This window comes from Rissa tridactyla, chromosome 2, assembly GCF_028500815.1.
Source record: "Rissa tridactyla isolate bRisTri1 chromosome 2, bRisTri1.patW.cur.20221130, whole genome shotgun sequence".
In the NCBI taxonomy this organism is placed as follows: Eukaryota; Metazoa; Chordata; class Aves; order Charadriiformes; family Laridae; genus Rissa; species Rissa tridactyla.
In genome coordinates this window covers 29,890,023-30,000,538 of record NC_071467.1, presented here as the reverse complement: position 1 = coordinate 30,000,538, position 110,516 = coordinate 29,890,023, and the positions used below count along the sequence as shown (strand labels likewise).

The following is a 110,516-nucleotide window of genomic DNA, read 5'->3' as shown; positions in this document are numbered from 1 at the left end:
TGGCAGATGTTTGCCTAACCCATCCTAAAAACCTCCAGTGAAGGAGACTTCACCGCTGCCCTAGGAGAACACTTGGTGTTTTAACAGCCAAACAGAAGCCTTCTCTTACAGCCAGTGAGATCACTTTTGGTTAAATCTAAGCTAATTTATGTTTGTTCTTACCGCATTGGCCCTGAAGAACAATTTATCATCATCTTTCTTTACAATAACATTTTATAGCAATGGAAGGAAGAAAAATGTTTCCCGTCTTACTGGGATCAAGTAGAAGGAATAATTACCTCCCGTCACTGTCAGCTCTTGCGAACGCAACCCAGAGTAAGATTTGCCTGCTTAGCTACAGTGTGGGGTTTTTTACTCAAATTTAGTCTGTGAGCTACTGCAACTGGAATTTTTTTTTTTCTGGTATCCTATAACTAAAGGAAAAACTCCAAAATCTTGCCTTCCTCTGAAACACATCTTGCATTCTGGTTGCATTGTTTCCTTAATTAGCCAGTAAAGAAAACTGTTTATCATTTAACTTTGTAGTCTAAGGAAAAATAGAAACCACTATAATTATGCAGGATATATACATGTCCTTAATCTGTCTTTCTAGAACAGACTTGCTCTTCTCTCTTAAGAATGGAGCTCCCCACTGTGTGAGAAATTACTTAGCACAAAATGTTATGAAAATCAAATGATAAACTTTATTGTTACAAAACTTTTATTAAGGGTAAATGAATACCTGGATACTTGCAACTTATGTATTTATAAAGGAAAATTAATTCATTGATACCAGAGGCATCAGCTTGTATCCTCTTACTTTGGGTAAGTGTAAAGAAATTGTTCCAATATATAGTCCCAAAGGAGATCATTAGTCACCTTCATAAAGAAAGAAAAAATATTTTAGACCTTCACTAATGCAGGGGTTTCAAGAAGAACCCATTTCTGCTTCCAGAATCTGCAGTGATACAGAATTAGTCACCATGAACATATACACAGTGTGATTTCCAAATGAATGGAAGAAAAGCATACTGCAACTAGTAAAAGCACTATGTTAAAAAATGTTACACTTAAAATAGATGTAAAACAACAATACAGTAATGTCTGAGAATCCTGCACTACTTAGTTTTGTGATTAAGAAGTATTCTGACCCTAGTAATTTTTCAATGTATGGAAGAATATTTAATGATTTAATGGCCACAAAGAGAAAAAAAATATGGCAAAAGGTAAGTTACTGTATGATAGCTGGTAATCTTGGAACAACTGTACTGATGCTGAAATTCTCATAAAGAACTGTAACTTAGGTCATGTGATTAAAGATAATAAAGTTCATATCCTTGTTAAAGCATAAATAATACAGATTCTTCTTCATCTTTCTTTCTCTATTACAATAAAGATTCAATTGGAGTGAATCTGTAGCTTCAATACATGAATTTCAATATTTGATAGGACTTGTTATGTGTTCTTTAGTCTTCCATTTTTCTCAGTTGCAGAGCGGTATTACGAAAACACAGCAGAAGAGATAAAATAAATCCAAGAATTAGAGTAATAAAATAGGATTCAATTCTTACGTAAAAGTTTTTTTTTTTTTAAAGGTTAAAATAAAATGTTAGAAATGTCTCTATGTTAATCTAGAAAAGCTATGTAATCAAGAGGAAGAATGAAAGTGTATATTCTGAAAATTGCCTGAATCCCCTGTATTTTCTGGCAGAAAGCAAACAGAAACAGAGAGAACAAGATAATTAAAAACTTATTGAAAAAAACGCATGTTCTGTATGTTTGACTGTGTTTTCCTGTCTCCTTAATAATTTTGCTCCCAACTCAATAAATAATGGCTATCTGCAAATACAAGGAGCCTTAGGCAGTTAAAAGTATAGTACATAGAAATCCCAGTGTTACTGGTTTTACAGTTATATACTCTAATATTAACCGCCATGCTCCAGGGTTCATGAAGCCATCTTACAGCTAACCAATGAATGTGATGTATTTTAAAATCAAACCCATTATTCAGTTAAAAATCAACCATAAAGATTTCTCACTGTCAGATGTTTTGTAAGACACTTCAACATGGTTTGGTAGATCTTCCCTAACTCATGTGTCCTGCAAGTCTAATAATGCACTGTAGGATTTCAGAATGGCATTTATCTTCTGGCAGAATTTTGTTTTGTGTATCTGTATACATCACTATGATTTAATAAAAATCTCCTCGATATAACCCTATTACATTCCCCATTGCAATATAGTCTTGTTATAGCAATATCTTTTCACAGCAAGGAAGCAAGGAAACAACAGAATTGAAAATAAAGTTTAGGAAGACCTGAAAAATGTGTTGCTGTTGTGCGAAAAATGTGCTGTCCTCTGTGGCAGCTCAGCATAACACATGGAGCTGAACACTATCTGACTCACCATCTTTAATTTTTCAGACTAAAAATAATTTTTTGCAAAAAAAGCTTCTGATAAGCTTGATCCAGGATGCAAATGAAAAGATAACTTAAAGGAAAAAGTGAAAGGTTTATTAACTGTGCAAGCATCTATTCATGAGCATTTGGTTCCTCACATGTTGTTCCTCCAGCTGCCTGCATTGCTTTTACCATAGTCCCTCCTGCTCTTGGCTCACCACCCAACATGGTCCCCTCCTGCCTTCCCTCAGCACCCTCACCCTACTAACCCCATGAAAACCCACCTGCCTGCCAGGCCGTGCAGTGAAGTGGCTGGACACAGGGCTGGCAAGTGCGGAGGATCAAAGCAGTGGGACCCAGACCAGCTTCAGCTGCCCAGACCCAGCAGTGTGGGTGCTCGGACACCCTGCTTTCCCCACTGCCTTCTCCTGTGTCCCCCTTGGCTGGTGGATCAGATGTCAGGAGATAGGTTGGGGGACAGCTTGGCTTTCCACTAATTACCAAACGTTAGAAAACAGGTTGTATGAATGCTTGATACCTCCTGGTGTCCTAGAAAGAAGTAAATGGGAGTGTGTGGTGGAGACATGTCTCTTTGAGATGCCTACTCCAACCCAAGTAATGGGGCTTTGCCGTAGCCCTGGGAGGTACAGACAGGACATGGGAAAAGGTCAAACGGGCTGGGACAGCACTGCTCATCTGATGGGCAAACATCCTTCTACATGCACATGTTGTTTGGGAATGTGATCCCAAAATATGAGAAGGATGGTTGGGTCTCAGATTGAGAAGAGGAAGGGTTCACAGTTCTGGAAGGAGAAGTGAACGCAGGGAAAAGGACTGGGCTATGTTGTCAAAGGTCTACATTACATGATAGTAGACACTTGTAATATGTGATAGACAAAATGATTTATGGAAGCACATTACATATTATTATTTATATTGCAATACTGGTTTACCTGTATGTAACTCCCTAATTCCCCATCTGCTAAAGAAAAGCAAAGTCCCACCCATGCAAGCAAAAATGTTACAAATCCTGAGTATCATTGGACATGATATTCAGAGCGCAGAACACTGAGCTTTAAGCAGTTCCAGTAAACAACAGTATCTTCACTGAAACTCCTGGGATCAGTACCGAATGATCTGAACTCTCTCGGCAGCTGATATGCCGTTGATATGCTGCGTAGCTGCTCATGACTAGCTTCCTGCAGACCATCCTGTAGCCCGAAGAGGGACTACACTTTATCAAAAATCCCACTTTGTGCCCATGGGACATTTCTGGTACGCTGCGTTGCTTCGGTTCTGCTCAGCTCATTGGGAAACTTTGAAATAAAGTAATATGCACTACATTCATTTTTCAGTAAGAAATCTCCCTTTTGCCCATTTTCAATAAATTGTTTTACAATTTCATTGCTGCTTTGAAAACCAAATGTGACAAAAGAGAATGGTAGGGGAAAGGTTTAAAGATCAAAGTTTTACAATTCCCTATAGAAACATTACTATTGCTGTTAAGAACATTAATTCCACAGGAAATTTTTCATTTTCACCAGAGCCCAATTTTCCAAAATGTTTTTAGTCAAGAACTTTAACCACCTAGGAAATCCACTGCTGTTGCTGCTACCTAACAGCATTATCAATCAGAACTTGTTTCTTTGCAAGTTGCTATTCCCAGTGGTACTGGTATAATATGTGGTTTTCATTTAATATTTGGCCTGTGTATGCTGTAGTCCTGCGGCATATTCCAAATCATGGTAGAGGCAAACACAGCACAGAATGCAGGAGCAGGTTGTATAAGGCTAGAAATAAAAACACTTGGAAAGGTTTTATTAAGCTCTAACACTCAGGAATCCTTGAGTTTTGCCAGCTATTGTTTCATAGAATCCTTGATCAGACCAGTATACATGGATGGACATCTTTTTAAAATTCAAGAGCCTGCTTTTATAGAGAAGAAAGATTTGGAAATTACATTAAAGGCAATTTTAAAAGAAATAGGCAAAGAGCACAAGCTAATCTGTGTAGTGTGAGGACACGTTTTTTGTGAGTCTCAAGTGTTTTACATGATAATATCCTATAAATGATAGAGGAGAAGTAAAGCGATAGGAAGTGGAGTAGCTTTCTGACTGATTCCTCCTGGCTGTTCACAAGACTAATTATGATTTCCTATACTGCCATTTTCCAGAAAAAAACACAGGGTTTCCTTTTGAAAGCCCTTTCTTTTCAAGTGTAAGTAGCACTAATAAAGTTATCCTTTACTATATATGCAGAGGCCTCTTTCCATTGTAATTCAACCCCTGTCCGCGTGTAGCTAATCAGAACAGCTACTGACTTCATGCATGATTTAATGATGGATAGAGTGCCCTAATGCATTAATACCATTACATGCCAATGCAATATGGGTGAGAATGTAAACATAAGGAGATTGAGATACATATCCTGCTGGAATTGTGACTAGTCATCAACAAAAATAATCAGACAGAGCACATAGGAAGAAGCAAATTCCTGGAGCATTTCCCGTAGCTCACTGGTACAGCAGATGTGCATCAAAGGCCAGATGGGATGGAAGATGCCTTGGTTGATAAGCACAGCGTTAGGACTCAGAAGGTAAAAGTTTAATGTCCGGATCCGCCACAGATTGGCTGTTATACGGAGGATAATTCAGGTAGCTATTTTATGTTCCGTTTTCTTCACATGCAAATTTAGGACTGTACTCACTGTGAGTAAAACACACCAGTGGGTCACATAGGCACAGCGATCCATGATGCTGTACGAGGAGTTGGAAGGTCTGTTACATCCCTTCTGCTTTTCTCTTTAACCTGGGAGTGCTCTCAGGAATGGTGTTTATACCATACATTTGAGGAAAGCTCTGGAAACTAAGTAGACTGGATTAAAGTCTTCTTAAAACTCATCTTTTCTGCCTTCTCAGTACAGAACAGATGTAGTAAATTATTTTTCCCATTCCCATTCCTGGCGCACAGCAGAAGTTATAACGCCATATTCATATTTACACTAAAGCTCAAAAAAAATTCTACAGAAGTTTGCACTTGTAAATCCGCAAAGGTTTGGGTATTTTTTTTTTTTTTGCAAATTGTCCAATTTATATCGTGAGCTGTGAAAAAGAGAACAACTCTCCCACGTGCTGCAATGCTGACTCACGCACTGCAGGATTTCGGAGGCATTGCTTCCCTGGAGGATTAATCAGTTACTCTGGGGAAACTGTAGCGCGTTTGTCCCTCCCTCTCTTCATGACCATTCATGAAAACACCTACTGCATATTTTGCTGCTGCAGGCAACCTCTCTGATCTGTGTTCTGGCAGGAAGATACTTCTCCCCTTCTGGATTAACTTTTTGAGCTTCAGAAATGTAAATGGCCTGAGAAACCTAAGGAGCTCTCTATCTGTCCAAAATCTAAAGAAAGACCATGACTATTGCTTTGGGCTGCTTCAGACAAAAGGCTTAGTTAAAAGTTACTGCAGGTTGCTTTTCATTTACTTTAGACCAATGCTGACTGTTGAGTTTCCAGTGCACAAGTTTCAGCAATAGGATGGCAACAGTGAGAACAGAAACTTGCCTGTTGCAGAGGTATGCCAGATATTAAACAGATATAAATCAGGCTAGCACTATTAATTACGTTGGAATGAGTTTGCAGCTAGTGTTTGTTTATATTAAGGTTTTGCTCAGTGAATGTGAAGAATTCAGACTTTCATTAATTGCAAAGTGATTTCTGAGGCTAATGATAATTAGAGTGTTGAAGGAGAAGCACAGACCGTTTCACTGAAGGAAAATATAAAGGAACAAAAGCATTGACTCCTGGAAATTGCTTCTGTTTAAAGCTATCAAAAGTCAGTCTTTGACACATGCTATGAAATGTTCACCACCCCTGTAGAATTAGATCTGACCACCCCACAGCTCCCCCCACCTCCATTTTTATGGTTAGGGCTTTTTTAAGTGCCCAACACCACAATCATTCATACCTGTGACTATCTTTACATACACAAATAAATATTTAACAGTGGCATTGCTAATATGTACAAAATTATTTACCTTCTTTAAATCCTGAAGGATCAGGAGCTTAAGGCTGACATTTAACTCCTCAGGGAAAACAGATTTTCAGTGGTGCTTACGGGCATTTAAAAGGTACTTTAAAATAACGCTGACAATTTTACAGAAAATATTATTTCTTACGGCAATATTATTTCTTTTGGCAACCGTTTCCTTGAACACACCAGGCTCAGTGTGATTTGAAAACTACATGAACATTAGACCTGAAGATTAATTCCAAGTCTCTGAGGAATCCTCTGTGCTCTTTCTCGCTCCTGCGCTATGCATAAATCCATCTAATTCCCACTCCCCCCTGACCCTCGCTCTCAGATAAGTGCTGTGGACATTTTCCTTCTTCCCTTCGTGCTGGCATCTGGCCGGCATCTTCCTCCCAGCCCAAAGACCTTGTCTGACATTCAAGCACCTCTGCTGTAAGCTGAGCTGCCGCCCTCCTTCGCTCTTCACTGCTGGCCGACTCCGACGGCTCCTCTAAGAGCATTACAAAAACCATACCGAAGATCCAGTTAGCCTTAGGCCCTCATTCAGCCAGGCAGTGAGGCACAGGTTTAATTTTAACTGCGATTGCAGTGAAATCGGTTATGCGCTTAAAGTTAATAGGTGTATTATTAAGTTCTGTGAGCATCAGGCCTCAATGAACATGCCCTCACCGGCATGTAATGTTACACTTATAGGGAACGGGAAATCGTTTTGAAACTTCAGTATTATTTCTATTCTACACAGTTCCAAATAAACAAACTTTTCCTTCTTTTTATAGAAAACCTATCAACTTCTCCCATAGAACCTTTTTTAAAATATCTCTAATTTAAATCTCAATACTCCCCTGGAAATTTGTAAGTACTAGTAATTTTGACATGAAATTAAGGGCATAAATAAAAAATACCTTAACCATGCTATCATTTTTGCACAAAACTTATTTCCATTGGGAGGCCATTTTTTTAAATGTAAGAAAGTAATTTTCTGCATAACATTTACCTACAGTATCCAGACAGCTTTCCCCACCTCATTGACAGGATGCTCAAAAAAGCCAGTGTTCTGGCTTTTCTGGTCAGAGACCACAATACTGAAGTCAGTAGACTTTTGTCATTCTTATCAGCTGGGACTGTAAAGTATTTGCTGCTCTGAAGGATTTGCATCCTTCCCTATTCTTTAAACTGCATAGTATGGCCAGGGCACTTTCTGTCAGAGGAATTTACTATTTCTTCTTTAGTCTGTTGTAGCATCTTAGAAGGCATATAAGACAGGTATTTTTCTGTTATATCTGGGATATTAAGAACTGTAGCATTACGGAAGAGAACACATAAAGATTCACTAGGATCGTCCAAAATGAACTCTGGTCTTCCCTGCTGCTTTTTGCCTCAACTGCTCCACTGTTTTTGCCCTGTTCTTTCCCCTCAGTTCCCTCCCATTCCCATTGTTGCTATCCTTATGGCACAGTAAGTATTTCAGAAGATTATTGGCCAGACTAGAAGGTCATCCTTGAACTCTTACAGCCTGTGAAGATTATAGAGAGGGGTTTTTTTATGCATCAAATTAAAGAGAAAGACGCATTTTTGTTTAAAAAGAGGCTACATTTTGGCTGTTCTTCACACCACACTTAAATTCTGTCACATCTATAATTTTCCTCTGCTGAATAAACCATGTGCTGGATGTCAGCTCAGAGTTCAGCTGAATCTAAACTTGACTGTATCCTGAATATTGAGTTTTTAATCTTTTGTCCCCCTCTAAAAGTTGTGCAGTGCCAGCTGTCTTTGTGCTGTGATTGCTGGGTAAGGTCATGGCTCTATGAAATCAATGGGGATTTTGCCACAGGATTTGGTGGGGCTAAGGTTTCACCCAAGCTGTTTTATTTATACCCCTTCTGTTCCATTCTATCCTAAATACACTCACTACAGCTTTTAGATTTAGCTCTCAGATGAAATGTTTTACCTTATTCATCAGATAAAAATAACTAGATGCTTTTTAAGCTATACAGCGTAATGCCTTTTAACTGCTTGAAGAACAGCAAAGGACACAGCAGGGGGGAAATCTAGATTTGCTTATCTATTAAACTTTAATGCTAGGTATCAGGTTTATTTTCCAGACAAAATTATGTTATTACTGTAGAACTATATAAAGTATAGGTATTGATTTTCTGAAGCATAGTGTTATGCAGCTATGGCCTGACAAGCTTTCTGGGTATATCATCATGCAACGGTCTAGCCTTTGTTCAACACCAAAATAGCCTTGAAATATCAGATCTAGCACTAAACCAGCTCAGTTTCTGTGTAAGCTACTTTGCTTTGTCCTGTGTTCAGAAATGGAACAAAATTGTCTCGATTTGAGGGCTAGGGCATGCAGACTGCAAAGCCACTGTCTCATTCTCAGACTGGGTATTATCAGGTGCTCAATCAAAGACAGAAAATCAGCTTAGCCTGCCTGGAGCACGAGGCCCAGAATACCACGTAGCAAGCAAAGCAAGTGTTTAGAAATGTGGCCTTCAGAAAGGCTGCTCAAAAATGTGCCAGAATGGGTGAAAATACAGAGCAGAGGATAGCGAGTCTACACTCTGATTTTGGTTAAAAAAAAGACAAAGACCCATTCAAATGCTCTCACGGGAGAGCTGGATGTTGGTCCAACACCTCTTGGAAAACCTGTTTGAGAAGCAAGAACAGCATCACCTGCAGAGCAGAGGAAAGACCCTCCAGCCGTGCCCGCTGTAATGTGGGCTTTGCCAACATCCCCGCTGTGCGAAGGGGTCCTTCTTGTGGCCTCTGCATCCGCAGCTCATCCCTGTCAGACAAGGCTGGACAGTACCTGAACTGGCTGTTGATTCCCTTGGGAAAAGAAACTTCACTCACCTTCTGTACTCACCTTTCAAGAGGAGCCTGTAGAGCGCAGAACTAGCTGGTGACAGAGGAGAAAAGATTTCATTCAAGAAGCAAAGGCCACAGGTGAGTATGCCTTGGACATCTGTAATTGTCTTTACCATTCTGTATTGTCATGGGATACCTGCAGCACTGTGGGAAGGAAACATGAGTCTTTCCTCTGTTGTAAACTAACCTACTTGTGTGAGTTTGCTGTTTTTTCTTCTCATTAGGTGTCATTTTAGAGAACAAGTTTTTGGTGTATTTTTTTCCTGGAAGTAGGATCTTTTCCACCAGTCTTCCCTTGGTTTCACATTTCAAGTAGATAATACAGTGGCATTAGCATTTTATCCGGTGACAGAAGAGATATACTAACACACCTACCAGACAAAAGTGCTTGGTGTATAGGCAGACACAAAAAGACATGAAAGACAGTAAAGCTGTAAGAAAATAAAAAAAAAAAAAAGAGAACAGAAGAATTCACTGCATCATCTGTGCTACCCCGCCTTTAGAAAAGCTGTAAAAAACTTTTACTATACAAGAAATTGGGGTTTTTTATTAGCTGTGCATATAGTACTGTAATGGCAGAGATGTTGTGATAGTGACTCATGCATAATGCAAATGAATTGTAGGTGTCCAGTATCTCTTATCGCATTCTTTTCCTCGGTATTTCCTAAACATTGACTTTGCCCCTTTTTTTTTTCATGTTCTGCAAATTGAAGGGTCTTGGATTTTACAGTATGTATACACACTGGGTGTGGGAAAACACACAAATATTAATAATATGAAAACGGCACACACAAATATCTACCTGGTTTATCAGTTTGTGCACTCAGTGTCTGAATTTGACACTTATGGGTATTAACTATGGATTACTAGGCTCTATTTTTAGCTTCTTAAAAAGATAGAATGAGCTTAGAGGCAGAAGAAATGACCTTTCAACTCTTGTCAGAAAAAATGTTCTGTAAAATAACCATTTGTCATACAATCTCAAAAAAAGCTGTCACTTTGTTCTGCATTCTTATGCTACGGTCTTCATCCGCTCTGCCAGCACCTCTTTGGATAAATATTGCAGCTGTAAGAGGCTGTGAGGTCCAGGTTTTGGGTTAGGGTCAAGTCCTATCCCACAGGATGGTTGTGACCTTTTCTCCATCTGCTTACTGCTTTTTTCTCCAAAGATCTTCCAATTTTTGCAATCATTCCTCGTTGTCGGGTTTTCATATTGACTGTGAGAGCACTCAGAAGCACATGTGAGACTGATGCTAATCTGTCACAACAGTCGTGGCCGTTGTGAAAGTCCTCCAGTCCTCCCCTTCTCTGATAACACTTTCTATTCGCACCTCCCCACACACATTTCCTGTATGTATTTATCACTGGTTTTATTCTTGTGGGTGCGTATGTAGCCAATTGCAAAAATGTAGTTGACATTTTGTCCTCAAAGAGAACAGGTTTGTGGCCGTTCCTATTTCTCTCTGCTGAAGAGACGTGAGGAAGTAGCTGAGAAAATTTGGTTTTCTGCTTTCATTTCTTATATGCTTAAGGTCAGTGGGTTTGGCACTTCTAAGGAGTAGAATTATTACTAATGAACCTCACAGAGAGTGAGGAGAGGTGCTCTTTATAAAACTGAGATGGAGGTAATGAAGGCCTTTGAAGATTAAGATGAAGGCCCTGAGTACAATAACCACCCAACAAAAAAAGCTCCATTTCCTCTGGGTACGTGTTGGAAGGCTCATCCAAGTCACTGGAAGTTGCTTCAAAGTTTTATAGTGATAACAATCCCATTTGCATGAGCCCTACACATTTCTAACCAAAAAATAGATAATCTAGCCCTCTTGTAGTTGTTATTATGAGTGCTCTCTAGGAAATCAGACTAAAAATACCAGCAGATAACATCACAGCACTAGAAGATAAAGTCTCCATTCAAAACACATTAAAATCAAAGTTGATTTTCATCAGTCCTGGCGGATATTTGGGATTAATTCTGTATCACTGAGATGTTCTTGCTGACTTAGTTATGGAGGGGCAAGAGTCACAGATAGCACAGGAAGAGAAACCTACAAGTACCTGTAGAACAGGTTAGTGGTCTCTACCAAGAGATTTCTACACACTCTACTTACAGCTGTGCCGATGGAGAGTTAACTGTTGTATTAAAGTCCTACGTGTGATATGCTCTGTTTGCAAGGAGTCAGGACTTGCTGACTGAATAAATACAATGCCAGTGCTTTAATGGGTTTGGCCTATATTGAAATTAGAGTGCAATTATGGTGCCTAGCTCACTTAACCCTAGGAACACTGAGGTCTGAAAAGAGGCCCAGAAACATCTTAAATTCAGCTGAGACTAACGTTTCAAGTATTTCATCACTGAGTGATTAACAGTTTCATGGCTATAAGAGAATATTTCACAGCCTGACAATACCAGGATTTGGTATTACAGCATTACGGAAAACTTTTATTTGCTGACCAGCACTGTGGCACAAAATTTCTCATGTTAGTGTAATCACAACAGAGAGTAAGTCCTGGGAAAGTGGTTTGTTTGATTGTTGTTCCAGGCTGTATTGTTTGTTCTGTCTAATAATCTATGACTCTATTCAGTAATGATTTGTTTCAATTTGGTGGAATCCCTGTAAACAAATTTCAGCTTAATTTCATAACTGGAATTTAGTAAGCAACAAAGAAAAGCCTTTTATGTTTTTTTCCTAGTGATACTCTGAACCGTACCATTTGGTGTTCTGAGTACAGTAGCAAAATCCAGAAACAGGATCCAGTCACCATAATATCTTGCCAGCAGCCAGATCTGTGTTTTGCTGATGAACTCGAGGCAAGCTGCTTCACTGGAGACTGTTTCCTAAGGGCTTCAGCTGATTAGTTTTAGATAATTCTTAGCTTGAACAAATACTTTCTACACTTGAATTGTAACAGCTGGAAGTTCATCCAAACTCCCAAGTACCTCCTTCATCCCATGCTGGGGCAAGTCTAGTGACCTGCAGCTCCTTCTGAGCTCTTTCTGATCTCAAACTCTGTCTTGGGGGAAAATGAAACACTAGCTGCTATTTATGCTAGGTAATTAGCAAGTAGGTAATAACCAGCTGGAAATTCACCATCTGTTTCACTGTTGGTGATGGAAAACGGTGTGTGTTACTTCAGCAGAAGATTTTCATTTTTTTCCTGGAGAACTGTAGAACGTCCCTAACATCCAAGTATTTAGTGTCTTCCATTTTTTCCCAGTTCACAAACAGACAATTATCACAGATTCTTGGATCCAGATGAAAGGAAACTCTGCCTTTAATTTCCTCCACTGCAGCTGTCTTGTGCTGAAGGCATCTGCCGTACCTAATGGATGAGTTCTTGCTCTGGGAGCACTATCAGTTTAGTGCAAACCCCACTGAAGTTTCTGCCAAACATTGCAGAGATCACACTTACTGATCCTTAAAGTTTGACAGCCTGCCCCTTTCTGCTCCACTTCATCGCTCCTTAGCCTTTTGTGTGAAACCCAGGAGATTCACAGGCTTTGTGGAACTAGGGTGGAGTTCACCATGGCTGCTGACAGCTGCACTTTGAGATTCAGATACTGGTATATTAAAAGAAAGCATTCCCGTTCTGCACACCGGTATCCTACCAAGGAGGATAGTGGCTACAGATAAACATCCCAGCGGCTACAGATAAATCAGAATAGAACTCCATTTTATACAGGCCACCAAGAGCCAGCTGTTCTTTGACTGAGCTGAGAGAGGTGTTTTTTCTCCCCCATCGAATACTGGCTGAGTGTAGTACTAGTTCCTCCACTAAACTGGATAGACACTCAGTTTTCCGACGTGCAAAGTGGTGGTAGAAAGCAGCAGAAAAGTTTTCTCAGCAGTGAGTTGCAGGCTGTCCACTTGTACAGGGTGGGCCAAGGTGGCTCAGGATTATATGTGTCACTTCTGGGTGCCTGGATTTAGAGGAGGGATTTTTGTCCCTTGGCCCTGATGCCATTACAACAAGAGCTAGTGTTATGACAGCGCATTCATGTTTCAGAACATCATCCTGAAAGTAGCATCGTCTAAATGTGTATTACAGTATCACGGAATATTTCAGAGTTGGAAGGCACCTCTAGAGATCATCTAGTCCAACTGCCCTGCTAAAGCAGGGTTGCCTGGAGCACATTTCTCAGGACTGCATCCAGGCGGGTCTTGAAAGTCTCCAGAGAAGTGGACTCCACAAACCTCCCTGGGCAGCCTGTTCCTGGAGATCTGACTGATGTATTTGCTGTGACGGTTACTCTATGCTTCGTTATAGACTGCCACTAGAAAACAATGGTCACAATTGCTTATTTTTTTTCTGAAATCTAGGCAAGAAGTTGTGAATATATGGCAAATGCGCTGTAAGGTAACTCAAGAAATGCAAGTGAAAATAAAAAATCCAGTGGTTCAAAATGTAAGTGTAGGGAAAACTGTAATAAATCAGACATTACCTGTGAAACTTTGGTGGGAATTATTTTCCTGCAGATCCCATTCTCTAATCCCAGGAAAAGGGCAGGGAAGATACCAGGATTTCTCCCATGAAAAAGAAAAAAAATAAAGCAAAAAATGCAAACAGTTAACTGAGATCAATGGATTTCTGAAATGAATATTCATTTTCAATAGTCTTGAACTACCACCACGCTACACAGACCACGTCTCAAGAAAGACATCAGGCTTCCTCGGAGGATCAGGCACACTATTAGCTCTACAATGGGGGAAAGTTCCACAGCCTCCTCAAAGACTGTCTTTTGGCACCCACTCTGGGGTTTTAAATGCATAAAACCAGCAGGGCTAATAATGAAACTAATGAGGCTTAAGGCTCATACTGTTCACAATGCAAAAATGCCCAAAGCATAGTCAGTAATGGAAAGCTGAAACAAACTCACCATAGGGCCAAATTGCACATTTTTCACAGGGAGAGTAACGTAATTAAACTCACTCACATGCAGGACATTATTCACATGCCATTTTTACACTCAGGCTAGAGGTCCGCATATTCTACCACCAATAGAAATGGTGATATGCAAGACCAATGCTCATGTTTGGCTTGTGTTATGAAAACAGATTAGACGATCCCTGCTTAGATTCATTTTTACAGACAGAAGACTATGATCTGTATTTATCAGACTATAGAATTTCAGAAAAGGTGATATTCCAGGAACGTGGATAAAGGGAATTATATTGGTGTAAAAGAAGATGGAATTCAGCTTGCCATTTCTGGACATTTTGCAAAGCTTAGCACCACAGGAATATACTCTCATACTGTATCTCTTAATGTAAGTACTTCATGTATGGATGGATGTATATATGTATGCATGTATATATATACACATATATATGTACACATACATGCATGTATGTAAGTGTGTGTGCTTAAGGTAAGGCTGAGAGATGTTTCCTGAGCCAAAGAAAAGTTGTAAAAATTGTGTTACGTAAACCGATGGCAAAAGCATTCACTACATGAGTCATATTTTGTACAGTTGGTACTTAGAAAGCCAGCACTGTTTTGGCTTCTTTTCTTGTTCTGGGGCTGGATCAGATTTCTACTTGACATAGCACTACACTTCCAGTGACTGACTTTGACAGGGATACGGCATGAGCAATTCAGTTGCTATCTGATGGAAGAGGGCTTGGAGCTGCGTAGGCCCTATTTTTAATGCTTTTGGGGCTAGGCTGGAGTAAAGAAGGACGCTCATCCACACGCTGCCTTAATGACTCATCATTATAAACAAGGTTTGAAAGATATTGAAAGTCTCATGAAGCATCTGTAGGAAGCTGACAGTGTAAGGAGAGAGTTTCACCCATGTAACTGTTAGATCTAAGCCAACCTCGTGCTCAAAGCAGGACTAAATCTGACGTTAGACTATGTTGTTCAGGGCTGTGCCCAGTCATGACTTGAAAAATCTCCAAGAGTGGAGGGTCCACAGCCTCTTTGAACAACCTATTCCAGTGCTTCACAACGCTCATAGGGATTTCCTTTTTCTTTATAGTCAACCAGTATTTCTCGTGCTGTAGCCTGAGACCATTGCCTCCCCTCCTTTCCCTGTGCGCCTCTTTTCTCTGACTCCCCATTAGTCACTGAAGACAACTAGATCTCCCCTTAGCCTCACCTTCTCTATATTGAACAAATCCAGGTCTCTTAACTTCTCTTTGTATGCATTTGTGCCAGACCCTAATCTTAGTGGATCTGGGCTAACTCTCTGCAGTTTGTCCATCTCTCTCTTGTACTGGGAGCCCAAAACTTTACACAGTTTTCCCAGTTTAACCTCTCTAGTGCTGAAACACTAAAATTTAATCAACCACCCAGACGATATAAAGGCAGAGTCAATTGCCATGTGAATCCAATATCAGGTTGAAGGTGTAAGAGCGCTCTCAGTTTCCAGTAGTGAGGCAGCATGATAAGTTTCTGAAAATCTAGTTAAGTAAGAAGTCTGAGTTCGCACAAGAGAGGTCAACATCCAAATAATATAAAAGACAAATTTTTGTGACAGAAACTCTTGTTTCTCTATTGACAGCATGTGCTAAGCTATTTTTTGTTCCTTGCAAGACAACTATTTCATATCGTCGTGATTTTGAACAAAATGTTATTTAAAATTTAGATGTCAGCTTGACTGGAAAAAAATGATCCAGAAGTCACTAAAAGGAAAAAGCTGTGATGGATTATTTTTTTTCAGTCTTGGCTACAATTATGATTCTCTTTTTAAAGTCTGTATAACTTGCAAAAGGCACACAGGGGGCATGTAGGTGATTTCAAGAGAGGAACTCAAATTTTATGCAGCAACCTCTATTTTTCAGTGTAACTCCCTAGACGATTATTAAGGTATGAGCAATCGCATGTTGTAAACCTCCCTGATGTACTTCTAGTCTTTCAGTCCCTGGCATAATAGGTACTATTATGACATGGAAATATGCCAGTGCGCTCACCCTTGATAAGCACATGGTCAGTTGACCTAAAATAAAGTGGCTATGCAAAGTGAAGATTTACCTTTTCAAGTAGTGATCCTTTCTCAAATATAGGCACAAATGTTGATAAAATCTTTACAAAAATAACTGTCTTCCATAACTTTAAAAGGACAAGTCAACCATTTAATTGGGAAAAAAACAAAAGTTATTCCAACACCTACTCAGCGTTCCACTCTTATCCAGTTCTGGCTAAGGTAATGCTGACATTGATTTTGATTTGACTGTTCAATAGGACACTGTTGCCACTAAGCCTGCCTTAAAACATACACGTATTCTGCAGTGCTGCTTTGGAATATTTCGCAGTGCCGTATCAACACAAAACTGAGCTCCTCACTTATGAACACAGCTGCAATCTCCATGCTCTCCAGAGAGAATAAGTTAACCCAAGGGAGAAAGATAAGTGATAGGACTGCAGCACCTCTTTGAGGTTTGTTTTTTCCTGCCCTGTTCCAGAAGATTATTGTCACAGGAAATGGAGCAGTCTCTGCAGTCAGAAAGATATGGAGACACCATTATAACTGGCTTGTAAAGGGAAGAACTCTTGATATACAGAGGTCAACCATAGCCAAACCCTTCTAACCTCCTTATTTTTGTAATAGTCCTAAATAGAAGGGCATTTCAGTCAGCGATACTGTCGCCTCTCTATCACAATAAAAAATGAAGTAAACATGAGAAAGAAATAATCCTTGGCATGTTTGCAATATATTTTGGAAGGTCCTATAAGGTTAAGAACATTATCTGGAAAGCCAGCTGCCCTCCTTACTCCTCCCTGTTCTCGGTAAGTCCCTTAGTCAAATGGAAGACTGGTTGAACCTCGTTTCACTGACGTTTTGAATTTTATCTGCTGGTTCTTATCTCTACTGCCACGCAAAATATGTACATGAGAACCCTAATTTCTGCACGTTAGCAGCAAAAAGATTAAAAGAAGAAACACGTCTTTCATTCAGCTGTTCTCTACAAGCAGAAGAACTAAATGCTAATGAATGGGTACAGTCCAGAATATCGGAAAAGAATATCCATACAGCACGTGCACCTTCCTTCAACAGACTTAAAGACCTTGTTGCTGCTGCATCTTTCCCAGCGTACAGGGTGCAGGATATCTTCTCTATCAGTTAATATTACATGTCCAGTAACAGGTTGCCGCTCTTATTACTGCTGCTGTGTCTTACAACCCAACTAATATGTGCAGTTGTACCATGGTGGCCACTTCATACAGACAGGGAATTGTCTGCCTCAGAGAACTTCCACTCTGTACCAACCAAACTGGTTAACGAAGGCCAGAGGGTAAACAATACAGAAGGAATTGAAGACCCCTGTGAAAGGCTGGATGAAGCTGGCTCTCCTTGCAGGATCATGACTCCGCTGGAACGTTCTCCTCCTCTCCCCTGCTTCAACATACACTTTACGACCAAATGGTGAATTCAGGCAGGGGCTCCTGAATGCCAAAGGGCATCTGGAGCTCACAGTGAAGAAGAGCTCAGATCTCTCGGTTCAGCAGGCACGCTGCCATGGCCTCTTCCCTCACAGCCACAGGCTGTCAGCAGGCCCATGCACTCACCAGTGGTGGGGTGATTCCGATTGTTTGTGGAGCTCAGCTTTGGCCACAAGAGCAAACAGAAGCTGGCGTGTTTGTGTATACCCCTCCCACTTGTACCTGATGTGTCTGACTTTTCTTTCTTATCAGCTGAATAATAAAATTAATAGGATAATTGATTTTTCCTTTAATAATGAATGCAAGTAATATAAGCATATGGTCATGTTTTTACTTAATGTTAATTGTTAAGCATTTAGGATCATCATCCCCTTTGCTTACTTGACACAGCAGCACAGTTTGATACTCTTACAGGCATGAAATAATCTAGATTCATGGAAAAATAGAAATGTTATTCAGAACACATACACTGGGACCAGTGAAACTTGCAGCTGAACAGGAAATGTAATATCTAATTTCTGGTGTGTAACATGAGGCATAACATTATGTTAAGGACTGTAACAGTCCATTACAGTCAGTGCATGACAGGACTTCTAATGTTATGCTTTAAGCAAGAAAGCCATAATTTCCAAAGCTTTTCAAATGATCCAGAGCTTAAAACTACCTTAGATCCCAGAAATGCAGGATTTTATGAAGCATCTGTGGAAGAAGGCATTTTCTGTTTCGCAACGGCATTGATAAAGCCACTAGCCTGACAGATATAAGCATTACCACTATTCTTAACAATACGATACCTAACATCATACAGACTACAAAATACTCAACCACATGTTAAAAACAAAAGCCTCTTTATGCTGACAAACCTACAGTTGAAACAGCCAAGTGGGATAAGTTCAGTATTTCACTACTGAGAGAAATGATGGTGCATATAGCGTTATTGACAACTGCACTGTTTTGGGAAAGGATTTGGCATTCCAAAACTTTTAAAGACCATATTGTATTTAGTGGAAGTGCTTCTTCTGTGCTGGCAGATATTGTGTTTCTTGTAGAGACAGGCAAATATTTGGAGACTGTCTATTATTTGGAGGGAGGATATCCTCTTAACCAGATATCCTAGTATTTATAAGCAAAAATATTACAAAAATGTAATTTCTGTGGGAAATGTTGCTGCTCCGATGTCATTATTAAAATCTTCACTGTTAAAAGGGCAGTCAGACACAGGGTTTTGGTTGCAGCTTGTTGTAAAGGTTTGGTTGCATAAATCGCATGCAGCTTTTGTTACTGATATCACTGCCATTAAAATCTGATGCAGTCCCACCTCCTTAAAAATGTGCATTTTAAAAATTCTTATGAATTTTACCAACATGGAAGAATTAATATTTTACCCTGTTATGTTTGCAGTCACCTCTCAGTTACAGTATCAGATTTTCTCCTGGTAGTTAAGAAATTTTGTTGGCAAGTTTAGAGGCACAGTGGAAGTGATGGGAATCGTCATGTTAATGAAACTCAGGTTTAATAATTAAATCCTGGTAACCAGAGGGGAAGGTATAATTTTAAAAAATTCCTTCAAGGCCTGTAGTTATGTATTTGCTGTGCAGTTTAAACCCATTACAAATCCTCTGAAGTTAATTTTTCAAAGTTTTTACCCTATATTGCATAACAACTTGCGCACCATGAAGTACAGGTCTATGTACTACCCTCACATTTGTGGTAGCATGGAACATACTGACGTTCAACGGGGCTTCTACATGTTTCTCACTCACACTGCAACAAGTTACTGCTGTCTTATGCTGAAACCTTTGGCATGCTTCACTTAATGGCAAATTGCCTGGCAGCTGTGAGATGCTATTTCTTTACATTTCAAGTCAAGTAGCACTTATCCGTGCACAAAGGGCAGTGCTGGTAGTATTGAACAGAGGAAAAAAGAGAGAAGGAGTCATTTGTTAATTCTACAAGCTTTTTCTGTAACTAAATAAATTATTCTCTGTGAACGAGTTCATAGCTCTGAGCACATGAGGTCCTACATTATATAACGGCATATTATCCATTCTGCTGGATCAATAACACTGGACAGTGGGTGGTCTATTATGTGATTTTTTCCTTCTTTTGGTCAGGTCAGTTAGTTTGGCAACCATTCGAATTATATTTAATTAAAGTCAATTTAACAATGACCATTTTTCCTAATACCTTTTACCATTAGCAGAAATATTCCATTTGCTAGAAAAGCTTCTTAGGTGGGAAAAAGCCATTATTCTTTAACTTTCTTTCTGCCCTGAGTAGATCCCTTACATAGAAACTCCAGCCATGTTGCCCAGTAGGCTTGGGTTCGTGACTTCTTGAATGTTGTGTAATTACAGAGGATCATTAATACCTACAACTGCATTGTTGTAGTTGCTCGTACGTTAGGCAGTTTTCATTTGCAGACCCTGGTGTAGAGGATTGGAGCTTAAGAACAGGGTTGTAACAAAGCATATGTTACGTATAACATATAAATGTAAATGTCTCCTTCCTCCTCCACTCAGCTCTACGTGCGAATCCAGTGCAAAATAACAGTAGCTCCACTCTTACTTGGATGCAAGCTCAGGGAAAAATATATAAAAAGTGTTCTAAATTTGCAAGTCTTGCTCATATCAGTGGGAGAATTAAGTAAGAAAGCAAATGTTTTTGAAAATGCCAAGAGAAAGTTAAATTACAGAGGGATTTAAGGTATTGGACTTAATAATTCTGTTAGAAGGAATGACCTGCTTTGAACCTCAGGATGGAATGTGTGCACGTGTGTGCATATGCTACATCTAGTGTGGGCTAGCGAGATATAAAGCATATTTAACATCTTATGTCACTATATTTACATTTTTTGCAAGACTACTGCTCATCTGTTCCTTCTGACGGGTTAGGTTACTTCCGTGCCACTGCACATGTATGATAACGCAGTCTACTGGGGCTAGTCTGTATAATTTTATCACACTGAGGCCAAAAAACCTATCCTGCCCTAACACACAAACATTTTATTTATAGGCCAGAAGGAGAGAAGCCTTCCCATTCCTTATCTTTTATAACACTCCACATAATGTGATATCAGACAGTGGACAAAATGAACTTAATTTCAGCTCCATGGATAACCTGGGGTATGACCGCTTAAATATAAAAGCAGAGCAGACACAAACAGTGGGACATTGTAAGAGGGGAACAAACTGTCCTGCTAACATCTCTAAAACAGCTGTTTCTCTCTTGAGACAGAATAAGTTACCACTTTGGTTACTGCTATTTCATCAGGCAGGAGCGTGCAGTACAAATGACCTGAAACATGCAGGGGGTCACACATCCTTACAAAAATATGCGGTGTCCTTATAGTGAGGGAAAGGAAAAGTATCAGGCTCATAATTTCCACATTTCTATATCTGCTTCATCTAAGCAGCAAACGTAGATGAGCCAAATAGCCAGAAATTCATTTTAATTTTACACTTTAGTTATGCTACCAAAATGTGTAGACTCATTTCCACTGCCATGGAGCACTGAGAGCTGCAGACAGCTGGTACCAAACAGAGGGTTTTTTGGCCTGTAGTGCTCCTCACCCCTGTCTCGCAGACAAAACCCAGAATTGCCACCATATTGCCCCAAAACTGGGCATCTGCTGAGAAGAGGAGGTCAAGATGCTACTCTAATACCTGCTCTAATCCTTGTTGAAGCAAAATAAAAAGCCCTATTGACTTCACTTGATTTTTGACTCAGACCCTCCTGCAGACAGCCTGTAGTAAAAGTCTTGAGACTGTTTAGTTGTTTTTGCTGGATGAACCACTCTGGTGTTTCCTGTGTCGCACCTGTAGGCCTGTCTGCATGAAAAGGGGTGGTCTGAGCCTCCAAGATGTACCACTTTATAATTCCTATCTTTGTCCCAGAGGCAACACCTTAATCTTGGGGTAGTGGAGACCTCACACAGGTTGTGCTCTCCTATACTAGACATGGGACTATATCCTAAAAATAATATTAAAAAAAAACCCCAAAACAAAACCAAAATCAACTCAGAAGCAAGTAAAAATATAATTAAGAACTGGCACATTCTTGCTGTGTTTCAACATGAAATAGCATAGGTTTTGGTTTAGATAAAACATCCATGTCAGTGTGTTAGCTAAATCATGTCCTTGGCTGCTTAAATGAAAGAAAAAAAAAATCCTTTTTTAAAGGCTTTTGGCTTTGTTTTTTTGGAAGGTGGTATAATGTTGCCTAAATCAATGTTCTGTCTCCATGCATAGCCGTTGCACACACTTTACAGAGATTCAGCATTAATATTTCTAGAAGCTTTAAAAGACTGTCTCAGGAGTTTAGAAATGACAGATAAAAGGAAAGTTTTCAAGGCTGTTTACTGTTTTGCAGGACTCAATTCTTTTACGCCATGCATTTTTTACTTATCAAAAACATACTTGACATCGCCACAGAAAAAGTGATGACTGAGAACTATATTTTGCCATTCAGGCTTAGTGGATATTCATAGTTTGTAAGTCATCACTGTGAGTTCCGATGCATATTTGCTCTCTCACCACCTTGCATCACTGGTATTTTATTGGGGATCTTTGTGAAAGTCCTCACGCTCAGAGACAGCATCCCATTCCTGGAGAAGGACTGTAAGGTCACCTTGGGCTATAGGGTCACACAGTGGTTGTGCAGATCACAGCGTTCAGCAGCAGCAGCTGCTCCTGTAGCGTAAAATATGTATTCTAGCAAACAAAAAATGCCAGTCACTGGTGTATGTGATGGGCACCAATTCACGTGCAAATGGATGTAGCAGATAAAGGACCTAGAGGAGATGCCCGAAGAACCACCAAGCAGACAAGCATGCATAGGAAAGTGCAAAATTGTCTTTCATATACCTGTCAATAATGGTATGTACTCCATGGAATAAAATATCCTGGGAAGTGATAAAACACACAGTTTAATGTTGTTGCTAAAGCAAACAAGTTGCTCTGAGAAATGAGTGTTTCTCATTCATACTTTAAAAGTTTCTCTTTTAAATGGATAATGAACAAAGACTAATCTGCTGAGCTCTTACATAACACTGCAATATTTTAATTTGCACGTTTTCTGCCTTTACAGTATCAAAAGTGCTACCATTTTTGCATGTATTTTTTCTTGAGTAGTTTATTACTCAACACTACAAATGAGTCATTTCTTTTCAGACTACATTACAGAAGACAGTGAGGAACAAAAGATAAAATTGCCACGAGAAGGTGTTCTGCCCAGCAAAGGAGCTGCTGTTTCTTCACCTAAAATCTCATCGTAGGCATTAAAATGTCACCGTAAAGGGTCTCTTAGCCCTTCACTAGCAGAACGGAGCAGTGTGCCCAAAAAATCTGTGAACTGCTCCCTGTCTGGAACAGGCAGAGAAGAGGTATACCTAGAAAGTGAGATGTCTCTGGCAATACATTACTAGACTGAGATCACTTTCCTACAGGAAGCTGAACCGTACCGATATGTTCTTCTGCCACGCACTTCAAACCCGGTCCTACAGCAGCTTGCATTTGTGAGGTGTTAAGAACCGCAGTGTATAGTCCAAAAAATCACAGTGTTAAATATAAACACAGGTATAACTGCTCTGAGGTTGGCATAGCTCAAGGCAAACCTTAAAAACAAGCCTAGACAGCACGGGCCTGCTGGGTCGTCAAGCCTAGCACAGGAGCACAGTCTTCAGGACGAAAGCCCTTGCAGAAAGCCCAATGCGCTGGTGGCCCAGGCAGTTATGGCTATCTGTGAGCTTAAAGCCAGCCTGGACAACTGCAGTTTGCATTCTCTGGATATGCCAAGACAAAGTTCAATGCAATGATCCCATCCCTGGAAGTTTTTAAGGCCAGGCTGGACGGGGCTCTGAGTCCCTGCCCACGGCAAGGGGGTTGGAACTAGATGACCTTTAAGGTCCCTTCCAACCCTAACAATTCTGATAAACTAGGCCTGCAGTCCCAGAAATTCAACAGCATGGCACACACAACAAAAAACACCACAACTTCATAATCATGTATAACAAGTTACAGTATTTGATGTCTTAACAGATTAGCAGCTCCTACTGCTTGTTCTCTGCTTACTGTTGGAGTCTCGTCTGATCTAATTGGCATTTGCAATAGCAACAACAGAGTCGGAGTCTGAACTCCAGGGATCTGTGTTAATAAAACAGGATTAGGATCTTTATGGACCTCAGTCAAAAGCTGGGGATTACAACTTCGTATATAAACAGCATGCACAGATGAACTGTTCAAAAGCAAAATTTCTGTTGGTAATTTCTTTTAGCAATGGGAAAAAAAGGAGAAGAAAATTGCGTGACATACATGTCAAGCTGTCTGCAAGCAGAATGTTTCGCTCAGGCACTACCATCCAAGTTGTGCAGATGCTTCATTAAAAATGTAGAAAAAGAAATATAAATATTTTGTACAGGTTTTAACTGCCAGAGTTTATCAGCTAGACTTTCTCCTCAGGGGTGGGCACTCCCAGGGGATGAGCCCCAGCCCCCTGCTCAACACACAGGCTCTAAGGTTGAGCGAGCAGGACATGAGTCACCCCTTTCCCCGCACCATGCTACCAACGATAAGCTCTTTGAGGTCACTTAGCTAGATTATGTATCCTCTTGCATACAGGAAAAGAAAGGGAACTGATGCCCGGTTCAGAAACATCAAATCCAGCTGAAAGCAGTGGGAGTTCAGGGCTGGGCTCGGAGGGGAGTTTTGAAGAGTCTCCTTTGAGGTGAAAAGGGGTTTTAGCCAGAATTGTATGCCTGTGGGCTGAAAAGGGGTTCAGAAAGATCCTCTACAGCTCTCAACATGCCTAAACTCAGCAGCGTTAATCTTTTGGCCTGCATGTTCCTCGCTGACTTCTGCAAGGGCAAATAACGTGCTTGCTGCTGACCCCCGGCAACACCCGACCCGTGCTGGGGTTTAGGGTTTCTCTCTGGATCTTGTTCTGTGTAATTTGTCTTTGGTAATGCAGATAAAGCCGGAAACAGTATCCAGAAATACTGCAGCTAGTGATTTGGGGATTCTCCAATTTGAGGCGTGAAATTCAGTGATCAGTGATCACAGGCTGAGCATTTATCATCAAGAATTGCTTTTGAAAACTTGACTTGCTCTTTTTTTTCCTCCCTTTATGACTCATGCTCAGTCCTGTCTTCCTTTGCTAGTATTAAAAAAAAAAAAAACAACCCAGATCGCCATGAAAAAATCTGAAATGATCCTAAAGGATATTCTTTTTATAGCTTCCCACTGTTAATACACATTGTAGCAGATAAATTATAAAAAGCTTTCACTTGCCAGCATGCTCCAAACTAAGTGTACAAAAAATGGCCCCTGTCTTGATGTTAATTTCTAAAAATTAACTACAATCAGCTGTGCTCACATTAAGACAAGATAGAAACATGAGTTTCTCTGATGCTCTCTGCCCAGAACAGTGAAAGTTTGTCTGAACACAGAGCTCCGTCTCTGAGCAACTCAATGGGTCAGAAGAAGGCAGAAAGTAACTATTCTAAAAATATGTATTTACGTGTTCTTAAAAAAAAATGCAAACCAAAACCAAGATGGCCTTTTCTATCAGCATTGAAAAAATATGTGGGAAAGAACTAATTTTTCCCTCGATCCTCATTAAATGCCGTTAGTGGTTGCTGCACTTACAGAAAAAGGTTTCTTCTCTGTATAAGGAGAAGTTGTGTGTGGGAAGCAGCAATAAGGCCTGAGGTGCTTCTTTCTGAGTGCTTTTGCAAGTAGCTCAGTGGAGCTCACAAATGCCCCTTTAAACTATTTTGGCTTTGAAGAATCAGCAGGAGAATCTTAAAATCAGAAAACAAAGTATTTACAGCTACTGGGACGAATCTTTTTGAATGAGGGATTGGAAGCACATGACCACATGGAATTTTCAATTGCATTAAAAATACAATATTTATGTAACTGTCCTTCCTGCCATTTTTTCAGACCTCCAGTATTGTTTCAGAGAAATAGTCCTGCACAATGCAGAGTAACCCATCACAGGACCCTGTTCCCATAGATCTGAAATTTCTTAGTTTAATCTTCACCTAAACAAATATTCCCTTAAATAAAATAGAATAATATTCTCAGTGGCATGTGCTGAGTGTTTCCAGTCACTTGGAAGAGTAAACAGGGCCCCCCTGCCTCTTCCTGCTTCCTTTGACTCCTGCTTCCTTTCCCATGTGCTTTATTTCTCTAACTGTTTGACCTGTGCCTGGGCCTTGTAGGTTCCATCTTCCCTTCTCAGCTCTCTCAGCACCGCAGCACTGCGCGGCTAATGAGCCACGGAAACGAGCTTTGCCACCTTTATTGTGAAACTTTTCCACTCTATGGGAAATGATTCCATGTGGGTGTCAGAGAGGCACTGGACCCTCTCTATACAACAACACATTGTTTCTCTTATCTTGACCTTTCTGCCTCTTCTTTAATTCCCTACATTTTTTTCTGAACTACTGGATCCTTGTATAGTTTTACTGCTTGCTACAGAATATGCCTGAATTGAGATTTGGGTTTTTTAACTGATGTATTCCGAGGAAAGAAATGTTTATTTTAGTCAGGATAGAACATAGTCTAAAAGAAAAACGTCCCTTTTGATTCACACACCTCAAGCTCCTAAATCCAGGCATCACTTCTGAAAGCAATTTTTCAAGAAGGAATCAATTTAGAAGATGGGAGTTCAGAAAATTCTCAGCTTGATTGCTGCTTAGATGGTGTGTAAAGTAAGTATGTGAGAAGACAACACAATGCCACACTTAGAGGAATTGTTCTACTTTGATGCTATATCCAGCTGACACCTGTTTTGGTGTCACTGATGTCACACCAGAATATCAGCTATGTTTCTCTTTTCCCTTCTCCCACTCGTTTACCAAAACAGTATGATGTTCAGTGGTCACTACCCTACTTTGAATAAATTCTCTCTATTGCACACATCGGCCAGGGGTTTATGGTGAATATTAAACAGTTGAACATTAAATGAATGTTAAATATTGAATGGTGAGTATTAAACAGGTGAATATTAAACAGTTGAAGAATGATGCATGAAGAAATGTCCTTTTGATGATAACTAATCATAACAAAATGGCAAAAATCACAAATAGTATTGACTCCTTTGTATTGAATACACATTATGAAAAAGGTTTTCAGTAATGAAAAAGCCTTTTTGCAATATTTTGTGATTTTAAACATGTATGGGCCATGATACCAACTACTCTGAGACATACCATAGTTTACAAACTCTGCCCTACATCATACAACAAACTGTTTAAGGAGAACAGACTGATTTTTGCTCTGAGTTTATTTACTGGGGCAGAAAGCCTACTGGTTGGAGCCACGTTTTAGTAGCTTCTGTTATGACATGTAACAAATTCTTTTGACTTGTGAACTCCTACATTTTTCTGATCTAGATGCGGATCCACACAACAGTGTTACTACCAGAACTGTTTGCATACCTGCTGTAGTATATGGGAACTTGCTTTTAAAGACCTCCTAAGGAACGGTCCACAGAACTCAGGGATTTCTGGAGAGTAGGCTGAAAATCCCTATTCTACAATATTTTCTTCTGGGTATTCTCTCCTCTCCTAAGTGAATTGTACTTCACAAACACAGGGTATGATTATTTCAAGACTGAAATAGAAATGAACACCTAGAATGGGGAAGACCTAAAAGGTCAAAACGGCAATAAAGCCTACCAAGTTGATCAGAAAGTAAGAGGTTACGGCCCTCCACATACAGAATGAATACCCAGTCCTGCTGAATTGCAGGATTCACAGCAAAGGCTGAATTTATCTACCCTAATTATGTCAAGAATAAGAAGAAATTGCTGTGGACAGAGATATCTAGGCTTCCCAGAAACCTGGAGAGACTTGTATTTGATCAGAAAGTCTCTATTTGAAACCGGAACTAATGATTCTTGCTCTTTAGGCATGGGACACTGACTCACATTTATAGAGTACCCGGGATCAGCATGGGACACCATGTTAACATTAACAATGGGTAGTTAATATGAGACTGGGAAATCCTCTTTATAACCAGTAGTTGTAACTCCCTGATTGGTGTCTGTCTAAGCAAAATCCATGGCAAAAGAAAGTCCTACACAAAAGTTTGTAACTACCTTTGGATTGGACTTCATCGGCAGAAAAGCAAAGAAGAAAGATCTTTCCTTTGAAAATTGCAGTTGGCCACATGCAACACCTAAGGACATGATTACCTTCTCATCTGTTGTCATGTCAGCTAATTATTGGTGCAAATAAGATCAGGATAAGAAAAGAGGTGCTTAGTTTTGCAATAATAGCGTGCTGCTAAGAGAGTTTCACAGGCGAATTGTGGGTAAAGAAGGAAGGGACCCCATGGTGTGCTTCTTTTAAGATCTCAGTGAATGAGATCTTAGTGAGGGTGCTTGTTTCTCTCAACAAATTGCTTCTTGTTTTGGTGGTCTGCAAGGAGCTAATGAAGAGCAATTTAAGGCATGCTTGATGATGCCATAGCTCTTGTTTAATAATACGCAGGCGCTTGTTTAAAGGCTGAGATAACAGAAATGTTTAACTAAGCACACGAACCTAAGTAATGGTTCTGAAACTAAATGCAAACATGAATCCATTTTGGCTTGTTCCTAGAAAACCACCCACCTCTGCACACATCTAATATTAACCATTTCAGTTTCTTAAAAGGTACAGTTATTGATCTCAATTCACAACACTGCAAAGAAGCAAATGCACTAAGTGGAATAAATACTAGCAGGGAGACATGGACCCTGAACATCCTGCCTGCCTTTTCCAAGTAGTGGAGAAAGGCATTATAATCTGATCTGACCATACAGTGCCCAAATAGCCAAATAGCTTGTGAAATGCCCAGTAAAATCTTTTGGCTTTACAGTACATTAATTTAGGAACTTTAAAAAAAGGTCTTTAAGGGTCTCCAAAGTTATGGCACAGCTAATTCACTTCATCAGTCATCACTGAGAAATACGGTGGTCAGCGAGCACCATCAGCGAAGCAGGGATGAAAGCCTCTGTGTTATGGAGAGGAAGCAAAAGACCCCTCTGAGGGCTGATAGCATCAGTTAGGTAGAGGAGTCACTTCCTGAGTGGAAACTGAAATCAGATATAATTCTAACAATATCCACCAGGAAATCACAAAAATCTCCAGGATTCATCAGTCTCCCAGAAGATGTAGATGTTTCTCTAAATCTCAAAAGTTAATGCACGTGGTATTTGTTTTCAGCAAATTCAACAAGGAGCATGACAAAGATCCTGTTGTTGTCTCCAAACTTACTCATGTGTCTTTATAAGTTTCTACCTGATGACCCATTTATATAACTGCGTCCCAAGTTATTTCCTCTGCCGTCTCTGCACCAACAATATCTAATCTGACTTCGCTTCCTATGATTCTTATCCAGCGCTGCATTTAAATGTCAACATCCAGTCCAAAAATCAAAGTAAAACAAAACCAACCTATATTACCTAATATTTTTATGAATTGTTATAATGTCAATAGCTGTGAATATAAATCTGTCTATGATGTCTCCCTTTCTAAGACATTTTATTCTCTGCTGCTCACATCAAATTTTTGGTCATTAGTGTAGCTATGGCTGTTCCTACTTATCCAGCTTTTCCACTCTTTTCCTCCCTCCCACCTAGACTGTCAAATACTCTTTCTCCTGATCCTTGCTACTGCCTCTTTATCTACTTAGATGCCAACCAGGGAATATTGTGCTACTAAAGAAATGATTTGTAGATCTTGAATGAATGACCATATCACTTCAAGCATCTCAGAGACTCCACTGTACTCAGAATGATCACCGTCTTACAAGATCAGGTAGAAACTGTCAAATGCCAATACCTGGTGTTCGTACCACCGCTGTTGTTTCACATAGTCCTAACTTGTCTAATATCTAAATTAATTTCTTGTCCATTTCATTCAATGCTGTTATATCAGAAAATTGTCGGTACAATCATCACAGCTCCTCCCAATCCTATGCACGATTTTTGTTCTCATGAACTATCGTAGAAGTAGTATGACAATAGTATGCTCTGGTGAAGCAAGGCACATAATGATACCTATGGTCCCACACCCAAATATTATTTCTGTTTACTTATTGTTGATAAGCGAACAGTAAATGTGGGAGGGGAGACACTTACTTAGGAGGCTACCTTATGGTAATGAGTCACTCTGTAAATCAGTACACTTAGGACTAGCTACTTAGAAACAGTGCTTTCCACCTTGTAAATATTTGCCAGTGTTCATTGTAGGGCAAACGCATCTTAAGCTAAGGATCATATTAGCAATCTGCACACCAACTTGAGAGCTGCACTTAATTTGCACAGTAGGGAAAAAGGTGCAGCAGTGTCTGCCTCAAGAGGATGATGCTGAAGTGGAAAGCATACTGAATTTAGCCAAATAAGTCAACCAGTTGGTCTCTTTAAACATTCACTGTAAACAATGGAGAGAGTCCTCCAGAAGGCGATCCAAGGGATGTAAATTAAGTTCCCGGTGTAGGTCCCATTCAGAAGAGGCCCCAGCTCTTCATTTGCTCTTCAGGGACTCCCTGGTTTACCTAGCCAAAGTTGGAGGGTATTAGTATGTCCCCTCACCTCAGCTGCCTTCTCCCCTCCCTCCACTATGTCAGTAGCTGCCATTGATAGGGTTGAAGCCTCGGGCATCATCCAGCATGTCATTAAAGACCCCAAAATGCTGACAACACTGTGTTTCCCTGTAAAGCTTTGTTTGCCCTCTGAGCTCCGTTTTGACTGTTAATAGAGGTGATTTCAAATAATTTCCAAGTCAAAAGGTAGACCTTTTCCAAGGCCACAAGGTATAGAAACTCTTCTGAGGCCTTGGGATGAATTTTTGTCTTCTGATATTAGCCGCCTTCTGGTACAATACGTTCCATACTTTTTCACAGAAACATTGATACTTCCTGAGTGAATTTTTATTTCCTCTAATACAAGCTGTTTATTAATTGTAATAAACGTGAGTTGTTCTCATCAGACCTCGCTGATGGTATATGCAGTAGTCACAGAGTTCACTGATCCATAAGTGACCACAGGTGTAATGACCCCAATTGCCGGCACATCAGTGTGCTCAAACACACAAAGACCAGATTTGCATCCAAATGGGTGTTTGGAAGAATGCTTTATGGGCCATAATGAAGCTGTATTGTTGTGTAACCACTGCTAATATGCTTTTGTAATTGGTTTTGAAACCGTATTTGAGAATTTCAGAATCAATTAGGTGTCAGAATGAAAAACCTTTAGGAAGGTGCAATTCACATCTGATGTCTAATTTAAAGTCTCCAAAGAAAAAGTGAAGCACTTGTCAGTCCCTTCTAATGGATCTTTGCACAAGGTATTGCTTTTTAGGTTTGGGACAGACTTATATATTGCTCTTTTTACATGAAAGCACTGATTTTAATATAAATCTGAGGTTGTGATTTTCATAAGCTTATCTCATTTTTGTTTTAAATTTGAAATTGGGAAAGTATTACAAAGTTGAATCTTCCTCTATTTAGTAAGGTAATACTTCTGAATGTCAGTTCTGAAACTCTACCCTCTGGAAGCCTTTCCACATGGTAATTATCCTGTTATTAAAAATTTTTGCAAGTCTGCAGTTCTGGCGGCAGAAACACCAATCGTGTAGGTATACACGGCTTTTATGCATCTGAGTTTCTCCTTTGCATTCAGTAGAGCTGCTTTTGTAGCTAAGGTTGCATCTGGGTATAATATGGATGAGGGAAAACGTCAGTGAATGATAGACACATCCTACATTTGAAAACTAAAAACTTGAGCTGTAGAGAGTTTCTTAACTGTTATCTTCTGTGTATCTATCAAATGTCTGATGAGCAGAAATGGAAATTTCCTAGACAAAACCAGAGTTAGGTCCTGGATCTGTTAAATTCATTGCAGCTCGACTGCAACAATAATTTCGTGAAAAGTGGCTCAGGCTTATCCCCCCATCATTTTTACTTGAAGCAGCACTATGAAATCCACCAAAATGATTTTAAGCAAACTAATTTAGATTGTACTGCCCCATGCTCAGCAGTGAAATTTGCTTTCATGTAAAATTTCTTGTGTCCTTTGAAAGTTTACTGTTACTTAATTGTACTTTTATTACAAAATGCATCCTAAGATTTATCAAGTTGTCACCAGTTTTCACAGAAATATTAGGAAACTTCATGAGTAACAGGCTTGAGACACTAAAGGAGATCACGTAGGGATTAAGGAAAGCACCGATTGCATTTGAATTCAGTCCAGTAAAGCACATAGACAAATGAAAACTGCCATTATCATCATCAGAGCTGTAGATTTTGCTAAAGAAAGCAATATTTACATATTCACGTAGATCATAGTCCAAGACCTTATTCATTTATACCGGACATTAGGATTGCATAAGCATGTCTAACTTTTTAAAGTTTGCATATTATCATATAAATGAGTTGCGTTTCAGCAGTCTGAAGAAGTGAAGTATACTAATATGGGTGATAAGGCTGAGTGGAGGCTGAGTACAGCCTGCCCTCTTTTACAGGCGATTCACTGTCTCCAACGTGAGTTGGGCTGTTGGTACCCAGAGTGTTGCTCCGATATGTTCCTTCCTGCAACTGCCCAAGCTACCTGCATAGACTCTGTCTGTGTGTGTGTCTGTGCTTGTATTTTTATCACAAACATCGGGCTGTAAATTCAGCCAGATTTAATGAGAAAACATTATATTCTTTGGCGGGGTCTAAAATGAAATTAATCTAGCCCCTGGAACAGTACTTAAAGGGTGCTTTTCTATGGGCTTGTTTAATGAACAGCTGCTTCCTATGAAGGGAAGGGTAGATCTTTTTACATTTTGCAAAGGAAATTTAGGATTAATTAAAGCAATTAATCTGCACGGTAATAGTACCTTTTGGAATTTTCCACATCCCTACAAGTTTGTAAGTCAGCTTTCATGCTCCCAAACATGTGCTCTCTCTCTCCTTTCCTTGTCATTGGTTTCAAAGTGAAAGCTGAGTGAATTCTTACCGCTCACTCTGCAAGCGGAAGGATACACAAAAGAATAAGTTGAGCAAATCATATTAACAGAAATGGTCTTGCATAAAATGATAACGTCTTACTCTCTGAGTCATATTATAGTCACTCTGGTGAGTTAAAGTTATCAAAGTAATAGTTTAATGCCTGTAGAGCTGAAGGGACATTTCCTTTCATTTAAATATGTCAGACAGGTCCTTGTGAAAAGCAAAGCCTGGCTACCTTTTGAGTTGATTAAACAGGCCCTAAGTTGCATCTACTTTAAATTTAATTGTTCTTTTGGAATAATGCTATTTTTAATAAATCACATTCAATAATTATGAAAGACTAATACATTTGGAGTTTTTTTAATTGCCCCAATAAGTCTGATTGGAGCAGTTGTTACTGTGATAGTTACTTTTTTTATATATACATATATATTTATACTACATTTGCTTTCTTGCATTTTGTCACTCTTAACTCTTACTGATAGTTTGGTTAGAAAGCTTCCCGTGTGTCCATTTTAAAAGGACTATGCCAAACGGAGAGGATTACCTCTAGAAAAGCAGGGAAAGCAACACCATCTTCCCTAAGAGTGAAGATTTTTCTGGCAGCTCATGCCTTAGTCAAGTTGATGTTAATCCTGCTGAGTAAAAAGTCTGTAGATAGTGTTTTGCCAGTATAACGTCTAACCGCCCTTTCCACCTTTAAAAGCTACACAACCACGTGATGCTCCTTCCCTTGAAACGAATGTTTCAACATCAGCCACATAATGTCCTTAGATATTTTAAATAGCAAATGTGATAATTTACATTAATTCTGTTGAGACTAAAATTAAATAGGTTTGGTTTTCAACTCTAACGGGTGCCATTTGGACATATTGAAATGGAGCAGAATGGGGACTTTGGATGGAATAGAATGGAGACAGAGCACCACAGGCTTCAGGACGTAGGGAGGCAAAGGGTTTTATCAAAATCATGCTTCAGGCCATAAAGAGAAAACAAATACTATTACAATCCCTTCACTGCAGCTTTCTACTCCTCTTCTATGATTCTGTGATTCTCTCAGGGATGCGGGTGGAAGAGGGGAACTGCGCAGTGCTCACATTGTGTGACCACATGGTCAAAGGCATCACCACTCAGTGTTTAACGAGAAAAATTGTAGTTCCTCAGTCTTCCTGTAAAACATCATTTGCAGCCCCTGTAGACTTGAGCAGTGGGGTTGGCTCCATCTCCTGGGCGGGTCGCACAGGCTCTTTTGGAGCTAGAAACTCTCCTGGGGGAACGCTGACAAGGCAAGTGCAGAATGGAGAATAGCTGCAAATCTAACTGTTTTTTACAGGACCTTGCTAGAGGATGGGCTTTTTTTTTAGGGAGATCATCTTGCTTCTCTGGACTCAGCAGTACCAGCCCTTTGCCTCACTACTACCAAAAAAAAAAAGTGAATTGGTCAAAACATCAGTTTGACTGTAACAGCAAACAGGTTTGATCTGATTTGTGTTCTGGCCCCAAAGTGATACTGTCCTTGGGCCCTCAAATACGTGATTAATTTTCAGAAGTGCTCTTAAAGACCCACTAATATTGTGTTTTGTTTTTTTTAAAAAAAACCTTCTATTTGTAGAAAGCTCAGGTCTCTCCACAGGTAAGTGGTTATCCTTATCAGTCCACCACCTACACAGTCCTCTAGACAAACAAAGCTAAACTGAAAGGGGCGGCAGGGAGAATGCTCCCTGTTTCAAAGGACTTTCTGTTTTCTTCTCTTCTTCTTTCTATTGTTCTGCCTGATTTTTGCTGTTCTCTGTAATGGCATTTCCTTAAGGTCAATCTATTGTTATTTGGGAGTGTGATTGAGATATCAGGCTGAGTCACGCAATATTTGCCAACTCCACACCTTTCAGCATTCTGCTGCCCAGAGTGGAGGTAAAATCGCTGTTTGTCACTACTACTGCTTCCTAAGTAAAAGCTGCTTTTTAAAGAAAATTAGTAAGAAAAGGAGTTCAAAAAAGAAAATTACTTTTTAATGCATTTTCTTAGGGTTTTCATAAGCTTGCAATGAAATTTGAAGCTGTCCAGGACCAGCAGCATTCACAAATAATGCCTTAGTAACACATGCACGTGAGCCTAAAAGAGAGAAACAGGAGAAGGAATTCAACAAAGCAGCATATTTTAAATCCACTGAGGATGCCATTTAAGAATCAATAAGAAAAAAGTCTGCCTAAAAATTGTGATATATTAGTGAAAATATGGTTTTCATTTCACAGACAGAATTTTACACTCACCACTTGCAAAAAAGAAAAAGTCTACATAAAGGCTACTGTGTGTGAAACATAACTAACGTGAGCCATAATGTAAGACACTAACCTTAATTTTCTTGCAGCAATCTTGTACTTCAAATTATTTTGCATTTGCCTTCAATAGTTTTCAACAACTGCATAAAACATCTGTATTGCAGCCAAAACACTCAAAAGGGGTGTCCTGAGATGGTTGTATGTGTGGTGAGGTACTTGTTACTCCTAAATTTCCTCACTTGGCTGTCATTAAGAAACTATTAGAAACAAAATATGTTATACTTCTGATATGGGACAATGCTGTAGAGCTTCTACTGAACAAACTAAAGCTTTGGCTAGATACATAGGCATGTGTTTACATTTGCCACCTTAGCTCTACAAAGCAAACTTTGATAACTAAATCCAAACAGAATGTTATTTGTCTTTTTTCTTCCTTCCAGATTTGCCCTTGCAGTCATTGCTCAACATTTTCCCTCCCTGGCATATTACAGTATGTGTCTGGGCTGCAGTTTTCCGGGCTGTCCACACCTTGCTATTTTAGGGGAGGTTTGTCAGCGCTTGGAGTGCTGCTTGCTCTCCCCTTTGCTGGGCAGGGGAGCAGCAGGAGTAACTCTACCTAAAAAGTAACCGCTTTCAAACTGGAATGAATTCTGATATCATGAGAGGAAAAATACTGACCTAACACTTCAGTCTACAGCTCTGTCATGTTGCGACTTTGTTAAATCTGAGACAAATTATTTCAAAACATGTAGGTTCAGGCTATCTGCATTTATAGGAATCAGCCTGTATAGGCTATATATGAATAGCCTATGCAGGCTATTCCTATAAAAATAATTACGATAATAACTAATGATTCACCTAAAAGGTCATGTTGGCCCATCTTGAGTGACTTATCGCACAATGTAGCTGTAGGTTTCATGTAATACTTCCCACCTTGAATTAAATAGCTTGAAGTTGGGCTGTAGCTTCCAATTGAAATACAACATACCTTTCAGAAAAATATATAGGGTTCTCCAGCTCACGGTAAATTCACCATGAGCCTCAGGAGTCTCTCCCTGTTAGGTATTAACTAACTTAATCAACTACAGTACATTTCCAGTTTTGCCATTTTTCAGCTTTGTTGGCCTAGGCCAGTGAATTTTGCCATGTCAGGTGAAACAGCGATCAAGGATTTTCTTCTCTAAGGACCAAGTATGGAACTCACCCAGCCTCCCCCAATCTTTGTTCTCTAAAAGTTGGACTTCTAACTTATTTCAGTTGTATAGCCTCCTTTGATAGCTTGTGAAAAGACATGCACACCTGATTAGTCTTAGACACCTAAACTAGGGCTGGATAAAGAGAAAGAGGCCGTTGCAGGACTCTTCCCCCTCTGTTAACTATGGAGAAAATGTGGGAAGTTGAATTGGAGGCCACGGTTCAGGCCACTAAAATTACAGGAGGTGAATAGCCCAAGTGGTAATGAGTCAGAGTCATCTCCTTCTCTTTGAAAAGCTGTACCATCTTGATTTCCTTATTCACTCACTGTGTGCCCATTTCCTAAATCATAGCCAGTTCTTGTGGGGTTTCTCTGAATCAGGTTTCGCCCTTGAAGCCCACTATGAAAAGCAACCTCTCAAGCAACAGCAGAGTTTTCTTTCCTACAAGGAGAGCTCTCCTCTCTACTAGATTTAGATAAAAGTGTCCAGTGAGGTGCCTTATACAATTGCTTCCCTTTAATTGATTTATTTCCTTTCATATTAGTTGCTTCAATGACTTCTGTCTACCATATCTGTCTCATTGCTCCTGATGATCCCTGTAGACTACGGGGTTTTGCTCTCAACAACACTAGTTTTGTATGAAGTTATGCTGAAGAAATCTATTCTGTTAACAGAGTGGAAGTTCTGCCCTAAACCAGGGAAGATTAGGAAGAATAATTCTGTTTTCCTGGACAAAATAATCTTTCCACAACAGAAAACTAAATTCAGCATTTGGCCTTCCACATATAGCTCAAAAATAGCTTTGTACAATATCTTTAGATTTCACCAACTAAGCAATACTTCGAAGGAGGACTTCTCAGGATGTGGCGAAGGTGACCACACAGTGGCATCTTGCTTCAGTAAGTACCAAAGCATGAGCATTTGCTTACTGAATATACTATGATGCCCTTGAAACTTGAGGATCTTAAAAATCCCCTTGTTCTTTGTATAAGTATAAACTTTTAAAAGACAGTGATGAAATTTTACCTTGGGAAATTAAACTCCCTATAGAATTTCTGCCTGATGAAAGAATCTTCGCTGTCCCATCCTAAACCACTGTGCGTTGTTGGATGTTGATTAAAAGTTGCCAGGTTCCTTATCTCTAAGCAGGTGCATTTCAGTGGTGATGTAGTATGTGTGTGAGGGTAAGTAAAACATTTGGGAATTCTTCTGTGTGACTTGCTAGGTTTTTGTTGTAGCAACATCGGTTTGTAGCATCTGTGAAGCTTCTGGGGTTTGTTAATAAAAGAACACAGACATAAGAATGGAAAGAACTGATGAGAGAAGTAAAATAAAACTAGCACTTGTACAATGATTGGAGACCAATTACTTTTAATTTTTTAATTTTTTTTTTCATTTTTTTTCTCTTTTCTGTGTTCTATTAAATAAATCTATTCGGTTAGCTCCATATAATCTGTGTGAAAGAGTTGCTTATCTGTATACAATTACACATTCACTTGCCCCCCCATCCCATACAAATATACATGTTACTCTAAAACAGGTATGTAATGGTGCTATGCCTATTTGTACTGTATGAAATTTTAACCTATTTTACCTGCCTCCTTTTAAGATACTAAATCTTAAAAAAAGTGCATGAAATATCTACAGTAGAGTAAATAATGTAAACAAACTGCTGTGAATATTCGTTATAATCATGAAGATTTTTTTTTTTGCCAGTTGCTACCACTTTCATGTGTTTTTCCAACAGTTGTGTTCTACTAAGAATAAAAAGCTACGGAAGATGAATTTTACGGATTCCTGCTGGGACAATTCACACTGGAGTAGATGTATTAACATTCAATACTGTACTCTGCAAGAAATTCCAGTGACTGCATTAGGAATATTCATGATATGAGATATAAAACATCATCGTTGTCAAGATAACTCCCTAATTTGGCACTCTCAAATAAATAAGGAGAATGAATTATAAAGCCCTTGCTTTTTGCAATTATTCAAAAAGAAATGTGATGATGAACAAGTTTGTTCAAGACCTGTTTTTTAAATCTGCATCGACTTTTACCCACATCAATAACTTTCTGTCAGGGAAAGTAGATGTTTCACAGACTGGATCAAATGCTGGTTAATAAGTTATTTGAGAACCAATCTGTATTTATCCAGGTTCTGCCTGTTAATACACATTGTAGGTTATATCCGCTTTTAATTCCTCTACATTTCTCTGTGGGTTTATCATTGAGTATTCCAAAAGCAGAGTGGTAAAATGCTCAAGTTGAAAAACAAAACAGACTGGAAAAAGAAAAATGCAATAGATCTGGAAAGCTCATTTGAAATGTATGAGGGATTTGAATTTGAATATCTGAATTTGCCAGTCCACAAAGGAAGAAAGTAGGATGCTGCGAATGAAGAAGTTTCCTGTGGTTCTTCCTTTATAACAAGCCACAAAGGAAGGAACTCTGTACTCAAGCAGGCTTTGTAAAGCTGTTCAGTCTGTGCCTACATCAAGACTGCTGTCAGGATGGGGATGCAGCTCAGGAAAGCTTTCTGGGCTTTAACCTGCCTGGCTCTCACATCTGTTCACACACCCACAGCGTAAGGACCCGGTTCACTGGCCTGCAGCTTCAAGAAAACAGAAAGGTTTCGGTAAACTGCATCTTCAAATAAAAGGATCTTTTCTCATAGGATGCAGAGTTTGACAGTCTCTTTCAGTATTTGCTACTGGAGGTAACTCTATATAACTATATATAATGCATCCAAGACAGTTTTGCATAAACCAGGGGTTCTCCATTTCCATAACATGTATCACATCCAAACAGAGGGACTCCTTTTTAGTCTCAAATACCACATTCAGTCTTACAGGCAAATAGCAATTCCACAACAGCATTTTTTTCACAAGGAGTTTTGATACCTTTTCACAATAATAACCTAAACCCCAGGCAATAATACCTAGAACAAGACAATCCAAAGAACAGTTTCCTACAGAACACAGAGGTGCTGACTGCTGTGTGAATTGGTCACTGTCCGTGGACCATGAATCATTACATCCTTCATAAAAATAGACCTTGGAAACCTACATATCTGAATACAATTGATATGTGCAAATATGGACTGTATGTAGGGTAAGAAGGCAAAAGGAAACAGAAAGATTTCAGAAAGAATGATTGAGTTCAAGGAAGTTTTGTGACTCAGGGAGTGGGATGCTGGTTTACTCAAGAGCATGTGTCTGCTTCTATGACAGTCATAGACCAGGGAGAGCACTGTTTTTTGAAAGACATGAAAGTAGGTTTTCAGGCATTTGGGCCCTAAGAGTTGTCTTGACATAAAAAACTGGGAAAATAAACCCACTTACTAGAACTGTGAAGTGACTTTAGGGAGGAGCTAGGGAACTGGAGAGAAAGATTAACTCCCTGGAACAGTCAAGCCTGAGCTAGATGCTGAAATAAATAAGTATGAAAGCAACAGTTTGCAGCTAGAAAACCCTACTCGGTCTCTTTGGTGCTACTCCAGAAAAAATGCATAGAAACCTGTCTGAGAAGGTAGGTTGCCTTTGTCCCGTCTCCGTGGTAAGATTTAAAAAGCAGACAATGCTGGCTCTTAGACGATGAGCATAAAAAGCAGGGATGGAAGGATGTGTGCCCGCCCAACGCCTCTTTTGGCTGTGAAATGGTGACTATCATATTGTTCCTCAGGTTGCTTTAACTTCTAAGGGATAAACTGACCTAGTAGAGGGCAAAAGGAAATCAATATAGTTCATGACTGAGAACATCTTTCTTTTTTTTTTTTTGTAGGAAATAAAGAAGTAAGCAGCATACTTTTGAATTTGGAACAAATGCATGTTTAGTGAACTGATACGTGGAAGGCTGGTGACATTCACGCTTTATGCAGTGTATTAATTCAGAGGAAACCACTAGCAGCCTGAGGCCGGAATAGGTGCTTGTAACTCAAGTAAATTAATTAATTAAATTAACAAATGATGAGGCTACAACAATAGAGAGGAAATGAAGGCATGATTATGAGGGTCAACATAGCATTGGCTAAGATAAAGCACAACACAGATGGCTTTTCAGAGATGGCAGGCTGAAGGGTTGCTGATATGGAAGATGCAGACAACAAATCAGAAGTGGATTTAACAGTAGAGCCATATTGCTTTTCCCTGGCCTTGAACTTTCTTCTCTTAAGCAACCAAAATTTGGCACAGATTTTTAACAGCACTCATAGGTACCTGTTACATTTCTTAATGCTTCTATTAAAAGAATGCTTCTACTACATCTATCAAAATGTTTATCTTTTTGCACTTTTGCATAATTATGTCTGTCCCATCAGAAAAATTTCTGGGCCACCAGGTGCTGTCACAGCTAGTGACAGCAACTCCGATTAGGATCCACTAGTTACTGAAGTTAATGAAGGGTACCTGCAAATCAAGTAGTATCATTGGTTTGTTTAGGGTATTTTTTTAAAGCTCTGTAAGGACGATTGAATTCTCCTGTTAAAAGAGCAATGCAGTTGAAAACTAAGCATTACAGGAAAATGCACTGTTGGCAATATTGGAGATTTAAAGTACTGCATTCAAATTACTAATTTGCTAAAGAAGTTTACATCTCATTCCGTCTTGTTTTCACGGAAGACTTCAAAACAAGTTTTCAACAAGCTGAGCTGTAAGGTCAGCCTTGTATCATATGATGTGGGGACAGAAAATCATGAGCTTGAAAAAGGGAAGAACAGAGCTGCTGCACAATTAACCATTTCCTCTTTTATATGTTGTGCATACATCTGAATAATGACTGGCTCTTAATTCCACTACTTCCCATGGAAAGCTAACACTAAATTTAGAAGACAACTTTTCTGCATCAGGTTTGTTCCTGGCTTCTATCACATTTACTAAATTTTCATATATCTATCTGTGCCTTAGGAGACCTACTCGCCTTTACAAAAGTGTATTTTTGAAAATAAGCCTTAAGAACCTTCCAAACTCAGGGGCAAAAAAGAAGGGAAAATCAGAACTAAGACAGGGTATGTGCTGGAGGGAAGAGGGAGTCCTCTGGGAGACCATAACTTTCTCTTCATTTTACCAACATGTAGATTCATGCTGGTAATCCACATGGCTGCTGAATCATAGCTTGATTTTACAAGTAACCTGTAGGTCTCGCAAATGAAAATGCAACGGTGTGAAATCATTGTGTGGGCCCATAAGACCTGAATGAACCACGTGCATTTCAAATCTTCTGGTCCTGGAGGTGAGCAGTACAGAATCAGCTGATAAAAGCAACGCCATCCAAAATATCATCACTTTTGCGTCTGTGGAGACAGTGGTGGGGATATGATGTACTGGGGGCTGGAATGGTAAATTTTCCACCTGTTCAATGTTAAGTCAATAAATCAAGGAGCCAGGAAGTAATTTTTCCCATGTTCATTTTGGGGGACAGTAAGTGAAGCTTGTCTTCATAACATGTGAATGATTCATATTTTAGTTATTTTAACCATGCTCAAAATCTCAGTTGCCTCTTCCCAATACAACTAGTGTTCTAGAGTTTTGTACTGTAAGTCAGAAGTTTTTGTGATTTATGAAGCGTAGCAACAAGTGTGGAACGGATGTGCTGTGACACCTTCAGAAGATAATTGGTCACCTCTGACCACAGCAGACCCTGCCTGGCGATTAAATTAACCCTCCCGGTACTCTCATCTCTTTTTGTCCTGTGCCCACCAATGCTAGAGGCTGTGAAAAGCCTCTAGCTTTTTTTGCTGTCTGTTTGCTGTCTTTAGGGAATTCTGTGGATTTCGTACCTGATTCAGACATCTATGTTGCACCACTGATGATGCTAATTTACAGATCGCTAATACTGATGGCTATCAGTGTATCTACTGATCACATGTGTCTGCAGACTGAGAAAACATCTTCACAAGATGGACAGAAGTAGTTTTCCATTTCCAGCAGTGTGACTCTGTCCTGAATATATGGGATTTTTGCTTCGCAGTTCAGCTTCTGTGCTGCTTCCTGCATCTGAAGGCAGTAACACCTGTCAAAAGTCAGTAAGAAATCTCCCAGCAACTTTAAGAGCAAAGAGAGAAGGTGCCGAACTACCACGTGTCACTGTCCCAATTCAGGGTTAAGAAACACAGTCAAAAAGAGACAACTACCCTTGCCCGTTTCATGTTGTGTGCAGAAAGGATTTTCGTCTCCTTAGCTCTTAATCTAGTTCTTTTCGCTGCCGCCTTTTACTGAAAAAAAAACAAACCACAAATATATATCAGATTTAGCAATACTTATTTATCTTACATATACTATAATACTTATATATATCTTATATATATAATACTTACATATATATAATACTTATATAACATACAATATTTACATATATATCAGACTTAGCAATAAATGGACAGATGAAAAAATTGTCATCTATAGCTGCCCATTTATCAGCATCTTTATCATTTTGAGATACGGAGATGAAAAGCTTAAAAAAAAGCAACGCATTTCAACTCCGCCGTTCCTGGGATTATTCTCTCTGTGTGTACTTCTCTGCCTTGCAGGGTAAACACATAAAGCAATGCATTGACAAGAAGCACTCCCAGCAAAAGAGAATTTACAAATCTTCAAACGATGTTGAACGCGAGTGGGCAGACCGTGACAAAATGTTCACACTTCTTCATCAAATCTAACTAGCTTACAACTACATATTTATGCTATAAACTGTGAAGTGGAGTTCCTCTGTGGGAGAGCAACCCAAATGAAATGACAGGAAGCAAAAAGACAACTGCTTTTGCAGGTGTGGGATAGGACAGGATTTGCTGGTTCACAATTCTGTTTATTTAATTGGAAAAGTCTTTTAAGAATGCATTTCCATCATTTCAATGGAATTTAAATCAAATAAATTCCATTATTTAAGTGGAATACTAATTTACTCTGAGAATCAGTTGCATTTATTCTGGAAATGCAATCAGTGAAATAATGTCTTTAATCTTTGCTGGTTTTGAAATGGAATAATAATTCTGCCTATCTCAGTTACAGGTTGTGAGGCTGAAACTGTACCCGTGCATATTCCACAGTGGTGGGTACTAGTTCAGGAATGATGTATTTTATGATCTTTAGACAGAAGTACCTTCAGAAGAAGTGTTTTGTTGTTGTTGGGGTTTTTTGTTTTGGTTTGGTTTTTTGGTTTTTTGTTTTTTAAGTAGCAGTACCATTGCTTCTTGTGCTGATAATAAACTAATCTAGGGTCACAGTAGTGCAAAACTTTCAAGATTTCCCAGTACAGCAGGTTTGTTACCTCAAAATGCAAAGCATAGATATTTTACTTGTAAATCACTGTCTAAAATTTCCATAGAGATAATCTACCAAGACATCCCAATAGCATTTACTGTGTGGTTTTGCAGTAGTCATGCAGAAAAATGCTGTTGGAAAATATAGTTATTGATTGTTATGATACAATACTGTGTAGACTGTCAGTATGATAAATTTAAAATATTTTTGACAAGATAAATTTGAAATTCAAGAAGTGATTTTGAACACGGATTTGTCAGCATAATGGATCAGACAGAAATTTATTCATTCACTTATATTATAGCACCCTTGGCTGGCTTTCAGTTTCTTAGAAGGCTTAGAAGTGCTTAGAAGCACTTGTTAGGCTATACCAGTTTTGGGCCCCCAAGACAGGAAAGACATTGATAAGCTGGAGCAGTTGAGCGGAGGGTCCCCAAGGTGTTCAGGGCTGGAACACTTGCCCTGTGAGGAGAGGCTGCAGGAGCTGGGCTTATTCAACCTGGAGAAGAGATGGCTTGGGTGGGGGCTCAGAGCAGACCCCAACACCTACAGGGAAGGGACTGAGGAGTTGGAGTCGGGGTCTTCACACTAGTTTATGGTAGGAGGAGACGAGACCATTGGCAGAAGTTGAAAGAAGACAGGTTTAGACTGGAGATAAGGAGACCTTTCACCCTGGGGACAGCTGGGCAGGGGTGCAGGTTGTCCAGGGAGGCCATGCTGGCTCCATCCTTGGAAGTTTCCAAGCCCTGACAGGGCACAGCCCTGAGCAGCCTGGTCTGAGCTCAGAACTGGTCCTACCTGAGCAGGAAGCTGTTCTGGTGACCTCCTGACCTCCTTTCCCACCTGGGTTGTCCTGTGATCCTGTGTTGGCAACTGTCAGAAGGGGACTGGCCACTCATATAGACATGCATGGCAATCAGCCAAACCACAAGATCCTATATCTTACTGTTCCTAGGAGAGCCCAAGTGAAATTTTAACATCACCTAGGTCAAGAGCAGAATTCCTCGTGATTTTTGACAGGATAGCACCCATCGTGTTTTGTCTTTGAATTTGGAGAAGGAATACTGGAGTTTTCCCATCAGCTTCAGAGAGGTAATGTCACACCAGAGGAATAAAGATGTCCAGCCCTGCGCTGACCAGGGAGCCTGGGCCAGCTGGAATCTGCACTCAACTTTTAGCTAAGTACATGAAATTAGGTGTATTGAATCCAGGTATGAGAGTTAAAACAACATTGAATATTTGGGTTTGGTTTCAGTTGTTTTTGTTTTTTTTTCTTCACGTGTACCTAATTTGAGGTTGGGCACAGCTCACTTTTCCTGGTAAGCAAATATGTATGATTGATAAATAGTTTTCAAAGTTAAGCATGTACAGTGTGTACATAAATATATTTGCCTAAAGTGCATGGTTGCCAGACAGTGAATACAACTGATCTAATTTTAACTGCTGACACACAGTTAGACATGATCTTGTGTCCGTAAAGAACTCCAGTCAGTGTTCACGCAGATTAAATTCAGAGCTTCTTGCATTTCTGTAGGCATGTAATACACGTATATGTGAGACTTGGATGTGTGCCTGAAGTTTCCTCTGCTTCTCACTTAGAGAAAGTTAAAGTGCAATGTATTTGAGATCTAAACACTGACATTACCTACACTATTTATTACTTTATAACACTAACTGAAACAATTCTGAGTTTGTCATCCTGCCCAGTCCCTGATGTGCTGATATTTACCAGACTCCGTCACCCCCTGCACTTCTGTCCTCGGTCTCTCAGAACATGACTTTTTTCTGGGAAGGCTAATTAAAAGGCAAAGGCATTAGATCAATGAAACACAAGGAAAATTGCTGTAAACACGTTGAAAATGGTAAGTCTGCCTATTGGCATTTTAACCTTTGGGGAACTGCTCTGGGTAAGACCTTCTTTCTTAAGTTTCTCACCTCAGCTGGATCAGTTTCTGTATTTGCCCAGTTAGAGGTGCGTGTCTTTTGCTACTCTTTTTTCAATTACGTAATTTGATTTAAATGTTGTTATACCAGAATGATTGACATACAAATTTGGCCTTTAATAAAAACCTGTTGCAGTGATGAAACATTTATTACATGTCATTGTATTATGTTATGAACTGCTTATGCAAAGATCTCCAAGAAACTTCACATTGACTAGGCAAAAATCTATGCTCTGATGAGGGCTACAGAAATACTTGGGGGTACATAGTTAAGAGAACCCTCTTTTTGACAAACATGCATTGTAAAACTTCTTAATTCTTGGAACTCTGAGAAGAGCTGCCTTTTTATCATCTTAGACACAGCTTTATTTAACGTTAGGTGTAATGAGAAGTTTCAGTATCAAAACTGCCGTTTAAGAAGGTAAATCTTCATTTTGAATGGCAGTGACAAACATTAATTTAAAATACACCATGTTCTAGTTAGAAAAAAAGAAAAAGACAAACAAAAATCCAAGAAAAAACATCTACTTTTCAAGATGTCTCCGTAATTAAAGCTAATTTTACTTTCTGGTGTCTATCTTACTATAACTGGATCTTTAGTCCCACGCTGCTGTTTACAGTCCTTGTCTGCCCTTTGTTCTGCCAACAGTTTTTTTGGGGAAAATTACAGGACTGGCGTGCTTATAGTTCCTCCTGAATAAAGACCAATTCCCGCCTAGAAAAGATATATCTGGCTAAACAGCTATCGAGTGGTGAGGGTTTGGCGTGCTTCATCTGCGTTGTTGGCTCAGATCTACTTTCTCTTCTATCCACAGGGCACTCCCACAAAGGAGGCAAAAAAAGGGGAATATATTTACAGTTCTTTCACCACTCCAAAGAAAGTTCATCAAGATGCTACCAGAAGTTAAAAATAAATGAAAATATATAGGCATTTCCAAAAGCATACAATGAATATTATTTTAAACACCACAACGTGGATTTTTTCACTGCAGTAGTGTTTCTCCTACATGCAGGCGCAGAGTTTCAGTATTTGAATTCTCTTCTGTGCTTCTTTTCAAGGATTGAAGAAGTTGCAGATATGGGTGAGAACTGAACTCTACTTAAAAGGATCTAAAGTACCCACTGGTTTCAATGGGATTTGAATTCGGGCCTTAGTGCTGGTATCTGGACTCCCAGAGAATTTCCAGAGGTAACTGGAATGGTCACCACAGCCAGAAAGCTGCCACCTGCCTACCTAGAGTGTTTTGACTTCTTTCATTACAAATTACAGTGAGATACTCATTCTGAGGGTCTGTGGCGTCACGTTCTTCAATAATGAAGTCCAAGTTTGCACTTGCAGAGGCAGCACAAAACGAACACTGTGCAACTTAGCAGTGAGTCCCAGCTGGAGACCGAAAGGGCTGAGGAGCCTGGGTGGGATGGGTGAAAGGGGCCAGGGGCAGTGCCCAGTCCCGGGTCTATCTAACGCGCGCAGCCCTGCCATGGCGCGGTGCCAAGGAGGTTTCTGTAATCACCTGTCATGATGCCACTTCTGGAGGGGTGCAAATTTGAGCCTGGGAAATGTAAACTTCGTCGTCATAACGATTAAGCGAAGACGAAGCTTTCCCTGGTAAACGTGTGCCTCAGATAAACAGTATATGACTTGCATGTGCGTGTTGCCTCGGCTGCTGCAACTGGCTGCTAAATGGCACCATTGCCAACTAAAAAATTGCACAAAATTTTGTAAACTATTTTTATGCTGTGTCCTTTAGCAGTAAAGCTTTATTTTGTGTTTGTTTTTTTTGTTTGTTTGTATTTCTTTAAAATTGCAGTCTGCAGAGACTCGCGCTTGTAGTTTATTCCTCAGGCCATGAGGAATAAACCCTTTTTTTCCATTAAAGAATTTGCAGTCATTTTCCTTTACAGGTTCTGGGTTGTATTTTCAACTGAAACACATTTTGTTCTGAGAGATAGGACAGGTCACTCAAGGTAACATCACAGAGTCGCCTTACCAGGGGAGAAAAACAGCCTGTCTGACATTTAGAGTCTTCTGTTCCTCTGTGGCCTGTGGTACAGATGTGGCCGGTGCAGTGATTTCATACTTTTTCAGGTCAGGAGGGTTAGATTATTACTCAAATCTAAAGCAATGAAGTACAAATTTACCAATTCCTACTTTGCTGAAGTTTAATTTGAGTGGGAAGATGGTGAATATACCCAGAATGTGCATTGCTCGACATGCTCTGGCTTCAGTGCTCACCCACAAGGTCCATGAATCACAGGCGGTTGCAAAAACTGTTGCAGGGAACAAGTTAACTTTAAATAAATAGTGTCCTTTTTTAAGGGCTTTGCTGAACCGAAGCCAGGAGTATTAGCTGCAGGATATTAATAGGAAGTAAAATATAGATAGATAGATAGATAGATTAGAATAAATAACTCTTTTTCTGTGTTATATTACTTCATGAGGCATTTGTCATCGAAGTTAAACAGGTCATGGGGAGAGGGCAGTGCTGAATCTTGGCCTGTAAATGCCATTTATTACAACACTGATGAGGGAAAAGGCAAACAATTGAGTTTCTTCTCCTAGCGTCTGTTGAAAAAGGTCCTCTTTGTGCTCTTATTGGTTATTTTTAATGGCACAGAGATGCTTCTTACTGAGAGCCACACAAGTTTTCACAGGCGCTAATCTAACACAGTGGTACGAAGCCAAGTGATAGCTTTATATCCCTACAATTTCCATTTGCAAAACCAAATGACAAAGTAGTTCAGAAGCAATTTGCAGACAATGAACTGTGTCAGAAAGAAAGGAGCTGTTCCATGGAAAGGCTTGCGGGAATACTGTAGTTTCCAAGAGCCTGTTTTCTGCCACAGTCCACAAGAGGATGTATGTACAATGAGCCAGGTCACCTGCAACGCTCCGGATTCAGCCGTGTCTGTTTTCAGTCGCAAAAAGAAGATGATTACCACAGTGCTCTACAAACAAAAGGCAGTGTCTGGGAATCTCTGCTAAAGAATGGTCTTTATTATACATGAAAATTGATTTAAAATGTTGACTTTTATGCTGCTCCACCTCAGACTAGATCTGAGGCTAGACTGATATGCAAAAATAGACAAGTGTTTTGAAAGAACGTCATTTTACTGATTAATATCCAGATCTTGAATATATGCCTCACCATTTTGCTTGTAATTTCCAGGATAAAAGAGAACAATCAAAGCTCTAATCATGCCAGATACTGATCATTCTCCAGGGGTGCACGCACCTTCTCTTTGGAGGCCAGTTACTGAATTTGCTGTTGTGATTTTTGTCTGCTTCATTTGGGAGCCTGTAGGAGTGGACTATTCTTTTAGGAAGAAGTCAAACAAAACTCTGAGTTTATATCTGAGTCAAATAAACTGTGTCGTCTTCTTCATTGACTTTCAGTGATACTAACTTTTATTTATGCCCAGTGCATAATGGTGTCAACACATCCTCGGCTTCCCTCCACTAAGTTGGCAGAGGGTAATCAATACAACAAATTGTTTCTATAACCCTGATTTTTTCTCAAGAGGAACTGCTCCGTCTGTACTTGGATAAACACAAAAGTAAACTCTCACACAACTGAATTTTAACAGAAACAGTGAAATGTAACTATATCAACTTAGTAGGGTTATTTAGCCCCAGTCTCATTTTATAAGTTAAATAACTGTATAAAATATAGAAAAACGTATTTATTTTGTCACCTAAAGATGAAATTATTCTAACAGAGAGATTGCAGTCTTTGGATTGTGGAAAAGAGGCAACGAAAGGGGAGAACATTTTGTACAGTGAAAAGCATCCAGAGCGTCACTGACATTTGAGATGGAAATATGTTACAGAGAGCTTTGCATCACAGAAGGGCTGCAGAAGATGTCTCTGGTACCACCATCCCTTGGGGTATCTTGCATATTCAAAGCACCGGCCAGGATGTTAATACTGGTTTCCCAGTTGCCATGATTTATGTGCATCTTTGTCTTCATTGCCCTTCTCCCTTACGTTCCAAGAGACCAGAGCTGCAGCCAGCAAGGTACTGGTGACAGAGGTTGGAGGCACGGCAGTTACTTGCTGGAGCAAAGTAAGACATGTGATGGTTTTTCTGTTAATTTTTCAGCCTCTAAGAAGGGGGTTACCCGTCTTGATAGAAATCACCAGTGGAAAGGAAAAATAAAGGGTCTACCCTGATGTCCAGAAGGAAGTGGGGTTTGTCACCATCCAAAATGCAAGCCAGTATGGAGGGCAGTGCCATGATTTCTGCTAACAGAGATTGAAGGGGGGAGTTACAGGAATTGCTATGTGTATCACACAGAGGCACATGTCCCTGCTGCCCCTCCCAGGTGAAAAAGCCTCTGACATATTCACACCCAGCAAGGGTGACCTTAGCAGGCAGCTCCTAGAACAGCATGGCTTGCTTTTACCTAGCAGTCCTCTTCCATCCAAACTCTGCCAATGCTATCCCTGTTCTACTTTGCATTTGTAGTATCAAGAGTAATCATTATAATCACCACGATTTCGCTATCTTCTTTCTAGCTTCTGTTATTCTTCTATTTACTGTCTACTTTTCTATTTTCTACTCTTATTTTTCATCTCTTCCTCAGGCATATCAAAAAGAAACAGTGCAGAGGTGCTGACAGAGGTGGCAAAACTTTAAAGAATGCTTTACGAGCAAAGGAGAGACATGCAGGTTTGTCGGTGGACGCTTTGACCTGCAGTCCTGTACACATCAACTGCGTTACAGGCTTGTAGATGACCTACTGTGATGGAATCAGGGAAGATCATAGGGTTGTTCTAATACAATATCCACATGTCCAGGAGTACATCTGCATGTGCACAGGAGCTCTGAGAGAAGGCTCGGCAGTGAATAATGTAGGAGGACAATAAGAAACAATAAATAATCTGGACTAGAGGGTTTTCTGGATGAGGTCTGTGGCGCAACTGCCAAGCACCAACAGCTGCTGTGCTGTCCTGGATGCAAACTGTAGCTGCCTTTTCACCTAAAAATTAAATTAATCTTCAGCGTGGAGCATTGTGTTATCTTTTAACTATAATGAAAGTTTAGGTACCTACTGGATGTGCGAACAGCAACGTGTAGAGGTTTTAGTCTCAAGCTGAACCCCTTCTTCTCTAATTCTCTCAATACATGGCAGAAGAAATTCAGAACTCCTAAATTTACAGCACAAAATCACACAGACATGTGAACAGGATTATTACTGTTTTACCCCTAAACAGGATTACAAAGAAAATTCGGAGCACAGAATGCAAAATTAGTGACCTTCTAAAAAGTACAAGGAACCAAAGTAACCTTGTTTAAAGTCATTGGCACTCAAATAGCTCACTAATGCCAGGGTCTAACTGCGCCTGGCTGTTCGCTTTATATACACCTACGTTGCTCAAAGACAATTTGCAAACAGTATGACAGAATGGAGGATTGCCTACTCTTGAAGTGCTCTATTATTAATGAACTCATGGCGGCTCTGCGCCGCGTTTCAGGATAGGAGGAGAGGAATACCATGTGCAAGTGAAACTGTAGGCTTGTTTGAGTAAGCAGCATGTAATTATCCAGACTGGAAGGTGGCCAGTGCACTAAAGCTGACACTCTAACACTAACCTTGCAGCATTCAGTACCCGGCATATTTGCAAACGGTGCGCTGCAGTTCATTTTCCAAGGTTCAGCACTAGACAGGAATATATTCTCTATTATATTCTGATGGCATCACGTCCTCCTCCCGATTATAGTCCCACAATCTACTTTTGCTGCCTCGATCTAATTCTGATACCTTTAATTTTTCTCTATTAGGGAAATGGAAGAATGAGAACAATAGCTTATTTCTTCCTTTCCAGCAGCCTGGATACATTTAAGTGGCAATGGAAAATTACTCCCCAGAGTCTTCTTGCAGGTCCAGACAACACAGGTCTTAAAATGGTGAGAGTCATGCACGTCAGGATGAAGGTCATGCACGTCAGGATGAGGGTCATGCACATCACGAGCACTTCACAAACAAAGACGCTCTCCACTGTGTCCCAGGGAGCACAAGATCTTTGAAATCCCAACCATTAGCAAGCCTGCCAAACTTTGCTTATTTTTCATTTATCTGGTAAACTGCCGTCAAAAACGATGTTCTCTCTTTCCTCATTCCTCAGACAATATCATATGACTAAAGAAGGAAGCTCGACAAGTCACCACATGGAATAACTGGGAGGGAGAGGTCATTTGGTTTGTGCTGGGGTGGGAGCAGGAGCCAGTTCAGCTGTGGGGTTTGTTTTGGAATGATGTGAAATAGGTGGGAGGTGCAGAGATTTGTCGAGACAAAGGTTGGTACCCGCAAGGAAGAGCCTCTATAGGCGTGTTGGCAGAACTCAGTTTACAAGAGCAAAATCCTGTATGAAGCATGTCTTACAAACTTTGCCATCTGGGATTCAGGCAAGGGTGCCTAGTTCAATGGAAATATGCTTCCCGATATTGCGTCAGCTTTTGGAATTGGAACAAAACAATGGGTCTTTTAATAATCAAAATATTTCTATTTTGAACTACTTAGTTACTCAGCTTTGCATTTTCCCATAATGACAAGGCTTTGGGCCCTGCTGATTACATTTTCCAGAGGGAGAGAACAAATTTCACACAGTTTTTAATCTTATGCATGTGGGAGGGGGGAGTGAGCCCGCTGCTGGCTGGCTCCGAGCCAGAGGAGCCAGCACCTAAATAGAAAGTAAAATTGCAAAAAGCGAGATCTAACAACAGAGAGGAACACGGACCCCATTGTTCTTCTGAGCACATTTCTACAGCAGGTAGAACACAGTAATGCCTCATGATTTAAACCTGTGGCACGGAATGACTGCTCATTTTGTTGTTTGTATTTAGCTAAATCTGATGGACACCCCATAATTTTGTGTCAGGCAAAGTGTAATGCTGCTTGCTTTTTTTTTTGTTGGTTTTTTTTTTTTTTTTTTTGAGAGCGAGAGAACTGGCTCCTCAGAATAGTAATTTTTCCTGATTAAGACTTTTCCTGGGAATTTTCACAAAGTTGTGCTTTGGACACTTTTTTCATGCATCATTGAAATTGTTGACATCTTTACTGATCTTAGCCAAGCAGTAGGATAATTTTTTATTTCATGAGTATTAGCGAGGAGGCTCTCTAGAAAGTACCTGAACATTTTCGACAACTAACCATCCCAGAGCTGTCTGCAGATGTTTATTTAACTAACTACTCCACCACTGAGCTTTTGTCTTGCCCTATTTACAAATGTCAGCGTTGACTTCAAGAGAAACAGATTGAACAGCAAAGATTTTTATTATCATTGCTTCTGCTGTAGGACCTTCTAAGCATTCATATTCCACTGCTTCTACTGCCAAAGCACTTTTGTACTAACTCTTCTACACCTGAGGCCTTTGTGAAAAAGTGTGAATTAAATGTTCCACTCACATTCTTGGTGACAGCAAGGGCTCATATTTTCTGCATCTCCGCGCTCTTTATCTTTCCTCAAAGTGCACCTTGTTCACCCCTACATTTTTTCTCTATTAAACCAACTGTTTGGAAACCTGTAACAGAAGGAAGTGTTGGGTGAACTTCTGTTGCGGTAATTTGACCTAGATGGCTAGAGATTTCCATTCAAAGGCATAATTGTAATAGTATAATAATGAGAATATAAGTGAATGTATCTGCTTAGCATTAGTCAATGTGGTAGCTTGTTAGTGCCTTGATCTGAGCACTGTTAAAACTAGAAATTATCAGGTTTTTTTTCTTTCTAAGGTTCAATCTTACACATAATGTTTCTACTTTCAACTTTATGAGTTTCTCTACAGCTAGATAAACATACTCATAGTATATCCCTGACATTTGAAGTCTCTGTCAGGAACTGTCTTTTGAGGTGAACAGGTTCAACTTTCTAAAATCTCCATAGAGTTGAAAGGCTGCTGCTTTAAAACACACTTTTCTGTCTTCTCCTACCCTAAAAAGCACTTACAATCTCTCATATAACTGCTCAGAATTTAATTGCATATCAATATATTACACATTACATGAAATAATATTATGCATTTATATCCTGATCAAAATGGACACTATACAAATAACATTTGAGACATTATTTCAAATGGCCACGAGAGAACCATAAATAAAACAGATGGCAAGGGCTAAATAAAATGAATGGTAGTCAAAATGGTATTAAGTTCTTTGCAAACAGGACAATAGTTTTGATTAACGTCAGCAGGAATTACAGAGATAATGGGAAGGTCTACAGAGCCCTGAAATGGTTTTTGATGTTCCAGTCTGAAATGATCTGCTGTGACAGAAACAGATCTTGTCACCATTTAGTCAGATCAGCTTTCTAGACTGACTTCAGCTGCTGTGTTTCCCTCTATGGACAGCACAGGCCATGATGAAAATTAGAATATGAAAATTCAAAGCTTATTGAAAATTCCTTTTTGCTGCTTCCTTTTTATTGGTTATGGCAGTGACAGTTAATAACAATAGCGAAATATGGGAGACTTGCACTTGCTTAGCAACCAGCAGCTCTGAAAAGAGATAAAAGGATTTTGTAGGCTATTGCAAAGAAAAGCAAAAGTTAAGAGGCGGTTAGTTTGGCGATAATACACTGAACATTACAAAGCATACAAATGCTGGTACGGGATACAATTTTATTTCATAAAATGGAGTTTTTCTTCATCTAACCCAGCATCTGTGTATTAAGACTACTCAAATTGAATTTCTCATGGACCTTTTAAATTTCCTATAAAGCGGGGTGACCTCCTTAGTAGGAAGGAACATATGGGCAGCGTGACACAGTTCCTCAGACATCAGAACAGGATTTGCTTACCAGGGAGGATCTCAGCTGTGCCTGGGTATGATGTGGAACAATTACATAGTGGGAACATACTGCAGAGGCAGATCTACTAATTCAGTCATCAAAATTATGAGCAAAATATTTACAGTTAAATTAAGATCAGAAGTGTGAAACAAATGAACCCCTGCTGAATTAGTTTTCCAAAGTACAGAGTAGGTTGACAGTGTTTGAGTTCTCAAGGTCAAAATATGAGACTTATATCTGAAATGTTGTGCCTTTCTCTTGTTTACCTCATAATAAAAAGTGAACTATAACCCATCCCTTTTATGCTTTTCCCTCCTTCCCTTTGGTCAAGGGCAAGGGGAATTATAACCCTAACAAAACTACATAAAGAAAATAGCACAGGGCAAACTTGATCCTTTAGCTACAGCTGTTGAACTCATTAGTTCCGTGGGACTAGCGAGACCCAGCAGAACAAAGAATTTGTCTCAGGGGATTTAACTGAAGGCTCTGAGAAGGTCTGATCCAGCTCTCAGAGAAATCAATGTGAACTTTTCCAGTGATTTCAGAGAAAACTGGATCAGATCCAACAGTCAGAGAATTCTGAGTTACAGCTGAAATTTACCCCATTTAGTCTTATGTGCTATTTCAGCTCCCTCTCCAGTCAAAAAACTGTCAGAGTAAATGAGAAATTGCAGAACAAAGCCTGATTTAATAGTGCTTGATCCGTGTTTTCCCAGAGCTCCTCCTGTACACCCTATTATCCCAAAAGACATAAAACTAAACAAATCAATACATGAAGTTCACTACACACAGAGTTTTTTATTATAAATACAAACCAGCTCCTAATGGGGACATTAGAGATACGGGGAAATACATTTGTATTTTAAAATCTGGTTTTAACGTGCAAATAATTTTATTGAAAATAATTACTACTGTAAGTTGAAAACAAAATTGTCAAAAATATTGCAGAAATTTGGGCCCCGAATTTTATGGATATTGATTTAATGGAACTAGTTGGAAATCAGTGTTTTGGAAAGACAAACATCTGGCAAAGACCTTTTGTTCCTTTTTAGTTACCTAATTTCAGCTACTCCAAATGAAGAAAGGCAATGGTATATAAAAGCTATTCCAATAAACGTCACAAATATCGCAGCGTTAGTTCTGTATTGTGGGTATGCAATTCCTCTCCCTCAACCCTACAGGCATTTTCTTTCACATTTTCTGTTCTAGCAGTATAAATGACCTGTCCTTCAAATATCTTTTTAAAAGAAATATTAGTACTGGCAGCCAGTATGTTGTAGATGGAGCTTGGCAGAACAGAAGTATCTTGCTTAAAAAAGTACCTGCCCTGGAGTGTTTAACAAGAATGCCAAACCCTAAACTAGGTCAGCCTTGTAACTCTGAGCAGTCTTCTCGTGACAAGAGCAATGTAAACACCGCGCTAAGTTTTTCTGTGCAGTTATCACCCTCATGCTTGCCATATGTCTCTTGGCCTGTTTTTATAATTTCATTTTTTGCTATCGTTTGGTACCCAAAGCTTTTATTCATGGACACCGAAAAATGAGGAGGAACTCAGAGTTGGCAGCTGTGTCCACTCTGGCCACAACAGGCAGAGGTGCAGGAGGGTTGTTCTCTAGGTCACAGCCGGGAAAACTCATCCAAAAAGCCATGTCACTTCCATTCAAGAACTTCACCCCAAACGTCCGGATTCCTTACAGGTTTTCTTCCTTTATAGTGAATGTTATTTACTTTAAAACAGCCCGGAGGAATACAAATGCTTTAAGAGGCTCAGCGCACTCCCTGGTGGTGGAGATGGCTGTTGGGTGACAGCAGCCTGGTGAATGGCTGAGCTCAACACAAGAATCAAATGTTGGGGCTGGAAGAGAGACTGACAGATAACGTTTCCTTCCCTTTCCCTCCATGGGATATTTCCATTCTGGAAAATAGAGTATGTCCATTTTTTTGGGACAAAGTCACTAAGGAACAATTAAAGTGTTCCAATTTTATCAGGCTATGTACGGCAATCTTAGCCAGATATTTAAGCAGGATTCAGATGTGGCATTGCAGTGGCAAGGGCAAGCAACTTTGTTGAATGGACATAAAAAGCAACAAAGTTAGAAACAAGGAAGGATGCTTCATTTTAAGGAAGAGAGTGGGAAAACAATTACCTCTTAGAGTGGCAAGTATTTTTCTTTCAAGTGTGTATATCTCGAATAAACAGTTTGTTGTCATATGCCCCAATGTGCTCTTTAAAATGTCTCTTATGATCAGGTGTACTACATTACAACACATATTTGGGGATGTTTATTTGTTTTTTTCATCCGTACAATTGACATTTGTTCAAAATGGACACAGACAATTAATACTAAGTAGGTTCCTGCAATATATTCAATTATGTTTGTACTAAAAATATTTTAAAGAGAAAAATATTAATTTGCCCTGATCACAGCTGATTTTAACAAATGTCAACCGAATTAATTTAAGAAGGTAAAGTAATGTCTAGATGGAACCTACATTTCATTGGCCATTGGAACATTGTGCTCTGTAATTCTGCCATCCTGAGCGGATTTTCATTTGCTATCAACAATTGACATTTCGTCTATGAAACAGAATACACCAGCATAGCACATCTGGTAATGACATTGATGAAAAAAATAAACTGGAGATAAGCTTGAAAGTAAATACAGTTATTATTTAACGAGCAACCTCCCATTACTACCATTACTAACCTTCTTAGTACATAGTTTAATTATGTCACTGGAATGCATGCTTAACGTTACCCATAACAGTTAATGAGCTGATTCTTCCAAAGTCACCTGCCCCTATTAACCAGTAATCTAATCAGGCTAACCCCTACGTTTCAGGGAATAACCAATAAAGAAGGCGGCAGGTAGTCGTGAACTCTGCAGCCCGACTTCGACACTCATTAATATTAGACTTGTGAATTAGCAGACCACCTGCCAGTACAAATTTAATCTAGATCAGGCATAAATCCATAATCACATTTCTGTCAAAATAACCAGAGCATGCAATATGGTGTTTTGTCACCTGTTTGTTGGCTGTATAGGGACAAACAGTACTAATCAGGTATAAAGTCTGACAGAATGAAATTAAGCTTTTACTTTTTTGTCTGTGTTATTATTTTAAGTCACACTTGAACCAGGAGAATGAGTTTATTCCAGTTCAGTTCTTTACGCACGTGGCCGTTCTGTTTTTCACCCCATAGGCCACCAAAGTAAGCGTTGCCCCAGAAGGTATGAGATTAAATTGTCTAGGTTTAGTTAGTAAGGACAGAGAAGGCATTGGGAAGGACATTTCGTGCCTCACTCAGTTTATGCTGCCGCACGTGACAAAACGAGCAGACGTCAAAATAATTCTAAGTGGAAACCCAAAACCAGCGTGGAGAATTCTGCCCAGCAAGCCCGGCCAGTGCGTTTCTCTGACGTGTGGGTGGTGGCAAGGCAACAAAACGGTGTCTGTAGCAGCTTACCAGTCTGAGGGTGTGATCACTGTGTGGGACGTTTTCATTTCTGTGATGGCGAATTGCAGTGCATCAATTACAACCGAAGGATTCCATCAGAAAACAGAACCGAAGGTCAGGAAAGCACATCCCAAGTACGGTGGGGAGAAGCTGGCTGCCCTCTCACGTAAAGAGTTCTCACGCAGGTATTCTTCAATCCAAACATGTGCCATTTGAGTGATCACTTATGTCAATGGGGACTCAGCCGTTTTACAGGTAGGCAGGGTGTGCAATTTCGTATTCAGTAACTGCACAGATTGGGAAGGCAGATATATTTAAATTTCGAATTGTAGTTTTCTGTTTAAAAAGCAGGCAGAGAATGACCCAAAACCTGCAAGCTGTGCATTGCTACTTTTTTTTTTTTTTTTTTAAAGTTACTGGAATTAGGGGCAAAGTTTACAAGACAAAATAAGCAGTCAAACCTGTTCCTAGAAAGAACGAACTGTGTTTCCTCATTTTTGCATTCTTTGTGCAGTACTCTAGAAACTTGTCTGTAATGGATGTACAATCCATGGTTCAAACATCGCCTCAAACACTTTTCAGAAGGCAGATTGCTGTCAGCTATTTTATAGTAACTTCTTTGAATATATACGTTGATATATTTCTACAAATTTCCTGGGGTTATTCATATTAGCTGTTGTTCAAATTGTAGTTTAGTCCTGACAATACATTGCAGTTTGCACTGGTTTATTCCCTGATGTGACATTCCTGTCACTCAATGACCGTCCAGGAGAAATAAAATATACCGAGGTGGAAACAGACTGGAAATGAAGCCGAGCGCCAGAGAAACAGAAATGCACGGATGAGGAAAGTGATTTTCAATGCAATCTTCCACCAAGCTGTAAATCTTTTAGACATTTGGGATTTTTATTTTTAAATGGGACAAGCAATGAAATACTCTCCACTTAAAAGAAAAGAAAAGCAGGTGTTCTTTATTGTGAGGTTGTTTCTAATCCAAAAGAAAGACCACCTTACCATTACAAGATCTGCCACCATCTCTTTTCTCCTTGTGTAAGTGGAGAAACACAAATTTAGATAATCTACTAATAAAACACAAGGCTTGTGACCCTGCTCTTAATCTCAGACTTACATTACTGTTTCTGATATGGACATCATGGGTGTGCTTCAGATGGCAATTATCTCAAAAGTATTTCTTTTGTCATATTTTAATGTAAGGCAGAGTTTTAGCTTTTTCCGGGCTCTTTTCAGTTTATTCCCCTCACACGCTTTCAAAATGTGGTAGATAAAAGCAAATGTGATTTTCAAGTGAAGAACTAGGCCTCACCAATGTCAAACAGACTGCAGTAATTTTCCCCCAGATATAACACACAACACTTATTAATTAACTAAGAGCTAAAATTGGCCTTTGTTGTCGGTTTGTCTTGAAAATCACAATATTGTTGGCTGAAGTTCAATTTGAAGGAGCACAAAGGATTAGTCTGATATGTTTTGTTCTTGACATCCATAGTGCTTGCTGCTTAGCATTACAATTTCCCCTGAGAGCTTGTAAGTTTGTCATTTAGTAGTTTGTTGCAGGCTCTTCCCTGGAGCACCTTTTATTTTGGTTTTGTTTTTTTTTTTTAAATAGGTAGTATACTTGTCCTTCGTGTTCTGTGCTGTTGCCCTTCAGCGTTAGTGGTACAGGCACTGTGGTGACTAGTTCCTGAAGTATTTTAGCATGAAGCTCATTAGTTGCTGCTCATTTGTGTATATTTTGCTATTAATTTTTCGTAAGTTTTTAGTTTAGTTTTTAGTAAGTCAACTTGGGACGAAACCAAGGAAACACAATAACCTTTATTTAAAACTTACTTCTTTTGACTCCAAAGTGATAGAAACAGCTTTAGTCATTTTATGAACAACATTGGGCAATACCTTAATCATTTTCAGAATACATCTGGTGAATGTGGGGGCTTACTATGTAGCGGTCAAGCAAGGCCCACCACAGGGAGTGTAAACAAAGAAGGAGTGTAAAGAAAGAAGGAGAAAGAGTGCACTGTTTACAAAAACCGCAAGTAGGGAATTAGGTAATTCAAAGTTTTAATCATCTTAAGCTATGTCTGTAGTAACTTAAGTAAACTAAGCATTGTGGGGAACAAACCTGGGCACTTGATTTTGTGTACTGTATTTTGGCATGCTTTAGCCAGTCCAGTTTATACTCTCCCAGAGTACTTCACACAGTCATAGAATCATAGAATACCAGGTTGGAAGGGACCTCAAGGATGAGCTGGTCCAACCTTTCTTGGCAAAAGCGTGGTCTAGACAAGATGGCCCAGCACCCTGTCCAGCTGAATCTTAAAAGTGTCCAATGCTGGGGAATCCACCACTTCCCTGGGGAGATTATTCCAATGGCTGACTGTTCTCATTGTGAAAAATTGCCCTTTTTTGTCCAATTGGAATCTCCCCAGGAGTAACCTGTACCCATTACCCCTCATCTTTTCCATGTGACTCCTTGTAAAAAGAGAGTCTCCATCTTCTCTGTAGCCAACCTTTAAATACTGGAACATGGTGATAGGGTCTCCTCTAAGCCTTCTTTTCTCAAGGCCAAACAAACCCAGTTCTCTCAGCCTTTCCTCATATGGCAGGCTTCCCAGACCTTCTCTGGACCCTCTCCAGCCGGTCCACATCTTTTTTGCATAGTGGGGACCAAATCCAGGTGTGGCCTGACAAGCACTGAGTCGAGTGGGATAATGACTTATTTATCTCTGATGATGATGCCCTTATTGATGCCACCATTCACCCTGTTGCCTTTCTTTGCTGCTGCAGCACACTGTTCACTCATGTTGAGCTTGCCTACTAGGACCCTCAGCTCCCTTTCTACAGAGCTGCTCACCTGCTGAGATAGATCCCAGGCTGTGCTGCATTCCTGGATTATGTTTACCCAGGTGCAAGACTTTACACTTGTCCTTGTTTAACTTCATAAGATTCTTATTAGCCCACTCTTCCAGCCTATCCAGGTCTTCCTGCAGGGTGGCTCTCCCTTCCGAAGTGTCCACTTCCACACTCAGTTTCGTGTCATTAGCAAACTTCATCAGGGTACACTTGATCCCATCATCCATAACACTTATGAAGATACTGAACAGTGTTGGGCCCAGTATCGATCCATGGGGGACCCCACTTGTGACTGGTTGCCAGTTTGAAAAAGAGCTATTTACCACCACCCTCTGGGTGTGGCCTGTCAGCCAGTTCCACACCCACTACACCAACCACTTGCTTAGACCACAATGCATCAATTTCTCTAGGAGGAGGCTGTGGAGAACTGGATCAAAAGCCTTGGAGAAACCCAGGTAAACAATGCCCACCTCTCACCCCACATCAACCGAGCAGGTTACTTTGTTGTAGAAGGTGATCAGATTTGTCAAGCATGATTTTCTGTTGGTGAGTCCATGCTGGCTTTTCCCAATCACATGCGTCATTTGACTTGTGATAGCCCCCAGGACGATTTGTTCCATAACTTTCCCAGGGACTGAAGTAAGACTGATGGGCCAACAATTTCCTGGATCCTCCTTTAAGCCCTTCTTGTAGATGGGGATGATGTTAGCCTTCAGTCTTCTGGGGTGTCCCCTGATCTCCATGAGTTCTCAAAGATTACGGAGAGCAGCCTTGCAACGATGTCGGCCAGCTCTCTTGACATCCTCTGGTGGATAACATCAGGGCCCATCGATTTGTAGGGGTCAAGCTCCTGTAATAGCTCACATACCAACTCTTGCTTCACTGACAGTGGGTCTGTGTTTGCATCAACCTGGATTTTTGTTCTTCTGGTGATGGTTCAGGGATTAGCATAATCCAAAAACATTTTTGGTTGGCAATTGGCACGGAGCTACACTACTTGTTAGCTAAGAGTATGGCTGTAGCTATTCTATGCCTGTGCTAAAGAACAATCAAATGCATCCTTAGTTTATTGTAATAATGTTCCTATGTTATACCAAGAAGTTAAGACATGGATTCAAACTTCTCCAAAGTTCTGTTTAGATTTGTGGAGTTTTGCTGCATTTTAATTTATTAATATACTTGAGGACACATTGTCCAACCAGCTAGCTAAACCCACATCAAAGAACCATGGAGCCTCCAAAGTTTGTGTATATATGTAACGTGCAAATACACACGGAGAGACACATATATACACAGAAAGTACAAATAAAACTTGTTTAAGGCAAAACATCCAATGTGTGTTTTTTGGAGAGCTTGCTATGTGTATCTGGCAATATTTTTCACCAACGATGACTTTTGTTCAACAAAATTCCTCTAAACTTGGCTGTGAAAGGAAGCATAATGAAACTTTGATGGCACCTGGACCAATATAGCAACAGCGAAAATCCTTCAGGATTTTGGTGACAGTAGGAGAGAACAAGGACACTGAAACTGCAAGTAAATTTGACAGATTTGTCTTCTGTAGTGGGTTTCTAGCACAAAAACATAGCAAATGTTGAGGGAAAGTGCAAGCAAAAAATGATGTTGTGATCAAGCTCTGCTCTAAAATAATCAAAAATACAAAAAGATTTGTAAATGGTATGTTTCTCAGTCAAAAACTTATCAAACATATTCCAATATTTTTTTGTTAAGTATCTGAGTGACTACACACTGTTTCAAACCACGGGAGCTTAGGTTGTCTCCAGTGACAGTTCTTTCTGTGAGTACGTTAATTAAAAAAAAAAAAAAGGGCTAATTTTTTTTCTCAGTACGGTTAAAGGGTGATTACTATTGAAATGATTTTTTTTGATGTATTTTAAATGTCACCAGTTTGCCATCCCCATACACATCAGAGGTATTTTCAAGCATCACTGGTGTCCCAGGGTTCTGTGCGCTGTGTATGCCCCCGGTGAATATTCACTTTAAGAGTTGCAGACTTCCTGGCTGGTAGGCAAGTGGGCAGATATCCTACACACCCACAAGAGACCAGTCAGCACCGAGACAGAAAGGAGGCCTCAAACACTTGATCTCAAACAATTAGAGGAACAGTAGTAGCTGAAAGCATAGAATTAGGCTCTTTGAATTAAAGGGTAGCATTTCTAGTGAGAGATACAATTCCAGCTTTAGATTGGTGAGATGTTATTCTCGTTTCAAAACGGACTACATTCAGAATTTAATTAAAGCGTATGGGGCTCCACATTGGTTTAACTGATTGCAGGATCAATGGTACAGTTTGCATGAGTCTCTGGAATCCAAGCAAAATTTACATTAAATTATTGAATCAGAAATGAGCGTGTGTCAAACAAAACCCTGACTAGACAAACTAAGTTGTCTAAGTAGTTGGCCTATTTGAACAATTCTCTATTTGCTCTTTCTGTCTATGTTGCTACTGGCCTAATGTAAGCTTTGGTGTAGAACAATACTGAAAGAACTGATCTTTTTAGGTTTTACAGCCTAAGACTTTTTTTTGTGTGTGTCTGTAGGCATCTTACTTCAATTATGACTGGGGAGTAGCCACAATTCCTCTTGACTCCAAAGCACGAAGCAAAGTCAGGTCTGGGGGATTTCTAACAAAAAATCCTAAAAAGGCATTTACAATAACATCCTTCAGAGTATATGAGATATTTGGAAGAAAAATAACAGATATTCCATGAGATTCTCATGATCACAATCTCATGATCCCCTATATCACAATCAAAATCACCATGATCGCAGAGAAATTTTCTTATAGTTACCCTTGCAGGGAGAGAATGCAATGGATACTGGTTTGTTTGCTCTTATATTTTCTACATTTTAGCAATAAAACTAATAGAAATACTTATATCAGAATGCGTAAGATACGGGTGGCTGCTCCTCAGAATGGAAAATTACAGATAGTGCAATTGATGCTCATTGTGTTGCCAGCAAGTGAAGAGTTACTGAATTCTGCTAAAATGCCCTGAAATGGGAAACTCATACACTGGCTAAATCCTAAGTATTCCCAAAGGGAAGATTTTTTTTTTAAAAAAAGGAATTCAAAGGTCTGTAAAATTAGGTCTAATTTGCCTATATAATAAATATTCTGAAACCAGGTTGAAAAAGTTAAATATAATGTGGTCACCAAAAGGAGAAGAACGACCCACTAGGCTGTAATAACACGTGATCTGTTGTGGTTTTCTGTCAAAATGCTCTCAGTAAATGCAACAGCAGAACTAGCATCTCCTTTATGATTTATACGGATTTTTGTTAATCTGTATTGAGTTATTAAAATTTAAGACACAATATAATTAATAGCAACAATAATAATAGTGCTTAGTTGCAATGTGATGATTTTTTCCAGAGCAGATTGCCTGGTGTTTAATTGAAGTAACCACCATAGGAAATGGGCTCAGTAGAACTAATCTTACAGTAAAATCTTATTCTGATGTAGATTACTGTCAAATTAAATCATGATCAGCAATCCTTAGAAAACAAACAATAAATTGTATTGCTTCTTTCAACCAAGTTTTAATTCTTCAAATGCAAGAGGCAAGTGGTACAGAAATAGCTTTATTAATCAATAAACTGTGTTTAAAGGACAGTTCCAAATCCTAATAACTGATTGCCCCAAATTGTACTGCTATTCTTCCTCTGTGGACAGCAATGTAACTGCTCTGGATCTATACCCTGTGAGTGCCAAAAAGCATTTGTCCCACTGACTACAATATTAGTTTCCTTATAACAGCAAAGACCAAACATTATGCCTACCAGCCCTGAGCTATCAGAGAATCATAGAATGGTTTGGGTTGGCAGGGACCTTTAAAAACCATCTAGTTCCAACCCCCTGCCACGGGCAGGGACACCTCCCACTAGATTAGGTCGCTCAGAGCTCATCCAACCTGACCTCGAACGCTTCCTTGAACACTGCCTTTAACTCCAGGAGCTTATTTAGGTCTACATTTAATAATTTCTGCCTTAATGCCACAAAAGAAGTTTCTTTTCTCCTTTCTTGACAGGGCACTCATACATTTTTAAACATATATTTTTAAAAGGTTGCGCTCATTCTAGAATGTTATCCAAAGCCCAATATTAAGCAAAAAAGAGCTCCCCGTAGGTTGGAATCAGTCTCTATTATTATCAGTACTTTCTTTGACGAACAAGATGAAACGATGGAAAAGGAGGGCCTCCATAGCTAAAATGCCAGTCTGAGTCTAACGAAATATAATTTCAATACTCTGATCTCCACCAATCCTTTTCTAAATGCTTGGATATTGCTGTCTGACAGTACTTTCCTACCTCACAGGAGTATTATGAAGGTAATTACATTAAAAGCATTGATCCATAGGGCATCATGCGATATATTTTAGATAATTAAGGTTTACATTATATTAATAACAAACTAATATTGGTATGTCTGGTTTGAATAAATACCCAAAGAATTAATACACAGTTTACATCTGTTAAGCTAGTGAGATTTGTATACTTAAGCCAGTTTAAGATATTGCTGATCCTTTTTTTGTCTGATTGGATCTTGAATACTATGATAATAGATCATCTCACCATGCATCACATTTTACTTCCACAGAAATGCAGACGAGGGACAAACAACAATAAAAATGACTGGGAAATAATTATGCCCAGGGTACTTTATGCCAAAGGATTTATTTATACATCTGCCACTGTTTCTAATCTATCTTCAGGCCACATATTCCTTCAGAAAGAAATAAAGGGCAGCATTTGGCCATCTGGGTTTCCTTCAGATGCATTACTCAGATTATCAACTATACCACTGGGCACCATAATTCCTGATGAGCAGAGCCGTCATCTGAACAAGCAGAGTCACCAAAAAGCACTTGTGCCCTGAGACCCCAAGATAGACCACAGTCCTTCCTTTTAGTTTATTTCATAATAAGATGTAAGTTTCTTAAATTCTACTGTGGCTGTAATACCTAGTTCTGGTGCATCAATGATCTCAGAGCATATTTCTTTTTATCTTCATTTGTGTATAGGATTAGAGAGGTGAAACAACAGTCATCCATGGCGTAGCTAGAGCCAGATCGCAAAGTATCCAAAAGATCAGCTATTGCTCTACCTAGTAAGCTGATGCATTTTTCATTGATTATGGAAATTGTTATATTTAATTTGTATTTCTGTAAGAAATCTGTATTCCTTTTCTGTGGATAAAAATGCATTTTTAGCTAGCATCATGTATTTCCTAATTGCCCATTTGAGCTGTTCCCAAGCACAATGACATGTTGTGAAATAAGAAAACCCTATCTACCATGATAGATTTGGCCCCTCGCTACAAGAGGGACATTGAGGTGTTGGAGTGTGTCCAGAGAAGGGCTACAAAGCTGGTGAGGGGTCTGGAGGACAAACCTTATGAGGAACGACTGAGGGAGCTGGGGTTGTTTAGCCTGGAGAAGAGGAGGCTGAGGGGAGACCTCATCACCCTCTACAACTACCTGAAAGGAGGTTGTAGAGAGATGGGGGCTGACCTCTTCTGCCTGGTGACAAGTGATAGGACGAGGGGAAACGGGTTCAAGTTATGTCAGGGGAGGTTTAGATTGGATATTAGGAAACATTTTTTCACTGAAAGGGTTATTAAACATTGGAATAGGCTGCCCAGGGAGGTGGTGGATTCACCATCCCTGGAGGTGTTTAAAAAAAGGGTAGATGGGGCACTTAGGGACATGGTTTAGAAGTGGCTTTTGTCAGGGTAGGCTAAAGGTTGGACTCGATGATCTTAAAGGTCCCTTCCAGCCTCAGCAATTCTATGATTCTATGATTGTATGATTCTATGAATATCTGATAGCAAATATTTAGTTAATTAATAGCAAAACAAAAATCCCTGTGCTTATTTTAAATATGATGTAATTCTGCTTCCTGTACACAGAATGTAAGTGAAAAAACCACGAAGTCTCTGGAAACTGTTAAGACCAAGTAAAATGTCAGCAGTGGTTACCTTGGGAATTGGTTCCTCAAATGCATGGAAAAAAGTATGGGCAGGAGGCACATTTGATAAGTTACATTATTCTAGCCTACAAATAAAAATCTAAAGCTTATTAACAAAAAACTTATTCTGCTACCTCCTGTTGTTGGCCATGTCCAGTGACTGCTCGCATGGCTAACTAGTGTCTTGTATTAGCAATAAATCACAAAATTACTATTATTTTCCATCCATCCTAACAATCAAACTGCAAATTTTTGAGATACCTGTTATAATTCAAAACTAATTGTCATGACTGTCCCCTCTAACAATCCTTATATTCTTCTGTTTTATTGAAATGAACAGTTGCTAATCAAGTCAACAAAGACTGGATAATTTCATATATTCAATAACAGATATTACTAGTAATGAAACTCTGAGTATTGAAACGTTTTGATGCATTTCAGAATATTTAGTGTTGTTTTAGGGACTGAGAGTGATGATACAGTCAAGCACAGAAGTAAATTTTAAACACGAATATTCTTTGTCCTTGTGCAGATATCTTGATCCACAGCCACCAACTACTTAAGGAAGTAGTGGATTTTCTGCAGACCAGGGTGGATGTGTTTGCTACATGCTTAAAGTCTCTACTTCTCTCTCTGACAGCTATTGGCAGATTAAGGCTAAAGACAGACTACTGTTTTGTAGCTAGGTGCACAGACTGCAGACAAACCCTGCTTTCCCCAGCTTCTTTGTTTCTCTCTCTGATGGAGGCCATTGTACCAGTGCTCAGCTGGCTGAAGGACTATGTGTGTGTGTCCCAGCTCACTTCAGACAATAACAGATAGGTTTAACCTGGTGACAATGGTGAATAAGACCTTAATTTTTTTGCCTGAAGAACCTATGAGACATTATATGAGCCCTTCAAGGCTCAGGAAAACAGGAACATCGTTCATAGCAAAAACACCAGCTGGAAAAGGTATGACCTTGCTCTGGCGACCTCACATCCCAAAGAGGAGAGCAGCTGCCTCAACGCTGGCTGGCCAAACTTATCCAACTTGCCTTCTGCCTCTCTGATTTTTGCCTTGCAAGAAAAGGAGGAACCGATTGCCAAAGCAGCTCCTGCTGATATCTTGCCTGGCCTTAATAGTTTCTAGGAACCATTTTGTCTTTTCCACGTGTTCAGTTAGTTACCTTGCAATGCTAAATACATTGGCGAATATACATATGGATGAACACTTTGGGAACACCTATACTAGCAAAAGTCTTACAAATGTAATAGCAATCGCCAGGACTGGCTGTCATTACTCTCAGAGCACACAGAGAGGATTATGCCTGGGAGGTTCTCAAACAGCAGGTGCTTCCCAATATGGCCTATGAACAAGTTAACCTGTAGGTAAACCAGAATATGGATTTTCACCATGTTTACTCTTTTGTATGAATGTTTTTACCACGGCTAAACCAATTCAGGTCGCACAGCACCTGTTCTCTGTGTTACTCAGGGAGTAGCCTTGGAGACCTGCCACGCTAATGTCATCCCAGAGGGAGCAGCACTCATGGGCCTGCAGAGCCGTTTGCTTGAGTCCGCTTGAACTCAGTGTGATGAAATATTAAAAAGCTGATCTGAGGGACATTGGGATTTACTGTGTCCAAAGAGAAAAACCCAGGCACAGAGAAAACAGCATGTGCTGCATTGTAAATTTGGGATTTTTCTCCTGCCCTTAAGCCAAATAAAATGTAGTTATCTACTTGCAACATGCATTTTGGGGTCATTATCTTCAGATTTCAACCCCTATTCAGAATTCCCAACAGACAAGAGTTTGCAATTAGGGTTGCGCCATCTTCTTCACACTCACAGGAACGTCTTTGCGTATATATCACCTTCCTGTAGTAAAAATACACAATATTGTCAATAACAATACCACAGGGCACAATTCAGTTGGCCAAAGATACTTTATTAGTAAAGAACCCTGGGGTTTCTCACCTGGTCTTCAGCTGTTGTTCCAGAAGGGCATGTGTCTTCTGAAGACCTTGTGTGATCCAACTAGTACTGTTGATGTCTCAAATGCCCTAAGGCATCTCAGCTGGCACAGGAATAATCAGTCTTCAATTATTGCTATAAAAACCCATTATTGATCTTCTGTCAAAATATGAGACACCACTGATCAATCTGTAGGTAAACAGCCTTTCACAAGTCATCTAAGGGCAAAGGATTTTATGAACAGCTGGTCCTCCTGTGAGGAGTATGTCAGGCCCTCATTTATAGTCTTAAACTTGTGAGGCTTCTCCTTCATTTTTCTGCATTCGCCTAAAACAAACCTTGCCATCTACTGTTTACTGCTAAAGACAGTTAACTGCAGTGTGAAGGTTCTGCATAGCTGCATTTCACTCCAAAACAAGTGACATATGTTGTGTGTGTTACACCATGATCCAGAAATTGTGATTTAGCTTGACAAAGCTGGAATATCTGCCTGTGGATACAATTTTTTTTATTTTTTTGGGGGGGAAATCACATTTAAAGGCAGCTAGTAATCTATAATTTCCATGCCATTGACTGAAATTTTCCAGAAATAACAGAGAGGTAAGGCACTTAACATAAGTACTGCAGTAAAAGTGCAGAGAGATGACAATGTAATGAAGAAATCAATTCCTCAAAACAAACAAAAACCCACAAAGCATTCAGAGTGGATTTTAATTATGTCCCATTTTCATAACCACATCGAATTGATGTATTTCTAATATAGATTCCTACCTTACTGCTAAGCCCCTAGATTCTTGTTTTAACAGCAATTTTTAGTAATTAAATAAAATCCCAAGTATTTCACTGTCTAAAGTAGGCAGTAATATGTGAATGTTGGAGTCTAGGCTTTGTTATCATTTACATTGGTTTGTAAGGCTTAACATTTTCATTTTAAAATGATCACATAGAAAAGAACAGTCCTTAACATAGGATTTTGATGGGATGACGGAAACATCTGAGAAACAATATTCCATCAACACCTAGAGCGATGCCTTTGTAATGAAAATGTGTACTGTCCTACCATCCACTGCTCCACTGGTAACTACCACCGCAGAGCTTGCTCTCTCACTGAGCCCCGTGGGCTCCCCAGTGCCCTGGGAGAGCGCATTTGGTCACGGTGCAGGTGACCTCCTTAACATCCAGCCCAAAGGGACAGCGTTTATTGGCTCTGCACTAGCTCCTACAATCATCAGTCCAGGGGCTGTGGAAAACTCAGCACTCTGAGTAATCCATTTGTGCCATTTACAGTTCAAATCAATGAGCCAGCACTGAATTTCTTTCTGTGTTTTCCCATCCCCCTCTCCTCTGCTCAGTCCCTCCCCACGAGCAGCTCCGGGGTTTTGCTCTCGGCAGCAAGTGACACACAGCTGACAGCAACACTCTCACTCAGCTTTTCTGATCCCAGGCGTTTCAGCTCCTCAGCACATTTGTAATCCAGCCTCTGAGCTCTCAGGAGACATGTTTGGCCTCACTGTCTACTCTTGGCTTTCTGTAGACCTCAGCCCTTTCTTCTGGATGTTCAAATACTTTTCATGGGAGAGTACTCCCTGGCATCTGCCAGCTCTATTCTTCTCACAACCTGTTCTTGCATGATTTAGGACTGTAATCCCATTCCAATAAGGTAAAAATGACATTATTTACTGTTGACAGTACTGCAGCAGCAGTACCTGACAGGAATCACCAAGAACCTCCTGGCTAAACGTGACTATTGCCTTACCTGCAGTGTACTTGCTTTCTTGTCAGGAGTCTGAGCTTACAAACATGGAAAAACAAGGAAAGATTTCAGAGAAGAATCCACAGCAATCCTACAAGCAGCAAACTGACAACTCTTCTACATGTCTTTTCTCCATAATTTGTCTCTATGCAAGGCAAATTATTTGTGACAAAAAAGGATTTCCTATACGAGCTTGTAAGGAGTCATTCACACCCACAATGTTGTACTAGTCATTCAACATACACGGTATTCTGAATAGTAAGGAAAATAGAGTCAAACTGAAAATCACTGCTCTCCAGATTACAAGGAGCTTGGTCATAATCACACCCTCCTTCTCATGTTGGTATATGACCCGGCTAGGCAGGAGAAGGGTCTCCAGGCTGAGGCTGAGAACATCTGCTCCAAACAAAACAAATCTATCTATAGCCAGGACATCACAGCTTCCCTCAGGGCAAGTCAGACACAAGTCTTTTTTTCTCAACTGACCTAAAACAGTCCTTTCAAGCACAACACCTGGGTGTTAGCTCTGAAGCCCTGTCTTTGCTCTGGGGAGAATGGCCTAGTGGACCTGCTGAGAAAGTAGAGTCAACTGTAGGAATCTCAAACCCATACAAAGGGACTGGGTTTGAGAGAGGACCCTAAGTCTTATCTTCCTTTGCTTCTAGGACTTTGCTTCGATCTTTTTCAGGTCGTTGGCAAGAGAAAGTTGCCCACTTCTGATCGCTCTGTGGTGACTCACAAAAGAGAATGTGGCCTGTTTATTCCACTTATCATGGGCTGATAATCACATTGCAAAGTCATAATTATCAGTAATGATTAAAGTCTCAGCAGCCATACATAAGGCTGAAATGGCTGCTGACTGAACTCTCTGTACACTATCCTGCTGTGTCAAGGTTAGACCTTGCTGTTGTCCCCATTCCATAGACAGAACTCACCAGGACTGCTAATCAACATGGTTCATAGGCCCTATCTGCCCACACAATTTCTCTTTAATCCCTTATTCCAGGACTGACAGACTTAATAGCTGTTTTTAAAAATGAAGGGAACACGTAGAAAGACCTATTTTCTAGCATGCATTACATATAAAAATACCAGTGTCAGCTGGCAGGCAACCTTTCCTTTCAAACATACAGCTTTGCAAGCTAAACCCCAGCTGGGATGAAAGGCAACTTTACATAAAGGCAGTGCTACTCTGCCTGTCATTCTCTCCACTCTCAAATTAGTAAGGGCTGTTCACCACCTTGTATAGATCTTCCAGAAAGATAGACAGATAGACAAGAAGGAAGGAAGGAAGGAAGGAAGGAAGGAAGGAAGGAAGGAAGGAAGGAAGGAAGGAAGGAAGATGGCATGAGGAGCATGAAGAATGCCCTTCCTTCCTTCCTTCCTTCCTTCCTTCCTTCCTTCCTTCCTTCCTTCCTCTTTCTTTCTTTCTTTCTTTCTTTCTTTCTTTCTTTCTTTCTTTCTTTCTTTCTTTCTTTCTTTCTTTCTTTCCTTCCTTTCTTTCATTCCTTTCTTTTTTCTTTCTTTCTTTCTTTCTTTCTTTCTTTCTTTTCTCTCTTTCTCTCTTTCTTTCTTTCTTTCTTTCTTTCTTTCTTTCTTTCTTTCTTTCTCTCTTTCCTTCTTTCTCTCTTTCTCTCTTTCTTTCTCTCTTTCTTCTCTTTCTTTCTTTCTTTCTTTCTTTCTTTCTTTCTTTCTTTCTTTCTCTCTTTCTTTCTCTCTTCTCTTCTTCTTTCTTTCTTTCTTTCTTTCTTTCTTTCTTCTTTCTTTCTTTCTTTCTTTCTTTCTTTCTTTCTTTCTTTCTTTCTTTCTTTCTTTCTTTCTTTCTTTTCTTTCTTTCTAGAGCCCAGCTTCTGGAATTCATTTATTTGGTAATTATTTGATGTGATGTGTTAAACAATTCAAGGAATTAACCTAAGTTGCTCTCCCTAGTTCAAATTTCTATCTGATCCTATGATCAAAAAACTTGTGATCAGTTTAGTCCAGAAGGGCTGTTATTCTGCCTACTCCTTACCGAGTATGTCTTCATTGTTTTCTCATTTGGAGTCCTCCATTTGGAGTGTTTGATCTCTGTTGTTTTCAAGTAAAGTCTTGAATTTTCATCATGGAGAATTCGTCCTAGTTTGTGTAAAATTAGGAACTTTAACATGAAGGCATCCATTATCAGAAGCTATTTGATGACTAAAAAATGTACATTTAATTCAATAATCAAGCTCTAGTCGGTGGGAGGAGAACAATGTTCCCTCGGCAAATGTAGCACAGAGGGGTTTGCTGTTCTCTGCTTTTTTGCCTAAATATTTTCAGCTCAGAGGTAAAGCTTTACATAAACCTTGTAAAGAAAAAACCTTTGAAGGATGTGAATTTCTATCCTGCTAAGCACAGAAAGCGCAGATGAGTCACTGCAAAGCTTTTCCAAACTTATCTGAACACGTCTGATGTGGGATTTGGGTTGCGACTGCCTAGGCACAAGTGCACTCAAAGCATGTCCTGGAGTTTCTGGTTGCAATCTAGTTGGAAGGATCTTAGAGCAACTTTCCTTGGGGCTGCCTAGCGTTCTGTCAGGCAGAAACAAGCACATAGATTTGCAAACATTAAAAAAGAAACCACTGAAAGCCAAGCCACTTCAAACGCTCAGTGTTTTGTGGTTTGGCTCATTTGTATTGCTAGTGAAGAATCATGAAAATATCAGAGCGTACAGCTTCCAGCTCAGTTGCAAAACTTGCCCGTGACACAGTGGGAAAGAGGCTGGAGTTTTTGGCCCTGTTTGTCTGCACCTTGGCTGCTCCCCCCGGGAAAGTGATGCTTCAGTGCCGCCTCCTGGCTTCCTCCTCCACAGGGATGGGTCATCCCAGCAAGATACAGTGCCACTGCTACCTTGTGTTTGCTCTGTGGTATTGAACAACTGTTCCCCTTTTTAAAACCATAGACACAGAGCTCTGAACATGGGTTTGTGACTAGAGACAGGGCTTAGATTTGATGAACAGCTATGGCATGGTTAATTCTTCGGCTCACTGCAGTGCACTTGGTGTCCCTGGATGGGGTCAGGCCCCTGGGAGACCTGCTTTGAGACAGTCAGCAGGGCAAGTGCAAGCCCATGTCCTCAGCCTTCCCTTCTCCTTTCCAGCTACAGCCCCTTCCCCCGGGGCTGCCAGCAGGCACCTCCATCCACTCAGGACTGATCCTTCTGCTAAGAGTAGCCATCTGCAAAGGCCACAGGAGAAGGGAGATGTACAACCAGCCACCTCTTGCACTAAAATGTAGGATGTCACCTCGCACAATCATACCAAAGTGTCATAACAAAGCCGCAGTACTAGCAATGAATGGGGACAGGCAGCCAGAACAACCACTCCCTGTTCTCTTCTTAGACATGGCCAAGACACAATAACCACCCCCCACTCTCTTCTTAGATGTAGTCAAAGGCAGAGAGCCATACTTGTGTTTATGGCATCTCCTCTCAGGCCCCACAGATCTTCCAAGTTTAGCTGAAACTGCAACGGCGCACAGCACCTCGCACAGACCCTGCTAGCCTGCAGTAGCGTAGGGTTGAATAGCTCCATCTTGGGATGCTGTGCTGGGAATGAGGAAGGAGAGGGACACGTGAGTTTTAACCTTCAAGAAACAGCACATGTAACTCAGCACAACGATCTGCTTCAGCCCTATAAAACTTTCCTTTCCTAAACTGGAACTGAATGAAGACCTCTGAGCCTTTCAAACTGTGTGAGGCTTTGCCCTGCTGGGCTTTCGCTCCCGTATTGAGCTCCGGGTACCAGGCAGGGCAACTCAAACTACTCAAACTCCCCAAACTCCCGGAACAAATCCAGCAAATACTGAATATTTCAGAAAAAAAAAAAAGGAAAAAAGGTCAGATGTGATGTTATTCAGACTAAAGGGAACTTGCTAAATTTTGAACCGTTTGTGTCTGTGGTGTTATTATGTGTATTATAACCTGCTATTTTTAAATGAACATGAAACACAGTCACTCTTTGGCAATGGCTGCTGGGAAGATGAGTTTGAGAAAAACTGCTGCCACAAGCATTTTTAGGGATTTAATTGCCTGCTCTGGCAGCCAATCCAAAGTCTTGATTTAATTTCTTGCACTTTGTCAAGGTTATAATTAGCTTTAAACTTGTGATGAAGACCTGCAAAGCTGAGGTAAGCAAGTTGTTTGTGGCTGGGACCACAGTTTTGCTGGGTAACCCATCCCAAATCCTCCCAAGGACCTCGCCTATACAGTGACTTAATGTAATTTTCCATGTGATAATAATAAATTACAAAGGCCTAGCACCAATTAGTCACTAAAAAGCCTAGGTTTTCCTTTTCCATTTGCTACTTAACAGAGTCCTCCTAACATTCAGTGCAGCTACAGCTTGATTTTACATCCCAGAATGTTAAAAACTGTCCTTCATCTCCTTTCCTAATCACCAGCATTTGTAATGTGCCTGTCTGCCCCCAAACTCCATGCGTACACTGTATTTTGAAGCTGTGAATTTCTGTACAACTCATTTCCTGCAGACTCAGTCAGACTCTGGGACGTGAAACTTGTTTAAAACTGAAGTGGATGTGTTTTATGTCAATATGTTTACACATCAAACAAAACTGACATGTTACCTTACTTGGGAAAATATATTCCAACTCAGTTTACCAGGGAAATGTCACAGGTAAATATCACAGCATAACCTCTACACAAATGTACTTTTTTCCTTCAGTGACATGTTTGAGATTGAGCATTCTTTTGGGAAATAGTATTTCTGGACATGCTTGATATCTAGAAATGATGCTTCTTGTCAAATAGTAATAATTTATTTCTGCTATTCAGCTATACATTTCTCTTGCAATGGGAGGCACACTAGAATGGACTTCTCTGTGGTACCATCAGAAAAAAAAAATCAGTTTGTACAGTTTACCATGACTATTAAAAAAGTACTTTTTAAGTATAACAAAGAGCTGTATAATGATATTAGCAATTCAAAAATGTTATTGAAGATATTAAAAAGACCTAAATAATTTTTTTCTCTGCTTTCCTTCTGATTTTGGTGTCTTTTTGTTGTTTGATTACTTTACCACCATTTTAAAATGCCACCTGTATCAGAGACCTTTCTCCAGGCAACATTAAGGACGTCTTTCTGCCACCCTAATCACAATAATTTCTATCCCTGAAACAATGTGTTAGGATTATTCATGGAGCTCCAGGGTGAAAAATAGGAATAAAAATATATCAAAACTCTTCTGACTTCTCTTTGTGTTAACCCTGCTGCTTCTAAACACCGTGAGTGAGGAATCTTGTTTTATATCATGTCATACGAAAGAGAGGAGGCTGAGCAGAATGCTATCTTGGGACTTACGTGCTCCTGTCAGTTTATGTCACAACATTACATTTATTTTAATGAGGGGGTGTTCCAGTTCATATCTGCCTCTGATAACTAGATTAAAAAAAATGGAAAAAGACATGAAAGCCAGCAAATTCTAAAGCATTAGACATTTAATAGCTAATGAGACCATTCTATGAAATAAAAAAAGATAATCTATTAAATCAGAAAAGATAAACACAGTTTAAAAAAATAATAATGAAAAAATAATCTTCATTAGTTATAAATCAAGCCATGTTGCTTAAAAGTGGACAGAAGTGTTTATTCCTTCTCAGAGTTTCCCTGAAGAATTTCCTCCAAAGTTTCTGGTGCTGGTTGCTAGCACAGAAGACACATAAACAGGCCAATCACAGAAGAACAAAATGGTTCGGGTTGGAAGGGACGTTAAAGATCATCTTGATCCAACCCCCCTGCCATGGGCAGGGACACCTCCCACTAGACCAGGCTGCTCAAAGCCCCATCCAGCCTGGCCTTGAACACTTCCAGAGATGGGGCTTCCCCAACTTCTCTGGGCAGCCTGTTCCAGTGCCTCACCACCCTCACAGTAAAGAATTTCTTCCTAATATCTAATCTAAATCTCCCCTCTTTCAGTTTAAAACCCTTACCCCGTGTCCTATCATTACACTCCCTGATAAAGGGTCCCTCCCCATCTCTCCTGTAGGCCCCCTTTAGGTACTGGAAGGCTGCTGTAAGGTCTTCCCGGAGCCTTCTCTTCTCCAGGCTGAACAACCCCAACTCTCTCAGCCTGTCCTCATAGCAGAGGTGCTCCAGCCCTCTGATCATCTTCGCGGCCCTCCTCTGGACCAAATAACATGCTCTAGGATGGTAACTTCCCTGTGAGAATAGCATGAAGAAATTTCAATACACTAGCTATATTGTTAAGGGAAAAGACAGTTTTAGCTGCTGAACAATACAGTCCTGGAGTTTACCCTCTCATCCAAGCAGTGTGTACAACCGTTGTTTGAGCAGAGAGTACTGTGCGATGCCATGCAGCGTCTATTATATTCTATCATGTCCCTACAGTGTTTGCAATTCTTGACTTATAATGTGTCCTTCTGTTCTCCTGAAGCAGGGACCGAAGGGAAAGACAGCTGCCCGCTACTGTCTTTTAACCCAAACGCACTCAAAGGGGTTACATAGATGCCTTCACTTCCATCTGACAAAAAGGAAAGGGACATCTGTTTCCTTGGGGACTGTATTTATCCCCAGATAAGAACTGACAAAGAAAAGCTTTTTTTCTTCTGTTAGACTTTGTTGTTAGACTACATAACAGAGTGAAAAACAGAACAAAAGCATGAGGAAAAGGACATTGCTCCAGGTTAGCCTTTGTACGGAATTTAGAGGATAAAAAAATTAACTCGCAATTTGCTGCAAGAATGCTGCTACATAACAATTTTAAAATAAATACCACATACTGCAAATTACAGCTGATTGTACCATTGAAAAAAAGATACTGCTTTGAATTCAGATAAAGGATACAGAAAAATAATTTCCACTCAGTCCTCTATTGACTTTTGCTTCATTCTATACTTGATAATTTATTTTCCCCTCAGCAATATTATTCTCTTCACAGACAAAGTAATTTGCTCTTCACCTGGGCAAATATGGTTGCATTCATATGTATTCACTCATGAGTTTTTGTATTGTTAAATGAGCTATTCAACACTTTTCAAACAACTCAACACGCTTTCTTTATTAAAATATTTTTTTTTAATATTTGCTTTATAAATCTGTCAAATGTACACCATTTGTTTATGGAAAAACTGTGAGGGACTTTAGTATAAACAAGACATGTGACTCCAATCTTTTATTCTTCATTTTCATCTCTCTCCTTAATAATTTTGCATCAAAGTGCTAATAACATCTTGTTGTTCTTCATCATGAACTCAAATACCACATAATCCTCTTTCCACCTAATCCCATTGTTTGTTCTTTTAAAAAAGAATATTTACATTATATGGTGCCTTTTAATCTGTCAAATCATTCTTCTGTTCTGCTGCTAACTTCTGTAAACTGTCAGCTGTATGTATTTCTAGAGGAGTAAGAACCATCATGTGATATGTGTGTCTCTCATAACCACCCGAAGAGAACTAGATGCGTGGGTATATCAGAGGTAGAACTATACTTGTTACCCAGCTCTACTAACGTAGCACTGTTAGCACTGTTGTCTGAATTTGTCCTCTATTTAATCTCCCCAGCTCTTATCCAAGTCTCAAATCAGATCCAAAGACTTTAGGTTAAGCTAAGAAGAAACCCCAACCTTTTCTTCTACGCAGAGCATTTCCACCCAACACTGCCCACACTTTCTTAGTGTAAGACTTAGAAGAGGTATAATTCACTCCCAGGGAAAAAATTCCTACATATAAAAAAGGCATTACTCTAGTCTGAGATTTTATATTTCTGGAAATCTAGAAAGAAGCCAGTGTCCTGGAGTCCACTCCATTCAATTCAAACTCATTTGCACACCAGGTCCTGTTAAAGCTTTTCTTGGGCTTCATCATGATTTCATAAATTCTTCTGTGCTTCCTATTTCCTAAAAAAAGGCAGCAAGAGTCTTGGCATAGCTAGTAGCCATAGTATAGCTGAATAAGACAAAAAGGATTTCCTGGTCTTAGCCACTTGTACAGCAATAAAACTAAGCAGTGTGAGGACACCATCGTTCACATGGCCATAGTGAACCACAGTGGCCACAGTGGCCACATGGCCACTCTCTGCTCTTCATTGACTACCAAGAGCCTTCATTTGTTTAGCAGTGAAAGTGGGGACAGAAAGAGCCACCATTTGTTTCTGAGCATGAAGCAATTATCAGTGTTCATGCTCAAGTCCAGCACTGAGCGTGTGCTTTACCTCCCCGTTACTCTGCAGTACAGCAGGGTCAATAACTCACCCTCCTTCAACGTATTTCGCTGATTTTGGCTGCACGCACTCCATTCTGGTAGGTGCACCACAGCTTGAGATACAGACCTCCATAGCACTGCGTTCTGCAAGACATGGGACAAATGGAGGTTGGTGCTATCAAGAAAAGAACAATTTATTTTTCTTCCAGAATGGCTAATGGACTCTCTCAAGGAAATTTACAGCTGCTCCGTTCATGCTGTTTCACCCTTAGGAAGGATTCAGCTGCAGCTTGAACTTTAAAATTGCACAGACCCATTTAGGTTCAATTCGTTAATAAAGCAAGGCTTTGGTGGAAACATTTTCTTTGAAGTTTCCAGTGATTTCTACATTTGAGTTTCCAGTAACTGTGAAATTTATGTGGCAGACATGCACAGTCTATCAAGATATTCAGCTTGGTAAAAAAAATCCAAACTAATAACTGTGTTGTGTTTCCTACTTGCTGCATGACCTCTATGGTTCTCACAGGCACATTACTTTCTCTACCTCTTATCTGAAGGAAATAAAAATAGATCTAGTCTCTCATAAAACTTCCTAGGCATGAATCAGTGCAGAGCCTCCTCCAAAGTCTATCCAGGATGACATAAAAGATCCACGGTGCATGTCACCTCCATCTGCAGAGACACAGATATGACAGCTTTGGTAGAAAGCCAAGACAGCTACTCACATAGCAAAACCTGGCAATTCCATTGTTTCATTCTTTTCTCTCTTCTTTTATTCAACCCCCATCTTTCACTGTGTCTTGTGGTTCTTGTGGTTATTAACTGCTTAGATTGGATATCACTACTTCTTTACTACATTTGTACAACGGATTCTTCTGTAAAAGAAAATGTTTGGAATGTGTTAGTCTTTTCTAACAAGGAAGCACGGGAACAAGATGTACAATAACAGCCTGAGCCACCGGAAAGTACAAATGCTGCCTTCGGAAAGTGCAACTGTTTTACCATCCACATGTCACCTGTCATTTGGGACACCACACAACTTAGGGAAAATTTTCTTGAGGCAATCTCCGAGTCACTTTGATTTCAAATAAGAAATATGTTGCGTGCATAGGGATTTCCTTCCTATCAGACCACCATTAGGAGATGTCTCTGTCATGTCTTATTCTGAAGGTTTGGCTTAGGTGTCCCTTGTAAGTGAACTGACACATGAGTACTCACAGCTCTTAATGGATGCAAGCCCCACCAGCGATCTTCTGAAATACATTTCTAAGACTGGCTCTCGGGAGTAGAGCTCTATGGGGTGGTAGGGACCAAGGCATAGCATGGCATTCATTGTCTGGGAGAACTGCCCAGTTCCCTGCTATCGCCCGTCTCCAGCCGATCCATGTATCAGCAGTGTTGGCAGGAGGTTGCCTGTTCTCTGTTTGGAAATAACACACACCCCAGGGCAACATCAGCTGGGAGCCGCGGCACTCCCCGCCGAGCACTCACAGAACAAGGCAGCGAGGACGGGAGCTGGCTGGGGGAGAAGCCTGCTCTCCTCCAAATGACAGATAAAGAAGTCCTTGGGCGTTGCACTGAATGGTGGTGGGGGGGTTCTTTTCTTTTTTTGTTTCTATTTTTAATCTGGCAAAAAATAGTTAACAGAAAATCGGCTCTGTAGCTCAGGCACACATGAAACATTATGGAGAGTTCAGGCACTGAAAAATTCCAAGTAGAAATGAGTAGGACCGTTTTTAAGATGGCAGAAATACATATTTACGCTATATAGAATTTAATCAGTGGTTTAATGAGTCATAAATTTTCCACATTTTTCATGACAGTTGATCTTTGTTCTTTCCCTTGTTCTAATTTTGCATCTTTCAATTCTTTGTTTGTGAAGCAAGATGTTTTTTGCCATGGGTTAAAGTTATTTCTCCAGATTCCCTTGACATTTACCTGCTCCACACATCTTGAAAACTTTAAATCACTGCTTTCTGTTCTCTAAGACTTTTTATCTCTGCCTGCTGGCTTTTAAGAGACCCATCAACTACTGTAGCGTTAATGATTGCCACTAGAGGTGACACGTATTTTACACTCACCTCGGGTTTTTTTGGACATTCCTAATCTACTTCTTCTTTTAATTTTGCTTTTCATTCACTGTCGTTTACCTAGCACAGGATTTTGCCTCTACTTTTTCTCACACATTTTCTCTGGAGCTGAGGTTTGCTTTGGCTAGTTTCGCGCCGTTACAGGTATAACCACATGTAAGTGTAGTTATTCCAGCATCTGATAGTGACAACAGAAAGGGCCATGACACAATCACTTCTGATTCTCACATCAACTAAAATGTATTTTTCACTTCCATATGAAATTACTACTTTATTACCTTCTCTTTTATATACTTCATAGGTATCCTTTTGGGAATGCTACTAACCCATCCATTACAACCACCAATACCCGGAGAGGGACTGACTTGCTTTGGGGTGGTTGGGGTCCTTTACCCCTGATCCTTTCCCAGTAATTCCTTTCCCCAGGTCAAGTAAGGCTCTGCTCCGATATCACTGCCATTTGCGGATGGGCTCATAATCGTACACTGGCACCAATTTCAGGTTACCTAAGGAAGCAAAACCGTAAATTTTGCTGGCTAAATTACTTTGCACAGGCAGGTGAGCCATCCATGCAGAACAGATAAGAGACTGCAAGAAAGGGATGGGGCAGAGAGCTGGGGGAAGGGAGTACTATTGTAGTTACTCTACAAGCTGCCCTTCCTTGGGAATGTGAGACTCAGTTCTTCCACTGTTTTGGTTCCAGGAGCCACAGTTGTGCTTCTTTGTTATACCTCCATTTAGTATTGCCCTTCCTAATTTTGGCACTGCAGTCATCTATTACCAAACTGATGTCCTACTTTGTAGTACTTCAGTAAACATTTGTAGGCAGTTGTGGAACTGACTTTGACAATGATCTGTTAAATGTTTGGCAGCCCATAAGCGATTATTCTGCTTTGAAAGGCATAATTAATACAGCTCGAAATGTGTGGGAGCAGTCTCACCTTCCTGAATATATTATGACATCATATTTTCATGTTAAAACTTTTACTATCAGTTTCTGCCTATCAGTGTTGCTTCCATCAAGTATTTCCCAACAGGTCACAAGCAAAATAAGTAATTACCTTTTCATGTCACTCCAGTGTCCTTTCTAATTCTCCTCCTTTGAAATCTTTCCTTTCACCACAGTTTACAGTCTTTTCACTGTTTTTTTTTCATCACATGACGATCTTCCAGTGAAGCCCTGAAGTTTGGTTACATAAAATAAACAAGTCATTTAATACAAAAGAAGTTTCACAATATCTATGAGTCTGTACCAGTCTCTGTTTACAGAGTTTTCCTCCGCTTCATATCCTCGTTTTCATGTATTTGCCTTGTATAGGCTTTTAGGGTCCCAATCCTGATCTGAAAGAACACATACAGTCTGAGTCAAATCAGTGAGGTCTCATCCTTATTATTTAATTATACATACAGATATTTATGGAATTTGTGAACTGAAGAGAAGATTTTGTGTTTGGTTTGGTATTTATTTTTCTAAAGAGCTATGAAAATGTATGGCATTGTGTAATAACAGATAGACAGGTAGGTAGGTAGGTAGGTAGGTAGGTAGGTAGGTAGGTAGATAGATAGATAGATAGATAGATAGATAGATAGATAGATAGATAGATAAAAACCTCTGGCAATATAAGGTTCACATGTCCAGAGAAAGCACCTTATGTAGGTTTCTTCTGGAGGTCAGTGACGAGTGGTGTTCCCCAGGGGTCAGTACTGGGTCCAGTCGTGTTCAATATATTCATCAATGACCTGGACGAGGGGATAGAGTGCACCCTCAGCAAGTTCGCTGATGACACAAAGCTGGGAGGGGGTGGCTGACACACTGGAAGGCTGTGCCGACATACAGAGAGACCTGGACAGGTTGGAGATCTGGGAAAAGAGGAACCTTATGAAATTCAACAAGGGCAAGTGTAGGGTGCTGCACCTGGGGAGGAATAACCCCATGCACCAGTACAGGTTGGGGGCTGACCTGCTGGAGAGCAGCTCTGTGGAAAGAGACCTGGGAGTCCTGGTGGACAACAGGATGACCATGAGCCAGCAACATGCCCTCGTGGCCAAAAAAGCCAATGGCGTCCTGGGGTGCATCAAGAAGAGTGTGGCCAGCAGGTCGAGGGAGGTCATCCTCCCCCTCTACTCTGCCTTGGTGAGGCCCCACCTGGAGTAGTGTGTCCAGTTCTGGGCTCCCCGGTTCAAGAGGGACAGGGAACTGCTGGAGAGGGTGCAGCAAAGGGCTACCAAGATGATTAGGGGACTGGAACACCTCTCTTATGAAGAAAGGCTGAGGGATTTGGGTCTCTTCAGTCTGGAAAAAAGATGACTGAGGAGAGATCTTATCAACGCTTATAAATACTTAAAGGGCGGGTGTCAGGAGGATGGGGCCAGGCTCTTTTCATTGGTGCCCAGGGACAGGACAAGAGGTAATGGGCACGAACTTGAGCATAGGAAGTTCCACCTAAACATGAGGAGGAACTTCTTTACTTTGAGGGTGACAGAGCACTGGAAGAGGCTGCCCAGAGAGGTGGTGGAGTCTCCAACTCTGGAGACACTCAGAACCCGCCTGAACGCGTTCCTGTGCAACCTGCTCTAGGTGACTCTGCTCTGGCAGTGGGATTGGACTAGATGGTCTCCAGCGGTCCCTTCCAACCCTATGATTCTACGATTCTTTGGTCACGGGAAACAAGAAATGGAAGATCTTGGGAACTACAAACCAGCTTGCAAATATTTCTACTGAGAATCTGATCCAGAAAATTTATCTCTGCCCAACTGGCTGCCTAGTTGATATGACATTATGTTCTTATATAGGAAATAGCAGTTCATGACTTACTTCGAAATACATTAGTATTCTAATACTAATAAGCCTGTTCTCAAACAGGTGCAGCTCCATAATTTGAGAAGTCAGAATCAAGCTCAGTATACTGTATTCAGTGTACCAAATTATTTAAAGTCTTTTTCTCACTTGTACAGAATTCTGACATTCACATATACTTCAGCCCTTTGGGTTGAAAGACAGTTTTCAAATACTAAATTCAACAGAATATCACACTTCTGCTATGCATATTTGACAGGATTAGATCTTTCCCAAGAGAAAAACAAAACCGAACAAATATCCCTGAATCCCTCAGACTGACATTTTCACAAGATATATTCTTCTCCTTAACGTGCATACTTTCAACATCATGCTTCAGCCATAAAAGAAGTGTGGTCTCCCAAAAAGTTAAGCTACTGAACTTTTATGTAAACAAAAGTTTGTGATTTCTTTTAAATAACATAAAAGTACTCATTTACTAAACAGAAACAATTTGCTTTGAATTTGCATAAATGGTAACCAGAGCTGCTGTTTTATTTATTTTTTAGATTATTTATTGTTACAAGTTTTTAGAAAAAATAAAAGATAAATGAAGATAAAACATACTGAAATAAATCTGATAAAGATTGTGTGGTATGTGCAACTGAATAGACAAAGTATTGGTCTCTGCTCAAAACATATTTCATTAAATTTGAAAGCTAAACATTTCAGAGAGTCCACACCACTCGATGCTTTTAAAGTATTATAATTTGGTTTTCTTTCACATATTAGATTTTTTCCAATTGTTTATATACGAATAAAACACAAAGTTTCACACATGCACAAACACACTATGGGGCTGGTTTTGTTTATTCTGCTTTGGTAGGAAGCTACAAGAAGACATATCTAGGAGTGATTGGGCCAGATTACCTTACCCTTTCATATAAAGAATATTTGTGTTGGACAGACACTTACAGATTTGTTTTATATGCAATATTTCATCTCTATAATGCACATACTGAGAATGGTAACCATTGTAAAATGAGTGTTCAGCATGTCAGGATGTGTCAACTCTTCTGATTGATGGCCTCTCAGGCTGTGATACTGGGACCGTCATCTAAGATACTAAGGTCGGTACAATTATCATGAGATTTGTTAAGGCTTCTTAGTGTAAGAGAGGTCTGAAAACTTGGATAATCTTTGACTGGCTAACTAACAGTAGTTGCTCCTATGCCGGGCCTGACTTTTAGAAAGAAGAGAATATAAAGGCTCTGAGGTGCAGCCAGAGGACTGCATCAATGTCACTCAGTGATGCCCTAATAGTCAAACTTTGAGATCAGTGAATTTTACAGATGATTATGGCCTGAAAGCAGAGCCCCAGAGCAGTTAATTGCTGAAATTAGCATTCTTTGGAATACGTCCTCCCTGTTGACATTCCTGTTGGCATTATGGGGCAAGTGGGGTTCCCCCAGATCATTTAGTTATTCATACCACCTAAACCTGAGAAAATATTACAGAATTGTACCTGTCAGGTATTTTAAATCCAATGTACTTCACTGTTTTCTGACAGAGCTACTATTTCATGTCTTGGATGCATGACTGCTTCTTTAGTCACATAAAGTTGGTGCCCACTTTTCAAGGCAACGGAAATTTCATCAGCCTGCAAATGTTTCTTCACCACAAAACATACAGAGACAAGTTCTTGAGATATATAGATATCTAACTTTGGGTTTAGCCACAGAAATCATGATATCTAAGGTAGCTCTAGAGATTCTGGGTAGAGGCGAATTGCTTAGCATCTAGAAATGACAATGCTGCCAATTCCTTTAATTTTTTCTTATGATGTGTCTTCTTCTATATGTCTATTTCCCATTGTGTTTTCCCTCCTTTTCTCTATTAGGGGTGCAGTTCGTTGCCCATTTGAGAGAAATCATGTTGTGACTTTCACGTCTGCAGTTACTGGCAGAAGGTATGAAGGGTACCCACACAGCAGCCTGGTCAGCAGAGGCATTAGCTATATACATATTACACACATTCTAGTAAACTAAAGAGGAAGAGGGGATGGTCTTTGCTTCTGGCAAAGGGACACAGCATGGCTTCTGTCTGTGCAGCTAAACCTTCATCCTCCTCAAAACACATTGGTCTCATCCATACCATCTGCTATGATTAATCCCTGCCTTGCAATAACCCCCCAGTTATACCTAGACCTTTTCTGGGACAGCACCACTTATAAAGAGCTTAAAATATATTTTCAGTAATCAGTGAATTGATTAAAGCTAGGATTGCCCTAATAGTACTGCCTCAGAAAAGTTTCATGGAAACCTCATGGCTCTGACTGGTTTCTTTTATTTAAAAAAAATAAAATTGTAATTTTGTACTGTTGAAGAACTCAATTCAAGAATGAAAATTTATTTCAGGGGCAGTCAAAACACTTAGTTTCTTCTCCCCCCTTCCTCCCCTCCCTTCTCCTTCTTGATATTTAAAAGACCTAATTCCCACATGCTTGTCCCTATCATAATGTTTGGGAAATGAATGAGAAACGACAGGTAGCTGAATGGCATTTTTGAAAACCCTACTTTACTTTGGAGAATTAGTTAATCTAAAGTTTCACAAAGCTACTTAGAATTCCGATTATCACCTTGCTTCCCTCTTAGATACAATTCTTTAATAATGATAGAGCTTTATGCAAAGAGCTTTCCCTCCAAGGTTGTAACTAGTAATGAAGGATAAATGTCCACACCACCACTCCTGTACTGGAGATTATTCACTTCACTTCTTTGCTCTGCTTTCTACCACCTCTAGCTCTGCATCCCTGTTTTTAAAGAAGAAAGGCAGTAAGATACAGAGCAAAAGAGTAATTTACAATAGAGTAATTTACAATAGACTAGGAAGCATGTGGCAGTGGTAAAAATATAGAGGTCTAAATAGAGAAGAAAGATAAGGATGAAAAGATCATACAGTGCAATAACAGCAAAGAATTAAGTTTGTTCTTCAATATGAAGCAAGGTTTTCAAGACTGACAAAATATGGGACAGTAACAACCAACTACTAATTTCATAATATCTGAAGTTCTTTGCCTTATTAAATTGTTCAGCTAACTGAAAAATAGAACCAAAGAACACACTTTGCAGAAGACCTTACCCTAACAGATTGCAAGTAAAACACAAAGACAAAATATTTTGCAGATTGTGACAAAGATTTTCCTGAATCGTTTACAGATGTTCATCTCTCTGGCCAGTTTTAAGTCTACAAAGTTTAACATGAAAATGCCATGCCTTGCTTTTTTTTTTTTTTTTTTTGTAGTAACAAGAGCCTTAATTCATGAAACTTCCTGAAGCACTGTGCTAAAAGAGTGCAGGAGAGCTCCAAAGCCTGTACAATAGCTCAGGAAGGTGACTGGAGATTGCAGAAGAATGTATAAATCAGTGTACTGTGTCAGGGTGAATGTTACATATTGGCTTTGGGTCCCATGCTTGTTCTTTTTCTGTCTGTGCTTGCCTCTACCCACTCGGTTCACCCCCTGTCCATTCCTGTTCCCAAAGCCAGGCTTATCGCAACTGAGATCTGATCAATGCCTCTTCCCTGTCAGTCAAAACTATCCTTAGTCTTGTCCTTATCCTAAAGTCAACAGGTCTGCTGAACTCTACTGCTGTCTGCTACCAGCCCATATCTACCCTGCCATCTGCTTTATACTAATGTAATCCTCCAAAAAAAATCCAACAACAATCCCCTTGCAAATTCCTGTTCTATTGCTCATGTGATCACTAATCCGAAATACAGGAATGTTCCTGCTGTTAGTCAAACCTTGGTACTGTTTGAAGGGGCTTCTGTTCTGACCTGCCAGCAAGGCTAGTCCTGACTGGGCATAACTAGAAATGTGTGTTACAAAGGAGTCAGCTCCCTGGAAAATGATAGTTATACGATAACAGGACTTGAGTAAAGTCATGGAGGGGAGGGGAGGCTTTGTACATGGAGAACTTCTGAAGGAACACAAATTAACTTTAGGCTACCTGCTTCTGTAGAAAATTGAGCATTGCTCTTTAGACACGTGTGAAATGAAAGCCTAAATATATTGTATTGTTAGAAGTTACTGAAGTGGTTGGGTGTGATTGGTGAATACTTCTCTCACCACTGTGTTTTGAGGAGCTCCTGAGGTCCTTTACAAAAGCAGAAAGCTCTCTCTTATAGCCCTTACAGCATTACTCTGACCAAAAACTCTAAAGATGCTCTGCAACAAGGTCAGAACTCAACTCCATCCATAGCAATATGACAGTTAGAGTGACAAACATGATTTACGGCATCAAGTCTTCCATCACCCTCCACGACACATTTCTTCCTGCTATTCCCTAAAAGCTTCCACTGCCTCTGCCCCCTCTTTGAAGGGGCTCTAATCTTAATCACATTTTTGGTTCCATCTTATTTCTGTTCATCTCATTCAAAAAACTCAGTTCAAGTGTTATCTTTATGCTGCTTACGCTGAGATTGACTTCTTTACTCCGGATCTGTATTCTCATGTCCCAAGTAAAAATGTTATGCGATTTTTTCCTGACATCTTCTCATGCTTTTGAAAGCAATTCAGAAGGCAGTAAGAAAAGGTGCAATTTCATTGCATTTGATTGCCATTTATAACAGTCTACATATCTTCTGTGACCGGGGATTGTGCATTTTGTCCATCGTGTCATCCCACAGCATCCCCAACTTCAGCCTTGGCACAGTTCCAGAATTGCTCTCGTTCCTTTAAGAGCTTGAGGAAGCTGAGGAGGGCAGGCAGGCAGCAGGCAAGGGTGTTGATTAGATAAAATCAGTGCATACCTGAACCTGAGGCCTTCTTTAAATATCTCACACAATGCAGCAGCCATTCCTTTCTAAAAGATAGCTCATGTTCAACCTGTACGGGTTTGTATGAGATATAAACTATCCTGTCCTTTCACTGGAGAATAATGTAGCTGAATGTATATTTAAGTTTAAATAGTAAAATACATTCTTAATTTTCTAGTCTGTTATGTTTTATAGTTTAAAATAACTGATGATACCCACAATAGCAGGAGCTAGCAATCTTATTTCAGAAAAATACAAGTTACAGACCTTCTCTGGCTTGGTAACCTGCATTTAAAATGCCGTATTTAAGCTTTTATCTCTGCTATGCTTATCTTTATTAATACTAAATTAATAATATATATTAATATTAATATACATTGACATTCAAATATTTTTCTCTATTATTAGTATGCTCTTCCCTTTGCTGAAAAATGTAATTTGTTCAATGATTTCAACAGAAACTGAGCTGCTCGTCAGTTAGCAAATTCATTACAAATGGCTAGCTATCCTCACTTTATTCTTAAAAAAGTAATGCAGAAGCAAACCTGGCTGAAGGAGAAGTACCGGAAAGGCCCTTTTAATACAGCTTTCTGTTTTGTTGAAGAGCATAAGTATAACTTCTTATTTTTTTCTGCTAGATGCTTGCATTTACAGACCACGTGTTTCTCAGCACTTTCAAACCTCACAATTTGACTGCCTGCCTTATCACTCCAGCACCGACTCCTTCCTGCTGCACCACTGCACTGAACCTTGACCTGGAGAGATTAGCTCAGCCTAGAGAAAGGGGTAAAGGGTAGTTTGATCTTTCAACCTCCTGATCTAATCTTTTCTTCTCAGACTTTCAGGGGGATTACCAGAAAATGTAGAGTCTGATGGTACATTGGTAATTTTTCTGTATTTTAGACTTGTTCTTTCCTCCAACAAAAGAGTATTTGAATGATAGCTTCTGGAATGTGAAACAGTATTATTGGATCGTAACTGATGATATGGTACTAGAAGATAATCAGCCGTTGTTGGAAGTTAAAACATTTGTTAAACTGATGTCAAAACTACAAGGGCACTACTGTACATTCTGAACATATATAGTCAAAAGATGCCAGCATGACGGAGGACTTCAAATTGAACACAAAATCAAGTAATAATGCATCAAAACTGCTTGAAAAGAATTGTGCAGATCAATAAAAGACCCTTTATTTCTCTGCCTTATATCTAACATTGCCATGCATTCAGATACAAGTTATTCCCTTCTGGCTACAATGGCACATACTTTGATGTTGGCACATACTGCATGACAGGATCGTACTTAGCGCAGCAGTGTCAAATACTGTGGTGTAACGCTTTTGCCCAAAACTGCACAAAACTGTAACAGAACAGCACAAAAGTAAGTTAATTCTAGAACAGCAGGATCTGAGACTCTTTGGATTCTAATTGTCTGTAAGAAAGATAAATCAAACTTTGCAGTTCTGAATGACTTTATTTAAATAAACAGGGTGGATGTTATCTACATGCACTTACATAAGTGTGGATATACTTACTTTATTTCGAGAGAAATAGAACCAAACCCTGACTGATGGAGCATAAGTAAAAGTGTATGTAGTTTTCTCACTTTGCTGAAATATCAGATTTGAAGTTTTCCAGATTTTATTCACCAAAAGGGTAGGTTTACTCCCTTTTTTTCATTTTCTACTAGGCTTACAAATATGCAAAAACTAGGCTTTATTCCTCAAGAGGAACACAGAGGCCAGTAGGTTTTACAGTCATGCAGGAAATCAGCAGCAGAGCCTAAGGCAATGCCTACAAGATTTAATCCCATGGATGTTGCACTAACCAGCAGCCCCCATGTTTGAACCATGATCTCATTTCTGTGCAGCTTCCTAAACAGCGAGAACACAAGATGCTCCCAAGCTCATCTGTACTGCAATGCTTATTTATCTTTTCTGGAGATCCTCAAACTGACGTAGCCTTCTCCTAAACCTGACAGAATATTATTCAGCGCTTTCCTGCCCTGATACCTGCACACATATTTCACCTCTGCACTCACTGCTGTTCAACCATTCTCATCTAATATTTCACTCAGTTCTGTAGGTTGGAACTCTCAACAGGTTCGAAAGCTACTAAGCACCGAACACATCCCTTTGGCCACTTGCCCTTTTAAAATCCAAGTTGTGAACCAATTTGACCTTGATAAAATCCATGCAGCTGTGAGCCACAGCACCAGATAATGGAGATGAATATCTCCCAGGTGCTCAGGTGACTTCTCACATGCCATAAACAGACAACACTCTTTATCACGTATATTAATCTACATTTAATTTTATCTAACAGTTTAATTGTGAATCAACAAAACACACATTTCTAGGAGGTGTTTGGGCCTTTAAGTATTTGCCAATTAATTACAAACTGCATGTACCATATTGTGCTCCAAATTCAAACATCTGCTCTCTGTTCTAGATGTTCTGGAAATCATGTATTTTTAGTTTGCATTTTCACCCACCTAAGCAAAAGCAATGCCATGCTGGGACTGACACGCTTCCCAGATTTGGGCATTCAGCTTGCTGTCGGGACAAACATACATACATCCTCAATAGCTACATGTGGGAGCTGAAACATTCATCAGACACAAACTTTCCTGTGATGAGACTCTGAACCAGCTGACTTGGCAAAGCTCATTGTTAAGTTTCCTCTCCACAAATAAAACATTTTGCATTTTACCTTAGCTGACAGTATTGTCCAGTGGCTAGATGTGAATAGTTGTTATAATAAACCATTATTTCTGCAGAGACTGTTTGAAGTTTATCTCATAGGGAACACCAGAATAGAGGGCTGCATGTGCTTTGTTTTACTGAAGCTTTTAAGTTGCTCAGTGAACCGTGATCTTTAAAGAAGCTTGACTTTGATAGCTTTATGTCCTATTGGATTTTCATCAAAACCAGTGCAAGGATCCCAGCACTGTTTAAATAGCTGCATTAATGAATTATAAGCAACATGAGATGACATGGCTGTGTGTCCCACCATTTTTTCCTTCTCTTCTTCAAATCTTCATTCCTTCTCCTGAAGCCCATCTGCAACTCCAAAGCCTTTGGTTAGGGAAGGGAACTCTAAAAGGATACCCCAATGTCACATTCCCTCATATTCACCCCCATTGTCAGCCTCTGGCCAACAGTGATACCAGTTTGTACTTGCAGTTGCAAAATTTACTACCGTAGTTTTTTTGCAAGCTGTGAATTTCTTAAAAGCAACTGGACTTTCAATGTGCTAAATTTGCCAGAAGGCAGTAGAATAAGAGGATTCTGGACCCACCTTGGTGTCTGACTGGGCTTGTCGTGTTTTTTCATTCATTTATCTATAAAGGTATGTAAAGGTTGGAATTGGTATAACATGGGCGGGGGTGGGAGGAGGGTGTAAATCTCCATAGAACTTTTTTTGATATGCAGGGTTAAGAACAAAAAACATGAACCATTAAAGACAGAAGGATGTGTCTGAATATGAAAACAGATTGTGGCAAATAAGGCTTTGGGTTTTTTTTTATCTTATGTGTGTTGTTTAGTGCATAGAAGGAAACTTGCAAAGATCATTACACTCATCACAGTAAGTTCTCTGACAAGCATCTGCGGCTTTGTGACTGTTTTTCACTGATGAGAATCTGCTGCTCTGATTCATCATCATGTAAAGGGCTCCATCCTGTTTAAATACATTTATTATCAACAGTATGGCCCTAAGATGGAGTTCTGTAGTGCCTAGAAGCTGATACTGCAGGGTTCAGACAGGGATTTCCACTCTTTCCAGCTGCCAAAGGGATCAGGAAACTGGATGCTGGAACATGGATTCTCTAGTGTTCAGCAAAAGGGAAATTAGCACACCCAGCCACAACTGATGTGTTTTCTTTGTCATTCCAGACGGTAGCTTTTCATTTTAGCTCTGGGTTTATCAATATCAGAGAGGACTTCCAACAGATGTCCTCTAAGAAGCTTGTTCTCAAAAAGTGTCAATGAGCAAAACTATACTGAACGAGTATTTCCAAAATACTGAGCCCTTAGAGTCCTTTCTCGAATAATCTAATACGGAGTCTTTCCACCCTTTTTGTCGAGTTGCAACAACTGCAAATTTCAATATACTATAGAGCTGCCGTAGACTCAGTTATCAATTAACCTACCCATTGCTTGCTCTATCACTCTTTTCACTAAACCAAGTTTACTTTGGATACATTTATTAAACAAAATCGTCTCAGGTGCAAACGCTCCAGACACAGAGAGAGTTAATCACACCAGTGTTAGCCAGGGAGAGGGAAGAGATTTGAGAGTATGTGTTAAAGAGTGAAAAGTTAGTTAGAACAAGGTTCTAAATTAAAACACAAACCCAAAGACAAATGACAAATTCAGAAGAACAAAAGTAACTAGTTTGACTACATTACTGCAAGCACAGGTCACCTTCTAATCTTTCTATCACTTGGCTAACCTGTGTGACTTTCTCTCTAATGGAATATTAATCTGGTTTAGTTGTAATTAGCAAAACCAGTCATCACTTAAATAACAAACATGTAAGATAACTCTCAAAAAGGCTTGCATTTGGCTTTCTAATTACTTCAATGAACTTGCGCAGCTCTCCTTAATAGAGGCTGTAACTATTATTCAACATGTTTTTAAAGAAAACATTAACAGGCAACACATGCACGCCATCAACCATGTGCACTCTCACAGGTACAGCCTGAAGGTCACTTGGAACATCACATTTGGTTTTTTAACCCATATCTCAAAGGGCTTGTAGCTCGCTGGCTGTCCTAGCAGCGGAGCTAGCTGGGGCCATGCTTTGCTCCCATCTTCTCCGGTGTGCCTCATGGTGAAAGCAGGCAGCGTTGCCCAGACAAATCTGATGATTGCTAGACACCAAATACACACCTAGATGATTTTCTAAATTGCAAGAGTCCAGCACAGGCTCTCTGCCTTTTTTTTTCCCTCTTTTTTTTTTCCTACTTTTTTTTTCTTTTTCAGTTTTCCCTAGTGAAATCGTACCAAACGCTCTCCTAGCAATGACGAGATTTTTCATGGCTTAAAATAATTATGCACTAATCTCTGGAGCCTAATATATATTATTTAATAGTACCTTCTTACTTGCCTTCTGGCCACAATATGTCTACAGTGACCCCTCATCAAATGTCAGAGTGCTGTAGACATTAATTCTAACACCAAAATTCTTGCGCATTACATAACCTCCATTATTCTCAGCAGTGCCCCATGAAATTAACTGCCTGGATAATTGCAATATTGCATGGAGTCATTAAAGTTCAGTTTAAATCAATTCAATAAATGCACACACAGTTTCACTGGGAGAAGTGGAATATCAGTCCAAGACCTGGAGTGTCTGAAGAAGTTGTCAACCAGTCCAATGCCTTGTGTCCAGTAAAAATGAATTTTGTCACTTTGAACACTAATGCTTACCAACAGCCTCGGAATATTAAAATACAGATTGCCTGCCATGCTTCAGATATATTCCTGCAAACACACTCTTCAATACTGCAGTCCAGAAGGTACTGAACAGCGTCTTACCCCACTTTATGTATCTTTCAGTATGTAGATACCAGACAGATATAAGCAATGGTCAGTCCCACTAATATTTTTTGTTACACATATTAAAAATTCAGAAGGTGCTAGATCATTGCCAGAATTCTGCTGCTTAAAAATAAAGATCAATGGCGGGAATCACAAGTAGGAAGACAGGGAGGAAGGGAGGAAGGAAGGAAGGACTGTAGAGTGGGTCAGAATAGAATAATTTCTGTGTTTAGTCTTCCTATTGGCAAGTCATTACAGATGACTAAAAATATTTCCACAAAAGAAAATTTCATTTAAAATGTTCCCACATCAAGTATGAGAGACTTTGCTCAAATATATTTACTAGCTTATAGGTGATGGATTTTAGTAATGGAAAAAAGAGGATAAACTCTTTTGGCACATGCATCTTTTAATCATATGTGTTTGGAAACATTTGAATCCACCACCTTGAAGCACGACTCATGGCACACAACAAGTGTGTGCAATGAGGGAGGCTCAGTTCTTGTTCCAAAGTCCATGGCTTCAGCCCATGTACACTGGAGATGTAGGAGTGCTGTAAAAGCAGCTCATAAATTCTCATAAAAGTTTATTACACACTGTTTTGGCTACAGAGAACTTTGGCAAACTGGGGACAGTAATCAACTTCTCCTTGGGCCATGTTGTACTTACACATTTATTCATCTCACTTTTCCCTCCTCTCTCTCTGGAAATACTCCAATAAGTGTAATGAAAGATGTTCAGCAATTTTAAGAGTGATAAGTTATTCTTATCTGATGTGAAGACACAAAGAATTAACTCAAGATACTTTCTCAGCTACGAAGAGAGAAAAGCTGAAACATAAAAGACGATGGTAAATACAAAACATTCATACAATGCTATAAATTTGCATGATGCTTTTTGCAGAGAGATGACACACCACAGCTTTGCAGTGGGATCAGGAAGGGCTGGGGTGGGCAGCAGCACGTGCAGCTGGGTGCTAGCACTGACAGAGAAACTCAGGCTGACAAACATTAAGACTTACCATATCAAAGCGCAAAAGGCTTCAGGAGTACAGCGATCTCCAGTCTGCTGCACTGTAGTCCTTCTCAAAACCTCTCCTTACAGCAGGAAGAACTATAGCTAAATCTGCAAAAAGAAAACAAACGTATCCTATTTTATACTCAGTGTTCCTAAGAATAGGTCAAAGTCCCGCAAAACCTGAGATCCATAACAATGTAACTTTGAGAAAACTGAACTTAACTTATATTTTGTCTAGGTTTAAGGAGGGATGCTGGTGACATCTGATTCTAGGTAAGTAAAACTCACACAGAGAAATTAACTGAGACGTAGTCTGTAGGGACAGATAATTACTATTTCTGTGATATATTAGATTTGGCCACATTTACAGAACCAGAAGACCTGCCATTTAATCATCTTGAAGTCACATAGTTTTACAGTTTTAATTGAAATTATGTGCAAAAACAACTTTTCTCAAAGAAAGTTTGCTCTTAACACTTTTAAAATAACTTGTGGTAACACAAAGTAAACCTTCAAGAATAAAAGTTATACTGTTAATACAGATTGGCTTAATAGAATAATGCTATCATTTTCTCTTATTCTATCATTTTCTGTTATTCTATTAGAAGACAACAGATTGTTATGACTACATTAGCAAAGAATGTTTTGAAGTGAGATGCCTTTCTTTTAGTCAATTGATGTAATTGGGAGAAAAATCCAACCAAGCAAACAGGCACTTTTCAGGCAAAACTGCAACCTTCAGTTTAGCACAGATTGAAAAAAAACCTGCACTGAGTTTAACTAGGTTACGTTAATGAGCTAGACAATCTGAAAGAGAAGATGATGACGTCTGTAGAGGACAGGGGAGTTTAAGAAGAGATCAGAGAGAGAAGGAGAAAGAGAGAAAAATAATGATCCTCAGTGTTTGCAGGCAGACAGGGGATGGGAAGGCTCAGATGTACCATAAAAGCAATAGCCCTCTTCTGTGACTTTGAATCCCATCAGAATAACAATTTTCTTATTCCTTGATTCATCTCTGGAAGGTGTTTCATGCCTCCCTTCAGGACCAGAAGCAGTTTAGAGAACGCGTTTTGTGAAAAACACAAGATTTTATGTCACAGTATTTATAAAACATTAGTTATCTCAACTTTTCCTACTGGAAAAAAGCCTGATCAAAGTTTTCTTTTCCCTCTGGAAGCAATGTTAATATAGAACGCAATTTCCAAAAGTAGCTTGTGAGAGACAGTCCTAGATGACCCGAGGAGAAAAGGATAGGAGCCATATTTAGCTACTGCTTCTTGAGTCATGGGGAATTCACAGCAGAAGTGTGACAGTGATAACAATCTGACTGTGCAGGGAAGGACGGAGTGGTACCTCTCTCAGTAGTTTTGCAAGTTCCATTCAGGAAATCCCTACTCTTTGAGATGAAACATCATCACTCACTGAAGGACAAAGTTAGTTTTCCGTCATAGTGCCGGACATCCTATATGAAGATATCCTGTGGAAGCAGGATGAGCCTGGAAGAAACGGAGTGAAGACTGAGTCTCTTTGACTTCACCTTGGAGTCACCCTTTACAAAACATTACAGTTCCGAAAATGTTTCTAATGGGTTACATGGGAACAATCAGTGCTTCACAGCATAGTATTTAGGGAACGATCTAATTAACCTGCATGTAATGGAGAATATTTCTTCTGGCATAAGAGTAAGCATTTAGAAACCAATGCTACTTACATTTACCTTCACAAGGAGCATATTTTTAACAAGCATTTAAACCCTGACACAAAACCATAAAATAGAACATATTTAAATACAAGTTACTTACGCACAACAACTGAATTAATCTGAAAACATGGCATTCCTGACTTCCTAAAAATAAAAACTGACATTTAATTCCACACACCCCCCCACAATTTTTTTCCCCCAGGAGATTGTTATAGACTCAACATCTCCACACACTGCTAATTAGAACTAGGAACAAAATGTACCTTTCTTTGACTTTTCCTCAGAAAATACATCACACTAAACTGTTTTCAAATAGTTAATAACATGTCACTATTATTCTTTACATTGCATAAATACTTGTTCTGCTATCCTGTATTTTAAAGTGGTATTGGAGGTCACAGCACTGGTAACAAACAAACATCAGCAGGTTTCCTGTAGGGAACTACTGCCGTACAAATTGTTTAATGAAAGCAGATGAATTGGATATTTTATTTGTGCTTTGGAGAACTTTTTTTTGGCTTCTATTTGTGTAGAAATTTTTCTTGTGAGGGGAAAAAACCATCCTGAAATAAAGCTTTTGTCTTCTCTTCAGTCCTCAGTCTCCCATGATGGTGCTAATTTGAAAGTAAAGTACAGAAGATTTTTCTTCTAAACCCCCTGTTTGTCAAGTATTTTCATAGGTATATTAGCACTCATTTATTACAAGCAATGCACTTTTATAATTTTTTTTTTTTTTTACATCGTTTCTGCACTGAGAAGTAGCCAAGTAAAGTGGCTGAAAAGTGCCATCTACTGCCTCCAGGAGAAATAGCTGAATCTGAGCAGTCACACCATAACTGGAAGAGCAAGAGAAGTTCTGGCATGGTCCTTGTCAGGCCACTACAAGAAAGATTAGGAACTTGGGAGGGGACAACAGCACTTTCTCCCTTAATTTTTGTGCTATATCAGTCCCACAGGTTTTCACTTGTAGTGGCAATAAGATGCTTTCCACTTGGGGAAATGCACTTCAGCAGCACTGACCTTTTTCATACAGCTCCTCATCTGGTACATCATGACTATGGCTTTAAAACCCACTACTGCATATAGTTAGCTCTATTTTGTATCTACATACCTACCTACGTATTGGTATACATACATAGTTTGTCCACTATGTTGATTTTTTGGCCTTGGCATACTGTAAATAATTTCATATGCACTTCCTTAGCAGCACAGCTGAATTTAAGTCAGTTGTCAGACATAAAAATTATGGACATGAAACTGGTTTCTACATCTATTCCTCATTCCTTTTGCTCTAAAACTCCTTACCTCTAATGACCTTTTCAGACCGCATTTCTACACAGCAGACAAAAACCTTAGCGTGTATCCACATGAACTTCAGAGCAGTTGCCCTGGTAGGGCCATCCCAGTTCACTCAGAGACTACCTCAAGCTGCGGTTGGTTTTGTTGTTCTATTTCTGCTACTGTACCGACTTCCTAAATCTGCATAAACCCACTTTTCCTTCTTATTCCAGGAAGAACTGGTATGTCCTAAGATAGAAGTTGTATTGCATGCAGATTTTGTGAAGGCTGTGTGGCAGGACACTAAACCACTGCAGTTATAAGAGTCTTTCCCAGCTCCTTGAAAGCTGGAGGACTTTCCAATTCCTAAGGATCATAATGAGAAGAGGGGGAAGCAAAAGAAGAAACAGAAGAAAGGTTGCTTTGTGCAGCATCACTGCAGCACCTGACGAAGGAACCTGAAGACTCCAAATTAGATATGAAAGTGTTGAAACAGACCTAAACCCACCAAATTTGTGTACTTGTGTTTTGTCAGTGTTTGATTTTTAGCCACTTTAAAAATATATCGAGTCTCAGAGATATGGTTGACAACCAGTTGCTAACAGGAACATATTTATCATGGGACATAAAGGTCTGAAGAGAACTGACCGTATGGAACAACTTAATGAAAAATTTTGGCTTTTATATGCAGAGAATTATCAACTACTGCTTAGATCTTGCTCCAAAATTTGGTGGCATTCCAAAGTAGTGGATTACTTTTCTTACAAGAGCATATGTATATTCAGTTGGAAGAAGCATGGGACGGCCCACATAATAAAACTTGAAAGTCTTGAATATGCTGGGCAGGCGGTTCCAAAAAAATACATCATTTTTTCGCTTCACCCCACCATATGCCATTTTATATACTTCATACACTGCGTACTTTCTTGAAAATGTGCCCAATACAGAAACTAAAATAATGACGTTTTCCAAATTATCTGTGGTATTTGTGCATCCCAGCTGAATTCATAGAATCATAGAATCATTTAGGTTGGAAAAGACCCTTGGGATCGTCGAGTCCAACCATCAACTCCACTCTACAAAGTTCTCCCTTACACCATATCCCTTAACACCACATCTAAACGAGTCTTAAACACATCCAGGGATGGTGACTCCACCGCCTCCCTGGGCAGCCTATTCCAGCGTCTGACCACTCTTTCTGAGAAGAATTTTTTCCTAATGTCCAGCCTAAACCTACCCTGCTGCAGCTTGAAGCCATTCCTTCTTGTTCTATCACTAATTACCTGTGAGAAGAGACCAGCACCAACCTCTCTACAATGGGCTTTCAAGTAGTTGTAGAGAGTGATGAGGTCTCCCCTCAGCCTCCTCTTCCTCAGACTAAACAGTCCCAGCTCCTTCAGTCGCTCCTCATAAGATTTATTCTCCAGGCCCTTCACCAGCTTCGTTGCCCTCCTCTGCACTCGCTCCAGCACCTCGATATCTCTCTCTTATTGAGGTGCCCAGAACTGGACACAATACTCAAGGTGTGGCCTCACCAGTGCTGAGTACAGGGGGACAATTCAAGTGAGAATTCACATCCTGTAAAAGATAAAGCTACTTATACTGCATATGGTGTGACAAATACTTCTTGTCATGGTAGAGGGACTTGAGGCATCACTGTCAGTTCAGCTTTTTTTCCCCACAGTGGCTGAAGTGAACATGATCTACCTCATTTTGGAACAAGGTGCTCAGTCATTTACTGCCTTACTGACGATGCTGACTGGGAGAGACTTGCAAGGAAGTCACTTGAAATATGAAGGGAAATGAGACTTTATAAAAAAATAATTTTACCTTTTTTTTTAACAAATGCCATCCCTCACTGTTGAGGGAAGGAATATTCAGTTTGCTTTCCACAATGCTGCAATGGGTTGATCTGGACTCACACAACTCCAGGGCTGGGAACAACTGTGTCACAGCAGACAGAAAGAATAAATGCATTGTTATACCTTGGAGAACAGTATACTTCATGTCTGTCTGTCTGTCTTCTATTTATAGGCCTAGCTTTTATAAGATTAAAATTCATCTATGAGAGGCTACATGTTCCCTTTATTCAAGGGCAAAGAGAATAGAGAAAAGTTCACTTACAAAAATATCTGCTCTAAATCTCCAATAGGCACCTTCAAATGTTGCCTACCAACAAAGATACAGATTACATATCCCACGGCAGTGATCATTTTGAAAACTTGGGACAATTCTACATGTCTAAAAAATGTCATTTGCAGATGGACTGATGCAACCAGTGCCATTGTCATTCCATTCTCACGGTGAAAAGCATACAGCCCTTTCTCAGGTCTTTTCTCCTGGTATCTCAAAGTCTTTACAGGCTGCTTGAATCCTACAGCCTTTCAGAACGATTACAGAGGTAATTAGGAGCTCTATGTTTATTTGTTTTCAGGCAAGTTCTTCTCATGCATGTGTCTAACCTCCTCAGTAAAATGAAGAAATTAAACTGAAAAAAAAGAAGGAAACACACACAAAAAACTACTGCATACCCCACATCTGGGATACAGGATCTCACTGCTTTTCAACAGCTAACAAAACACGAGAAATAAAAATCAGACAGAAGTCCTTAGTATCATCCCTTGACATCTACCAAAAGTCAGGAAGAAATGACTACAGCTGAAAACTAGATCCCAAAGTCAGAAATTCATCTGATCAAAGGCTGGTTATTTCTACTGCCTACACCTGGCACTGAAGTAATTCTCTGGAAAAGTTTGGGTGACAGCCTCCATTCAGTCAAGCTCAAAGCCACAGACCTTTTACATATTCTTGCTTTCTGCCTTATACACTATTGAGGTACACACATTGGTCTTTTTGCGTTATTCTTCCCTCTGCATCCCCCAGGAATCAGGTAAAAAACACGTAAGTGAAAGAGAACATCAGTGATTGGGGAAAATTTGTATGAAATTACTGTAGAAGTGGTCTCATAGAAAACAAGATGTTCTTCCAACAACTCTGATGAAAAAGGAGAGGTAAAACTATCTTCATCATGTTTCTAAAAAGCTGCTGAATAGTTTTGCACCACATGTTCCTCTTTAGTAGAAAAAAGTATCTTCCAAGCTCTTCTAACACATAACGCCCTACCCCCAGAGAAATCTGCTTCTGCTTTCAAAAAAATAAGTACCGAACTGAAATGTCATATTGCAAAGTTACTGAGAACTATTTTAAACATCCCATTTGAAAAGCAGTGCAGCATTTGTTGAGTCCATGTTCAACATAAAATGAAATCTGTGGAAAGCATATTTCGGTAGTCACACAAAAAACTCAAGGCCTTCCTCCTGAGAAGGCAGAAATACAAGCGGAAAGTTTTCAAGCATTCATGGAAGGTCAATTTTTTTAACAAGAATGCCACCATTGGCTCTCATGGTCTCAAGAATGGAAGAGTAATAGGACCACTTAGGGGTCCACTCTGAGTCTCTGGCAACCAAAACAGTTGCACAACAACGTGGTGTTATCAAGAAGCAGCTGTTAATCTGAACATTGACTTGTCAATCAGAGATGCAATGTCCTGAGAAGTTCAGCCATGTCACAATGAAAGCAGCAAAGCCTCAGGCAGCCTTGAGCGTCTGCAAGGAAGAAGGGACAAAAAATGGAAGATGAAGAGAATGGCAGCAAACAAATATGAACAGAAAAAAAAACCTGAAGAAAAAACAAATCAAAACTAGCAATGTGATTAGTCCTACCCTGTCCTACCCACGTCTGAATCTAACACGTCACCTTTTGATATCTATTTCCTTTTATAGATACACATACAAGAAAGTAAGTGGTCCATCATATTCTTGATTATATCCCATGGTAGGTGATGCACCACAAATCTATCCAGTTTCTAACCAACTTCAGCTCTGAGATTCCATTTCTCCCCTGGCTTTGGTGATGCGTCATAGTAACCCTGGCTACGAGGCAGCTATTGATTTGAAATACAAATACAGTGTGAGAGAATTTCACCGCACAACAGGGTTATTGTGACTGAACTGAACAGCCCCTGTTTCAGTAGCAAATGCAGAACCCACATCTCTGATCACTTTGTTAGATGTTTTGCACTGTACTGATTTCTTCTTGTATTTTTCCATGAACTTACAACTAAAATGTAAAATCCAGAATGTACGTGCAACATACTTTTCTATCAGTGTGGCACAAACATAGTACTACAAAAGTGTACCACCAGAATGATTTCTTTTTCCATTGCCAACAAAAAAAGAATGGTATAAAAATCACAAGACTAACAAAACAAAAAAATTTTGCAACCAATGCCACCACTGCAGTTGTCCAACATGGACACAACTTCTTAGCACCATCCATGTTCTACAACTTAGCTCATCCCATCTTACCATCATCCTAACTAACGCTCAGGTATTTTTCTCCAAGATTTTTATTACTTCATTTTAACTTCATTGTAATAAAAGCTCTCACTGCTAGCGAGACTGTGCTGCTGATTAGAAAAGATTTGTTCAGATGAATTATTTCTTTGGAACAAGAAATTGCCTGGACAAAAAGCTATTTTGCAGCATGCCTGCAATTTTAAAAATATTATTCAATATTGCTATTTAATGAGGTTTCAACACTTTTTTAATAGCACGGTTTGCAGAATAGTCTATTCATTGCCAACTTCATGTAGAAGTAGTGATACCATATAGTCGTTTGTACTTCAATGGAGTGGAGGGAGGATGCAAAATCATGTTCAGTCAAAACAAAAGCATTCTGCCTAAGTCTGAATAGCGAGCAAAGACACAGAGCCTCAGCGAGGCATGCCCATGGCAGCCTGCGTCTCCCCCGCCCTTGAGCCCTTCCAGGCATGGGCAGCTTTCCCCCGTGTGCTCCTCGCAGTCCTCTCTGTCTGGCTGCTTGCAAACACAGATGCAGGCTGGCTGTCTTTGCCAGCCATCCACAGGCGGCAGCAGTAATGCCAATAGCTGTGGAGCAGCATCCAGGAGGATTTGTGCATATTCACCCCTATGTGGTGCCTTCCTCCTTACCTTGGTTGCACTTTCTTCTTGTATCAACGAGACTTGGTACTGAGGGGAATTGAATTTTCATTAATTTTCTGTTCATGATATTGTTTGGGCATAATTTTTCATTAAATTGTACAGATGACAATATAGTCACTGATATAGCATATCAAAGCAATCACAATATTAAACAAAACCATGTCATACTCTTCCTCACACCTCATTGCCCATGTTTTTTTCTCCAAAAGATGTTCAAAAGCTGATATGAACCCCTTCAAATGTCTGCGAATTCTTCCAAAATTAATTTTGTAATTTGAAGATCAATTCTGGATTGAACTGTGCACACACAGCTGACTTCAAAAACATACATTCAAAGTCTTTTTTACGGAAGTGAGAAAGGTAAAAGTAACTATTTATCAAAGAACCAACCCAAATGTTGGTTAATTCTCAGCCAAGTGACTGCACTATCTATCAGGCTATACAGTCAGCCTCTGTCACCAATAACAAGAAGTACTTTTTATTGGATCCTGAGGAATAAAATGCTGTTAGGCCAGTTACCTGAAAGGGGTGGTCCCAAGGAGGCTCCACTCTGCTGGAAGTGTATCCTCCATAGCAGAGCACAGGGCTGGGGAGGTAAAGTCTTAAATTTACCCCAGCACAAACACACAGAGCTCTTTCATAGTCAGGTTCTCCAAACTAGGAGCAATTCACACTTTAGGAATAGTGAATATCAGTCAGGAATTTCACATCCATCAAAAACGATAGATATATTTCTGAGTGAGTCCTGGTCTTAACAAGTGAATATTTTGAATTATTATTGCAATCATTTTCTCTTTTATTAAAATTTAATTTCTTATGGTGCGTGATTGTATTAGTACATATGAATGAGAAAATTGTGTAAATTTATGTTATTGTGAAATTCTAATATTTTGATATGACATACTGTACATCCCTGTGACTGTTAAAGAAGGTGCTGCTTTTCTGCTGTTGAAAAAATGGGGACACAGGTTTCACATATTTGTATTTGCATGATAAGGACTTTATATTACATATGTAAAATACATATAATATGGGAATACGTTTAATTTGCTATGTTACTAAGTACATTATAATTAATGGAAATTACACATTAAAATGTTAATGCAACATGCTAAAACTTCAATTACTTGCTTACAAATCACCTTTTTTTTTTTTAATGTAATGAAACATAAAACCGCAGGACAAATTTACATTCCCACCTCTTCCCATTTTATGGGATCCCTTCCATGTGCTTTTTTGCCTAGGAATGTGAAGTCAGAACTGGAAGATGTATTTTTATAGAATAAAATTTGTTCGCAGCAGATGCGTTAGCAAGTCTTGGAATAAATTACATTTAAACGCACGACACTTCCAATTGAACAAAAAAAGAGATGTGGCACTACACACTAACCACAAGCATCTGGCTGGACTTCTATAGGAGGGGATGTTCAGACCTGCAAATTCTCAGCCTTTCTCTTCCCTCACTGCATATTTTATGTTTTAGAGTCACTACATTAATTTGGTTTGAATGGACTCCCCGGGATCTTTTTCCTGCCCTTCCCACAGCAACAAATCTTTGTGCTAACTTCGTACCCAGAGGTATGATCACAGTTTCTAGGCCAGGTAAGAGGAGAGGAGCAGAGGAGAGGAATCCAGCGTTACCAATATCCAAACCCCACTGGTATTTTGGAAATCTTTAGTCAGTTTGGATCTGAACAGGAGAAATGTAAACAAGCTTAGGCTTAAAAAATACTCTTTGACTCTCTTTAATACTGTAGAAACCTATTTTTCTTGCTACAGCCAAATAATGTTTCCTATCAATGAAAGGCTGCTGAGAAGGCCTTATACTTTTATACAAACTTACTGAAACACAAAGTGTTTTCTGAGGAAAAATTCAAAGTTGCGGTAATGTTTCCATAATGGAAAAATACAGTCTACTATGTTCAGAGCAGTATGGGAAATAGCAGCAGCAAGAAATGGGAACTGGGATTATGCCAAATTATTTGGCTGCAGTAACATGAGTATGCCCTAAAGCCTACTCTGTGAATGAAGGACATTTATCACACTTATGTAAATATGATGTAGGAGGTAAAAGAATTTTGATAAAATTATTTTTAGCAAAACAATTTGGACATGGATCTTGATTTTTATGTGCATGTGCGAACTGACAATGTCCAGGTGCAGACTTCAGTAGTTCTGCACATCTGTGCCCTCTGCTTTGAGCCATAAATTGTAACACTGAGCCTTCAGGTACAATTGCCAAACCTGCTGCCTTCACTGGGGGCCTTACTCTAATGAAAATGATCCGTTTATACTTTGAACTGCATGATCAGGCAAGCAATGACATACAAACCATTTTGGGAGATATGAATTAACATGGAGGATTAAATGGTAAATTAAAAAGTCTGACAGATAACAGAATATATTCAAAATAATTCGTATATTCAAAATTCAGTCAAGAATTTTATCATCAGTCATCACAGTTTCAAAGGTGTTTACTCTAACTACATTAATAATGGAAAGCAACAAATATTAAATATATTCTCTGCCTATCTCTAGGCATCATTTTGCAAAGCCAGACCTCACAGGAGAGCATGAGCTGCAACATCATGCTGTAGACAGGAAAATCCCGCAAGCATCCTGGTGAGGAGCTCGTATTCTGCAGTGCAGCTGGGCTTCCATTCTAGAACTTTTTCGGAAGCTCCAGTTCTGATTCAAGTAACTGGGTTGGTTCCAAAATGGAATATATACAGTGGAGTGTGAGAACCCTCTCTGAGGGCTTTGTAATTCACAAACTTACAAGCCTTTTTAATACACACTGCAAATACATTTGTGTTTTGAACTTTTCTCCATCTCAAAGTGATACTCTGACTTGCTTGTATTCCTTGCTTGTCTCAGGTGCAGTTTTTAAACTATTTTTCCAAATATTCAAAATATCTGAAGTACTTCATGTTTTACAGAGCTGGGATCACTGGTATGCTGCACAGCAACATGTTCAGTACCTTTTATCTCAATTTTCTTGGAAGAGCAAGTAATACTTACATAATTTAGTTTGTGCACCAGTATTTTGAAGTACCAGACAGTAACTGGAATCAGTGTATCATGAATCCTAAATAGCTTATTAATTCACTAGTTGGACTAAAGATAACATAATTATTTTATTAACATGTCTACTTTCTCTTCACATATTTGTTATGAGTTAGTTATTAATATCAGCTATTAATAATCTGAAATGAGGATAACGTATTAAAAATGTGTATAAGCTCACGTCTCTAAACCCGTCTACTGTGCCCATAAAAAGAATCCCACTGAACTGTGATAAAAAAACTTTTGGATTCACATGTGAGGAAATTATTTTGAAAAGTTACTTGAAAGATCTACCATCACTATGCCCTTCATATTAAAGTAATCACAACGAAAACCATGTCTTCTATAAATGCATGTATCTGTAGCAGTTAGATAGATTATGTAAAACGGCTTATAATAAAGAAAACTAGTAATTAATAATATTTAGCAAAGGTGATTGTGAATCTTTGTTGATTAAATTTTGCAAACTGCTATGTCCACTAATGAGGCCACAAGCTGATTTAGTAGAATTGGTCCTTTGTATTCAGTCGAGTGATATATCCCTCTTTGTATTTCAGGGACAAAAGAGAAGTGTCATCAGGGAGCTGTCTGCCTGCACACACAAACACACTCTATAGAAACTGCCATGTTATTGGAAGCGTGGAGGAATGTAACTAGGAAAACACAGGAAACCCAAGCCAAGATTTGAGATAGCTAAATTCAATTATCAGACATTTTCATTCAGATTTGAGAGTGGTATTTCAAAAGCCATTGTTTCATTACTGCCTGTTAAAAGCCCCTATGGCATTCTTTATGATTATTAGTGAAACAGAAATTAAATGGCAACTGACCCATATAGTGTTCACTGGAGTCACATGTTTCAGAGACCTAGATACTGCATCTGCATCACTGTGTGATGAACGGCACGTACATTCCCAATTAGGATCTGCTTTGGAGTGCCAGTATAGATGAATGAAGGAAATTTGATGAAACTTCTTAAACTGATGCCACACTAAGAATGAATGTTCTTGTTTTCTGTTTTAAACTATATATGATTTGTTTGTAAGCTTCTGTTCAATAAAAACAAATTATGATATCTCAGCAATGTTTAATAGAAATAAATTAATTAACACAGAAGCCCGGAAGATTCAAAATGCCTCTTAAAAGAAGGCATAGGAAGACATAAGACATAGGAAGACATAGGAAATATAACATCGCTGTTAAGCAGGTGCACACTGACTATCTCAAATATCGAAAAAACATAGTCATGCACTCTTTAACATGCAAAAGAAACAGCAACATCCTAATGCCAGACAACATAAATCTGCTAACAGCATTATGCAGGAAGAACACTGTTTCTTAGGCAGACTATTCTGAGTTACTGTTTGTCAAAAAATACTTCAGGGCCACCCATAGCTTTTAACACAAAGCCAAACTCGTGGCAAATTGTCAACGATCTCAACTACTTCCTCTGTTTTCAGCAGCAACCTATACACTGCTAGCACTAATTTCCTGATGTTCTGGTTTAGACAGCAATCTGCCCTTTCCCAGCAATCTAGAAAACAGGAAGTAGTAATCTGCTGCTCGAACATGCGCAGAAATTGAATTGTTAGTTATAATCCTTTCTAATATCTTTAACTGGTTGAGTGCATTAAAGACACCCAAGGGTTATTGCTGTTCTACAGGTATTTCTGCCTAAATATATGCTGCCACATAATCTATGTCGTAAGTATTAATTTCATTTAAGCTCTCCAAATTATCTTTTTTTTGTATAAGACATGAGGTTATAACTTCATCATTTCTTAACACTCTCTAATAAATCACATTTGAAAGCGTTCTGTGACAAGCATTTGAGAAGCACTTGGTATTTTTTCTTCTCCTTTATCAGAAAAGTGGTATCACATCACCCATAGATCAAGCACAAACACAGCGGACCTGGAAGAATTAGTCTCCAGCTATCGGTTTCTAGCTGTAACAGTAGGTCAAAACTCTGCATGGTTGCTTTATATAACAAAATGCATAAAAGTCATGTTTCCTAATAAGCTCCTGTGCAGCTTGCAGAACCGGTGCCTGCACAGCTCCAGTCTCAACATTATTTTCCCAATACCATTCCTTTGCAGGGTCATGTTTTTCACCAGCAGAGAAATGTTCGCTACTGCTTCTCCACACACAACCTAGCAAACTCTTCTTGAAAGCACTTCCCTGCTTCCAGAGATGCCCTTTTCTGTATCCAGAGATGTCTTTTTCTGTGAAGTTCAGTTCCACAGTGCCACTGCAGAACCAACCACAGGCTAAGCCTTTCCTAAAGGTTTCCTCACCACTACAGAAAAGGAACAGGTAGGAACCAAATTCTGATATGTGTTAGTGAAGGGCCCACCAGCAGCTTGAAAAGCAGTTGAACACCGGTCAGGCATAAGGCACTTCCATTAAAACTTTGTGAAGACCCTATTTAAAGTCTCTCTGCACGAAAGCCCAATATTGCTATTGTTCAGCAGGATGTAACATTTTTTTCTGTTAGGCTAGATGAGGGAGATGGAAGTTGGACCTCCCTACACCAGACAAGCTTCAGTGAAGACTGTCTTCCTTTGTTACCATCAAACTTTCCAAAATGAAGTGAACCTAAAATATAACAGCATCTTTAGGCAGACAAATGAGAGTCCAGCCCTTGAATTTTCATTCATAGAGGCTTGTCCAAATAAAAACCCTCTGTCTGCAGTCACTTTCTTATGAACAACGTAATTTAAGATGATTTCAGGAGCAGAAAATTAAATCATTCACAGTGGATAGGTCTTCTAATAACAAGACACTTTTATCTCACAGACAGCAGTGTTGTCAGTACTTGGGCATAATTAGGACTAGAAATTGGTAATTTTGCTGTAAAGCAGCTGACAGAACAATCGAGACTATTTAAAATAGACTTCAGTTAAAATCTTTACTGTTTACTTGAAAACTTCCACATAGCTACGTGACATGTTGCTTTGCTAAATATTAACATGCACAGAGTCTAAGGTAAGTCTTGTTTTATAACCAGTCACTTCCCCTTTGGATTTTGGATCCATACTTATTCATATCCCCATAGCTGACTGGTGGTGGAAGCAAATTTATCTTCTGCAATTTTGGAAAATGTATCCACCTAATGGAATCTTTAATGCAAAACACAATCCTACCTTAACTTAAATTGTAGAGGAGGGTACTGTGGGAAGCTAGCATTTTTAGTAAAATAACTGAGTACCATAAAAAGCCCATAGGAATGCGAACAAAACATAATAAGCAAAATACATTAATTGATAGGAAGGTCAAAGTTAAGATTAACATTTGAAAGTAAGAAACTCCAAAGCAACACTAAGCCAGACTACAGTCTGCCATACAACTATATACTGTGTTTGTTATGAAATTTTTAAATTTCTGTTACCAGTTGTGATGCTTTATCATCCCACAAGCCTTTTAATTCATTTCATAAAAACTTCATTCTCATCAAGGCTCATTGAGTATAAATAATTTTCCTTTAAATGCCTTCCCTCATCATGGTTCCAAAGGTATTGATTGCATAGCATCCCACAAGCTTATCTTGTAAGTGGTTCATAGGCTATTTAGAAATATTCATGCATCACACACTGGTATATGACTTTTTTTTGCACCATAAAGTCACTGCAGAAGGCACAATGTGGCAAATAGTTACTTAAAAAAAGTCCCAGGTCACTCACAGCCTCTTGGGACCAAGGAAACTATTATATTGAAAGAACACAGGGTCATTGTTGACCTAAACCTGGATCTGCACAGATGACCTTTCACATCCTTTTTATTGTCATTCACGCAAGTTTCTGGACAGTGCCTCCTGAAGAGTTTCCTGAGCTCCTCACACAGAGAGAGACTGGTCTAACAATAAAATTATATCATCCGTATTACTCCTACTTCCTAGCTTTTGTCTTGCTTTATCTTCTGATCAGCTATAACCAAAAAAGAACAGTAATCACCTATTTGTCCTTTCCTATTTCTTTTTCCTTGCCAGATATTTACTGTCTTTTAACTCACTATTGTATATAAATAAAACAAAGAGGGATACTTGTTATGTTTGGAAGCAAAGTGTGGAGCGTGGTAGCAAGTTTAGGTGAAATAAAAGAAACCACAAAGAATAACTGCATGACTTGCATTTCATCTTTGCTTTAGAGCTGCTTCCACTGGAGAAGTTACTCTAGATAATACACCAACCAAGTCAAAATTTGTCTAAAAACAATCAGAAGGATGCATTGATAAAGAACATCAAAGACTGTGTTAGGGAGGCACAGGCCTTCATCCAAGCTCCATGTCAAAATTCGGCAAAATTCATGAAATACTGGAAGCCCTGGAACAGATCATATGATAGTGCCTGGACCAGTACTCAATTGATGTTTGTATGTCCCAGGAACCATGTTATTTTCAAGTCATCAGGGTGAATACATACACTGACCCAAAATATGAAATAAGCAGATTAGAGGTGTGCAACCAGTTTTCTTCAGACGTCTCCTTTTTTGTTCCACCTGGAAATTTTGTCTGAGCAGAAAAAAGGAGGACTTAATTTGTTGGGAAAACCAGACACTGCAGATTGGAACAGTTACTCTGACGGCGCTACAAAATTACCGAAAGACTTAGATGAAGAGACATTTCTAGACCTTTGTTGATTCTGTATCCCAGGCTCAGATTTCTCTGGACTCATTGAGCATCTGTCATTTGTATATAAGCACTGAGTCTGACACGTGTAGAATGTGTCAGATTCTGCTGGCAGTTTATGTGCAGTTTGTCTGACGTATACAAGATCTGCAGGATCCCCTCTCCATGTCCCACACGGTATGTGTACTTACATTTCCATCCAGTGCCTTCTGAAAGAGGCCAGAGTG

The 110,516-nt window shown here is 39.6% G+C and overlaps 1 long non-coding RNA gene across 1 annotated transcript; it reads left to right on the top strand.

Moving 5' to 3' along the window:
- The first annotated feature begins 44,340 nt into the window (after nt 1-44,340).
- Nucleotides 44,341-106,207, top strand: LOC128904976 (uncharacterized). Its single transcript, XR_008464716.1, has 5 exons — nt 44,341-45,244; nt 46,141-46,942; nt 49,322-49,392; nt 94,832-94,866; nt 97,807-106,207. It is a non-coding gene; the product is annotated as an uncharacterized LOC128904976 (long non-coding RNA).
- The last annotated feature ends 4,309 nt before the right edge of the window (nt 106,208-110,516 follow it).